The sequence below is a fragment of the Saccostrea cucullata genome, unplaced genomic scaffold (genome assembly GCF_032062105.1).
Source record: "Saccostrea cucullata isolate Sc308-1 unplaced genomic scaffold, CSIRO_AGI_Scuc_v1 ctg1760, whole genome shotgun sequence".
Taxonomy (NCBI): Eukaryota; Metazoa; Mollusca; class Bivalvia; order Ostreida; family Ostreidae; genus Saccostrea; species Saccostrea cuccullata.
In genome coordinates, this window is record NW_026920138.1 from 6,746 (window position 1) to 150,924 (window position 144,179).

Below are 144,179 nucleotides of genomic sequence, written 5' to 3' on the forward strand. Positions count from 1 at the left end.
CATTTAAAGGTCATTCATAAAAGCTGTAAGTAATAAGCTCATTGTAATTATTTTATGATTGGAGAAATGCTGGGGGAGGGGGATTTGAATACTTGTTGTGCCAGAGTTCATGTGTTTCAAAGATAATAAATGTTAAAAACTTGTATGGAGATATAAATATGTCATTGTCCTTGTATTAATTTTATCCCTACTTCTTGTATCATAAAACACATTCCCATGTCTCCTTCATTGTTCATGATTTTATCATTTTCAGATGGCATTATCTAAAATGGATGTTCCCATCAATGCCCAGCACTTTTTAGAATGCGGCATTAAAGAATGTAAAAGAAACTGTGAGCTCTACTGCAACCCTTGTCATCAAAGACTTTGCAAACAATGCAGCGAGGAACATCTGAAAAGTCCAGAAAACAAGAACCATGAGGTGGTACTTTACCAGCAACGCAAACGACAACTTCCTGTGGAGAAATGCAAGAACCATCCCACTAAAGATGTGGACATGCTCTGTAGAGAATGCCAAGTTTCAGTATGTTCCAAATGTGCCACACAGCAAAAACACTGGGGGCATATATTCACTGATCTAGAGACAATTTATTCCGAAAAATATGCAGACTTTCAAGAGGAAATCTTCAAAATCCAAGAGTATTTTCTCCCCACATCACAAGATTTACAGAGAGAAATTAAAAAAGATTCCTCAGAAATCAAAAATATCATAGACATCATTAGAACATCCATGAAGTCTGAAGGTGAATCCCTAAAAAGTCTGGTGGACACAGTCATATCTGAGAACGTGAAGCAGTTAGACCAGATAGAGCATTCACTGTTAGAAGATCTAAACACCCAAGACAAGACCATGGATGATTACATCACTTATCTTAATAACCTTGTCAAAGAGCTACACAGATGCCTATCCTCTACAGAAACCCAGAAATTAATGTCCGAGAAGAAACCAAAGATCCGATCCATACCAGAGACAACAAAACCAGTCACACCAGAATTTACTGCTGGTCAATACAACAAAAGTGATGTCACCAAATTACTTGGTAAAATACATACCCCAAACACTAAAGCTGAGAAGAAAGAAATTAGGCCCATTGAAAGTGTCTACAATACAGCAATGAAACCTACACATAAACAGATGAAAGAAGACAGAGAGAAATCTGACAAGAAACATACACTGTCTCTATCTGCCTCTGTCACCAAGGTCAGGGAGTTCAATGTACCAGGTGTTGATAATGTATACCATGTATCACAAGATCAATCAGACAGACTCTGGATCAGTGACAGTAATGGTAATCTTGTCCAAACAGATCTACAGGGGAATGTGATACAGAAGATAAAGACCACTGGTACAGATCAAGGTTACCACACAGTCACACAGGACAGAGATCTGATCTTTACAGACCAAAACAAGAAAGTCATAAATAGGATAACACAGGATAATAATATCACTGAATTCATTAAAACTGGAGACTGGTCACCACTCAGCATACACTCCTCCCACATCAATGGGGACTTACTGGTGGGGATGTGGAAGGGTGAAGGTAAAGTCACCAGGTACAACAAGATGGGCAAAGAACTACAGAACATTCAGAAGGATAACAAAGGACAGGGACTGTATAATAGGCCACACTACATTACAGAAAACATCAATGGAGATATCTGTACATCAGACTTTTATAAAGGAGTAGTGGTGGTGAATAAATCAGGACAACACAGGTTCTCCTACAAAGGTCAGAAGTCATTGTTCGGTCCCTATGGAATCTGTACTGATGTCCTCGGTCACATCCTGGTGTGTGTTGTTGACAGTCACACTGTTTACCTCCTTGATCAGGACGGTCAGTTCTTGTCTCTATTACTCACACCACAACAAGGGGTAATCCTTCCCCGTAGTTTGTGTGTGGATGATGAGAACAATCTCTGTGTGGGACTAGGTCACACCAACACACTGACAGTGTACAAGTATCTACAGTGATTATTATTCTGGCATTAACAAAAGATTTATGGTGTATAAATGTATGAAAATATCCACCATAATTTTTGTTACTTTCTATAAAAGTCATGACTACATTTTGTAATTGTTTCATAAAATCAACTGTCTAGAATCACCATTGTTAATACTTATAACAAAAAAAATTACACTATGATATTTTACTTAGTATGTATATTTGAAGAGTTTTACCATAATGTGTTATGTTGAATTTTACAAATAGTTATCAGCTACGATCATATATATTTAACAAGAGGCCCAAGGGCCTTGAATCGCTCTTCTGATAAATTGTACAACCTATCACTTGTATTTGAAGCCTCTAACCCTAAGTATCCTAAGACCAAAGTTGCATCACCTGACAAAGTTTGATGATTCTTGCCAATTAGGACTACTTCTTGGTCTACATTCTTGGAAAACCCAAAATACATCAACTGACACAGTTTGATTATTCTAAGCCAATAAATACCTACGATACTTAAATATAGCCATAAAATGAAGAAAGTAGGTCACCGTGACCTAATTTTTGGTTGGCATTCTCTAAAAACCCAAGATGCATCAACAGACAAAGTTTGATGATTCTAAGCCAGTAAGTACCAGAGATACTTAAATATAGTCAAAAAATGTCGAAAGTACCGTATATACTCGCCTATAAGTCGGTCCGCCTATAAGTCGGTGTGTTTAATAAGCCTATATTTCAGAGGAACTAACCTCATATAATACCATTCATTTTATAGCTCGCCTATAAGTCGGACATAGAGTTTTGAACAAGATATTAACTCTCAAAAATCCGACTTATAGGCGAGTATATACGGTAGGTCACCATGACCTACATTTTAGTGGACATTTTTCAGAGTCCAAAGATGCATCTGCTGACTAAGTTTGATGATTCTAAGCCAATAAATACCTGAGATATTCAAAAGTAGGTCATCTTGACCTACTTTTTCAAATTCCAAAGTGAAAACCCAAGATGCATCAACTGACAAAATTTTATGAAAACCAAGTCAGTACCGGATTTTACTTAAATATAGCCATAAAATGTCGAAAGTAGGTCACTGTGACCTAATTTTTGGTCGACATTCTGTGAAAACCCAAGATGCATCAACTCACAAAGTTTGATGATTCTAAGCCAATAAGTACCAGAGATACTTAAATATAGCCATAAAATGCCGAAAGTAGGTCACCGTGACCTAATTTTTGGTCCTCACTCTTTGAAAACCCAAGATGCATCAACTCACAAAGTTTGATGATTCTTAGCCAATAAGTACCGGAGATACTTAAATATAGCCATAAAATGTCGAAAGTAGGTCACCGTGACCTAATTTTTGGTCGTCACTCTCCGTAAACCCAAGATGCATCAATTCATAAAGTTTGATGATTCTAAGCCAATAAATACCTAAGATACTTAAATAAAGCCATAAAATGCCGAAAGTAGGTCACCGTGACCTACATTTTGGTCGACATTTTTTAGAGTCCCAAGATGCATCTCCTGACCAAGTTTGATGATTTTAGGTCTGAATGGAATCAAAATATGCCTTTTACACAATTTGAAAACATATGCCAGCAAAATTCTAAAAGTAGGTCACAGTGACCTACTTTTTCTTAAATATGTTTTAAGGTCCCAAGATGCAGCAACTTACAAGATTTGATGATTCTAATCCTTTCAGTGCCTGAAAGAATGGGATTAAATGTTTTAAAAAGGTAAAGTCATAAAGTTCAAAAAGTAGGTCACAGTGACCTACTTTTAAGTTGACATTGTTTAAGGACCCAAAATGCATCAACTGACTAAGTTTCATGATCATAGACCTTAAAGTGTCCAAAATATGCCTTCAAATCAATTTGAAAATAAATGCCGGCAAAATTTAAAAAGTAGGTCACCGTGACCTAAAGTTACAAATTTAGTTGAGGCATTATAACTATACACTAAGTTAGTTTATTTGATACCCAACAGCAGAGAAGAAGATTTTCAAACATTTTATGCATTTTCATTATATAATCAATAGAGCCCCGCCCTAACAGCAGAACCCCTGACCCTGGGGCCATAAAATTCAAAATTTTGGAATAGGTACTCTTGCTCATCATTACTATGTGTTTAGTTAGTTTATTTAATACCCAGGAGCAGAGAAGAAGATTTTCAAACATTTAATGCATTTTCACTAATATAATTATAATAGAGCCCCACCCAACACCAGAACCCCTGACCCTGGGGCCATGAATTTCAAAATTTTAGTAGAGGACGCAATGCTTATTACATTCATATCAACAGTTTGACTGCTTGATGTCCTGAAGTAAAGAAGAAGATTTTTAAAGATTTCATTCATTTAAGTGGTTTTGGCCCCACCCTGCAGGCCCCAGGGGGGTGAGGACTAAAAAATTCAAAATGGTTAAATTGGTTCAGTGGTTTCAGAGAAGAAGCTGAACATGTTCAAATGTTAGTATTTACATTTGCATTATTCTGTCTTAGATGAATCTATTAAAGAGAAACTATGTTCAATTCTGTGTGAACTTTATTTGGGAGTCAGAAGTCATAGCGCAACCGAATCGCTCGGCGATATCTTGTCTACATATATTTCTGTCTGTTTTCGGAACTACCAAGTTTAAAACGATGAAAAAGATAAAATAACTGACACATATAGATATTTTCATTCAACAGATGTTCAAAAGATCTTCTTTTGATGTGAAGAATTTTTTAAATACTATAATTACAGCCTAAAATCGGACTTACCTTTTTAACCCGGAATTCCTTTGAAGTTACGGTATGTTAGCTAAAACAGGGGATATCACCACTTTTGATTTCAAATATATATTAAAACATAGGTAATCAGAGACTACAGAGCTCACCTCAACGTGTGTTGTCTTTAAGTAAGGCAAATTAAGTCACACAATTAACCAACAAAAAGTGTACATCCAAAAATGCAAAATTTATGCAATTTTGATACTTTGGAATAGACCTATATAAAAACTTAAAACTAGTTTTTCATCATGAAAATGTAATTAAAATCCAGCATCTGAAGCAAGATTGAGAGTTTTCATCCCTTGATGCATCATTTGTGCAACTGGTTTATATAAGCCTTATAGTTTCTTGGTGATAGACTTGCACCCATAACTTTTATGAGGTCTATTATCTGGAAAATGTATGTCGAATTCAGCATCTGAAGCAAGTCCATTAGTGTGCATCCTAAGATGTATCATCCATGCAAGTTTGGTCAACATAGGGCTTAAAGTTACTTGCAAATGAAACCTGTATAATAAAATTAACCTTTCCACTAATCTAGAAAATGTTGGTCAGATTCAGCATCCAAAGCCAGCCTAGTAAAATGCACCCTTAGATGTACCATCCATGCAAGTTTGGTCATTATAGGACTCAAAGTTACTTGGAAATGAATCCTGCACCATAAACTTTAACATGTTTACTCGTCAGCCAGCCTAGTAAAATGCACCCTTAGATGTACCATCCATGCAAGTTTGGTCATTATAGGGCTCAAAGTTACTTGGAAATGAATCCTGCACCATAAACTTTAAAATGTTTACTCGTCAAGAAAATGTAGGTCAGATTCAGCATCCGAAGCAAGTCTAGTAGAATACATCCTAAGATGTACCATCCATGCAAGTTTGGTCATTATAGGGCTCAAAGTATCTTCGATATGAAACCTTCACCAAAAACTTTAACCTGTTCACTCGACCGGAAAATGTAGGTCAGATTCAGCATCTGAAGCAAGGCTGGTAGTATGCATCCTAAGACGTATCATCCATGTAAGTTTGGTCAACATAGGGCTTGTAGTTACTCGGAAATGAGACCTACACCAAAAACTGCACCAAAAATGTTAACCTGGACCAAAAACATTAACCCGGTCATTCCTTTGATGAAATTGCAGCATCTGAAACTTTGACTGGTACAATGAAACACACTAGCAACATCTTCCATGCATGTCTAATCAATATAGGACATAGAAGTACTTAAAAAGAAAACTGCTCCAAAAAACTTAACCTTAACCCGGGACGCCGACGCCGACACCGACACCGAGGGTATCACATAAGCTCCCCCCAACTTTGTTGAGGTGAGCTAAAAATACTAAGATTATTCTCAGTGGGTATCATTGTTCTTACATTATAAACACAGAATTCTTGAACTGGACTGCTGAACACCATTGTATAAAATATTCAAATGTTGAAGCAAAATGAACTTTCTAACCAAACAACTTCTAATGCATTGCGCGTCACAACATAGCAATACGGTGGCCCGTTCGTGTAATATATGCAGTTTTATTCAGAGTTCGTCTCAAAAGTAAATATAAGTAATAAACAAGAATGTTAAAAAATTCACTGGGAAATGAACTTTTAGTTAGTACATGATCAAATCAACTGAGAAGCCCTTCTGGGTTCACAGGATTTGATCATGTGACCAACTAAAAAGTTCATATCCCAGAGAACTTTTTTAACATTCTTGTTTATTTCTTAAAAACAAGACGCATGATGGATGAAAACAGATATCAATAGGTCACCTGAGTGACTCAGGTGACTTAAAAAGGTCTATAACTTGGATTTTTTTTTTATAAAATTAGTTATGAATTTGAAAATTGAATTTGTTTTAGTCTTCTGGTGTCTATATTAATGTCATTTTGTGATTATTTAATGACCTGATGGGTTTTATCTTTCATTTTTATACTTCTGATTTGTTATTCATGTCATTCAACACACCGCTTTTTTAGAAATTCATCCACAACACTATTACGTTTTTCTCATGTGAAAATCAACAATCTGTGGTTTGCACCAGAATTAATTGTAGATATAATTGATGCAATTTTATTCTGAAGTTATTATTCATTGTGAGCATTTTCTGGGATATTGATGTATTGCTACTGCTATTTTCTTTTGTGGATTCATCTACTGACACATTCGGATGCTTAAAATTCTGAGACTGGATGCCAGTTAGATGACAATTGAGCTCTGCTTGACATCATAGAAAGTAATGCATTCATTTTAGAGCAGTACATTTTTACCCTTTTCTTGCATTCTCTCCTTGTGTGTTTGAAACCATGATCTTTTTTGATCGTCTATTCCGTTTTTCTTTTCCAGCAGGTTCTTGGCTTTATTCATCTGATTTTCTGTTGCCCTCATGAATGACTCCTCTTTCTCCAGCTGCTCAATTTCTATGATGTCTTTTTCCAACTTTTTGATCTTGTCTCTGTACTTTGATATCACCTCTGAAATGGATTGATGTTCTATGTATTAAATATGTATGATTTTTCTTTTTAGAACTTTCCTACTTTTTTTAGCATTTCACATTCTTAAAAGAATTTAACTTTATAGAAATGAACTACAATATACAAATTTCAAGAATTATTCACAAAAACTTTTTGTCCCAGTTTGAAATCCAAGTAATTTTTTTGGCTGATGTACAAAAATTCTAAATATAAATGTAAATACACCAATTTTTATGTGCTTTATGACAAGAGATACAGTATTGGGAGTAAATAAAGACACAAAAAATAAGAATATTTCTCATAAACAAATGCTTCAATGTTACAATACTTGATTTCTAAATATCCTGCATACTGGATAGTGTGAGCATACCTTGAGGTACGATCCTCGTCTTGAGTGGAGTTCTGGCTTTTTTGACAACCTCTTTTAGCAGTTTTCTCTCTTGCTCTCCGACCAATGTTACTGATCTAGAGTAAAAATAAAATAAAATACACTAAAAATAAAATGAAATACATTAAAAAATCATTGCTGATGTAGTTTCCTTTTCCAAAACAAAAAATTACCACTACAATTTTTGTAAGTATGCTATCAATCTGTGACAAATGAATTACTTACCTCCCCTTGCGGCCTGCTCTAGCTGTTCTTCCCACTCTGTGGACGTAATGTTTTATGGTGTTGGGCATGGTAAAGTTTATCACCTGACAAGGAAAACATCTCTTTAGATCAGATATACAATGTATGTAACATTATAAATCAACATCCACCACTCTATTTGACAAGATCATGATATTGTTCTTAAAGCAAGAAAATGACTTACAGTTTTGACACCTTCAATATCCAGTCCTCTTGCTGCCAGGTCTGTGGCTAATAATACATCTACATCTGATTCCTTAAACCTTTTTAATGTCTCCAACCTCTGAAATAGCAATGAAAATCTCTAGTTTTCTATACTGTACTGTTATCAGCTAGGGTAAATTGGTAAAGACTTTGTTTTTAGATTTAATTATTAATGTGAAAGAAAAGAGTCGTTTCTCAACACAAAACTTAGCAGAGAATATGATTTAAATTTATGTGTAGTTCTGATAAAAGTAAACTAATCTTTTCCAAAAAGTCAGCTAAATTTTAAAAGAATTCTTACCTGGGCTTGAGACAGGTTGCCATGAAGTTCGCCCACATTGACGCCCAGTAAGCCGAGAACAATGTGCATTCTGTGGGCCTGTTTCTTTGTCTGTATGAACACAATACAGTGGTCTCTGAAGGTACGACTGACTAATGCTGTAAAACAATTTTATGTATTTTTAAATATACAGATGAAAACACTGTGCTGACTAAAATATTAGTTACTAACTACTTTGTTTTACAAAGATTCAATGCTGTATTCACGGTCAAATGCAAAATTCTTGTTAAAATAAAAATTGTGTGAATTTCACACTTGTCCTTTAAAATTCATAAAATTCATGCAAAATTTTATAATACAGATGACTCTTTTCTCATAATATTCATATGAAATTCCCTTGAGACACATTTGGCTGTGTACACATTAATCAATTTAAACAATATTTTATTCATTGTACACATAAAGGTGCCCTACATGCTATGATGGCCTCTCTGTCCCCCTCCCTGTTGGGTCGTATCCTGATAAACTCCTGTCTGAGCCCCAGGGCCACGTCTGTGTTCTGGTTGACGAAGATTTTGACTGGTTGCTTCAGGGAGACGGAGGCCAGATCCTGCACGGCTTCTGTCATGGTGGCCGAGAATAACATGGTCTGTCTGGATCTGGCACACTGACGGATAATCTCATTCATCTGCTCCGCAAAGTGCTCATCCAGCATTCTGAGGAGGAAAGAGAGACATTTATATCTGGATCTTTGATGAACAAAACAGTACATGTATCTAGTCTTATACAGAATACTTCATATTTCATTGAAAAGCCTTCTATCAATGTCTAAATATAAGCAATAAATGTCAGTGGTTACTCAGTCTCAAAAAAATAACATTCAGTAAATATTTAAAAAGCATTTATCAGTCATTGAAATCTGAATTCCATCCTATTTCTTACATTATATGAAGTGAAGTAAAACAATCTTATAGGGAACACACATATACAAGGCAAGCATGAATGGGTGTAAATTACTTTCCTGTGCAAATCCTACCTGTCAGCTTCATCTAATACTAGAATTTCTATGTTCCTCAGTGAGAAGTTGGGAGAGTTGTGTAAGTGGTCTATCAGTCTACCAGGGGTGGCAATAACAACATCTGGATTCATGCGTAGAGCTGCCTCCTGTGCTTTAATGTCTAAACCACCTGCAAATCACAATTCTGAGCAATTAGTCCACAGAAAAATGAATCACATTACTACATAAGTCTACAGAAAAATAATATACCGGTAATCAAATAAATCTATCTGAAATGAAGTAAAATGTAAGTGCTGGGGGAAAGCCTCCGAAATTTTCTTAGAATAAATGGAGAAAAGGGTACGCTTAAAAGGAGAGTGTGTTTATTACCAGCTGATAGCACTGTTTCTATGTTGGTGAACTGAGCTAACTGCCTGGCCACTGTGTGAACCTGAACCGCTAACTCTCGGGTCGGCACCAGAACCAGGACTCGGGTGGCAGCCTCCTGCTGTGTCCGGTACAGCAACCGTTCCAGAATAGGAAGCATAAAGGCCACTGTTTTACCTGGAGAGATAAAAAAATGCAATAAGTTATCACTTAATTTAAACTTAAAACTACTGATTTAAAGAAAACAAACTTCTAAAAGACTGTATTATAATGCAACAAATGCCACTGATAAGTCATGAATATATTTTTTTTAATCCTTTTTCATAAGAGTTCAAATGCAACACACATGTATGTCACTGATATTGTTTGAATGTGTCTGATACAATATATTCTCAATTCTAATTTTTTAAAGCATCTTTACCTGATCCAGTGACAGCACAGGCACAGACATCTCTACCCAGGAGTGCAATTGGAATGGTGGCAGCCTGGATTGGAGTGGGCTTAGAAAAATTCATCTGACCCAGACCCTAGCAAAATAATAGTAGAACAAATACATTCACTGTATTTTAAGGTGCAAACTAAATTTTAAAAACAGCACCATAATTTCTCTCCATATGTAAAAAAAAAATTTCCCAATGTCAAATTAAAGTATATTCAAACCTTCATTAATGGCCGCGAGATATTCATGTCTTGAAATGTCAATTTCTCATCATAAGAATCCACAGTTTCTGAGAACTCCACTTTTTCCTTTTCCTTAAAATATACATAAAAATAATTCCAACTTCCCAAAAATCATGATTTCATCATTATTTCAGAATTCAAATTTTAATTGATTTCAACACTCAACTTCATTCTTCATGAATACATATGCAAAATCTAATGGTTTTGCGAGAAATACAGGAGCATTTAATAGCAAGACATTAGATGATTTTTAATTCATTTTATAACTTGCACTGAAAAAATAAATTAAGCCAGGAATTCTTTTAGAAAACAATATTTACTTCTTCACTGTCTGAGCCAGGTCTTTTCTTTTTTCCTTTTTTCTTTTTCTTTTCCTTTGTTTTGATTGTGTCTGAAAAAATATATTTTTAAGAAGTTACCCAATATCTTTACAAGAAAAAAGATTGAGGAAGAAATACATGTACTTGTATATTTATCTTATCACTTTATAGTCAAGTATGGACTGTTTAGAAAGGAGACATCACAAATTATCAGTTTGAGTGTGTCTAAGGGTGACAACTCTACTCAATTCTGATAAATATGTGATGTCTTTCTTCTATACTGCCTGTTAATATAGTTTTATGATCCTATAAAAATCTTAATGTAGTAAAATAGAGAAGAAGATATGAATCAAACCTTGTTTTGTTCTCTTATCCCTTTATTACTCTGATTCTATACTGTAAACCAACAATTATTCGCGACAACTTTATTTCACGATTTACCAGAGATAAATTGGTTCGCGATTAATTTTCGCAATCATGCCTTTTCCAGATTTGTTTTAATAGACACATACTCTTAAATGACCGGTTTGTGGCGAGAAATATTCGCGACGACGAGGCTCTCGTGAACTTCACGAAAATTCTCACATGCAAATAAAAGTTGGTTTACAGTATTTTCAAAAATTATATGTCAGCAGAAAACTTAACATTATTGTCTGAATACATTGTTCACATATCCTAGTGGGATGATCCCACTAATATCAATTATATATATGAGTTGTCTCTTTTACTACATTTTCTTTTCATCAAAAGAGAAGAACACAGTTGTCAACCTGCATGCTCCCTTATGCTAATTTACTGTCATCTAAAGGGAGGAAAAATATTTGTATCTCTCAGTCTGCACACTAATTTGTGCAATTTCATGTCATCTAAAGGTAGACGACACAATTGTCACCCTTCACACAAGGAATATATCACAAATTGTCTGCCTGTATGTGACATGCTCAAAACCAATGAAATAGACTGTACTTTTCTGATTAAAGATTCAAAGAAAAAAACAACACACCTGTCCTCATTTCTTCATCTGAAGATTCATCTTCTTCCTCTTCAATATCTTCTTCATCACTGTCCATAATTTCTTCCAGTTTCTCTCCCTTTAAGTAAAAATTGAAAACTAACATTACATTTCCTGTTGCAATAAGAATATCTCAATGAACTTAAAATAGTGGCTGTTAATGAACCATTAATTTATAGAATTAAAATTTCAATACAATAACATTTAAGAAATAATAAAATTTAAAACACCTTTTTCTGTTGTTTTCTTGCTTTGGCTATCTTTTCATCTAAAGTTGTTGCATGTTGTTTTCTTCTCGCATGTCGCAGGGCAAAATCAAAATCAAAATTGGCAGATGGGTCATACTATAAGATACAAATGCATATATTCAAGGAAATTCTGTAAAATACTTTTCTTTTGAGAACTTTAATTTTTGGTATATATATTTGATATGCAGTCTGCCACCCAAAGGTTCTCATCTGTATATATTTTTTTTTATTATTTTAGGTAATTTACAAGAATAAACAAAGTTGCTGATATTTTTTTTATTCCTGTTGATAAATAACAAATTGCATATCCATAACTTGAGTGAAAGTGAATTTTAAAATGCATTTTGTACCACGGTTAAAACTCAAGAACTTTAGATATCAAAATGAAACTTTCATTAGTCTTTGCTTTTTAAGTACTTTTCTGTTTCTTTGCTGTCTATAAGAATTATAAAGAAAACAAAAATAAAGCTAAGGTTACAAAATGCTTATACGAGGGGTAATCAAAAAGTTTGTGGACTGAGGCTATAAAATTGGAACTATGTAATCTGTGCCTTTAAATTTTATTTGGAAAATAAAACAACAATAAATAAAAAAATGTTGAAAAATTTAGCTTGATATGTTCATTATTTGCCAAATTATTATAAAATAAAAACGACATTATTATTGTCATTATATGATCATCAAGAGCTGTCGCCGTTTAGTTTCATGACGTCCGACTATATCATTGTTTTTCAATGTCTGCCTCTTCCACCTCATACTATTATTTTGATGAGATTCCCTGGAGCTGAGTAAGGACAAAAACTGGCCTTGCTTAAATGACTTTAAAATGTCATGAACAGCGGCTTTAAATGAATACAATATTCCAAATGAATATCTACATTGGAAGAGATCCTCGCTTGATTGTGCCAGCATTATGCTTTTGGGAGTTCAATATCAACAACACATGATCCAGATTTCAGGTACATGTAACTGTCATTATCAAGATACTATAGAGAGAAAAGTTAGATGCAGGCTGGCAAGATGCATGGTTCAGACATTCAACTCTTCTTTTTGCTGCAGAATTTTTTTCTATTATATATTTTGACATTAAATTAATTAAAATTTAAAATGGTATATGTTATCTTAATATAGAAAGAAGGAATGAGTAAACATACATTGAAAATTCATAAATGCATATATAAATTATAATCAAAAAACATATGGCTGAACGAGGAATCAAACCCGGGACTCCTGCATTACTAGTCAGGTGCTCTATAACCACTGAGCTATCCAGGCCGCTGTCCTCAGTCCAGCTAAAATTTCTACATAAGGAACACTACATTTTGGCATAATATTTTGAGATTGCAGTTTTAACATACAGAGAAACATTGAGAAAATTTTATATTAAAAAACAATGCACTCTTTGCATTACCAACTGAGCTATTCTGCCACTGGCGATCAAACCCAATGTCCTGAGCAAATAAATAAATAAATGTGTTAATAACGTAAAGCATAAAAGGCTTTCAGTTTGTAATATATCGGTATGGAAACAAAAAATAACTCTGCAATGTTTTTCGACCAAAATTGCTCTAGGTCTATAGTTTAAACCAGATGCCTTTAATTACTCCAACGAGCTCCGTGCGTAATGACATCACAACTGTGAGATGTCATGCGACTTTGTGTGAATAGCTGATCAATTTTTTACAGTGTTTTGAAAGTACAACTGCGCTCGCCCCAACGGTCACACCGTAAAACATATTATATATATGTATTGCTTAAGGTAATTAACACAAATAAACAAAGTTGCAGATATTTTTCATTCCTGCTTATAAATAATAAATTGCTTATCCATTACTTAAGTTAAAGTGAAAGTCAGAAATGCATAAGTACCTGGTCAGTAAAACTGAACTTTGTATTAAATTCACTGTCATTAGTCTTTGCTTTTTTCTTCTTTTTCTGTTTCTTTGCTGTCTATAAAAATCACAAAGAAAACAAAACATTAAAGATAAGCTTAAAAAATGTTCAGGTAGCTGTCAATATAAAGAGACTACAAAAAGAGAATTCTAATAAACCGGGACATCACACCAAAGCTTTATTTCCTGTAGAATTTTTTTCTATGTAGTTAAAGGACCGTGGCTATTATTTTAGCCGGATTTGTAGCCAGTGGTAAAACATAAAATGAAAATTGATAAATGCATATCTAATGACAAACATATGTTGAAATAAGACGTCAAAAACCTGCAAATATTACAATTACACACAACATATAGGCCCATGACACTAGACAGACAGTCCAGCTAAAATTTCTACATAAGTGTTGTATGGAAAGGAGGAATGAGTGAACATACGGGACACACACAGGAATTACAAACCACTGAACTAGTTATTGACTATAGAGTAGAGTACACATCTAACCAATTAAATTCCTACATTAGGAACACTCCATTAGTAATTAATATTTTGAGGTTGCAGTTTCTACATATGGAAATTAATAGAAAAAAAATGCACTTTTTGCATTTGTACCAACTGAGGTATCCGGCCACCAGGAATTGAACCCGACTGACTGCCACAAATACAACACTGTGTTCAATGGGTGGCACCTTTGTTCTATGACATATATGGCAATAAAAGTGGTACTTGGTTCAGTGCCAATTTCTTGCCATGTCTTCTGTCTGGTTGTCCATCCCATTTTTTTTTTTTTTTTAATAGCTACAGATCAGTAGATCCCCATTGCTTTACGTTTTTTCATTCAACTTCTCGAATTACATCATGGCGAAAATAATTAGATTAAACTGTATCAACCAAATATATAAGATTCCTCAGATGTAAACAAAAACACGTGGGTATGACCATATTCTTGCTGGGCTGTTCTCGTGCTAAAATACCGTGAGATTTTCAACATATATATTAATTCAGTAATATCGACTCAAGTCACCTGAATTTCATCGTTTTCACTCTCGGAACTTTCTGGTTCGACTGATATTTCTTCGTCATCTCCAATAGTCCCAATGAACCCGAGTTTCCTCAAATCCGCCATCTTTAAAATGTTATTTCTATAATCATTTTCGTAGTATTAACAATCAAAATTTTTAGGAAGTAAAATAAAGTATCTCTAAATACACAGGTTTAAAAAAGTGCTTGACATATTATGATATGTGAGAGATATTCGATAACTCGTTAAAATTGTAGATATATGAGAAAATAACTTCACCGCTAGCTTTACATGTGATAAAAATAATTTGGCGGGTAAACCGTGTGGTCAGCAGAAAAAAGTAAACAAATCGCTGCAAACATGGGAATTTTAGGTTTATCCAAATTACTTGGCGATTATGCCCCGTCTGCTATGAAAGAAAATGAATTCAAGAATTATTTTGGTAAAGTATAGTGGTATTTCCCGATAAAATGAGTTATTCAATCGGGTATTCATTCAATCAGCCATATTTTGAAAGTATTATGTTTCAAAGGTGCATTTTGTTGTACTTGAACACACTAAATTAAAATGTTCTTCAAGTAATTTTTAAACAAAGGTAGATCTAGTATATTTCTCAAGAGAATATAGATCTCAGATATCAAGCATTTACAAAATATGCAATGTTGTATTAAAAGGATGATTAAAACCAAATAACATGGAAAATTAGATGTTATTTCTTTCTTTGTCTGTGAAGTTAGATTAAGGTATATTGAAGGTGTTCTCTATATAAAAAAGGTTTGCGATTTCATATCTATTAAAACAGGAAAAAAAAAAATCTCTTTGGGGATCAAGCATATACTGCATTTTGTGAATACAAAAACTGAAAAAGTCATATACATTTTGTGAATACAAAAAGTCGCACAGTTCCTAAAAAGTGAAGATTAAATATGATCCCAATTTTTATCAGAGAGCTGTGTATTTGCAGCTTCTTTGGCTTTATATATGTTTAATTTATGTAACTTCTTACAGGCTCCTGGTCTGCAGCATAACACAGAGTAAATAAATGATTAAAGAGTATAAAAGTCTAAAATTGCGTGTGTTAAATTGATTGATTGCCTGCAAATGATTGAAGGAAAAAAAAAAAACAGATTGATTGTTGCTACAACTTACAGGAAAGAGAAAAAATATCTTTCAAAATAAAATGATGTAAACTTGAGAAATGTTACCATTTTTTGGTAAAAATTATGTATATAAATTAAAAATCATTGAATTTAATTTTTTTCCATTTAAATAATTATTTTATAATTTTCCTTCATATCAAATTATGCACCATTGTAAAGTGGAAATAATTATCCGAAATTGACATGTTCCGGTGCCAACACCTCTCCGAGAGACAGGTCACCGACAAAATGAAATTCGCCCATTACTGGCATTCACCGACATATATTTTGATAAAATTCATATAAAATAATTGTTAGATGTTGTGTTTTTTTTCAGATATAATAAACATTTAAATCAAACTGTATATAAAAATTGTGTGTTTTTTCTTTTTTTGTATATCCATCATAATGATTGTTGGTCTTACGCAAATGTATATATTGCTTCTTGTGAATCCAAGCAAGGTCAAAGGTCGGCAATATTGGGTGAGGTTTTTGATTTACCAGTGTAACATAAAAGATGTTGAAATGAATAAAAATTTTTAAATTCACATACATAAATTTCTCTAAATATTTTTTTTAATTTCCACATTTTATATTTTCTGTCAATGATGTACACACGTCTTTCGGTGACTTGTCTATTCAGTTTTATTGTTTTTAAAAAAATAAGCTAACATGCAACGTAATGTCACTTAGATGAGTTCATTTGCGGTCATGGGTTTCCACATGACACTAATACATTTTTTTATGTATAAATTGACAACCAGATGGAGTTAAAAACTCACCCCCAAATTAAATTTGAAAAAAAAATCGTTTGGAATAAAATATAAATTGAAAAGTATTTTTTTTTTTTCATGCGTTATACATTTATAAATTTACCTGCATTTACCAGTTTCTTATTGCTGTAAGACAAGATGGAAGTAACTTGATGAGTGAAGATGGAGAAACTACAAGGTGACTATAAGTAAAATTAATTGCTGAAACTTGATTTCTTTTTTTAATAAATAAAAACTAATAAATAAGAACTTTGAGATGCATTTTGTAAAAGTCATACCTGTCAACTCTCCCGAATTTATCGGGAGTCTACCGATTTTTAACCATCCCTACCGACTGTCTACCGAATTTTTTTTAAATGTCTTTTTTACCGATTTTAAAAAATTAGAATTTTTTACCTACTTTGGTTCGTAAAATACTTTGACTAGTCAACACAAAAATGGAGGTCATGCAGTGTTTTTTTTATTAATTTATTTTGTTAAATAAAAAATAATGAAAGAAAAAAATTAAAAGAAAAACTGTGCTAGCAGATGTAATTGCAGTTGTAATTGAAATAATTTTAAAAGTGTATATATCTGACATATATATCATATATGTGAAAATTTTTACACATACATATCGGTAAATAACAATATGGAAGTACTTGATACTTTGCTGCATATAAGTTTACAAGTGCCTAAGACAAAACTGTTTCTCCATAAACAATACAGTGATCAGGAAAGATGTAGCTACAGTACCCTATCATTAATTCAACAAGGAGAGGGGAACAATGGAAGCTAATATAAATGAAGAGTCTGAAGATTTCCCCACAGATTTTGAGATTCAATGTCTTAGTAAATTTGTAACACCGTGTGCCCCTGAAACTACAGAGCAACAAGACGGTGTCTTTAGAAGAGTTCTTTAAATTTAAAAAGCTAAACTGGGTAATACATTTCTAAATTAAAATTAGCACATTAGAACATTTCAAAATAAAGTATTATATTTAAAAATTCTGATATATGTTATGAGCTTAAAAGAAAAAATACAGGGTCCATGTATTTCATTCATACTAGATTACACATTATTTTAAGAATATAAGCATGAAGTTTTGACAATTATTTCAGATCTTTAAATTCAGGACACAACTCATGTTCCTTAGACCTAGTGAGAAAAATCCATTCATACATCTATTAAAAGCTTGAAAATCAGAAATCTGCAGAACCTTACTAATTTTTCTAATTGCCAAGTTAAACTACAACATTTGCCATGAATATTAAATAAATGATGCTCTTATGGACAGGCAGAATAGCTAGACAGTGAACATATTTTTTTTTATAATTTCAAAATTAAATTACATTGTACAAGTTTCTAAACAATGTATGAATAAACAGTAAATTTTATGAATTAATGATAATGTTTATATCATAATAAAGTCTTATCTTGTAAGTTGTTTATTTTTGTTCTGTAAAGCAGTGAAATGTGCGACTTTTGGTATTTGCAAAAGGTCTTTGCGTGTTTTCTCCCCCCAAAAAATTTGGCCATGTTGACAGGTATGAAAAGTAGTAGTGTAAGATACACAGCATCCTACTAGCTTGGGCTAGTGGGTTAACCCTTTTGCTCAATCTGTACAGCTCCTGACTGGCAAGCCAGAGGCCTCAGGTTCAATCCCCAGCAGAGGTAGATAAAATATCTCTTACATAATTCTGACTTCTCTCTTTCAGCCATTTGATGGGAATGTTCTACAGAACCATTCGTATGGTAGAGAATGGTATCAAACCAGTCTATGTATTTGATGGTAAACCACCAGAAATGAAATCAGGGGAGGTAAAAAAATATCAGAGTTGTATACTTGCAGGGACCAACCTAGACCCAAAATTTAGGGAGACTTCACTTCTCCCTCAGGGAAATTTAGGAAGAAGTTTTGAAATTTAGGGAGACTTCTTGGCACGCGTGACGCCCATTGATCATTATAAACTTTTTAAAAATGAAACTATTTCTTTGTTTATAACTTAAAATACATTTCAATATTTTTTTTGTATTGACATCCTAGTAAAAATAATTTAAAAAAAAGAAAATAATTGAGAATCTGAATTTTTGTTTCCAATTACAAGGTATATCTAGCAAAAAAAAAAAAAATCCAATGACAATGTAAATTAAGTTTTTTTTCCTTTTATTTCTTGCATTATATGCACAATTAACTTTTAAATTCTATCACATTTTAAATTTTCAACCTCAATGCATAGTCATAATTTTGTTATTTTCTCTTCAAAATTTGTTTTCAATATTTATTTTTTTTTTTCTGAAAAAAGTTATGATGTACTACATACGCATGCTGATTGAACTCTGTGTATCAGATGTGTAATTTCTTTAGACGGTCAATAACTCCACAATATAACAGTAAAAATATGTCTGTATTCACAGCATGAATTAATTATTTAACAATAAAAAGATCTAAAATCCTCTTCAACATCTTTGGCATGACATTGATAGTTGACCAGCTGTTTTGCATCTGGTTGTGCATAACTTGTAACTATGGACTTTTTCATACCTGGAAGGGTAAAATCTAGAGGAGTTCCGACAGAGTATTCGACGCATTGGTCATCGGTAGCGAAACAGGTGCAAGTGTCCTGCTGTTTCGTTTATTTCAGCAGTAATAAAACCAGATTTATACAATACTGACGATTCTACCATGTTTCTTAATAGATTTTTTATGATTTTCAATAAAGGGTTTGCAAATGTTAAGGCGACTTAAACTTCGCTTTCATGATAAATTACGGCGAAGTTTGGAGCCCAAAAGCGACTATTTCGCCTCAGTCGCCCCCTAGGTTGGTCCTTGTACTTGTATTTTCCTTTGTATTTTAACTTTATTTCATGTGTGTAATGAAATACTAGTATGTATTAAATAATTTCTAATAGGAAAAAATAAGTATATTCTTCATAGGTTTGTTATTTGATGGCCCAATAGTGGACATATATTAATGAGGTTAGGTATTAAAGCCCTTTGAGAGTTGTACTGTTATGTACAACACGAATGTCAAATGAAGTACAGAAATTCTGTTCACTCAAAATCCATATTTGATTCAGCTGTCAATATTGGATGTGAGTATTAGTTGTTTTAGAAAAAAATAAAAACTATTGTCTTTTTCTAATAGCTTGCAAAACGAAAGGAAAGGAGAGAAGAGGCACAGAAACAATTAGAAAAAGCAGAGGAAGCTGGTATGTGAAGCCACACATGAGTAAAACAGGATGATGTATTTCAGATACCAACATTATAACTTGTACAGGATTGACTTTGGACTTGACTTTTGATCTTTAAGTTGTTCAGAGAGGAATAATTTAATCTGCTCATAATGGTCAATTCTGATAATCTTCCCTCTTTGATCATTTAGAATGAGATAAATGTTTCACAAACATCTCTTGTTTTGAACAGGTGATGAAGAAAACATTGAAAAATTCAACAGAAGATTGGTAAAAGTTTCCAAACAGCATAATGAAGATTGCAAGGAACTGTTGAAATATATGGGAATTCCATATATTGATGTAAGTAAATACTGCTGTATATAATTACCTTTTACAGCATTGAGAACTTGATTGTACATGTAACAAATGGTATCATCATAGGTAATAGGATGTTCTTTTGAAGTTCTTCTTAGCTACTCAGTGATAATGAAGCAGTTTTGAGGTGTTGAAGAATTTTCTGTAATTGTCTATTTTGCTGACAGGCCCCGGGTGAGGCGGAGGCCCAGTGTGCTGCCTTAGTGAAGGCCGGTAAGATTTACGCCACAGGGACAGAAGATATGGATGCTCTCACATTTGGTACCACTGTTCTGTTAAGGAACCTGACTGTTGCTGAGGCCAGGTATGAATTGGTCTACTGTAGATTACTTAATTTTCGCGACACTTTATTTTCACGAGATAGTCATTGACTCTTTATTAGTGAGACAAAATCATCACGAATTGTCGTCAATGCTCTATATAACCTTAAGGAATTCTATTATATGTGAGAATGAAATTTTCGCAAGCATATCATCTTGCGTAATCAAGCGAAAATAAAGTTCTTGCAAATAAAACGTGATTTACAGTATGTTTTGATATTTCTTTTTTACTGCTAAACAGAATTTTTCCCTTCAGGACCAGATAGGACTTTATCATCATTGATCTCTTTGAAGTTTTGCATTATTATTTTTGAGTTGTGTTAAGGGAGTTTCATGTTCTTATTTCTTCATGCAAGTTTCTTTTTCTGATTTTCTTTTGTTATTATAATTGAGGTGTTGTATTTTTAAGCTTTCGTCTTATTTATTTTTAGAAAATTACCAATCAAAGAGTATCACTACAACAGAGTGCTTGAAGAATTAGGACTAAATAAAGACGAGGTGAATTATTTATATTAATTAAAAATAATATTCTGTGTACCAAAGCTTTAAAAAATTCTGACAGCAACGTAAAAACTAAGAAAGTTCAGTTTAAACATTTTAGTTATATGTTGAAAGAGTTATGAACATATGAATTGTACATATATGATTATTTTTTTTGTACAGTTCATTGATCTGTGTATTTTACTGGGCTGCGACTACTGTGATTCAATAAGAGGTATTGGCCCAAAGAGAGCTATAGATCTCATCAAACAGCACAAGTCTATAGATGAAATACTCAAACATTTAGACTCCAAGGTCAGTGTCACATAAAGTGTAAAACATAAACAAAACTCAAAATTTTAAACTTTAGAAGATTTGTAAACCTTGAAACAATGTATTACATATAAAGTACAATATAGAAAAACTAAAGGCTTCTTTTAAAAGATTCATTATTAAAAAAAACCTTTTTCTTGTACAGAAATACACAGTTCCTGAAGACTGGATGTACAAGGTAAGAGAAATCATTTTGGTTTCCATTTTAGCTCACCTCGACGAAGTCGAGATGAGCTTATGCTATACCCCCGGCGTTGGCATCGGCGTCGGTGTCCCAGGTTAAAGTTTTAGGAGCAAGTCCATTCCCAAGTAACTATAAACCCTACCTGAACCAAACTTGCATGGATTATGCATCTAGGGATGTACACTACCAGACTTGCTTTGGATGCTGGATCTGACCTACATTTTCTAGATGAGTGACCAGGTTAAAGTTTTTGGAGCAGGTTAAAGTTTTTGGAGCAGGTCCATTCCCAAGGAACTATAAGCCCTACCCAGACCAAATTTGCATTGATGATGCATCTAGGGATGGACACTAATAGACTTGCTTCAGATGCTGGGTCCGACCTACATTTTCTAGATGAGTGACCAGGTTAAAGTTTTTGAAGCAGGTTAAAGTTTTTGGAGCAGGTCCATTCCCAAGGAATTATAAGCCCTACCCAGACCAAACTTGCATGGATGATGCATCTAGGGATGTACACTACCAGACTTGCTTAGGATGCTGGATCTGACCTACATTTTCCAGATGAATGACCAGGTTAAAGTTTTTAGAGCAGGTATATTCCTAAGGAACTATAAGCCCTACCTGGACCAAACTTGCATGGATGATGCATCTAGAAAAGGACACTACCAGACTTGCTTCGGATGCTGGATCTGACCTTAATTTTCCAGATGAATGTCGAGGTTAAAGTTTTTGGAGCAGGTCCATTCAACAGGAACTATAAGCTCTATTTGGACCAAACTTGCATGGATGATGCATCTAGGGATGGACATATATGCTGGATCTGACCTACATTTTCATTCCCAAGTAACTGTAAGTCCTACCTGAACCAAACTTGCATGGATGATGCATCTAAGGATGGACACTATCAGACTTGTTTCGGATGCTAGATCTGATCTATATTTTCCATACAAGAGACCAGGTTAAAGTTTTGGGAACAGATCAATCCGAATGAACTTGGAAGTCCTTGATTACTGCAGTATTAACAAAGTTATGAATATTTATTTACACTACACGTTTTTCACGCAACACGTGTAGAAATGTGTGTATGCCATGTAAGGGGTTAAACACAACTTACAAGAATATTGTTGTTGGGATGAATACTAAATATTAAGAAAATATGATGTGAGATTTGCATTACTTAAACTGATAACATTCGTCGAGGTGAGCTTGGTAATCTTTGATTACCTATGTTTTTTCTTAGGAGAAATGGTTTGTAGTTCTTTACATGTAAAACCTGTCTCTTGGACTTGGAAAGAATTCTAAATGAAATCTTGTTTTAACAGGAGGCCAGGAAATTGTTTCAGGAACCAGAAGTGGCTGACCCTGAAGAACTAGATGTAAGAAAATTAAAGGAGGGGTCACTAGTTTAAATGTGTTCAACTTTATTTTTAAACGGGAGAAATTGAAAATATGATTTGGATCTTGTAAAGATATTGGACATTTTATTTTATAGGCACATAGTCTTATATAATGTGTATCTTGAATCTGAGAGTTGATCTGAAAGTATGAAGAATTTTACATTAGAAGAAAAAGTTCTTTGACTTTAAGTAATTATGTTGCATTACAATGTATTATCTGCATTAAAGGTGCATGGAAAGAAAAGATTTTTTTTTTTTTGGTTTCCCCTTAGTTTTAGGTTTTGCTTTGATTTTAGATTAAATGGTCAGAGCCGGACGAAGAAGGATTGATTGACTTCATGGTAAACAAGAAAAATTTCAGGTGAGATTTAATAGACATTTCACTTTTCTATTTCCTTAAGAGTTGTCTACCTTCAAACAGTACCTATTTATTGATTTGGATGTGAGTATATTTTAAATGACATTTTTTGACAGTGAGGACAGAATAAGAAATGGTATTAAGAAGTTACAGAAAGCCAAACAAGGAACAACACAGGGACGGCTCGATTCCTTTTTCAATGTTGTCTCAACATCAACAACAAAGAGAAAGGTGGGTATATTGAATGAACCAGATATAATCTGTAGTCTGGTCCCTAAGTTATAAGTATTTAACAAAGATGAATTTTGTTATCTTATTAATTTAATTAGAAAATGAAGCTTATTTCAACTTATATTATATGATATAACATAATTTGGGGCAGTTTATGCTATATAAACCACGAAGCAGTTTATAAAAAAGCGTAAACTGCCCCAAGTTTTGTTATATCGTATAATATAAGTTGAAATAAGCTTTATTACTTATAATTTAATTTCAGTGCAGACAATGAGACAATTTTCCCCCAGAATAAGACTTTACATTGATTAAATTTTTAAAGTAATGTCATGCGGATTAATATGTTTTTTGAACATAACTCATTGTGATGTAGGCAAGTTATGTTATACAAAGTGGATAAAATCTTTTATCCAATCAAATGACATGTTACAAGTAAAATTAACTTATTTGATGATGATGTGAATTTACACAATATTTTTTTATAAAGTCTGCATTCTCCACAATTACCAAGGAAGTTAGAATTTTTTTTTTTTTTTTTTGGAAATTTTATTAAATTTTGAGAGGTTTCAGTTGATGTACTTGTATTGGTTTACTTGGAGTGATTTCCTCATTTTCAGCAAGAAGATCAGAAAGGGTCTGCAAAAAAGAAAGCAAAAGGTGGATACAAACGACCCAAATAAGACAACTGTGTAGTGAGTTTGACTAAGGAATTTTAACTTGGATCATCTTTTGTCTGTAGGATTTATTTATTACAAATTTATCAAAATAGTGAAAGTGAATATTCTCACTCCATGGAATAACTTGCAGGAGCTACCACAAGGATGGTTCTATTGTGAATTCCATTTTGGTGGTGTTTGCCGACTTGGATAATCCTTCAGAAAAAAAATCATTGAAAAATGAAATGTTAATTGTTTAATGGTACATTACTTCTGATAAGAAATAATGTAGATAAAGGAAAAAAGGTTAAATGCTTCAATTTAAATCTACCTAGCCTATGTATGCTATGAACAATCGGTCGAAACGAAGTACATACAAACATTTTAATACAGATATGATTTATCTACTTTACTATGAATGATGATGCACTTATAGTAATGTTTGTACTAGAAATAGAAAAAAATAAAGCAAGCAAAAACTAACCAGCATTGTGAAGGAGATTTTTATGTTTTGATTGCCATTCAGAAATCCCCCCACTGTAGTTGGATGTTATCCATATTAACAAAATGGTGTATACCCATATGACAAGGGGTGACGGATGTTTTGTGTACTTTATACAAAGGTTAAGAATATCAGCCTGGGTGGTGCACTCCACTTGGGCCATGAATAGGCGGAATGGTTCTGGGGACTGGTAGATAAACTGTATTATGTTATTTTAAGAGTGCACCCCCATGTACCACTAGAAGCACACTAAGGGGTACTAGAGTTACCCAGGGTAGCCCTGACTGAATGAAATTGCTGAGCAATCGCTAATGGCTCTATATCATAAAGTATATAAAGTTGTATTAGTCATAGAGTAAACAGGCATCCTAATACTGGATACACGATGGTGCAGTGTTGATGGGGGTCTAGTGTTTTGTAATCGGGACAGTTTGCTCGATTCTTCCTGTTTAGCTGTAAGGCTTTTTGAAAAAAAGAGTAAATAAAGTTTGATATCAGGGTGTGTGGTAATTTCAATTTTACTGTATCAAGTTAGTGATCAAATAATAAAAACGGCCTTTTATCATCAGGTGTAAAACAGGACATGCTTTTGTGTGTTCACCCTAACATTACTGCTGCTGTGTCTTTATTTGTGTACCCTTATTTTTTTAAGTGAGATTACAAATTAGATTTAGGTGAAATCTAACAAATTCTTGGTCAATGTTTTCTTTTTACAGATAGGGGACACCTGTAAGATTGTATAAATCAATGAAGCCATTGTGTAAACAAACAAGCTTTTGACGATTTTTATTACTAAATCAGGTTGATATGGAACATGTAGTGCAAGACAAAACGACTGATAAAGAAACAAGTTTGTCATTGGCAAGTCGGCGCAGATAAGAAACGTGATCCAAACTTTCTCCTTTGGTACATGCGGCTTTGAATAGGATGACCTGCACGAAACTGACAAGAGACAAGATTTCCGACAAACAATGAGATCATGCTGACCTGTGAAAAATCCCTTTGCTTGATTAGTTTGAGGGATTTACACTGTTGAAGTAAATATTAATAAGTGTTATGGCCATGTTTAAATATTTGCAAGAAAACAAGAAACAAAACCATTAAGTCTTTATTTAGCGCACCTCTTTAAAGAGGCCTGCTGGGATTGAAGAAATCAAGTTGATTTATTAAACTTTTAAGTTTCTGATTTATATCATTATGAAAGGAACTCACTGTTTTTATGAAAGATAAATTGAGGGGTACTTGGTTCTGTTTTCTGTTTGGAAAGTCAAAACACCTGCAGTATTAAAAAATTAGAAAAAGTCATTTCAGCAAAGTAATCTTTTCAAGCTGTGCAAGATCCTGTTGAAAAGGAAACTTGAGGAATCTAAGAAAGTAAAATATTTTTTGGAGAAAAAGAGATATATAGTACCTATATACATTTATTTGATTTAAAAAAAAAAAAAACATTAAATTTTCATAAAACTTTGTAAATGATAGCCACACCATATTTGTGAAATTTTTTTTTAGTTTATACATGTAAGTGTAAATGATGAGTCCCAAGCAAAGATTTTTTTTAAAGCATTGGCTTATCAAAATTCATTTTTCAAGCACTGATTAAAAGCTTATTAATCAAGCTGATACCACCCTAAAGACATGCATGGATTTACTTTTTGCTAAGCCTAGACACCTGTATACCATGTGTTATAGTATCTTACAAATTTCTCAGCTCTCTGATAATATCCCAGTCCTTTTGAGCTTCTTTGGTGCCTTTGAACTGTGGACCATGGAAAGTTTCACTTTTCTGATGAATGTCATATTTTTTAGGGTGGGGAAGTTAAATTGCCTGACAGGTATAGCACATGTATCCCATATAACTGGGTGGTAACCCTAAATTGTGTATGAATCACAAGGAACATTGTATGGAGACTTGTCACCTACCATTTGTAGAGGTGTCATTTATCTGATATCAGTAGATATTTCTATGTTGATGTTTGCATGGAAAACAACAATAAAAAATAATAATGCATGGGTAAAGAATATGCATTATTTTGACAGATAATGCAGTTTGATTGCTGGTGTGGTACGGATTGGGACTGCTGTGAATTTAATGCTTACATATGCTTTTAATCTTGGTGTAAAAACATGTCATTCATTGTTGAAATGCTTATTTGTTTTCACTACACTGATCTAAAGTGTTTTATTTCAGAGATAACCTTTGACCTCATGATGATCAATTGTTGTTTGATTCAGGTTTTATGATGCCAATATATGTACATGTTGGGTAATCTGTGGGATTTTATTTTACCTAGTTCTTTATGTATTGTGCTCTTGACTTTTATTTTTTGCACTGACACAGAAAGTGGATATTGTGCAGGTTTCCACTTCACAAAGTTATTCATATCTCTATGCCATTGATAAAGAGGAGGGGGAATGAGTGAATTGGGGATAAGTAAAATGTATTACCCTTGTGTGTATCTGTCCTACATTGGTTTCTACTCCTTACAGCAATTGCTGAGATTAAGGGGGTCATTTTGCATAAAGGAAAACTGGGTCAAGGGCATTGCTTGATTCCCTATAGAAAACTAAAAAAAAAAGTAGTTTCACAAGTTAGCTCATTTTTAGGTCAAGAGTAGAAATAGCATATCTGAAAGTTAAAATTGACTCAAAATCTCAAAAATAGACAAGAAACTGCTCCATATCTCTTGTGTAATGACCTTGACCATTGGGAAGTGGCCTTTGGTTATGATTAAGGTATCATAATATATTAACCTTGGTATACTTAAACTGAAAGTCATAAGAATCAAAGGTCCAGAATTTTCCCAATTCTGTGGTGTACAAACAGACCAACATATATCCCAAAACTGAATACGGCTCCAGTGGTTTGGAGAAATGTAAGGGCATTGGTATTAAATAAAGTATTTTAGCTCTGACCTCTTAGTCATTTGCTGAACTGAAGTACACTGTCGTAACAGTTTCCATATGATACTTAAACTGTTTGGAATAGGGTAATATCTCAAAAGAAATTAATGTTGATTACAAAGTGACACTTACACTTATGATGAAATTAATAAAAATTCAACAATTAAGATAAAAGTATAAGAAGGAAAAAGTATTCTTTTTTATGGAATTCGCTCTTTTAGACCTCCAGATCAGACCTGAACAAACTGAAAGGGGTACATGTCTGTAGCAACTTATATGCAAAATCCTGCTTAGGCAAATTTTCTCATCCAAACCTAAGTTTATTCAGGTAAAGATTCTGGTGTCTCTAAGCAATTGTATATTAAAATATTATTTTCTTCTGAATTTTAAATGTGCATGAAATAATAACAAGAACTGTTACACATCTAGAGAAATTCAAACCTTGTTTAAGATGTATTATGTCACATTGAAAATGGAGCCTTTGAATAATATGTGATATGATAGTGAGACATAGAGCATGTTGATTAATTGTATAGGGTTGTGCGTTCACACTAAGTATTAAGAGTTTCAGGGTTACTTAATTCCACATGGAGACTACTTTCTTGTCTAGAATTGAAAAAAGGGGTATTTAGATTTGTACACAATACAAAAAAGCTTTTCAAAATGATTATTGCAAGGAGTAAGGTTTCTCAAGGATGTCTTTGTGAAATGAATTCTTGAACCTTGATTTATTTGATACTGAAAGTTTATATGTACGTGCTTGATAATTGAGAAAGACAGAGAGAGGAGATTTCATTGTGTCTGATTTGGGTATTGGAATATTTAGTCGGATTAGTGACAACTCCTGCATGGTGATCAGTTACCCTGTGTAAACTGTCAAGTCAAGGTCAAATATTGAAGGTCATTAGGAAACTTCTTACCTTCTCAGACAGGAGAGTTTTTGGGAGTATCATTTTAATCATGCACCAGACAAATGCACCTTTTATATGAGAATGTTTGTAAATGAATGTCTTGTACCTGAACATGTGTGATGTGTTTGATCAACTAATCATTTCAAATTATTTTTTTCAGGGCTCTTAACTTTGACCTCCCACCATGCTGTATTTAAACTGAAGTTTGGTTTTTAAAGTACAGTGTAAAGAAAAATGCTACAATTTAACTTTGTTATAAAGATATTTATTCAAGAGTTTTTTATATATTAGTTTGATGTTAATATTAATGTTTCATTTTGCTTGTAGTTGATGATAGCCATATATGGTTTGTATATTTGAATGTAATTTGCCTAACCACTGAACAGATCAAAGAAAAACCAGGAATATATTAAGTGTTTTTATAATTTATATCTTTACATGCAAGAATTTTAGTCAGATATGATGCATTAGTATGTAAACAAACATAATTAATTTATAGAAATAATATACTGCAGGGGCGGATCCAGCAATTTTTGAAAGGGGGGGTTCCAGGGTTGTGTCCTTCTAACCCTACCCCCCCCCCCCCCTCTTTACATACCCTCAAGCAAAGATTCACACATAGGTATGGACAGATCTAAGGTTGTGGTAAATAATATCTTTGTTTTCCGTCCCTTTTTTTAGCTCACCTGAGCCGAAGGCTCAAGTGAGCTTTTCTGATCACATTTTGTCCGTCGTCCGTCCGTCCGTCTGTCTGTAAACTTTTCACATTCTCGACTTCTTCTCCAGAACCACTGGGCCAATTTTGACCAAACTTGGTACAAAGCATCCTTGGGTAAAGGGAAATTTAAATTGTTAAAATGAAGGGACATATCCCCTCGCAAGGGGAGATAATCAAGAAAAGACAAAAATAGGGTGGGGTCATTAAAAAATCTTCTTCTCAAGAACCACTGGGCCAGTAAAGCTGAAACTTATGTGGAAGCATCCTGGTATAGTGTAGATTCTAAATTGTTCAAATCATGACCCCCGGGGGAAGTGCGGGGCCACAATGGGGAATCAAAGTTTTATATAGAAATATATAGGAAAAATCTTTGAAAATCTTCTTCTCAAGAACCACTGGGCCAGAAAAGCTGAAACTTATGTGGAAGCATCCTGGTATAGTGTAGATTCTAAATTGTTCAAATCATGACCCCCGGGGGAATGGCGGGGCCACAATGGGGAATCGAAGTTTTACATAGAAATATATAGGAAAAATCTTTGAAAATCTTCTTCTCAAGAACCACTGGGCCAGAAAAGCTGAAACTTATATGGAAGCATCCTGATATAATGTAGATTCTTAATTGTTCAAATAAAGACCCCCGGGGGAAGGGTGGGGCCACAATGGGGAATCAAAGTTTTACATAAAAATATATAGGAAAAATCTTTGAAAATCTTCTTCTCAAGAACCACTGGGCCAGAAAAGCTGAAACTTATGTGGAAGCATCCTGGTATAATGTAGATTCTAAATTGTTCAAATAATGACACCCGGGGGAAGGGCGGGGCCGCAATGGGGAATCAAAGTTTTATATAGAAATATATAGGAAAATTCTTTGAAAATTTTCTTCTCACGAACCACTGGGCCAGAAAAAGTGAAGCTTATGTGGAAGCATTCTGGGGTAGTGTAAATTCTAAATTGTAGGAATCATGACCCCCGGGGGAAGGGCGGGGCCATTATAGGGAATCAAAGTTTTACATAGAAATATATAGGAAAAATCTTTGAAAATCTTCTTCTCAGGAACCACTGGGCCAAAAAAGCTGAAACATGTGCCCATGGAAGGATCATGGGGTAGTGTAGATTTCAAAATGTCTAAATTATGATCAGTGGGGTAGGGTGGGGATGCATTATGTATAACAAGGGTGAAATCTGGTAAAGAACAGAATGGTCAAAGCTTCTCAGGTGAGCAATGTGGGCCATGGGCCTCTTGTCTTTGAAAGCAAACAAACACATTTCCAAAACTACTGAAGTCTTAAAATTTAATGGATTTGTAGCATTTATGAAGAGTACAAAGAATTTTCTTTTAGACTTTGAAAAAAAAACTTTTGGGGAGTGGGGTGCGGGTTTGGTTTAAGTTCCTTCAAAAGATATGATCAAGAACGGTATATATATACCCAACACAGCCAAAGATCACAGGAATCTAATATCAAATTAAACCTCGCATGATAAATATTATATATAAGATATATAAAAATAAGTAGAATATTTTCTACCATTATCTCATAAAAAAGGAATAGTGAAGGTGAATGGAACAAACTTACTAAATGTGTTAAACCTATCTAGTTAAATACTGTAATTGCATAGACGTATAAATATTTATTCTTTGAAAATGTTTCATTCGCCTCTCTCTCTCTCTCTCTCTCTCTCTCTCTCTCTCTCTCTCTTTCTCTACACTTGGCAAAAAATAAAGGGGGGGTTCCAACCCCCGGAACCCCCCCTCTGGATCTGCCAATGTACTGGTAAATAAAGATTATTTTCGTACATATATAACACAGCATTTCTTTTTGATACCTTATATTTTCTATTTATGCATATATGCATATTGGATCTAACTGAATACATGTACACTGTTTATGTAATTTCTCCTTATTTATTTATTTATTTATTTGTTTATTTAAAGGAGAACTTATGAAGATGATTTTCTGGGTACAAGTTGTACATCAAGCATGTATAGGTATGTAATGGATTAGAAATTAAAAATATGCAAATATGTCACTAGCTGTGGGGTACAGAATGATATAGTAATTCTTGAATCCTTAGAAAGTTAAAATAGTGAAAGCTTGGTTTACTGTTGCAGATGATTGTAATATTATTCTTATTAATGTTTTGTGAAATCATCGAGGTATTGGAAATATGTTCCTTTTGTTATGGGTAAAATTGCCAGGTGTTTAGCCTGTAGCAATAGTAGGAAATATTCATTTTTTTTTGCAGATATTGTATTTCCATAAATTAATGTGTAAAGTAATAAAATATTTACCTTTAAATATAAAAAGGAAAAGAAAAATATTGGTGCTTGTCTATTACAAACATAAATATTTAGCAGAAATATTTTACTTAGACTTTTTGCATGTATCCATTAAGTGAAGTTTAATAGAAGAAATTAATGCTTTATTCATGCATGTATTTTGCAAGGCAAATTCCTTTCTCCCAATTAACAGTTCCAGACAACAAGAATTTATACAGATTTGTGCAAATAACAGTTAAGATGTATTCGGGTTGACATTTTCTGTCGAGTATTAAATTTGAGCATGGTAGCAAACTTTGGGATTTATATCAAAGTGCACCTCCAATCTTCCTTTGATCAAATAGCAATTTGAAATCTCAAAATTTACCACTGTCTTGCAATAAAACATCACCAGCCCTTGTTTTCCTATACATCCTTGTATAAACATTTCGTGTCCGAATCGGATCTGGTTATAACAGCTGATTAAATATGTGATTTACATTCTTAAATTGCATAAAATAGCTTTAAATTAGATTAGATTTATATGTTATTTTTGTTCATTTGCCAACTATGCCTTTTTTTAGTCCAAATTTCTGTAGAAAGTCCCTAAACCTTCTAAAGTCTTCAAGATTTTTTTTCTCTCTAGACTACAATAAATTCTGCAGTATGGTTTGACCGATATATGCATGAACTTGATTGTAAAATATTTCGTCAAGTTGTGTGTAAATTGAAATAGAGCTTCATAAAAAAATACAAAGCAATAAATCAAATATAGAAAAGTGCATCAAGATGTAAATCCAAAAAAAAAGTCTTTGAAGTTTTATATTTTTAAATTGAAATATTTTATATTAAGGTTTATATTTTTAAATTTAGGTCTCCAGCAAAAAAACGGGGTTGATGTGGATTTCATTTTTGGCAGGATCTCGTCTGAAGATGACAGGATAATGCGCTGTTTACCATAAAAGGATATCCATATCTGGTCCCGAGTGACAGCTCCATTCATTTGTATGTATATTGTGTGGTTAATTTATTGATTTTTCTCAGATCAGTGCCCCCTACTATATAAAGAACAGGTCAGCACCTTTAAGCTAAAAATCTGTAATCGAGATCTAACGTAAATCTGACTTTTATATCGGGGTGAGGAGTGTGGGGGCCACGGCGCTTTTGTAACGGGGTGTTAAGGGAAGGGGGCCGAAGGTGTTCTATTTCTGTTCTGGCTAAATCGGAAACTTACTATTTTCTGATGAAAATTTTATGGGGAGAAATGAAAGAGAGAATAATTAGATTTTTGATAGCAATGGCAAGTAACTGACATTTTAAGTGGTAAGAATAGGCTACATTGACAGGGAACTGACCTTTGTCATTGTGAAGGAAACCTGCGAATGACGTGCTTAATTGGTATTTATCACTTTCTTGTAATATTATATATTTATAGAATACGATCAGGATCTTTTTTATGAATGAGATCATTTTACTATTTGACATAAAGTTTGCACTTGATGTAATATTATCTTAAAGGAAATAAAATAAGCTGAATGAAGATTAAGTACAAATTCTGCCTCTAGAACTTTTGATATGTTTTTGCAATCAATTGAAAAACAGAGAAGTATATTTGCTCAAAGAGCAAAGTTAAAAAAAGAAATGCAAATTACAAGAATATAGCATACATTATTGTTATTCTTAATGAAACACAAGCATATCAAAAATAAATGAAAAGCTTTTGGAAATTTGTTGCAGAAGATCGCAGGATAAGAGAAAATCATGTCCATCTGTCCTTGCAAACTTGTCCAGGCTTTAACTTTATATTTGTATTTAGTGAAAGTTTATATTGGTAAAAAAAATTGCTTATGATCCAAGGGCTTGTCCTGACCTTTTTCAAAGGTCATTGTGGCAAGTTCAAGGTCACTGGCAGAAAAAGTACAAAATTATTTTCAAGGTAATGAATTTGTAATAGAAAATCATTGGAAGCTCATACACTGTATTTGGTACAAAAAAATGTGTAGTCTAACCTTGACCCAAGTCATTGTGGAAGTTCAAAGTCATTGGTACAAAAAGTTTATGATATGAGTATAATTTTCTAATGCAGAAACATTTGATGTCCCTATATCACTGAAAGATACTTCGTCCTCCTCTTCCAGTTTTTAGTGTCCATTCTATTTTATTAAAATGTGGCCTTGAACTTGACACCAAAAAAATTAGTTAGAAAATGACAAGTTTTATTTTGTGAGCTCATTCATAGTACCTCTACAATCATCTTAATTTTGACTTTATCAGATAGTTTAAGATCCATGTATCATTTAAATTTTCTAAATTCTTGAATCATCCTATATGTTAAGTTTCTTTAATGTGGTTTGGTCATTTATTAAATACTGCAGGACTCATTGATATTTTCTTCAGAACTTGGAACCAAAGAAATAAAAGAAGAGTTTATTTATTGAGGATTGGCAATAGGTTCCCAGTTGGTTGGATGAATGAAAGTGCGTAAAAAAGGGAGTGTATGATTTGAATACACAAAATCTGAGGTAAACCACTTTTGAGAGCTAGCTATTGGCCTTGACTTCTGTAGAAAGTGGTCTTGATTTTGAAAAAATAAAACAAAATTCAATTTATAGTTGCTGCCACTTCCTCCATACAAATTTAGGGCATTGAAAGTACATATAAAAAATTTATAGTCAATCATTAATTTGTCACCAAGAGATCTATTTTTGGGAAGGGTCTTATATTTGCAGCTTTTTTTCAAGAAGTGTGGGAGAGAAACTGATTTGCATTGGTGAAAAAAAATTGAATTTATGATTGCTCTTCCAACTTCTGTGATTTGTCAATTTGTCATTGTGTTGAAAGTACAGATCGGAGAAGTGTTTGCTGGGGGGATTTTTTCGGTGATGACAGAAGATAAGAAATGTGATTTTAAATTTATTGAACAGAATAATTGTTCTAAAACTCTTGTGAACTTCAAATTGTAATCAGTGTATATAAGATTATAATAGTTATGAGTGATTTTATTATCACTGTATCGAGATTGCCGAAATCTTTTGATTAAGGAAGTGTTACCCTCAACACGCGCTCATCCTTGAACGATCTTGAAAAAAAAAGTTTGAAGTATTGTGAGTCATACAGTGTTACCCCATTAATTTTTCTTGTCAACTGTAAATCCTGCCACACAGAAACTGAATTCATCTATTTACTTATTATTCCTTTTTTTTTCACCTGTTTGGACCGTGAATTTCACACACTTGTCAAATTGTAAGTAGAGCATCAAGTTTGATGGGAAAGAACCAAACTAGGAGTTTCCAATGTCTCCATCAAGATCAACATAGGTCTTTATTGGCTTAAGTCTAATTGGAGGGACTTAAGTCCTTTATCTGTCCTATTACTTTCCTTTTAATCATCCAAGAAAATTTGGGGCGAATGATCTGTAGAATTTTCTTTTCGTAAAAGGGAGGGACTGTCACTCGTTGTTTCGTATGTATGTATTGGGTAATTGGGATAAAAATCAAAAAAGGGGAGATCGAAATGCGCTCATTCAGCCTGCCCTCAATCTGTGATTTGCATGCAGTGGTAGAACATAAGGAGGTCACACAAGGTCAATGTAAGATAAGACTGCTCCCTCAGATCTTATGCTGGTTAGAGGCACCTTAACATAGGTAATCACACCTGTCTGTGACGGAAGGTCTACCAGACAGGCAGTATGGAAAACCCAGCTCAGACTTATTGTTATGCTTGGTAGGGGGTCTTTGAAGAAGAGGTTTGCTATAGAGAGTGCTAAAGGGTTATCTGATACTGTAAACGTACTTTTTTCCACGGGTTCATAATTCCGCGGAATCTCAATTTCTGTTTAATCTGCGGGTAGAAAATTAAGCGGATTTTCTGGATTGTCACTATATGCCTTACATTTATATTAAGTACACTTGGACAAATTTCCGCGGAAAATTTGTGACCGCGTACATATCGTAAATTAATAACTTGCGGAAAAAAGTACTTCTACAGTACTTTGGTTTGAATTGGGGTCTAATGAATCAAGTCTTTTTTTCATTCAAAATTAGTTGGAGGATTGGCACAATTAAAAATATGATTGATTTAAAAAAAAATATATGTCTAATTTTGTTTGTTTGTTTAACATTCCTTTCAAGAATTTTCCATAAATGTTGAGGATCCACCATTTGCTGGTGGGAGGCAGGAAATTTTAGACCTTATACTTGTCACTCAGGGCCACTCAGCAGTGATGGATCTTTTTTTGTGCCAGATCCTTCTGTGAAACAGGAATACAATTTATATGGTCCTATCCAAAGTGCTTGTCTCCATATCCCACATTTGGATTTCAACCCACAACCTTGGATCCACTTCTTGCTCCACAAATCTAGAGCAAATGTTCTCACCTTTGCACCACTTGGGCAGCTTGACATTTTTGTAATCATTCGTACAAAAAAAATTTCACTCACATATTTTTTAATTGAACATCCAAGCACATACAAGAATGTACATCAATAGGACATTTGAAACTGTCAACAACTTTTTAAGAAAGAGTAGATGATTTTTTGTGTAAAAGATTCTTTAAACTTGTTTTTTGGAGTGCATACTTATCTAGATCTTAGACAATGCCATAGTATACACACATATATATAAATACAATCTCCCTTCTAAAATTGACACCAATAAAAGTGTAGGTAGATTGCGAGGATCTTCTGCTTCATAAACACCAATTCTGTAATCCACGAGCCCTCACCATTCAGCAATAACTATTTATTGTTAATGTTAGTCAAGCAAAACACTTGTTAGAAAACACGGTAGGGACACAGGCTGTCTTGTTTGTATGGAGTTCCAACCACGAGTAGTTTTTGTCAATGAAGACGATTTAAGCACCTCGTTACCTCCAGGCAGGGCTATAGTAAACTGCAGACGGTCAATTATTCTGAAAGTGGACAGACTTTGATTTGAATTTTAGTTTTATTTTTGGAGATTTAAAGTTTTTTGAAAAAAAAATCATTTTTGAAAAAAAATATTTTTTATTTTTATATATATGTGAAAAAAATGAAGAAACTTCTGCAGGAATTATGATGTGAGTGATATGTACTTTTAAATTAAAACTTTTATACGCAGATATATTTTTGACCATGGTGAACTTTGTGAGAAGTTTTGTGCATTTCCATCCAATATGTGATATATTTAAAGTGATTGTATAATTAATTTATTGCTGTGAAATAACTGGAGGTGGACTTTTAAAATGTGGCAGTATGTGAAGATAAAGCCAACTCAACTTTTCCCACATGGACTTATCAAATCCAAACTCTTGCCAATGGTAATGTATTTTGAAGTTTATTAATAATATTCTACATATTTCAGTTGCGGTTATTATTTTGTAAGGGTCGGAGGGAAATTTGTTTTCATAATAGGTTTATTATGTTTGATTCTGTAATTCTGGCTTTTTATTACCTGTTTTATGGGCATAATTTTCCATAAAAAACAAAAACTGTCACTAATTTATTTGCATGTCAGGTTACTTTTTGTGTTTTCAGCAAACAAACCTTAGTTTCTGCATACCGTTAGAGTTAAGAAAGGAGAAATTCATCAATAGATAAATTTTCATTGAAAGCGGTACTGAGAAACTTTGCAGCTCACCCTTATTAAGCTGCGTCTAATGTGTCTTAACAGTTGACAGGGCTTATGTTAGCCGGGGTGTTAAAGTACTCACATTTACTTTCTTCAGTATTATGTAAGGATGAAATAGCAACACAGCTAAAAAATTTGATCAAGCATCTAGATATTTTTTGAAAAGGTATTCTTCTGTGAAGATATGATTTTATACACTTGATTTCACTAGTACGGTGTATATTTTATCCGTTTAAACTTTCAAAAAAGGAAACTAAGACTCTGTTTAAAGTATGATCAGGAATCGGAAAAATAAAGAAATATGGGCCAAAATTTATGTGAGTGTAAGGGTGTAGGGACTTACTATATGCCTAGAAATGTATAGAGCTATATTTTTTTTTTTAAAGAAATTTATCGGATGCCAAAAAAAAAAGTTTATAATGCCGACATTTTTTCATAAAATTAACATTAGCTCTCACTTGGCTGGTCCTTTATAAAAGCCTGGGTCTTGGGTGCTGTTCATTTGCCTGGGAATAGGTTAGAGAACTTGGGTACAACTGGTGACATTTCTCTTATTCAGCTCCCCAGTTTGGAGTCCAGGTGGTCACTAACGAGATCACGTTTATTTTTCTGACTCCGGCAGAGGGACACGTTTCTGATGGGGAGGTTGGGGCCTGGTACCAGCTTCTTGTATAGGAGCAGGACCCAGTTTTCCGAAGAAAACAATCTCATTATCTGATGACAGATGCTATTGGAGATTGGGAGTTTTCCATTATTATTACCTACTGAAGAATTACAATGTTAATGATTTTTAATTTCAGATAAGTTAGAATTGTGATGTCAGGGTGTTTTAGCCTTGGGTCATTTTTGATGATTGGAAAGTGTACTGGAACACTTTTTTAAAAGAAAAAAGTATTCAAAAATTGCAATTATTTTGAATGCACTGTTCAACAGGTGCCAATTAGATTAATGCAGTGTAAAATATACAGTGAAAGCATGGCCAAGTATGGATGAAAAAATTTTAAAGGATCTTTGACCAAAAATTAAGTCATGCAATTTGATTGCATTAATTATGAATCTTTAACCTAGTGTGCTGTACCAAATGACTCAAGATATTCCTACAAGGGGTTTTTGAAAATTAATTAACCGTAAATGAAGTAGTGAGTGAGGGTTGAAAGTGCCGCAGTTGTAACATTAGCTTAATCCCTCTATCTTTGTGATAAAAACTCAGAGTTTTGACGTTTTCTTTTTTAAATGGAGAAGGGTCTTAAAACGATGAATATGTCTGCAACTTGTTTGTAATGATAGCTATTTCATGATTAAAACCATTACAAGAGTCCGAGCATTGAATTTCTTCGTTATTCATGATCTACATTTTTTGATGACTTTTTTTTGTTGGAAAAAACGAAGCAGGATTATATGTACTAAAAAGTTTCTGGGGGTAGGAGACATCAATTAAAGTGTTTGACACCAATGGGGTGAAAATTTAGAATTTGGAATTGTTTGTTGGTGATTGATTTTTTGACAATGAATGTCACATCAAAGAAAATGATAAGATTTAACACTGACACTTGTATTTGATTTTGTACGGCAAGGTTATGCTGTGACAGGGTGATAGTATACACTGGTAGAAAACTACTAATTATGTGCCTGACGGAAACTCGCAAATCGTTAACATTTCTGACCTTTTTTTTATTTTAATTATTTCGTACAAGACATTTTTCTTTATATTTGAGAAATATATGACCTGAGTTAACTTCTGACTAGGAGTCAAGTCCAGGGGATAAAATTGCAAATGAAACATTCTTTTTTACCCCCTCCATGTACTTTATAACCCCTGTTCCGAGTATCATATATAACTGATCACAATCAAAATCCTATCAAAATGAAGTGTCATTTCGGGCACACAATAAATTTATAAAATTCCATGTATTATTTGCTGTGTATAATCGTCAAGATTACATAATGAAGAATTTTGATGCCGTCAAGTTGAAAAGAAATGTGCACGACTTGGATTCATTTTACATCATTTAGGGCATACTTATGGTTTTGACTTTTTTCAAAACAAACTGCATAATTTTCAATATTTGTATTGTAAATAGAAACCCTAGTGATATTAATCATTGCAGTGTTAATAGGAAAAAACTTAAATAATTCTATATTTATGTAAATAATGATGAATTAGGATATCCTTTGAGGCACCTATGCGAACCAATGTCACTAAATCACTTTCATTGACATATAGAAATTTCTTTCTATAACTGTCCATAGTGAATACAACTGTACTTAAATATAACACCTTGATCTGTAAGAATCAAAGTTATTGGGTCACATTGGGTTCATTTGAGTCCAATATTTTGTGTGATAAAGGGGGGTAAATCTTGAATACTGCCGCATTATTTATTGTTAAGACTTAAAAGAGGCTAAGGACTTCATAACACCTAAAGTGTTGCTTTATAACCCCCCCTAATAAATTATCCTTTATATTTTGAAACCAATTTTGGCATGAAATTATGTTGATTTTTTTTCCAAGTAAAGGAAGCTATCAGTTTTGAATTTTAAGGATTTTTTTTTTAAAAAGAAATAAAAAAATTACGAAGATGTTCGAAGAAAAAATAACAGTAACAAGAAATACACACCTATTAAAGGTTTTTGAAATTTAATGGAGTATATGATATCTAGTATATAGTTTACTTTTCTTCGTAATGCATTAAACTTGATATAAGTAGGAAGAGATAAGGATTTTATGGGATATCGCTTACATACAAACATCCTGTATACATAAAATGTATATATAAAAATCATTATGTAAATTTGAGGTAAACTTCTTGATGCGAAAAAAAAATCTTGTGAATGAAAACTCTTTTTTCAGTTGTAAAAGGTGTTTGAGGGAATAAGAGATGGGGCTTTGATTCATGATATCACCTAAAGTAAAGATTTAATATATCAATTACATACAATGTCATACATCATTTATTATAAAATGTATATAAAATCATTTGTGGTAATTTTTTTTGGGGGGTGCAAAAAAAAATTTGTGAATGAATACTTATTTGGGGACAGAAATTGGTGTGTGAGGGATTAAAAGATAGGACAGTGATTCCTGATGGATTAGCTTATTTAGCTAGGGATGAATTATTTGTATTTTATGGAGCAGTGCATTCTAAAACCTTGAAGGATTATGTTTTGAAAATTTTTTGTGGGGTGGGAGGAAGAAAGCAATGAAAACGTCAGGAAATAAAACTGTGTGTAAGATGGATAGGGACTTAATGATTGAGAGTCAAATAAATAATTGTTTGAGAGATAGGGAATAGAAAATTAAGTAAAATCCCACTGATTTGAAATTATTTAAATATTCATTTAAAAAAATGATCATTAATTTTTGTATGAATTGTGATATCATAGCATATTTGGGGGAAATTAAGCAGATTTTACCAGAATCAAACTTTAGTTCCAATGATTGTTTAAAATTAAATCCACTTCATAAATGTTCAAATTAAAGCAACTTAAAAATTATGCTTTCACTTACATCTGATTTTATTTAAGGTATTTATTTTATTAAAAGAAATAATTAAACTTTGTATATTCATCATTAAATCTTCTTTACCATACATTTTCATAATAACAAATAGAAAGTAGTTCTCAAGTACTCTTAAATTTTAACCCAGTTCCATTTTCAATGTATTCAACAGAATTTCAATGAAGTAACAATGCGATAAGGACAAATCAACTTGTCCGTCTTTTTTATTAAATTTTATCTGCTGGAACAAAGTCGTTTACGATAATTATGTACGGTTTGCGTATAATGATATGAAATACGTAAAACTGCCAGTGTCTGTAATATCAGACGTAAGATGAGGCTCTTTGATAGGCGAGTGATGTATGTTTGCGGGTTTTCGGTGTTGCATATTGTTACTTGGTTTCTTCAATAAGAAGGCAGGCTTCGTGGTTGGAAGATCAAAACGAAGATTTGTAAAAGAGGACCCTATGTGTTGGCAAACAAATCATTTTCAATCAACTTTGTCAATTTTATTATGCAAAGAAACCCTGGAATACTGATGCATTATACATTAGACTTTGCCTGTTTTGATGACTAACAATATGTTAGCTGTTGATGAATTGAAAAGAGTCTTCTTTACGATGTTTGTGTATCGGAGGTTAGAATAAATTTCATTCATAAATCCTTTAAAAGTTATGAATCACTTACTGGGTTAGTTTTTATTGGTTAAGTCTATTAAATGTAGAGCAAATATACTCAGAGAATAAAGAAGATGATTGTAGTCTTTGATACATAAAGAACCCCAATTAAAGGTTTTTTTTCAAATGCGTGAAATTTGATCGAAGTATAATAAAAGGGGTTATGGTTATTCATACCCAATTTCTTATGATATCAATCTGTTAAAGACTTCATAAGACAGAATTAGCATAAATCTTCAACTGAAAGAAAATCGGTGCACATTAGCCTAGTTTTGTATGTGGGGTGTAAATTGCATAACGAGCCAAAGTTGATTTATTCAACAAGTGTATTTTATGAGAGAAGAATAGTCCTTGATAAGGACTAGGACTCCTCCATTCATTTACCTGGCTGTGTGAAATTGAGCAAATTGAATTTAAGGCTTTGAGAAATCTTCCATTTGAAGAACAGCCCGTTCACTGGTAATGTCTTCTCAAAGTGCACTTCATGTATCCTTGATATTGTAAGCTTCTGCCTGTAAATGTATATATCAAAGCAGGGACATATAAATAAATATAATGGATTTTAATGAATTTTGAGACATAAGTAGAAGAAAAATCAATTTGAATATCACAAAGATTGCAGTTGCACAAAAAAATATTACATGTATTGATTAGGGGTATGGCTGATATATAATAAAACAAATATATGGGCTAATTTCAACCAGCAAGCCCCATAAAGTACGAACAAGGTCAATTTTATCAAATAGGTGACCTTAATGCTGGGAAGGACAAAACTAGGTCAAAGTTCAACAAACGTATAATTGTCCTTGATCCTAGAAGATGTGGGACTCAAGGTCATAGTTCAGAACATCAAAGCAAATACATGACTGTATGACCTTGATCCTGGGAGGTGCAGAGGTCAGGGCCAAATTTTCAAATGTTCTTTATGCTTTTGATTTGTCAGCCATGCCAAGTATGAAGAGATGATTGCTCCTGAAATATAACATTATACAACAATCGGTATCCATTTTCAATTAACAAAAATGTGTATGAAAAAATTAAAAGAAGTTGGTGAGTTTGGGATTGAAAAAATTAAGATATAAATTTGAATTGAATAAATTATACCCTACTTACTGTTGCAGTGAATGAATGGAAAAAGATCATTAAATTGGCAAGGAACTTTGTGACATATATTAATGATATTATGACATCAATTGCAAATTACATTGCCTTGTATCGTATACTGACTACTTGGTAGATATGCATGTATTCTAATATTATTTTATACTGTGTATTCACATATTTGGTGATTGAAAATAATTTTTCTTAATTTTTTGCTCAAAAACAGAGAACCTTTATATGACTACCAGTAATTATAATTTAGCCATTTAGCATGCTTCAAAATTTAATTCATATTAACTTTGCTTAGCATTTACACACAGTTATTCGAGGGGCAGTAAATTAATTTAATTTGCTTTAAATTTTCCTTTTGAACACAGTTCAAATTAAATTTGCTGTATATGATTCATTCAAATTAAACTCTCCATGTGGATAGCAGGGGCATAAGAGTTAACAATTTTCTGTTAGAACTGTGATAATGTATTCTAGTCTTTGAATTGTATTTATTTTGATGTCTAAGAAAAAGAATAAAATTTAAATGAAAAGAATTTCAATAATGTGGAAGGCATTTGCTTTTAGTCATACATATTAATGTATATTTTTAGTATTGACATTTATCAAATATTCAAATGAATAAATTTACTTCAAAGATAATTCAATGCTTGGAAAAATATTTATCAAGTTAGTAATACCCAATTAATAATGCTAGGACATTTGTATGTTAATATGTAAATGATTTCCTTTTAATAATTAGGTAAGATATATATATTATTTTAAGTTAGAAAATTAACCTATATTTATAAATAGTTGATATTTTCCTTATAATCTATCAAGAGATTTTAAATTATTTCCCCCCATTTCTTGTAAGATATATTCGTTACACGCGGTGTCATTCATAAAACGTGTGAACAGAATGATCAAATGTCATATAGTAGACACACACACTTAGAAATTTAAGTGATCGAAGAAAGGCATGGGAAGGGTTTTGCATTTGGTTTTGGAATATATAGAGAAGGGTTTTGACATTAAATTCAATTGAAAGACCATTAACCTCTTTTTAAGTATTTGACTTCACTTTGCCTGGCTTAAAGATGGAGAAAAACAAATATTGACACAACAGGGTTTTAATGGGAAGGAATCTCATATTAAATTTGGTCTATTTGTTTTATTTATTAATTAAAAAGACTGGTTGGCACATAAACAAATCTCAATTGCTTGTTTACTATGGAAAGTTTGAAGGTCACGAGAATTTGACAGCCCAGGATGTTTTTACATACTCGGCTCCTTCATAAGCTAATAGTAAAAGAAATTGCACTTGGAGCACCAATTTTATTTCATTTTCCCATTTTCAGTTTGTGTTTGTCAAGTTTAACCATTTTGATTGATATAATGTCCAATTTCTGTCTTCTCCTTAGAACTGTCAATATTTGCTTTCTCTCTAAATGAAAATTCAGTTTTGCATAAAGTACATGTAGGTCACACACTATGACTCATAAAATATGAGTTTTGGAAATCTGCAGACCTGATATCAAGGACGGGTGATTGGCCTACTTTGTTGATACTGTGTGTGCATGTAGAAAAGCTTTACTTTTGTGAATGCAGACAGAGTAAATGGCTCGAACATTGAAGAAGAGACAAAAGTTCAAGATTTTGAGGATAGTTGCAGCCTTGACCTTTGGTCATGGGGTTATAGAAAGTAACTTTCTATAAATTTTGTATTTATAATAAACAGATATTTGCTTTATTCATGTTTGCTGTAAATCTATTTTACTGTAATTGATGGCCATATACTTGTGATCTGTACTTTTGTAAAAACACTTCTTGGACTTAAAAGTTTTGAAAGATGCTAGAGATGCTCAACAAAACAATACTAAGTCTTGTTTCTTGTCAAATTTGAAAATGCTTTGGAATGCGTATAGTAAAATAATTCAGTGATGCAAGTAATTCAGTTAAAACTGACTTTATAATTCTAAGGTCAACTGTTCAGAGGGACCTTGACCTAGTTTCTTGACCTCTCATTGGATGGCGTATTAAAGTCTTATGTCATGCTGTAATTGGAGCATAGCAGATAACTCTGCATGGGTAGAGATTGCTATTTCCTCTGTAAAACAATATTCCTTTCATATGCTCAGAAAAGAAGAGGTTAAAGGTAATTTAATTTAATTCCAGTTTAATTAACACTAATTATAAAAAACAAAAAGCTAGATGTATATGTCCCATATTTTAGTATTAGTATAGCCTGGATTACTGTTGATAAGGTCCATGCTAAATATCAAGTACTGTACATGACTCTTCATCTTTTAAGGAAAGGGACTACAGTATTATTTTTTTTATAGGCAGGGCTAACATTAATGTGACCTCACTGTCTGACTTATAAAAAGTTAATGTGCCAGTAACAGTTATTTACTGGGTGTTAGGAAATTTAAGGCAGACTTCCACTTTGTTTCTAAAGGTGTTCAGAGCTGGGGTATGACCCAGCATATAGACTGCTCATTTCTGGATCTGATTCAAAAACTATTAAAGAGAGCAGATATGTATTTTAGGGTGCACACCCAAAATATAATATCTCAAGGCTGACAGATGTAGATAATTACAGATATCATAACTGTAGATAATAATGGAAAATGATTGACTGTTATACTTTGACAGGTAACAAAAAGTGAAAGGCAATGCAGTATTTTTCTATGCTGTTAATTATTCCGGTATAAACTGACATTTCATATTCATTACCATCATAAATGCATCGGTACACCAGCTCATTGAACAGATTTCTCGACAATGAATAACTGCACATGATGCACTGAGAGAGGTACTTTATTTTTTTAATGAGATCATCGAGAAATGTGATTGTTGGGTGAGACAGAGGGGAGGAAAATTATCTAGCATGTCAATAAAGTTTTGAATTTCTTTACACTTCACACCCAGTTGAATAAAATGGCTAACAAATAACTAAAAGTATATCTTTTGGAAATCATGTAAATGAAGTTTTGTATTACTTTCTGAGTTGGATTTGAATAATTCGGGGTACCTCAGTATAATTTTAATCCCAAAGTCTCCGAAGTATTAAAACTCTTACAGAAACTTTGTTTAATCTTGAATATCTTTTTTTTTTTAAAAATTCTTTATAATTTTTCCTTCACATTTTTGACCTTAGAAAAAAAATACGAATGCATAAAAAAAGTCCCGAAAAAGGAGATGTAACAAGTTTGATAACATTGAAATGAGACATTACGATTCTGACTGTGACCTCTCTATGACTTTCCTTGGCTGTCGCTGTGGGTATACTATTAATGACAGAGTTTGTATGAGTCAAAGCTCCTTAGATTTCAGTCCCACTGGGCCCTTTTTATAAAAATTTATTATCCATAAGGAAAAGCTGGTCTTTTTCATCTTATATCCCACAATCATACAATTATATCCCCCTGCTGCGGAATTGTGATTGAATTGCACGCAACTGTGGCCCATTAGAGGATCTTTGAATTTTCAAGTGTGTTTGTCAGCTCTTGTAAGCTTTCATACTTTAAGCATCAGGTATTGTCATATTTAATATGTCTTTGAAGAGTCTTGGTCTTCATACACTTTGATATTTCAATCTTTTTATATATGTAATACTTATATGGCAGATATTTTCTTGTAATAATCAGGCTTCATGCAGTCGGCTGTCCAAAGAAAATGGGTCTAAAAAGGAACTTTACTGAATGGGCATAAAAATCCATTTTTTGGTGGGGTGAAGTTTAAAGTGGAAGACGCAAAAATTTTATCTAAATTACATATTTTAGGTATTAATTTTAAAATCCCTTTCATTACATCAAATGAACAATGCTGAATCATTTATAATATCTATATTTCTGGTCATAGGAAAGTGTACATGTACCAGTTATTAAATTATACACAGTAAAACATGGTTATAGCACACACACTTAAAAAATGAAGAAATGCTTACAGTGAAGATATTTTCATGGCATTCAGAATCATCACTATTCTAATTTCATTTTCAATAATAAAAAATTCTGCACTAACACTGTTTTAATATTAAAAATTTTTAGGAAAAAAATTCACGACCTACTAATCCATTTACCAGGAATTTTTTTCATCCTAAATTAGGAAAGCCTGAAAGAGAATTATTAATTTTTTTATGTGGCCTTTCTATGCTTAAAATCAAATTAACCAATTTTTCCGTGGATATATTTTGTATGTAAAGAAAGATCTTCTTTCTTTATTTTTTCACATCTTCATAAGATTAATCTGTTACGTATCCTCTTAGATGACACATCTCAAAGCCCAGGGTTTCATTCGGGTAATAACTTTTCAACATTAATCTTTGAATGGAATCTTTGTGTATGCAAGGGAGTTTTAACTCTTACCTAACCTCCTGTGTAAGTCGAATAAAGAATGGAGGACTTTGGTCGTAATAAATTTGGTTAATACCAAAGTTGCTTAGAATTTCTGAATGCTATAATGAAGTATTTTGAGCCATAGGATTATATGATGCTTTTTTGAAGGAGTGTTATCTGTTTTGCCTTGTTCAAAAAATTACGAAATAAAATCCGCCACTGGACAACCTCGTAGGGAATTTTCTAGGCTTAGAAATGGGTAAATAGGAAAAAATGATATCTTTTTCTCATTTTGATATAAAACCTTACTTTATCAATCCTTTCTTTTCACATGGGGTCTTTAGGAGATATTTTTAAGTAACAGATAAAGATATTGAGATATTTTTAAAAGTATACGCCTGTGTGTCACTTGGGATCAATTCCTATCTAAGGATATGTGGCCATAAACAGGGATTATCCTACAATTTTTCACAGTTGTATTTGTAGAAGTCATTGTATGCCTCATTAAAAGAATATTAAGTTTTCTGTCAAAAAATAAAGTGTTTATTTCATTTTTACGTTAGAAAATTGCAGATATCAAATGAAGGGATTAGAAAAGCAATCTGAGAAACTCTTCAACACAAAAGATGGATATACTTACGATGTGTATCTTAGAAAAGCAATTTAAATTGTAATAAAGTGTAAAAGTATACAGAAAAGACAATTTATTCATAATGGTCAAGCAATGTATTTTTTTCACAACTTAGAATGACAGAGGAACTTTGAAAAAGTATTTTATAATATGGAAATATTTTCTTGGTAGTCAGTGTACATGTGATTTTAAAAGTCTTATATTAAATCTGTGATGTTGAATTCAAATTAAAGATCATAATAGTTGCTTGAAGTGCAACTGAAGAGCACATATGCTTTTGTCGAGATTTTGCGGGTTTGTTTTTCATCGCGATTATGATCTTTAGAAACACATACCGCAAAACTTAAATTACAGAGCATAAATGTACAGTTAAATGCCAAAGTCGTGCATTATAGAAAATGTTGACATGCTTATTGCTAATAAGATCAAAAGAGTTGGTTTAATGTTAGAGTTGCATGATGGTACCTTGTCCTATCTTGATACAGTTGAAAGCTAATCTGGGTGTTTATCGGGGGCTGTTATCGGAGACCATTTCAAATGATTGGTCAAATACTGAGGAAATTCTGAATGAAATTCCTCTTGTAACAGAATTGATAGTGGGACTGTACCCTTAACAGATTTTGATTACAGAAATTTGTACTTTTAATGAGCTTATCTTTTTGAGTTATTGTAGGACAAAGTCTTATTTTGTCTGCATATACTTTGATATTATAGGAAGTTTTTATAGGCAAATGCAGAGGTGTTGATAATTTTTTAAAAGAGCATGTACTTGCTATATATGTAATGTTTTGAAATGAATTCCCATTAATACAATTTCAGCTTAAATTGACCAGAAGGGGTCTTTTGACTGCATACAATGATGACTATTAAAGGGGTCCTCAATGATCAGAACATGTATATAATTACATCATCATTTGGAGGTGTCGGGTAGAAGGTTTTGGTTACAGAAAATTGTCACCGGGCCAAGAACGTTTTTTAAAGTCCCCATCGTTAGAATTTCATTCATGAGGACCAGTGAGAAAAAAATAAAGGAATGGTCTAGTGTGTCGGGTAGATTTGTTTACGATGTGAGAGAGAAGAGAGATTTAGATGGGTATCTGGCCTGCGACGCCGATTCCGAATTCATGGCATCTGTTTCCTATTGAAAGATCCCGACTAGAAGAACCGAATCTTAGTTAATTTGACAAGTAATAAAAAGATCGTTTTAATATACTTTAGAGACATTGTCAAGGGGGATTGAACAAAACCCCCGATTATTTACGTTTACAGATTCATTGATTTATTATTAGCGGTAAATAAATCTTATCTGTGAATGACATAAATTAAGGAGACACAGGAATAATGAAATCTCGGTGATTGTATGGCGATATTTGTATTCAGTTCCGCAATTGTCTAGGACTGTTTATAGAATCAAAGGTTTACATAACATTAAAGTTAATGTCAACATTTTGTCAGCTTGTAATTAGGTATAACAATGGATTAATGTTTACATTTACTGTTGCTGATGAGTAAGATATAGGTATAAGATTTAGTCTTTATTGACGTCAGATTTTATTCATTATCTTAAAACTTAGATATATAAACTTTGAGTATATAACATTCAGTTCCAATATTTTATTAAATATGATATTAAACATTTGTCATTTACAGGTGCTGTTTTATTCCATTTTAGTGGCATCAGAAGAATTTCATAAGTCAGATACACAAGGTAAAATTTTGAACAATTTTTAGCTCACCTGAGCTTAAAGCTCAATTGAACTTTTCTGATCACCAACTGGTCTGGAACTGTTTGTCAATCTGTGTAAACTTTTCACATTTTCAACTTCTGAGAATTACCAAGCCAATTTTAATCAAAGTTGGCACAAAGCACCTGTGTTAATCCTAAAGGGGATTTAAATCTTAAATGAAGGACCAAGCCCCATCCAAAGGGGTGATAATCAAGAAAAGACAAAATTGGTTGTATAAAATTATTTTTCTGAAGAAATGGGCCAGAAAAGCAAATATGTTGAAGGTTCCTGAGACAGTAAAATTTTGAACAAATCTTGACCACCTCAAAACTACAGTAGGGAATCAAAATTTTACATTGAAATATTGTGGAAAAAATCTGTAAAATCTTTTCAAGAACCACTGGCCCCAAAAAGCTGAAACTTATGTAAAAGGTTTCCGAGGTTGGTGTAAATTCTAATTTGTTCAGAGCATGACCCCTGGGATAGGGTGGGACAAAATAGACAATTTAAGCTTTACATTGAAATATATGAAAAAATTCTTGAAAATCTTTTTTCTCTAGAACCTCTAGAACAAGAAAAGCTGAAACTTAGCCAAATGTTTACTGAGATATTTTAGTTACTAGTACTACAAATTGATCAGATCGATGGTCCGTGGGGTTAGGATGGGGCCACAATAGGAATAATTTTTAAAGAAAATCTATAAAACTCCTTTTAATAAGAACAACAAAGCCAAATTAAGTGACAAACTTATGTTGAGGTTCCTGAGGCAGGCAGGGTAGATTCTAAATTGAAAAGTTCAGCGAATCTAGTGTCCGACTCTGCCTCCCTTTACAACCCAGGATAGGGTGGGACTACAGACGCGAGAAATCAGTAAAATAATTAATTTTATCGCCATTCATTTGCCATATATAGGCTGTTTGGACAAAAAATCTTGAAAATCTTCGACTTCTTTGCGCATGACGTCACACACAAATACACAAACAAACTATCACGTGAAAATATCATGTGTGCTGTTTTTTAACTTCATCTTAGCATAGGAGTCGTTTTGACAGTTTTTTTTCTTTATCAATAAATAAATGAAACATTATTATGTTGTTTTGTATATTTTTCACGACACTTTCTTACTTTTCCGAAAGGTCCACACGTGTGTTGAGCACGTGTTACTTTCAAACAGATAGGAATTTTGTGTATTTGTGTTTTACATTGAAATATATCGAAAAAATCTTAAAAGTGATGCTTCATTTGTCGGTGATAGGGCCCCTGAACCAGAAAAGACAATTAACAAGTAGGAAAATAATTATTTTACTGGGGTTTGTAGTAACTATAGTACATGTACTAAATTGATCAGATCAAGGGTCTATGGGGTGAGGTAAAGAAAACCTTTAAAACTCCTCTTACTCTCCCCCGCACAAGTCACAATATAAAAGCGGGGGTTAGAGTCAGAGGAATCTCGGATTAAGGTGAGCATTGTGGCCCTTCAGCCTGTTGTTATGATATATCTTCTTTTTTTACATGTAAGATTTTATTCAATGTTGAACAAATGAATCAACTGTTATACTCTTAGTCATCAATGTCCTTTTTTAAAAAAATAAATTAAATAATCAGAGATAAACATAAATTTTAACTTTCTCAGAAAGTCAGTGATAAGTGTGACTCAATAAAGTATGTATCATCCTACTGCATAATTTATATACCAGTAATTAACAAATATTACTTTTGTGTTACCTATATTGTATTTGTAATAATGGGGTATATTTATATTCATGACATTTGTCAAGCTGTCTCCAATAGATTCATCATCTAGAAGATCAATAGAATGAATTTGTTGCAGCACTGTTTGATTGCATGACCACGAATTAGATAAGATGTTAGTAAATTTTGCAATCATATTAGGCATTTATTGTACATGTTCAAAATTGAACAAAGAGGCATGGACTAGGAACATTTGGCACATTCATGAAGAATCCTTATCATTACTTTACATGATATTTTTACACTGCAGGAGAATTTATATTTCACTACTTTTGTGTTTAATTTTTCATAAATACTGATGCTATTTAGGGCAGTATAGTATTTACAAAGCAACCTACACATAAAACTTGCAAAATACTTAGAAAATAAGAAGACTTGTAGAATAATTTCATGAAGTACCTGGTGAATTAATGGTCTCATTTGAAATTTAACAACTATTAATAGCTACTGTACTACAATAAATAAACCAGGTACAAAATTGGTTTGAAAAACTTTTCTTCTTTTTAATTTTATTATAATTTTTTTCAATATACTTCTGCTTTCTTGAAGATCATTTGAGGTAGGGCCGAAAATACCCTGCGGAAGTGGTTGATGCATCAATAAATCACCAGTTTTAAGTATGAGAACCAGTTTCTGAGCAACACGCTCTCTATCTAACACCCCCTCTCACTAAACTCTCAATGGAAAATTGTTCAGGTTCTCTACAGGACCCTAAGTACTAGTCAATAAAGCTTAGTTTTATGGATAGAAATTATGATTTTGTGATTTACTGGTTGCCAAATGAACTTTTGGTGACTGCCTTTTTACTGCTGCAATAATTCAAGTTTTTGTCAGGTTTTATACTTTAATCATCGCTAGAACACCTGTGCCATGGCAGTTTTAACTGAGTGAAACAAATAAAATGTAATGATTCAATTATTTGAATGACCTCGTAAGTGTCCATTTTTCACCTACATGTACACAAAATCTTTGTTCAGAGAACATTCGAAAAACATTTTAAAACTGTCAAATTTTGGTGTGATTAAAAGTTCTGCAGTAATATTGATAATTGTAGGCACCTGTCAATTTGTTACTTGTATGTACATGTATGTCAATATTACAACTATTATTGATAAAAAATGAACTTTAGTGACTGAAATTTTCAGGATCATAATTGATAATTCTAATTTATTTCTAATAAGCACACATTTTTGCTTTGATGCTCTTGGAGTTGTACAACTTGTTGAATCTGACACCATGCTACAGAAATTGGCCACGGATTAGACAACATTTTGGATTTAGAAAATATTTTAAACACTCAAAGTTAACATTGTTATTGACAAGATTTCAGAATAGGCAACATCTGAGTTAGGAAAGTTTTACTGTATTCTTTTGTCTTCAAATATAGTAAAATAAAGTTGACTGCATTTGGAGAAGTACTATACACCTTTTAAACAGCATCTAGTATTGCCACTGCAGGAATGTACCCTAAATTTTTAAGTTTTGCAAATCATATGAGAAATGGTAAATGAATTAATTATCCTGAATATATATCACTTAATTACTTGGGAAATGGGGGCTGAGTCAAAAAAAGAAGTATTTAGGATGTGCGTGTCTTTTTCTGTGCAAATTAATAGCTAGTAATTACCTTGATGTTGCATTGTCAAGAATAGATTGTATAAAACTCAAATTGTCAACCAAAGAGCCTCATTTTGTGGAATTTCTAAAACAATTTGCACAACAATGTAAGCAAGGATGAGCTGATCTGTTTAATTATTTGTAGTGACATTTTTATTTCATCCCATCTTCATTCATAAAAATTATATGTGGTGGTTAAGCAAGGCAAAACTAATGCATAAATCACAATAAAACTTGATGTAAAGATTTAGAGAGGTCATGAGAAATGGTCCAACCTCTGACTTTTGTGTGCAAATTAAAAAGGAATTAAAGGAGGCCCTTAACAAAAGACATTATTCAGAGTCTATAAGGTTCTCTGAATACCCAATGCAGTGTTTGCCTTTTTAATTTTTTTTCTTTAAGTCTATCTCAGCATGGGAGAAACTTGACTCGGACCTCGGTTATTGTGTTTCTTGACACCGACTGAGATTTTAGTGTTTGTTAATCCGGGGGGTGACAGCCTCTCCAATGATCCAGTGGTTCTTTTTGGGGGTGTTTGATTATTTGAGCAACCCTGTGAGAGAATCGATGTAGAGTAGCTGATCGTTTTGTACCTATTGAAGAAGGATTTTCTCTTGGAAAAAAAAGAGTTTACAAATAAGAGCAAAGCTTTCTTCCAAATATATTTTATATAAAGTTGCCATGTATAAATGAGGGTAAAAGTCTTCATATTCATCCATTCCCAGGTTGACTTTTCACATTTCTGATTGACCATGTTTTTCTTTTCTGTTTTTTTTCATCAATTTTTGATACCAACTCAGATTTCTGATAAAAAATTACAAATACTTACAAATTAGGCATAAATTTTTCTATATAAAAAAGTGTTACTCCAATTGACCTCAATCTTGATTTTGCTGATGTTGCAAAAGTCATGCAAAAAGGGAAATGTCTCCATATTTACCCACTGGTAACTTATCAGAGAAAATGATTTGTATATCTTCCTTTGTCCATTCTGAAGAAAAATCAATAGTTCTTCAGAAGGAAAGATGTATAAATTTATTAAATTGTAATACATATGTATTTTTATTACCCTTTTTTTGCAGACTATGAAATTGTTCATCCAATCATATCAGACCTCTCAGGAAATCCTGTCTCACATCATCATCTCCATGGCAACAGATTCAAAAGAGACTCTTCAAGGACAAACACATTATACCTCAATATCACAGGTCAAGGTCACACATTTGAAATGCAGCTGACTGAAAACCATAACCTCTTAGCTCCAGGATTTAAAGTTTATCACAGGAAAAAGAGCAAACATTCCAAAAATACCACGGAAACTGTAGAACCTCAAGACGACCATCTTCCTGCAGCAAACTGTCAATATTCAGGAAAAGTGCATTCTCATGGTGGAAGGGCTGCTCTGTCATTGTGTAATGGCTTGGTCAGTATATATAAAGAAAGTTATGCATCATGTTATATTTATGGGGTCCTTGCTATTAGGAAATGCTAAGGTCAGAAAAATAGATCCTTAAAGCCCAGGGACAGGGAAATTTTTTAGCATCTTTTATTTTTTCATCAACCTGAAAAGGTGTATTGTGACTTGAGGTTACCATACACAATCTGGGCATGTCATTTTAAGATTAATAATCAAAATAAATGGGGATAAATTGCAAAAGAAAAATTTTCATTACCCTGATGAAAGGTACAACACTTTGTACATGTGTTTGTGTATCAGCTCACTAAAGATCTTTATTTTTGAAAATCGTAAAGTATAGGAATTTTTCAAGTTCATTTTAATCAATTTTAAAAAACTGTTTTCTGAAAACTGCCAGTACTTATTTTTTTCTTCTCTCTAGAGAAAAGAAATTTTCTTAAATGTTTTAAGCATAAAAAAAGATGTTAAATTTACATTCTTTTTTTTATACCGTAACCAGAAATGATTTTTGGAGAACAGACTCAGAGAGTTTTGAATGTTCTGCATATTTAACATACATGTAAATGGAATCCATCAAATGAGGAATAACACTCTCTCTTTTTCAGAAACATTAATATTTTGAATCTAAATAGGGTCACTGCATACAAGTGCAAACCATGTTGCATTTAGATAATTGCATGACTGAAAGTGAATAACAAACTTTCAATGTTTCTTAAACATGGCATTTCTTTAACTGTGTAAAAGAATACACTCAGATTTAAGATAAAATCGTAGCTTTAAATGACAACTATCACCAATAAACATTCTAAGCAGGTTGAGATAATTATGGGTTATGGGAAGTGCAAATGGTAAGGGCTTAGTAGCCTCCAGTCAAGGTTATCTCCCTTTCACTGAGATAAATATGGGGTATTATATGAATGAGTGAAAATTGGGGGTTACAAGGAAAATGTGAATGAAATTGTCCTTTCTCTTTTATTTATGAAGCGTAAGTGAGAGATTGTAGGTGAAAGAGTCACCAGACGTATTCTGTGTATCGTTGTCAAAAAGTGTGAGCATTTATATTCATAATCCCAAAAAATCCTGCCCTACATACTCTTAATGAATGTATGTGTGAATGTCAGCATTAATTATTGTATTTTTATCGTAAGTGATTTAAGCTACAAAGGTGGAAATTCATTATTCATTGAGCTTGAGTCATATTTTCTTTTTTTCTCCTTCTTTTCCATTTTTTTTTAATTCAACAGATGCTCGGCCAGACAGATCAGAGGGTGTTTTTAGATAAAAATGTCATTTTAAAAGGACATTAATGTCTGTTAAGCCGGTGTCCTATCTTGTTAGAATATTATATCCCAGTGTTATATTCAATATGGGGACAGACAGGGGTTTCCTTTGACAGTGCGATATATCTTAGTCCCGTTTGAAATGGTCAGACTTTTATGGGTTAAAGTGTCACCTGTTGCGACTCATGAAAGGAGGCTTTAGACCAGACTTTATTTATGAGATACACTGTTGGTTATGACGGTTTATGGTAGAAAATTTATTAATTTATTAAATGCAACGGAAATAATTGTATAATTTCAATTTCGATGAACACATAGGGTTTATAACTACATGTAGTACATACATTTTTATTGGATAGTTGAAAGTTAGAAGGTGGCTTGTATTTTGGTTAATGCTCTGGATGGAATCTGTTCTTATAAAATGCTGATTGAAGATATGGCACAAAATATAAAGCCAATCAGATTCATGAACTTTTCTGCAATTGAAGCCTGTGTAATTTACTACCTGTGGTACCCGGTAATAGATAGTGAAGGTTTACCAAAGTACATACCAGTATTTTAATAAATTCAAATTTCAGTGTCCTTAAAATATATATGTTAAATAAAGTTTCAATATCTGTTTTGATTTATGTAGTCAAAAGTTTTTAAAAATCCAAATACATATACATGTAACTATTGTGGGCTATTCCACTTATACTAAATGATAAATGTAGAATGAAAACAATACAATACAATCATCATTTCAGAATGGAATCATAAGGATTGCAGAAGAGGACTACATCATAGAACCCTACAAACAGCACAAGGTCAGGCCCACATTTGATCCCCTCGCTGGGCCCCATAAACTGTACAGAAGGTCTACACTGGCAGTCAGACAGACACAGTACTGTGGGAAACCTCAAAGAGGTCTGTTATCATCGGCAGGCTCAGAAAGCCTGTGTCAACTCTTTGTTATGTTACTTGTCAGAATTCTTCATGAATTATGTAAGGGACCTTTTTATGCATAATTTCCTAAAGGTGCTTTTCTAAAGACACAAAAATGAAGAGAACTCTTCAGAATTATGAGAAGCATGTGAAGGATTTATGAAAATTATGTCTCAGAAATAAATGCAGTGCTTTTGATGCTAATTTACTGTACTGAGTTACTGAATGAAAAGTTCTGATATCAGTTTAAAATAATGTAATATAAGAAATGTCATACTCTCACACAGATCACATTATTTCTTTAAATCATTTTTTTTTCTCACTCACATAAACCTGTAAAATAAGATTTGTTGTCGTTCACTGATCAAATTCAAATGAACAAGAACAAAAATACACCGACCCGCTATACAAGATCTGTAAAAATTGTACTGTACCTTTAAAAGTGCAGTTACGGTAGTTTGATCAAACACAGGATCAAAGTGAATTTAAAAGAGATAGCGTATATTTGACTGTGAAATTAGAGAAAATAGAATTTTTAATTTTTTTTTTCAAATTTCAGATAAGAGGAGCACATCTGTAGCCAAAGGTGATGAGGACTTTAAGCTGTCGGGGGAGAATTTGACTGAGTCCGTAGAGGGGGCAGAGCCTCTGTGGAAGAAGTACCAGAGAGCCATCACGGAACATGAGGAGCGGATCGTGGAAACTTTGGTGGTGGTGGACAAGATTATGTACTACAAACATGGCAAAGACAACATCACAACTTTCACTCTTACTCTTTTCAATATGGTATGAATTAAATGATTCTTAAGCTAGTCAGACATTAGTTTTTTGAGAATTATTAAATGATTATTAAATACATTTTTAATCCTTAAGAAAAGTTGAATTATTCTAAATTATTTGTTTTAGGATTTGTTTTGTTTATACAGATAATGGTTTATTTGGTTGTAATTTACAATAGATTTTGGAGCGATTTGTTTTGTTTATACTGATAACCTGGTTTATATGATTGTAATTTACGATAGGTATCAGAGCGATTTGTTTTGTTTATATTGATAACCTGGTTATTTGATTGTAATTTACGACAGGTATCGGAGCTTTTCACTGATCCCAGCCTGGGAGATAACCTGAATATCGTTCTGGTGGGGCTGGTCGTGTTGGAGGGAGATGAGGTGGGTTTAACTTAGGATTTAAGGTTCATTGACCCTCTAGTAAGAGAGATAACTCTCAGTGAAATAATTGACTATAATTATTAGGGTTAAAGGTGCTTATTATCAGTTCTGCCCCCGGAAGGGTTGCTGAAATTGTGTGCATTTTAATGATACCTAATTGTATTTTTTTGGGAGAATCATTAGTGTTGATGCATTTTTAGAAAACTTGAAACAATAAGTTTAAAAATTCCTATTTGAATTTCAAAATCATTAAAAACAGTATGACTATAAAAATGTTTAAGAATATTATCTGTTGTATAAATTGATGAGAACTTATAATTTGAATATTGACACAAATAAAACTGTACATGCTACAGAATGACCCCTAACGTTTTGTTTTATTTTGCTAGCCTGGGTTATCTATAGGATACCATGCTGATACCACTCTGAACAGCTTCTGTTCCTGGCAGTCTGTTTTAGTGGGAGCCAGTGGTAGACAACATGATCATGCCATACTGTTAACTGGACTGGATCTCTGCTCCTATAAAAACGCCCCCTGTGACACACTAGGTAAAGGGAAATGGGGGGAAATTAACTTTTCAAACTTTTAAAAGTGTTTTTCCTATTATTTCAGGTTTTATATAAAAATTCCTCGAAAAACTATTTTTTTAGGCACTTTTTCTGTCTCTCTTTGAATGACTTTGCTGTTTCTTAGGTAATGTTTGGACTTACAGAGAAAAATATAATCAAAGAAATTTTTTGTTTGTAGGTTTTGCTCCTATAGAGGGTATGTGCAATAGAATTCGAAGCTGTACTATCAATGAGGACACAGGACTTTCAACAGCCTTCACCATTGCTCACGAAATGGGTCATAAGTAAGTAATTCACAAAAACTGCTTATTTAAATTTTTTTTCTTACTGGCGTTGGTTACTGTAAAATCACATATTTTCATGGGGTCAAATTTTCGTGGTTTGAGGAAAATCTCATACCTTGAAAACAACGAAAATTAAACCCCCACGAAAATTTGTGATTTTCACAGTACTTTTTTTTTTCTTTTAATCCCTTAAGAAATATATATTTACCACCCACAGACACAATAAATGGTAGTTTTACATACATATTACTTATTTCATTTTTAAAAGAAACAGCTTATGGAGGCCAAGGCTGCAGAACCCAAGAGTCCTTGTAAAATTGTAATTTTATGCCATGGTTATTGCAACAATTATGATAAAGAGACAAGTAATAAAACTTAGATATGGAACTGACATTTATGAGATGACTTGCCTTATTTTTCTGTAATTTGTTTTCTCTGTTTAATTTTTTTACTTGGTTTACATTTTTAAAATTGTCTGGTTTATATCAGTGAAAAACAAGACACAATATGCTCGCATTAGTATTTGAGATAGTGATATATTTTACATAAGTATGAAAAATGGATTCATATTATGTTTTACTATTTAACCTTGAAAGTGACATCAGGAAGTTTAATATACTTTGTTTACAATACCTGGAAAGTCTTGATAAAAATAACTATTTTGTGAAAATATTATGATGCCTTAGTTTTGAGTGTGTATATTGCAGTAGGCAACAAGGCTGTTTACATATAATTAAAACTAATAATAATGCAAGAATTTGATTTATACTGTATGTGTACAGGCACCTGACATTACTTATTTTTCTTTTAGTAAAAAAAAAAATATATACACATACCTATTTAGGTATGTGTATATTTTTTTATTAAAAGAAAAAAAAATAACTTCAAGTGCCTGTGTGTATGTGTACTTAAAAAAGTGGGCTTTCTATTTTAGCGGCTTTGGTACAAACAATGATGTGCTAATTCATGAATGATTTATGATATTATTTATAAATACAATACATGTACGAGGGCTGTTCGAAAATTATTGAGACAATTACATTTATTCCGTAACGGACGGAGATAATTTTATGATAATTCATCAGCATTTTATAAAGAGCGAATATAACACTTATTCAAAATTTCTAATTCCTATGATAATAAGTAAAGTTTCGGTGAAATGATAAACATACATATGTCTACCGACCCGGAGCAGCATCGCTACGTCATTTAACGTCACGTCAGCCGGAGATGGTTTTGCATGTAAAACGACCGGAAAGCGTTTAATACTTTTCCTTCTTTGTTATTACATATAACATTACAAAAATCAAAATCTCTTTTCTTTAAACTATTCTTTAAAAATGTATGCTGTCGCTACCCCAGTTTGAAATTTTCATTTGTGGGAAAGGATAACTTTTAATCATTCAGTGCCGATTTATGTTAAATAATACCGTAACGATATTAATACCGTACGTAATAACTGATAGTCATCCGGAGCTTTTGATTTTACTCTGGTTGAATTAATTGTAAAAAGAAAATTATACCAATGAAATAACAAACCCTAACACATTAGTTTTTCTCGTTGTTATTGTTTTAGCAGGTCGTTCAGTCTGGAAAGGAGTTCTACATTGCGCTACACAAAATTTTAGGTATGCTGGCTGCTCCGCCCTTGACACCAAAATCCAATTTTCCTGTTCTTAGCAGATTTCTGTACCGCGCTTTATTTTTTTATGATCTCCGTATTCCTGATCAAAATTCAAACAAAGTTGCACAACATGAATTTGAAATAAAGCTGAACAATTATACACATAAACTGAATTATTTTCGCTCTTATTATGGGTCCACGAAGAGTAGGAAGGTTGGTGATGCATATTTTCAATATCTGATTTGTGACTGCTCCGGATACCCTTACTATTGACACATTTATATACCACTGTACAGGAAATATTTAATATTTGTAAAAAATGTTTTGCTTTTATCGATTCTTAGTGTATGTCTAACGTAAATACAAATTTTCAACGAAAGACGTTCATTAGAAAGCAAAATTTAAACAGTGTCTCAATAATTTTCAAACAGCCCTCGTATTTGGCACAGACATGTGATGCGCTAATCCATAATTACGCTAACAACTGCATAACTACTGATTGCGCTGAACTTTGAATGTGCAAATTATGTAAATACAGTAATTGCCGAAAATTATCATTACTGTAGATCACTAAATTTTCGCGACACCTTATTTTCGCGAGATAGCCATTGACTTTTGATTAGCGAGACAAAATTTTCACGAATTGTTTTTATTGCTCTATGTAATCTAAAGGAATACTATTATACGCGAGAATTTAATTTTCGCGAGCACACTGTCTCGCGTAATTACGCGAAAATAAAGTTCTCGCGAATAAAAAGTGTTTTACAGTACTTAAACACCCAATTTTATGTTAACGCCCCCAAAATCTACCTGATTCAAGATCAATAATTTACCGCCTGTCAATTATTAAAAAACAATAGCTTCTGATTTGATTGACAGGCAAGCTGTCTGAACAACCTGATAATCTGAGTTCGCATGTTTTGAAGACGATCGCCTGATCACGCGTCGAACACTTTCATGTACCCGCCTTGTATATACACGCGGGTTAAAAAAAAAACAACCTACTAATATTGGTAATTAATTAATTTTAGGTAAAAAAAAAAACGAGAGCAGATAATTTAATTAAAGATTGACTTCATAAAATATTTGCTTTTAATCTTCACTTGTAAGCAAATGTCGTCCGAGAATCTATTTCAAACTTTACTTGCCGTAATTGGAAGTCCATGTACCGTTAAACATTGTTAAAATTATAATAAAAAAGTGGACATAATATTTAGGATATATTAAATGTTCAGCACTAGCAGCATGGTTTACAAACGATGTTTTATCTCTGTATAAGGGATACAAAGAAATGACGGAATATAATTGCTCGAATTTTGTCAGACATCTGTCTAAATTCGTAATGAAAAGGTGAAGCTAACGAACAGTGATCCAACTTAAAAGGAAATATTTTAAACAATAAAATTTTGTTAGCACACAATCACTGGGAAATAATGAATATCTTGGACAATATTGTGCCAGAAAAAAAATTATTCCGATCGCGGTAAATGTTCACACGACAGATAAGTGGATTTTCTTATTTTAAATATTCACACTTATTAAATCATGTTGATTTCTTTTACTGAAGAGTAAAAGATATAAAGATATGATTGCTTTTTAGATGTTAGTCGAGACCGTTTCTTTATTTTTACAAACAAAATTATAAACGATATATTTCTTTATATTTTTTTTCTTCCAAAGGTAACAGTGAATGCGTTTAGTTTAAATTATAAATAATTTTTTAATATTAAAATAATTAAATTAAATTAAGTTAGTTGTTTCACTCAAAATTAAACACGAAACACGTAATGTTGACCCTGATTACCAAACACAGACTTCCCGTGTACTGCTACGTGTACAGAGATTTTTGACATCTTGGGTATTGGGGGTCTCCAGGTTAATAACAACACTGGTACTTCGACCACTCCCCCTCCTCAGGTAACCGTACGATAAAAAAATTGGGTCTTTAATACTTTTTGCAAGGCCTTTAGACAGGTGCTTGAAGATTACTTTATGATGATGATGATGATGATTTTATGTTACAGTTTTGGAATGTTCCATGATGGGGAGGGTAACCACTGCACTAAGACCACAGGGACCCTGATGTCCCCTACACTGGTCAGTAAAGATGGACAGTTCCACTGGTCACTCTGCAGTAAAACCTACCTGATGAAATTCATGAAGTAAGTCACAATTTTGCTACCCAAATCTTCCCATTTTTAAAAAACTGTTTTGCATAAGGATGCAGATGCGCAAGCTTAGAATGTACATGTAATTAATCGCGCTCATGCTGTGGGATTTTTTTGTAGCACTCCACAAGCAGAGTGTCTGGCAGACAAACCTACAAAAGTCGCTGAGTTACAGTTCCCAGAGAAACTTCCCGGGGAACTGTATGATGCTGACGTTCAGTGTAAATGGCAGTTTGGGAGGAGGGCCCAGCTCTGTACATTAGACTTTGGTAAAGTGAGTCTTTTTTCACAATCACAAATCTACTGGAAACTAAAATTTTTGGTGAAGAAAATTGCATATATTTTCATTTCTGTTTTGGCAATGTTAAAGGTTTTACTCACTATGAATTGGGTTGTATTGTAGGATATCTGTAAATCTCTGTGGTGCTTTAGAGGTAGAAAGAGATGTGAGACAAAGTTCTTACCAGCAGCAGAGGGGACCTCGTGTGGTTATGGAAAGGTACCATAAGCTATTATTATCCATAGAAAACACTTTTCTATTTCTTAAGGGCAGGGGGTGTTAAAGCTTGGAATGTGAATTTATATTTGCCCAGTCCATTGTATTAGAAAGACTAAATTGTTTGTTGTAGTGGTGTAGAAGAGGAGAATGTGTGGAGTTTGGTCAGGACGGACCCTCCCCAATAGATGGTAGCTGGTCCCAGTGGACCCACTGGACAGACTGTAGCCGGACCTGTGGGGGAGGGGTTACCATGAGGGAGAGGCAATGTAATAAACCACTGTAAGTATCAGAAAAATATAGATCGTAACTGGAACAAAAGGAGAATCAAGAACATAGGGAAAAAATGCAGTAATTTATAAAATGTGGTCATGATGCAACTAGCTTGTTTATCATTTGAATTTTAAAAAAAAATTCAATACATTATTCCTTTCAGACCACAATATGGAGGGAAAAACTGTGATGGAGAAGCAAAGGTTCATAAATTGTGCAACTCTAAGGTATTGTAAACTATTTATTAAATGCTCAGTTAAGAATCTTGTAACTGCTAACCAATGAATATTCAGTTAACTGCTAACCAATGAATATTCAGTTAGAGTAGACCAAAATAAATGGAAATTTTTATTTGTAGCCTTGTCCAGAGGGTGATGCTGATTTTCACAACAAACAATGTCAGCTGTACAACGAGAAGCCATTCAGAGGCTGGCTGTTAGACTGGAGGCCGCATCCTAAGATGTATAATGGTAAGACAGAGATTGTTATTACTAGCTTCACTTCAAATTATTTCTCAATATAGATGATTGAAAAAAAAATTGGAGAAAACTAGTACACCTAGACATTATACGATGACATATTGCACTAAAATGCCCAACATTTGATCCAGGCACATAATTGGAGGAAGAAATTATAGCATACTGAAATCATCTGTTGTAATATTCACACTCATAGAAATTTTCATTAGGCCTATTTCTGTTTTGTTGCAGCACAGGAGCCTTGTGTCCTATATTGTTTAGCAGAGACCAGTAGTTATGTGTTCACAATAAAACACACAGCCACAGACGGAATGAAGTGTGCTGGAGACAAAGAAATCTGTGTGGAAGGGACTTGTCAGGTAAGTCATTAAAACACCCTGTATTGTTTTATACTGGCAGAATAATTTGCCATTTTGTTGAAAATTTGATTTTTTTTTCACCTACTGTAGATCACTATATTTTCGCGACACCTTATTTTCGCAACAAAGCTATTCGGTATTTATTAACGGAACAAAATTTTCGCGAGCTGTGGTTTCTGTTGTGTATAAACATTAATAATACAATTATATGCGAGAACAAAATTTTCGCGAGCAGACAGACACGCGTAATTACGTGAAAATAAAGTTCTCGCGAATAATAAGTGATTTACAGTATTAAAGGTTTAAATTTCAAATTAAACTGTGAACTTTCTGTTGTAGCCAGTAGGATGTGATATGCTTGTTGGCTCAACTGCAGAAAACGATATCTGTGGAGTGTGTAAGGGGGATAACTCTTCCTGTCGAATTATTCAGGGAGAATATTTGGAGCAGCCCAAACTTAACAGTAAGGAAAATACAATTACTCAACAAAAATAATTTTAATCAAAATTAATTCTAATGCAAGAATTCCATAGTAATTCTCTGAATTAATTTGCCTTCTTTCAAATAAATTATACTGCCAGAGCTAACGTTTTGGAAATGGTTAATAATAAGAATAACCACATGCCAAGAGAGATAATACATGTATTTAAAAAGGAAATTTTTTTTGCAATTTTGCAGCTTACTTCCCAGTGGCTATAATACCCAAGAGCCAGATCAATCAAAATCTCAGAGAAGAACCTGTCCTCTAACTACCTGGCGGTCAGGGACATTTTTGGTCAGTACTACCTGAACGGTCACCAGCGCGTGGCCTGGCCGGGGGAGTATGTACTGGGGGGAGCTAAGTTCATCTATAAAAGACCCTACAACGAGCCAGAGACCCTGGAGAGTATTGGGCCATTGAGAGAAGACCTGGTTCTGGAGGTAGGAGTTAATAATTTTAAATTGATTTGAATTTTTATGCCCCTGCTCTGAAGGAGAGGGGATATACTGTTTTTGAAGCTGCTATATATGCATTTTTGATATATAAAAAAAAGATCAGTTTTTAATAATTATTATTAAAAGAAGAAAAATGAACTTATTTCAGATACTTGTCCAGGATGAGAACCCCGGGGTCCAGTATAAGTATGCCATTCCTCGTCAGATCTCCCACCTGATCAGCCATGCCCCGGTAGATAACTACACCTGGAGTGTTTCAGCCTCGGCCTGCTCTGAACCCTGTGCTGGAGGTACTATTTTGTTATTTTTGAAAATCATACCAGAAAAGGGATTTTTTTTTTCAATTGGTCATCAAGTCATGACTATATATGTACTGACGAATTGAATTGCCCACATCAATTTTCAGTGGCAAAGTTACAATAATTTCCAATTTTCAAATTAACTCATTTGAAAGGCATTGAACATTTAATGGCTCTTTTTAGGTCACCTGAGTAAACTCAGGTGGCCTATTGCTATCCGTTTTCGTCCATCGTCGTCCGTCGTGTGTTAACATTTGAACATTTTCAGCTTGTTCTCTGCAACCACTCAACCAATTTCAACCAAATTTGGCACAAAGCATCTATGAGTGAAGGGGAACGAAAATTATGAATTTCATGGTCCCTGCCCCCCCCTGGGGCTTGAGGAGTGGTGCAAAAAACACTAAAACTAATGAAATCTTTAAAAATCTTTTTCTTTACTCCTGGGCATCAAGCAGTCAAATTGTTTGCATGATTGTAATCAGCATTGAGTCCTCTACCAAAATTGTGAAATTAATGGCCCCATGGTCAGGGGTTCTAGTGCTAGGGTAGGGCTTAAAAGAGTATATAGCGAAAATGCATTATTTCTTTGAAAATCTTCTTCTTGCTCCTGGGTCTTAAATAAACTAACTAAGTACATAGTTATGATGAGCAAGAGTGCCTCTACTGAAATTGTGAATTTTATGGCCCCAGGGTCAGGGGTTCTAATGTTAGGGCAGAGCTCTATTGATTATATAGTGAAAATACATGAATTCTTTGAAAATTTTCTTCTCTGCTCCCAGGTATTAAATAAATTAACTAAGTACATACTTCTGATGAGCAAGAGTGCCTCTATCAAAATTGTGAATTTCATGGCCCCAGGGTCAGGGGTTCTGGTGTTAGGGCCGGGCTCTATTGATTATATAGTGAAATAGTTTAATTCTTTAAAAATCTTCTTCTCTGCTCCTTGGTATGAAATAACCTAACTAAGTGCATAGATATGATGAGCAAGAGTGCCTCTACTGAAATTGTGAATTTCATAGCCCCAGGATCAGGGGTTCTGGTGTTAGGGCGGGGCCCTATTGATTATATAGTGAAAATACATTAAATCTTCGTTTTCTTATCTGCTCCTGGGTATTAAGCAGATAAACTACCTATATAGTTATGATGATCAAGGGCCCTAATATTCCAGAATTGTGAATTTCAAGGCCCCAGGGTCAGGGGTACCATAGACCGGGGGGGGGGGGGGGGGGGGGGGGGGGGGGTGGAGCTGTACTTATATATCAGAAATGAATAAATTTTTTGAAATCTTGGTATCCTTGGTATCAGTCAAATATTTTTGAAAAGCAATGGTGCCTTTTTAAAAATTGTGCAATGTGTGGACCTAGGCCTAAGGGTCAGGGGTTCATGTGTGGTAGGGACACTACTGATTATTGGTGAATATTACTGATTAGTTGAAATGCATTTTTGTTCCCCTACCCTGCCTATGGGTATTAAGTAACCAAACTGAGCAACTGCTAAGTGTATAAGTTGTGATGATCAATGGTGCCTCTTTCAAAATTGTGAATGCCATAGCATCTGGCTTAAAACATGAATCAAATTCAATTTCTGGAAAGTTGTTGCATGATGCTCAGGTGCCCTATAAGGCCCATGGGCCTTTTGTACTGCCTTAGAGATATATGGACATAAAATGCATGAATTTGGAGATAATTTATAAATTCAAATCCAGAGCTAATATATTGTTATTAATGTTCATAATGTGCACTATTTTAGAAATTATATATTTATTACAGGTAAAAAGAATGTCAGTGCCAAGTGTCTGAAAAATCATTTCAAAGAAGTGAATGAATCTCTGTGTGACCAAAGCAAAAAAACAGAAACTGGACTAGTGCCATGTAATGAGCAACCATGCCCTCCAAGGTAATACATGTAATTAAATTGTTATCAAATAGATTATTAATTTTTTTTTCAGTCCTTGTAATTTTATTATAAAGCAAATTTAATACATAAATAATTGTCATTTATCAAAACCTAAAACAAAATATTTGTAAGATTATGAAATTGTTAAAAAAAAAAAAAAAGAGTTATGTATGATTTCTTTTTTTTTTTTTTTTTTGTTATTCTTCATATCTGCTATACAATTTATTTTAAAATAAAATTTTAAAACAAAATTTTGGCTTTAAAAGCATGTGATTTTGTAAGCATGCATTTGTAATGAATGTGTTTAATAATGTTTGAAGTGATGGGAAAACAAATCATTTAACCTATAACATAATAATCACTGTATGTCTTAATTCATCAGATGGGTCCCAGAGGAATGGAATTCTTGCTCCAAATCTTGTGGGAAGGGAAAGCAGAGGAGGAAAATCTTTTGTCGGAAAAGAGTTTCAAAAAAGCGTGATAAAAGAGTCAAGAAATCCAACTGTAAAAGTTTGCCAAAACCTGTGAGGACTCGACGATGTAACTTACAGGAATGCCCACCAGTATGGAGAGTGGGCAAGTGGCACAAGGTGTGGGCAAAATTCTAATGTTCAAATCTTTTCTGATACATATTAATCTGATCTAAATTTTTCGGTATTTATATTTCTTCTCCATTGTGATTTGATGAAAAACTATTAAATATGTACAGTCTATATAAGAGGAATCCTATTTTTCTGTCTTGGTAAGCTACATGTATTATGTGCTATTGATTTATTTTTAACATTTTCTCTGTCTACTAGAAGAGATATTTTGTGTATACTAATATTTAATCCAGTTCTGTTTCACTGCAGTGTTCAGTCAGCTGTGGTACTGGTACACAGGCCAGGAAAGTGTTCTGTAAAAGTAAAGGCAAGAAGGCCAAGAGACAGCCCGACCACATGTGTAGTGGACACAAGCCTCCCAGCATCCGACCCTGTAAACGGTCACTCTGTCCGCAGGACACCATATTTGAATGGCACTTATCTCCATGGGGACCAGTAAGCATTCTTCTTTGATACATGGATAATTTTTTTTAGACATTTTGAGAATTATAAGATTAATATTAATTTTCTTTTTTTTAAGTGTTCCCAGACTTGTGGGCCAGGAGTCAGACAGAGGTACCTCGTGTGTAAGAGAGTGGATTACCGCGGAAACACCATTGCTACTAGAGATAAATACTGTAAGAAGTCCAGTCGTCCGAGAGTACCCACAGAGGATTCCTGTAAACTGATGGTCTGTCCTCACAAAGTCATCAATAGGCCCAAATGGAAGGTGTCCCCATGGTCACAGGTTTGTATGGAGTTGTTGCAAACGCAGAGATAAAATTATTGCTCTACACATAAATTTCTTTTGATTTAACAGGAACTTAAAAAGTCTGTTTTTGGCATTTATTCATAAATATAAAGAAATTGTACTTTAATACTACATGTATTTTATAAAAGGTTAGCTAGGTTCTATACTTCTGGAGCAGAGCAGCATGTGCTCCAGAAAGAATTGGAAGCTTCTAAATTATAATGTTTTATTAGATAAAGTAGAATTTTTAGCTCACCTGAGCCGAAGGCTCAAGTGAGCTTTTCTGATCAAAATTTGTCCGTTGTCTGTCGCTGTCGTCGTCGTTGTCGTAAACTTTTCACATTTTCATCTTCTTCTCAAGAACCACTGGGCCAATTTCAACCAAACTTGCTACAAAGTATCCTTGGGTAAAGGGGATTTAAGTTTGTTCAAATGAAGGGCCACGTCCTTTTCCAAGGGGAGATAATTATGAATTAGAGAAAAATTAATGGCATTTTAAAAAAATCTTCTTCTCAAGAACCACTGGGCCAGGAAAGATGAAACTCAGGTGGAACCATCTTCAGGTAGTGTAGATTCAAGTTTATTCAAATCATGACCCCCAGGGCTAGGGTGGGGCCAAAATGGCCGACCCAAGTTTTACATAGGGATACCTTTTAAAATCTTCTTTTTAAGTACTTCAAAGCCATGATAAGTAATATTTATATGGAATCATCCTCAGGTAGTGTAGATTCTAGTTTGTTCAAATCATGAACCCCTGGATTGGGTGGGGGTGGATGGGTGGGGGAGGGGGGTTAAAATTCAAGCCCCCCCCCCCCCCCACCTCAGTAAACTTTCAGTTCTGATCTGATATGTGCTTTTTCCTAGCCGACGTGCTCAGGTGAGCGCTGTGGCCCCTGGGCCTCTTGTTTGTTTAATCTATTGAATATAAAGTATGTTGACAATTTTACAACATGTTTTCTAGTGTTCGGCATCCTGTGGGGAGGGTCAGAAGAGTCGTGATATTAAGTGTGTGGATGACTCGGGACAACAGACGCTGGGGTGTGACCTTGACAACCGTCCAGCTACCTCACAACTCTGTAAAAATGGAGCCTGTCCAACCAATAGCACTGGTACAGTATTAATTATCTCACTTGTCATTTAAATGTCAGTTTTGTTTTTTGGAAGACTCAAGTGTAATACCAGCAATGAAAGAATATGTTGATAATCTTATTTTTTGTCTTAGTGAGAACTGTTGAAATGTTACTGTAAAATGACATATTCTTGAAGTCAAATTTTCATGGTTTGAGGTATATGTTTCTGTTAAATTAGACTGAAACATTTCATTGGGAACAGTAACAAATGGATTTCCCTATACCATGAAAACAACAAATATTAACCTCCCTTGAAAATTATTTAATTTGCAGTATTTAACGAGTCAAATTTTGTCTTGTAGACTATGCAGACTGCCTTGACAGATACACATGGTGTCACTTGGTGCCTGAACATAAAGTCTGTGATCATGAATTCTACGGCACACATTGCTGTCTATCATGTAAAACCCATCGGTGACACCTACTGCTGCAGTAAGCTGCATCCATTATCTCGCTGTGATAAACCCCTGCACATGCTATCCCTGTGGTAACTCAGAACCCAGTGTTTTCCAGTCAAAGCCAAAGTTCTTCCACACCCTACAATGTTAATTCCTATGCTTTTATTTGAACAAATTGCAGGGAAACTGTGAAACATGCAGAAATTTCAATCTATGGAACACTTGAGGAAAATGAAAGCTGATTTCTTTTCTGGAGACTCTTTTGTGCAGTTGTAATGTATTCGTTGACAAGAAAGACAACTCAGTCTAGGAGTGAAGAGTGTATAGGTGTAATATTCCTAGTGGCTAAAGACACTTTTGTGCTCTAGCAATTTTAGTACAGGACAGTTGAATGCATTTCAGAGACACATAAACATTCCACAATATCATCTAAATTTATCAGAGTTGTACACCTGTTATTGTGTTAACCATTCCTCTTTGTTTGCAATAAGTCCTCAGTAAGATATTGTAAAAGTCTATGTTTAATTTAATCAGTCACCTTTTTCAAAAGTATTAATCATTCCCCCTTTCATTCCAGTTTAGTACTTAATATACTTATTGTCATTCATCAATGATCATTCCATATTTTTGTTATTTATTAAATATAAAGGTTGGATTATTTGTTCACAAACAGAATTTTCATATACATATCAAAAATGTTTTTGTGAAGATCATTCACATGAAATTTATTCCATATTTTCAACCCTTGACGTTTGAATTTTTGATGTAAAAGAGATGCAATGTAGTCAGCATGTTATACATGTATACATTTTGGTATATATTTTTAATTTTGTAAGGTTTTGAAGCTGCTAAGATATTGATTAGTTATAATCACTCAGCATTATAAATGGCCATGTTTTTTAAGTTGTTATACATATACACAGATAATTTTTATTTACACGTTTTACAATACACAAATTGATCTACAGTATACGTACAACCTACACATGTACAATATTTTAAATTTTCATATCAAATACAAATGTACTTGCATTTTGAATTTAATTGTCTGTTTCATTCAAAAGTATTTTTTCCTCAAACTATTTTGGATTGATATGCATTTAATACAACCTATATCATTTAAAACTTAACATATCAAGAAAAAAAAACAAAGTCTTTAATATTTAACTCTGTAATCAGGAATTTTAAATTTAAATTTTCTTACCTGCAAACTTTTACAGTTGTCAGACAATATTGAAAATTAATTTGAAGGAAAAATTTATCTCTGTTCTAAAATAGTATGAATTGTATATATGTATTTACTTCTTATATAAATGACAATAATAATGAAAATGGTATGATTTCTGTTTTAAATTACAACAGTATTCTTCTTGCAGTTGCAATTATTGTCAAGATTACATCGTATTCCATCTTGACAATGAAGTTATCAATTTTGTATGAAAGCAGTTCTTGCATCAGAGATGCTTTTTTCCCGTTATTATGATTTATGAATGTATTATGATCTCACTTCGTATGTGTTTTTAAGATTTTAAAAACTTTAATAAACCAGCTTTATTGCTTTATTAAAAATTAACTGTGTTTTTATTTAATATTTAACATTAAGCACCAAGGGGTGGAGAAAATTGTGTCCAAACACCCTCTCCAAAACTGGATTTAAAGCCCCCATTTTAGCTGAATTTTTGCCCCCTCCCCCATTTCGAAAAAAATCATTAATAGACCATTGAAAAGTGCATTAAAATATTTGAGTACAACGTCAAAACATAGCGTCAAGAATTTCTTTTTAAAAAAAAAAAGCTATCCCTATGTCACACATCATAATCCAATTCCCACTCATAATAAATCTTTTATTCTAATACTTAACATTTATTTTTTTTTAAGAATTGCTCTTGTATAATTTCCTCTGTATTAAAGGTTTTAATTTCTTTTATTACTAAACTCTCTTTCAAAGGATAAGAAACTCTGAAGCGCCTATGTCTTTCCTTTATGTTCAAACTTTTAAAGTTTTGGTTCAGAATTTTGAAGTTAAACCATTTCTTCACAGATTGTCCTCAACCGATACAGAGTCTCTATCACTCAAATACTGCCTGTACTATTTGTACACACATGCACAACTTGCTTGTAACATTTTTTTTTTGCTTCCTCCAACATTTTAGAGTTTATTAAGAATTTTTTTCTGCGTAAAACAGAAATTTGAATCTGATGCTCCAAGACGTTCTAAAACGTCAGCGTATTTGTCGTTTTCACTGAGGACTACCTATCTTCTCAGGGTTGATGCCTTTTCAACAAAGCAAAATATTATGCCATAATTTGGAATATGAATCGATGTAACAATTCCTAATATGAATTTCTAGGTTGTTTTTCGTTTTTGCTTCATTTTACAGAGAATATGACTACAGACATCATTTAGTGTTTTGTTTGCTAACTTACTGAAATTTTGACCTGCTCCGCGATCCGATTTTTGCATTTTCAAAAATCTGTATAAGTTTTAAATAAATTGTAATATTTTTAGAAAAAATAATACAAATCATTTGGATTTATTGTTAAAATATTTCTACCAAATTTGGATAACATAATTATGACGTCAAATAAAAGTCCACGAACTTTTCGACGTAAGACTGGTCCAGAGCTCCCCAACCCCTCCCCATTTCGCCGAATCCGCTACTGTGTACATACAATTTGCCCCCTGTAAAATTTTCATAACATGTTTATGTCTCAGGTGTGTAGGACTATAAATCTAGACTTATATGTAAACCTTTTACATTGTAACCTAACTCTGTCGAGCGGATAATGTAAATATTGTTCACTGAAGGAGAAAAAAGGAATAGATACGTATAAAGATAAAAAAAAAAAAAGAAGATGTGATTGTAAGAAAATTCGACTTGGATTTCATTTAATTTTCAGCACTTATTATCATTGGGTATACTGGTAGCTTCCTTGTAAGTTGTGCTTTCTAGGAATATTCATTCAACCTTAAACAAAATACCCCTTCAACACCTAATACGATCCAAAGCCAGAATGTTGGTAAAAACGTCTGTGCAGTGTGTATAGTAAAAGTTAAAGCACGGAATCCTATAAGGTGAGTAAAGGTTACTTTTACTTTCTCAAATGATGGTAAATGTGAAAATTATCATCAAAACGTTTCTTGTTATGAAAATATGCATGTATTCAACAACAACAATAACATGGAAAAAACGAATCTTAATCAAGCTCAAAAGTTCATTGAAAAAATACAGATAGGGATCAAACTAGACCTCTTAAAACATCGACAAGGTTGGATCAGGTGCCACGGGGGAGGAAGAATCCCCTGTTGACCGGTCACACCCGCCATGTGCTCCTTGTCATGAAGGGAAAAACGGGGGGAAATTTGTAGAAAACAAAAATAAGTGCTTAAATAATGTCCGAACAATTAGTATATGAAAAATTTCAATCGGCATTCTACTGAATGATAAATTGTATTAAAATGACTAGGTCATACTCCTTTTTTATAAAACAACGTCGTGTGTTAACAAAAAAAATAAAGCAGAGAACATAATGTAAGAATTATTTATTTTTTGCGAACGAGTCTGTTTAGATTTACGTAGTTGGATAGAATAAATCCAAATTTTGTGTTTTGACATGCCCCCTTTTCAAATAAAGGCTACCTCCAATTTTCTTGTTTTTCATATATAGCTTGTAAATTTCTTTGTTTATTGAAGAGTTTTTATAGTATAAAAACACGAAAAAAATTGTTCAAAATACTAATTTTTTAAGCATAAAACCGTATATTTGCAAATAAAATTTTTTATATTACGTAAATTATATGAAAAATTTCTATCCTTGATGACCTGGCTGTTTATATTTCGTTTCATCAACTTGTTTTTCAATACTAACTAAACAGTGATTCCTTAAATATTATGTAAACTGAGGCTGGTCCATAGAGATAAAACTTTTCACAACCAATGAAATCATGTTGAATAGTTTCTACTTCTTTTTTACTAGAAGTTCAAATGTCTGAATTCTTAATGTTAATTTTCTTGAAAATAAGAGTTAAAGGGATATGGAAACAGCTTCAGCTAATAAATTTAGCTTATTTTTTTCATTTTTTTTTATGTTTACAGAATTTCTAAAGATAAAAAATTTTGACTTCCGTTGTCGAGATATAACTAGGCAGATTTTGAACTCTAAACCTTTGTTTTGTAAACAAGGCCCGTGCCGTGTTTTTGTTTACATAGGTTAAATATCTTTTAAAATAAATGTTCGTTTAAAGCATATTTTTTTTTTTCAATGAAGAAGTAAATTCTAAATACAATTAGACAGTTTCTAATGATTTGCTGAATCTCATTTTGTTATAAATACGATATTTTCTACATGTAAACAAAACAAGGCACTGTAGCCTTAATTTACATTATGAAGGATTTGAAGATCTATATATCCATTGTAAATAAACAAATGATCTTCAATTTTTTTGCTGATCGTTTGAATTGCCCTAATTAAAAATTATAAACATTGAAACTGGTTTTAAAAAATCAGTTGAAACTTTGTCCATGTGCCTTAACCAGGTAGAATCCAGTGTTAAATTCAAAATTGCATAATCATTGAATTGTTGAGTCCTTTGATGTTTTGAAATAGACTTTAAAAACATCTGTTACACAGATATCATTGATTCCATATGAAGATAATTTAAAGATACATTATAAAGTCTTTAAATATGTTTTCTTTAGTTTAAAATTAAGGTCCATACTTTTTTTTCTCTCACAGAAAAAAACAACAACAATCAATTGACATATTCTTGAAAATTCAGAAACACCACTCTTTTTTTTCTTTGTCGAAAAGGTTGAAGGAGACGGTTGGGTGTGACCGCACCTCTTGGTAAAAAAAAAAAATCATTATTTTTTTCTGTTGAAACTAACAATCTACATTTTGTATTTTTAAAAAGGCATTAAATATAATATTGAGTTGTCCTCGACCTGGTCACAGGAATCTGATGTAAGAGTTATACAACCATTTAAGGGCAATCACCCCCAGTTAATTTGTTCAGACTTGTGAATTCACCTGATGGTTTCGATACCCCAGCCCAAAGCAGGTCATTTAAATTTTACATTTTAGGTTATTGATCCCCCCGACGAATTCATTTTACAACTTTGAAGATAGGATGTATCCCATCTGATTTGGAGGTGGATTACGCTTTTTCACCGAAATATGAAACTAGAGGTAATATTGCTTTCTTTTATTTGATTATAAGATTGAAAAGTTCGGCTTGTTTTAAAAGTTATAATTTGTGTTTTCATGATTTTATAATGAATTAAGAATTATTTTTCTTGTTTGGTTTACGGTAAATTTTGATACATGACTTGTGCAACAGTAATCTGGTCTTGAAACCATAGCCGTCTTATCCATTTCATTTGTTTAATTGACAGAAAATTTATTTCCCTTTAAAGAAATGGGAGTAAAAAGTTTTACCCTCTTTATTCACCTGGCAAAAAAGTCCGCATATCCCAAGTGTTAGGGATGCAATTCTGCTTCGGTGCGGGTACAGTGTATTCAGTATTCTGATTTTTATACCCCCCCCCACTTGAAAAGTGGGAGGGTATACTGTAATGGGTATGTCTGTCTGTCTGTACGTCCGTCTGTCTGTTACGCTTTGGGGCACCCATCTCTTATCCGCAACTCTTATATATACCACTTAGTGAAATTTAATGAAACTTTCACAGAATCTTTATTACATATTGCCATTGTGCACCTCCTATTTTACTTTTTGATCTGACATATATTTTAAAGAATATGTAATCAAAATCCCATAATTCATGAGCTATTGAAACTCATATGACGATACCCCCCTAAATGGAAAACGAAAACTGTCATTATCTTCAATGTCTCACTAGCGCGTCTGTCACAGCTTTGATTCTCCTTTGCAAGATTTTTGTTTTTTCAGAATTCAGGGCATGGGTAATCACACTAAAAAATTATTCAAACGACGCGCGCATGCGCCAGTGAGTGGAACACAAAAGTAAGTTGACCGGCTCAAAAAAACAAACAAACAAACAAATTGCCAGGGCTACTGTTTTCTTTCAGTTTTCGGGTTAATGTAATGATTATGATAGTCTACTGTATTAAAAGAGGTTTATGTTGTTGTAAGGTGGCGATTAAACAGGTGGCAGGACAAATAACCCGATCGTAAAGAGACTGTTTTGCGTTAACTTAAACGTCATCGTCACCCCGTTGTTGTCTTTTTCCCTACTTAGGCAATTCGAAAACAGATCCCACTGAACTTCGGTAAACTGTACCAAGAATGCAAGAAATTCATATCATTTGTAAATACTGAAAAACAATGTGTATACCTCTGATGCATCAAATAATACAACAAGATTTGTTGACAAACTCATCGTCATCAATTTGCACGTGTTTTGGGCTTTTTGGCTTATTCCCTACGTGACGTCATACACTTTACGTTTGAGTAGTTCTGAACACTGGTTTTGGTGCATACTAACTTACATTCTCATCTGACCAATTTTCGAAATTTTCGATCACAGATCCAAAAAATATCGAATATTAAGCTACCCTGCGTTTCTTTTTCATTTCAGTATATATAGCAAAACATAGCATTATGGAAGGCGGGGGTTTCATATAGTGAGCTCATTGCTCACAGTACCTCTAGTTTTTTCGGGGGGGGGGGGGGTCACCCACCATAGTCTGAAAATAACCCAACCCTTCAAAATGTTTTCACCTCTTTCAAACGTGAAAAGTATTTGGGGATCCCTATTCTCTACTGAGAAGTCGGTGGCTCGTTTTTAATAGTGCTCCCTCAAGGGGGAGTAGTACTGTACTTCTCAATAGAGAATAGGGATTTCTTTTCCATTCCAATTTGGATCTTTTATACATGTACATGTATGTGGAACATACAATAATATAAAGGAGGAAAAATTCACTGAACACACCTTCTTTGTTGCATCTGAGGAGCCTACGTGCAAGGTGATCACATCGATCAAAGATTACACGCGAACACTCCCGGGGTGGTTTGTCGTTTGCCGTATTTAAACAGTTTGAACGTTTTGACTTTAGTTGTTATGCACTGATGATTTGTTTCCGGTTTGATTATTGGATTAAAAAAAACTTATGAAACGCGGTAACATGCGCTAAGACATGTGGAATCGGGATTAAAAAGGCTTTTAAATAATGGGATCTCGTAACAGAACTCATGAATACTACACTTGGGTGAGTGTTACCATTTTAACGTTACAAAAAATAGAGCTGTGTTGATGAAAAAGGTACACTAGCCAGCCGCAAACATGAGAGTTACAGAGCGCCAATCGATTAGTGCATTGCATCATAAGATGACCTTTGATCAGGAAAATGATGTATACATTGTAAGTAGTGTGTTTTATTCACATGGATAAGATTGAGGAATCAAAGGAATCACGTTCCCCTTTTCATGCGTTTCAATCTGTCAATGTGAGAAGGTGACCTGTCAAAAATATTCATATTTCAAGGTTATCAGTAGTGTTGGTTAATTATAATTGGTGTAACAATTTAACAATAATAATTGAGCATGTTGATTCGCTTCATTGTCTGTGATGTACATAATAAAATTATATTTAGATAATGGACTTTGTCCAAAGTGTAAAAAGGAATGTAATATGCAACTTCCTCTACATCAGGATGTTACAGTAATAACAGTTTACGTCATGATGAATCAGGATCACTCCACCAACTATCTCTCTTTCTTTTTTGTATACCCTTTAATAAATTAATTATAACATCTCAGGCAGGTCTTTGTGTTTGTGGGGGTGGGGGAGACCACCCGCCCCTTTTTTTAATTTTGCCAATGTACACAAATACCAAAGACAAAACATGTAATATACTGTTGGACCTTGGTCCTCAATATCATGATTACCCTTTATAATATTTTTGCTGTTGAATAAATTTTTGTTAAGATGCATGTGCTTTCCAGCCTGAACTTGCATAAAACATCATTCATGATCAGAATCTTGATTTGATATTTTCTTTTTCAGTCCGAAAGAAAATTTTCGGTGTAAGACAATTGTTCTTATTTGAACACTTGCAACTGATTAAATATGTTGTGAAAGTGGTGTACCACTCTCTGCATGGTTTGACAAATTTATTTGACAGCTAATTTTACAGGTTCCATAATATATATTTATTCTGACAGAAGTTTGAAATGTTTTGCTTTTATAACTAACCATCTGAAAATGCATATGGATAGTGCAGTCAATGCAGTTCATGATTTACCAGCTGTGTTTGATTTGTGTTTTTTAAATATTTCATAGAGGGTAATGTTGATCAATTTACTGTGTAAATCTGATATTATAATAGTCATCTGTTTGTTTATATACTATAATATTTTGATTATAGTTTAAATTTTTGCAAAAGAAACTAGTTTTCCTTTGAAAACTCATTCATAAATATTTCTTCTTTTCCAGACAAGTGTACCCCAGACAGAAGAATCGGAACCAGAATCAAGGATGTTCAAGTGTAAAAACATAGACATCATTGTGTATATAACAGTCATCATTTTTGGCATTGGATCATGGGTAGACATCAATGGATTATGGGTAGAACTTCCAGCAATGATTACAGAGGGTCTCCCTGAAGGGTGGAACCTGCCTTCTTATTTATCAGTCATAATCCAAATCGCCAACATAGGACCACTCATAGTTACTCTAGTTCATGTATGTGCCCCTGGAAAACTTAACAACATAGGTGTGGTTTATGTCATATTAGGAATAGGAAGTTTAGCTTGCCTGTTTTTGGCTTTTTACTGGAAAACCACAGCTTTTGTCGCTGGAGAAGAGAGAAGCATAGTGCTGCTCGTGTTACAGTTCTTCCTAGCTTTAGTGGACTGTACCACATCAGTTGTGTTTCTTCCCTTTATGGTGAAGTTTAAGTCGGAGTATTTGACGGCTTATTTTATCGGAGAGGGAATGAGTGGGATGGTGCCCAGTCTGGTAGCCTTGGGTCAAGGCAGCGGGTCAGTGTCCTGTGTGAATGTGTCCTCAACCAACGCCACCACCAACATAACAACGTACAGCGTATATCCGAAATCCAACCCTCCGAATTTCCCTGTGCGGGATTTTTTCTTGTTTCTATTTGCTATGGTGTTTTCCAGTGGCATAGCATTTACATTCCTGAACTATGTTCCGTATTATAAAAAAGAGTATGCTTCAGAGGATGAGGTATCAGAATCGTCAGATGATAGTAAATTTCAAAGCAGCTACGAACTAAGTAATGGTGAAACCAACGGAAGGTCAACTTTCTCAGACCCTGCAACAATTGGATCATCCACATCCAAACTTGTAAAGCAAGGGACTCATACCCAAAGTGTCGACAAATCAGGGATATTGAATGATGACGTTAAAATAACCAAAGTAGTTCAGCCTATATCCAAGTCCCTGTATATATACTTCATGATTCTGACAGCTTTTTTGAATTCCCTTACAAACAGTGTCTTTCCATCCATACAAACATTTTCATGCATGCCATATGGAATATCAGCATACCACCTAACAGCAGCACTGTACAATATTTCTAACCCCGTAGCTTGCTTTATTGCCATGTTCTATTCAGCGTCTTCCTCCACTGTTATTAGTTTCCTCTCCTTCCTGGGGTCTGTGGTGGCAGCCATTATTCTATATACTGCAGCAGCTAGTCCCACCCCATTTCTTGTTGGAACTCAGACTGGAGAAGCCCTCATTGTAAGTCACCAATTATAAAATCCAAATTATTAAAATTAAATTTTCACTTCATATTTGTTTGCATGTCTTTATTAGATTTAAATTATGTGTCTGGAATGCTTAGAAAATGCACTGTATATCATAATATATTGGGCTATTGTAAATTGGCCCAGTCACAGTTCTCATGTAAGAAATTATATGTTCTTTGAATTTGACCCATTTAAATTCATGCACCTACTTGTAAGTAGGACAAAAGAGGCAAAACTAAATGGTGCTAATGTTTCTAAGAATAAATGATACAATATATTAGACACAACACATTGGATTTAAATTAACATTAATCTATTTCAGGTCACAATATGGGTTGTTGGAGGACTACTTTTAACATATTCCAAAGTTGCCATAGCTACTGTGTTTAGGTCACAGGGTCAAAGGGCACTGATGTGGATTGGTGTGATGCAACAAGTGGGGTCATTTTTTGGGGCAGTGCTATTTTACCTTATCATAAACGTGTGGTCAATGTTCAAGAGTGCACCTTACTGTCCAAGTTGATTACAAACATAAATTTAGCCATAAAATTTAAAAACACTGCCTTTCAGAAGAGATGTTTATTCATATTTTTGTAAATGTTCTGTCAAATATTTACTGAATTACTGAATGGGCCAATTTTTAAAAACACTGCCTTTCAGAAGAGATATTAATCCATATTTTTGTAAATTTCCTGTCAAATATTTACTGAATTACTGAATGGGCCAATTTTTAAAAACACTGCCTTTCAGAAGAGATATTAATCCATATTTTTGTAAATTTTCTGCCCAATATTTACTGAGAGAATCCAGTGTTTTCTATGCTTCTATCTTAGGTTTTTACAAGTTTTTGGTTTTCATAATCTTTTAAATGTTAAGAAATTAAAATATCACTTTTGACTCCAAGGATTCTATCAATGTTGTCATGCCCTTTTTGTGGCTGTCTGAATTTAGAAAAGTTACTCCTGATGTTAATCAATTTACATTTGCAATTTACTTCCAGATTATGTTATGAATATTTTGTGAATGTAGCGAATTTGATGAGTGATGTGAACTGACAACTTGATTTTAGAGCAGTTAAGTAACAGCTTGCTTTTTTGTGCTGTAAAATGTTTGCTTATAATGTGATGTTATTATTTTGACTTAGATCTGAAAAAGTTATTTACAATGTATATACATATATTGCTTGATAAGTATTGTTTACACATGTATCATGTTTATTCTTTATACATGTATATTTTATTAATTATTTTTGTATGCCTGTTGTGTGAGTGGTTACAGATGTATGACGTAGAAGTGCTGTTTGTTTGTTTGTTTTTGTTTGAGTTCATGTTTATTCTTTATACATGTATATTTTATTAATTATTTTTGTATGCCTGTTGTGTGAGTGGTTACAGATGTATGACGTAGAAGTGCTGTTTGTTTGTTTGTTTTTGTTTTGAGTTTTTTTTTTAATCTTGCATTTTGTTTGTACCTTTGCCAACAATAAGAATTACTAGTAATTTGATATCAAAATCGTCCCTACTCGATAATTTTTTTCAGCACTTTGAAATTTTAATACTTTTTCTTTAGTTTCCATAGAAATTGTTTCATTTTAAAGCTAATTAAAAGGTATTTAAGTTTTTTGGGATGCTATTTTGATTGAAATATTTTTAGCAATACACCTGTATAGCTATCCAGTGTCTAATAAAAACATCAATTAATTTCAGAGTCTGGGATTTTTATGACATTTCAATTTCTTCATTACCGTAAACCAGAGAAAAAAAACAATTATACAAACTGTAACTACCTACCTACCCACCTTGAAAAATGTGGGCAGAGTACATCAAACAGAAATATTTTTAATGATTGCCTTGCTGTATATGTTAAACATTTGTGCAAGACATTTTACCTGTACATGCCATTGTACCATTCTCAGCTAAGAGGATTTGTCATCACTTATAATATTTTGTAATAAATGTTATAAAATTCAGTTTTATTAATCTTTTGATTGCAACTTTTAGAAGAACTTTTGTTTGTTTTGGTAGCTCATGTAGGACAATTTCCAGTTTACCTTGGACTTTCAGTAAGGCGTGGCATTCTCGACGTTACATAATTAGCTTCTGAAATTTACACAGCTTTCCTTCACTGTTGAAATATACATACATATAGGATAGAAATTCAGGCAAATGCCAATTAATGTATCAAATAACCAATAACACTGTCTCGTCCGGCAAAGAGGTGGAGCTAAAGTCTTCTCATTGTTGTCAACAACAATTTAAAGTTCCTGAAGTTATTAATTTCCTAACCAATGACAATCTATTCACTATTTGACAGGCGTTAATAACGTAGCGCCGAGAATGCCACACCTTACTGAAAGTGTAAACTTACCTGGAAATGGTTCTGTCAAGTTCACGACAAGGATTTGTTTATCAGAGTTCATTGTGAAAGTATGGAAATTGATTGAGCTGTATTTTATCTCATCTTTAGATAAGCATATTTGGCTGATCTGATCAGAGACTAGAAGAGATGTGGTAGTAAAGTGTCCAATTTCTGTCAATCTTGCTGTCCTCCTGTCCACTAGTAACTGTCTGAAAACAATTTTTTTAAAACACTGTTTCCAATAATTTTGGTCTGATTTGGTCCCATCCTAAATAATAAGTGACTTTTTAAACCAAAATTAAAAATGAAATAGATGGAGATAACCAGGGACGTAGCATCCGGGGGGGCCAGGGGGGCCTGGCCCCCCACTTTTTTCCCCAACATAACCTTTACTATAGTAAATGTTCATTGATAGGTTGGTTGGCCCCCCCCCCCCCACTTTATAACCATAGTATAAGGGAAAAATTGAAGTGATAGTAAGTTGGCTTTGAAAAAGTTGGCCACTACCCCCCCCCCCCCCCCCCCCCCACGAAATTAGGATTTTCGAGTTTGGGCAACTTTCGAACCTGGGAGAACTTGACAACCCAACACGAAAAAAACCTATTTTGTTGGGTTGTTGGGGTTGGTTAAGAATCAGTTAACCCTTCTTCGACTAAACTAACGTGTCTGTTGAAAGTGGGGGGAAGGGAGGGGCTAAACCTACGCCCCAAGGTTTGATACATAATTTTATGTTTTCTATCTTTGCAAAAAAAAAAGTGGGGAAGGGCTAAACCCCTCTCCCTTGCACCCCCAGTTCCGACACCTATGCATATAGCATGCTCTAGCGTTTCGAATCAATAAGGAGATATTATCCCCGTATGCAAGTGATTTTGCTCCATAAATATAAGGGAAGTTGACGATTGAAAAGATAAAGTCATCATTTTTACCATATAAAAGCATTGTTGTTAGAATACTATTAATATTCAACAAAATGCGTTAATATAAAAGTCTAAAGTCCGTGTTTTTTCCTGTTATGGAATGGGGGATTTCTGGTATATTTTTTCGATAAAAATGTACACGCAATTAATACTGATATTCACATCTACTTCAATCGGTACGTGGTTTCTTATGTACATAGAAGATTTCTAACAAATTAGTGCCCAAATTTGATATTTATTATATCTTTTAATAGGAACAGATATATCAATAATAACATTTGATTCCTGTTAAAATTAGAATAATTTTTCAACATTTTATTTTCTTTGCTTTAGCATGGGGAAAATTTGAGTACACACGGTTAGAAACCATAGAAGACAGCCAAGATGGATATATAAAATCTCCTGGATACCCGGCAAACCATCCAAACAATGCTAATTATACGTGGATAATTAAAACGGGATATTTAGCATACTTTTATTTCATCATTTTCTTCATGGATATCAAAATTTCGCAGACAAATCAATGTAACGACTATCTTCAGGTATTTTATATGGAACACTTAATTTTGAAAAAAAAAATCTTAGAGATAGTTTTAAATTTTACTGTTGAATTTATTCCAGATTACTGCTTCACGCCATTAAAGAGATGTGGTCAGTTTATACACCTATACTAATCAGGGGAAATAAAATCCGGGTGTATTTTGTTTCAGACAAACGGGAAACACGAGAAGGATTTTTACTGTTTTGGAATGGTTTGTTTCTATCAAAATACTGTAATATTTTTTTCCTGATATACGTATATTTTAAAAAATATTTTTTTTATAATTGTATACTTTTAAAACTTTAACAGCATCTTTCATATCATCAAGTTCACCTGTAACAACAACGAGCATAAAACAGATAAGTATGAATTTTTGTAGTTATGAAACTTTGGAGATGAATACAATACAATGTAATATACGAAGGTTGTCCCGTAAAATCGTGGACAAAGCGTTTTTCTCGAAAAGTAATGGGCGCACTAAGCTGAAAATTTCAGTAAATGTTTATTTATCAAATTTAAGTGCATGATAATTTTTTTGATAAAATATAGGCAAAAATAAAAATTTTATTATGCTTGAATATGCACGGGGTATTGTCCTACGGCGCACGGACAAAAAAACAAGCTTTTATTAAAGAATACACAAGTTTGAATTCAAAATAAAAGTTTTAAATACATAAGATATGGATTAAAATTATCCTAATTCAATTCCACAATCAATTTTGTAGTCTTTGTAAACATTTTAAGGCATTTGATTAATTTTTGGCAGTTTCTTGAGCATTCGAAATGGGAAAGTGGTAAACACAACACACGAAAAATGGCGACGTTTTATGACGTTACAGCGCACCGGAGAGCAGTTCCGTTTTAATTCGATGTTGTAATGACACCTTTAGAGACTTGAAATGACCATAGAAGAAAAAAGATTATAAAAATATCACCATATCTTAAGTATACAAATGAAATAGGAGTTTTCTAAGCGAAGTCGTTTTTGATCGAGTCCCTGGGGAGTACAAAAAATACGGACAAACTCCTAATGCAATAGCAATAGACGCTGTCATGCACAGTAGACCGCCGATATGATATTTTCTATTAGTTGAATGATGGTGAGAATATTGTCCGTAACTTACTGATAAATCTTCAGAAGATCGCATGAGGGTGCCAATTGGTTCTTCGACTGTTTATGGAGACTAAAGAATGTGTATCAATGAAATTCCTAAGTCGGACTCATCCAACTTCATTTTCAGCAAAGATAAAACGTGACGCTGTTTTAGACACTTTGACGTTATAATCCATGCGCCGTAAGGTGATACAATACATGGCATAAAATCACATAATTTGTTTATTTATGCATATATTTATCTGAAATTTGCTGTGTATATTACTAAAATATGTACTAAATAATAGTGAAAATTTCAGAACGCAGTGATGTCTATTTTTTACACTGGACAACTTGTCCACGATTTTACGGGACAAGTCTCGTACATGTATATTAAACAAACAAAACCCTTCTGGGAAATGTAAAAACAAATCTGGTAGACAGAATGATGTACGACTTGCGATTCCAACATTTCATCAATTCTGTGGACTGGTGGAGTCAATGCTGATTTGTTTTAACTTTTCTCAAAATCTGTTACTTATAAACAAGGTTTAAATAATTTTTCACAAATTCATGACTCGGATTACAAATAAACCTTTGAGTCGGAAGATCACACTTTTTCTTGAAAGAGAGATCACAGTATATCAGAAATGTAAGCAATATTCATTTTTTTTCCTTCTTCAAAGATGCACAGTCGAAAAGTAAATAACTTTACACCAAAGATTAAAAAAATAATAAAAATGGAAAAATTAAGATATTTCTATTTCTATGACAGATGAAAAATATATATATATAAGACTCAAAATCAGCCATTGTACATTGGAAGAAGTGATCTAAGTATTTGCATTGATGGATTCTTAACAAGTAGTTTTTTTAAAGAGGAGGGAGCCAAGGTAAGTCATCAGTGTAATTTCTTACTATTTCCATTCTTCATTTAAATATAAAATATAATATTTTTTCCCCAGAAGAAGGAGTGTATTTATACCGGGGTATTTCGACAATGTCAAGTTCTATTTTTAAACTTAAAAAAGAGGAAGACACATATACATGTATATGTATTTTGGCACGAAAAAAAAAACAAAACCAAGCTAAACGCAACAATACAAGAAACGTAACTTTAAAAAAAACACAAGAATAAAGAACCTTTACATTTAAGATTTAACTTTTTAACCTACTTTTTAAAAATATAACTTTGGTCCTGACTTTTGAACGGTTAGTGATATGGCTTTCACACACTCTTATCCTTGTAACAAGACCTTTATTTAGAAATCAACAACCTTGACCCTTTGACCTTGACCCTGGAGTTTGACTTACCTTTCAAAAACTTATCCTTGGTCATAACTTTTTAACAAGTGCTGCTATGGCTTTCATATTCCACAACTGTATTTCTTGTGAAAAGACCTTACTTCTGGTACCAGCGTTTTTCATTTGCATTTAAGAAAATTTCAATCTCCGCTTTGTTGCCATACTGGGGCATCAGTCTTTCACAAACACATCTTGTTCGAACTAGAAATGGCTTTTCGAACCCAAAATAAAATTTATTTCATTTCTACATTTGATTTTATTGTATTCAGCTACAAAGGATGTAACCTGTTTCCTCTTCCTGTTCTGCTTTGAGTACTTAGGAGACCAGCCTTGGCATGAATGATCTAGGAAACCAGGATACAGAATTAATCCTTGTGGAACTCCAACATCTACATTCTTTTCATTTGATCGCCTTGCGAATATAATAAAATTTCTCGTTATAACGCCAAACTATCGTGAGTAAACAAGGCTTTTTTTATTTTTAAATTCCAAAAGTTTCTTTATACTGTTTCGAATATAACTTTATACAATGCAACCAACATTGATATTATGCAGATATTCGGTGGATATTGACATTGTAATCTTACACATTTGAACAATAAAATTCGTGCTAAATAAAACAAAAACACAGTAATATTTATAGTACATGTCCATTTACAATACGTCATCAATTAAAGTAATATACGTCATAACGTGCGCCAGTTTAAAAAAAGGTTGGAAATTTATATGGGCAGCGGAAAGGGCAAAAATTACCTTTATGAGAAAACAAACAGTTATTTTAATTTCAATGACCATAAAACTTAACAAATGATATACAATGCATAATCAACAGACCTTTTCGCAGAACAAATATACATTAAAGCAAAACCAACGACCACATACGAAACAAACATATATAAATGCAAAACCAACGATCATCTTTGCAGTACAAACGTTGAAATTAAAATAATTGTTTGTTTTCTCATAAAGGTAATTTTTGCCCTTTCCGCTGCCCATAAATTTATATTTATATATTTTGTTTACCAATAAAAGTTACGAAAATACTGTAAATTACACCATATCCACCACGTGACGGGCGTCGCTACTTTAAAGCTGACATGAACTCTTAAAAAGGCATCATTTTTCATCTTTGTACGCCTTTGTCCGCCATATTTCTTCGATTCCGCCATATTTTTTTGAAAATTTTTGGTCACCTGTACCTGCTATATATAGCCTTGTACAATTGTTTCACTTGAGTGATTTTCTAGCCTGGCTGTCGACATGTACACACATCTCCGATAGCATAGTTTTTAGAAGTTCATAAACTGACCAAATACATGTTTGAAAAGTAAAAATTCAACAAAAACTAGAACTATACTGAGAATTAAAATATTTTTGAATGCATTTGCTGCAATATAAAAATACACTAACACGGAACACATTCATGTACAGCAAAATCCATGCAGGTCGAGAAAACGCGTCAAACGCATTGATAAAAACATTTTTCCTGAAAACTGCTATCGTTACAGGGATGTGCACATGTCGAAAGAATTATCCTATTTTACTTTTATTGAAAAATGCATCTCAGGTGTCATGTAATCCATTGCTAACTCAACAGTAAAAGATGCTTGGACACACGTGGCCCATGCCGATCATTTTTTTTGGTCAGGGAAAATATCAAAGGTTAATAGCTCAGTTTGGTTGATTGAAAAAAATGCAAATAATTTTTTCAAAAATAAACATTACTCTTGTCTGTAAATGTTGTAAATAAAATTTATGATTACATGGTTTAACTTCATCAAATTTATAATAAAGCATGTATTAATACGAATCATTCACCTTTTAAAGATATTTACCTGTGAAAGGAGGGAGGGGTGTAATAAAACATGCATAACACTCTTATAAAAATAATTTAGGAAAAAAATCTGTAACAGATCAGATTTCTTTATGATCAATTATTATTAAATAAATACTGTGTGTTTGCTTTATTAGACCTAATATAATTTGATTTAAAGTTATTTATAATTTTATGCACAATGAAAGAAAAAGTGAGCAAGTTCACACACCCAACGCTCCCCCAAAAGTCTAAGTTCTGAAATTCCCAGAAAAAAATAAAGGAATCGCAATTTCCTTGTAATATGCACATCTATACGCACTGTGTCCTAAATATCTAAAAAGTTTGACGAAATTGTGTGCAGCGGTTTATGAGAGGTTGCGCTGACAAACTGCTCATCTCTAGTATATTCAAGAAATGGCGAAAATCTAAATGTAAAAGTGAGGAAATTCTCGAAAAAAATATAGAATTCGGAATTTCCTGGTGATGTGCAAATCTACACATTATCTCCTATAAATATCTGCAAAGTTTGACAAAATTCTGTGCAGTGGTTTATGAGGAGTTGCGCACACACACACAAAAAAAAAACCAGGACTGACTGACTGATGGACGGGCCAAAAACATTATACCTCACGCAAATTGTTGCGAGGGTTACATATATAATAAACGAGTTTGATTCTGTGGTACAGTGATAATGAAAATAGAATTAAATGTGAATTAAATTTCTAGACATAAATAATTAATGATTATTAGCCAAAGGATATGTGTAACAGTAAGTGTATGTTTGTGTATGTGGGTATGCAACTATGTACATTCAGATTAGAATGTGAAATATGTGTGAGACTGACTGTACTGTGAATATGTAACAAATCCTATTTTTTCATGATGATACAACTTGTGGTATTGCACTTCTCCATGTCAAACCTAATACTAGTCATATTAACATTATACATCTGTAATATGCAATTGTAATCAGTGTAATCATATTGTAATAATTTGTTCATGCCCCCCTAAAGCCCTTGATTGATGAATAAACATATTCTATTCTGTAGGAAGAGAGAGCAAATTCCCCGTGAGAACTCAACATTCTACCTAAAATTAGCTTTTAAAAATTCTCTTGTCTGTTGTCCAGGTCCAGGTTCGACACGTTTGAGAAGGTATTTGAGAAAGTTCCCAATGTTCACATTCCTGTGATGTATATATTTTACGTTTATTATACCCCCCCCTCCCCCCGCTTGAAAAGCTAGAGGGTATATAGTAATCGTTATGTCCGTCCATCTGTACGTCTGTCCGTCCGTCTGTCTGTTACGCTTTGGGGGTACCCATTTCTTATCCGCAAATCCTCTTATACCACTGAGTGAAATTTAATGAAACTTTCACAGAATTTTAAGTTTATTACATATTACCATTGTTCATATTTTGGGTTTAGTGACAACCGCAAAATATGTACTTTGCCATTATAACCATATGGGAGGCGGGGGTATCATTTAGTGAGCTCATTGCTCACAATACCTCTAGTTTCTCTTTCAGTTTGGTCGTTTAGGTTACTTTCTTGTCCAAAGTAAAATTATTATTCAATTCATGATGTTTTGACATCCCGCCTGAAAAAAATCGATGAATGATGAATGATGAATTTTATACCCAATATTGCCCTAAAGGATGGTTAGAGAGAGAGAGTTCAATATACAAAAGAGTAAATAAAAACTACCCGTATTCAACCAGGTTTAAAGCATCCCTACCCTAGCTTTTAAAATTATCTCCCAAATACTCCTACAGAAATTATTTTTATATAAAAACATAGCTAGACTGTCAGGCAGGGATACTGAAATCTCGAAAGACTTCCTGTAATAACATAACTATAAAACAGTTACGTTCCTCAAAATGCACATAATTTGTGGTCGGAGTGACACATTTTAAAAAAATCTCAGAAGTGAATACGGCAGAAATGTCTGTCTTCCAAATAACGGTCATGTCAATTATTTTTGCAACCCCCCCCCCCCGCATAAAAGCATAAAAAAAAACTCAAATGCCTAAATATCAATCTGAACAGGGGATGGCCTTTCTCCGTGTGTGTGTTAAAGAACGTATAGATGTACACATAATTTGTATTCTGGTTAATTACTTTTAAGATTTGAAGTAAATAATTACCGTACATCAAATTAATTGGTTTAGATTTAAGATTAGTACTAAAATAATCAGTTATAATTGATAAATGAATTTTGCGACGCTGTAGATTATATACATAACTTTGTATAGAATGTATATTAGAACTACATGTAGATAGACAGTTTACAGTTAAACCTTATGAACAGCAGTTATAATAATTTACACCCCCCTTTTTCAGCCGCGCAAATACCAAATAACTTCTCTTTCCACTTGTGATATTTTCCCTGACCAAAATCTGATCAGCACGGACTAAGTGTATCGACGTGCTAGTCTGTACGAAGTAATGACAGTGTGTTTACTATTGAGCTTTTATGGAGTTTATTTCTTTTTTGTGATGCATATTTCAATAAATGGAATTCAGGGTATATATCACTTTATTTCCTATCTAGCTTGTAACACGAGCTTTGATTGGTTACAAACTCGGGTGTAAATATCCGTGCACCCGACTTGAGCCGGGTGTAAATAAAACGTGACGTCACAATGCATACATTCTCTATGATAAAAGCTAAAAATCATGTTTAAGGTAAGTCACTCGTCAGCTTTTTAGAAAAGTTCACGCAGAACCTCTTACTTAAAAAATATTTATTAAAATTCAATTTTTATAAAATATTTATATTCAACAATGTAAATTTTTTAACATTCATCGAAAAAACTGCTTAAAAATCTACAAAAAAGCAAGATTTATGAGGGACTATTTTTTGTGGTGGAAGGATATTCAGTAGAAATTTCTGCAAATCTGCACATTTATTGAATTTAATGTCTTGAAACTTTAGCCTCACATACTTTTACTCGGAGAATTTATTCCGTTACGATATTGCAGTAATATTTAATGTAGGTCTTAACTTTTATTTTTAGAACAAGTTTTACACCTTCCCTCAACAAACTTTGCCAAGAAATAAAGATATATTAAAGAAGTCAAGATAAAATTTACACCATTTTTTGCCTGAAAATCACATATTTTGACCAATATTTCAAAATTAACATCACTAACCCCTACTTTTTCTTTCATTATTTTAAACTACTCGATACTTGTGACTGATCAGCACTTAACTCCTAAAAAGCTTGATATAAGAAAATATTTTATTGCCTACTTAGTTTTTAATACCCCAAATATTTTATTTTTTAGTGCAAAAAGGTCACACAATAATAAACGCGCATTAATGTGCAAGATTTGTTCAATGATAAATATTATTCAAACTATTTTATGTAAAATAAGATTAAATTTATCAACGTAGTAGCATCTGATAAAATAAAATTAGAGATAAAGTAATAAATCAAAGAGTTAAAACGTAAGTGCGAAAAGGTCAACTTAATTGTACCATAGATCAGTAAGATGCACACTGACCCCCTATTTTCTCTGCGATTTTGAGTCATACTATATGAGTACTTATCCAAAATATACTTCCCAAAAAATCCTTGATATAACAAATTTGACGAGTGACTTACCTTAAAAAGCATTTTTATGGGTACAAAGGAAATAAATTCGTTATCCAGGTCCAATCAAGGGTGTACGGTTATTTACCCCGGGTTGTATTCCATACACCCTTCGGCCTTCGGCCTCAGGGTGTATGGAATACAACCCGGGGTAAATCCCCGTACACCCTTGATTGAACCTGGATAACTAATATGACTCGTGCACATCTTCGAACCGATGCAGTAACCTTATTACCAGGTATGGGTACGTTTACAGCGTTCGAGGCGTTTTCTTGATATGCATCAATTGCATATAGGACCTGCAAATCAAAGACGTTGGTTGTTTTGTTCCATTCAAATGATAATTTCAAAATGTGTTTGCGGATTTTACTGCTTTTTATTTCAATTTTATTCTGCATAAATTAGCGAACTGTAAAAATATGTACTCATGCATCTAAATTTCTCTTCCAAATTTTTTACTTTTGATTCAAATCAATAATCATTCAGAAATATGATTATTATGTTGTTTATTGTGGTTTTGAAATGTCTTGAACACCTCATGTGTTCTCATACGCTTTACCATCGGAGATGTGCACAAGTCGATATCCAAGTCAAAAAATCATTCAAGTGTAACGAGCGCATTGGGGTATATATCGATACAATGAGACAAGGTATCTGAAAGAAATATGGCGGTATACGGCTATAGTTGGTATGAAACAAGTCGTACATATATAGATGAAAATGTTGCGTTTTTAAGAATTGATGTCAGCTTTAATCTAGATTGATAAACAAACATGGCGTCAAAAAAACGAGGTAAGCCGTTTGAGATACAACTCACTTTTGACATGGATGGCGTCTTACTCTTAATATTACTTATTTTTTAATGTAATCAGTATCAACCATCTGTTCTGTTATGACGCATATTAACCTTTTATTAAAATAATCGTTGTCAAAATGCAACATGCCTCGTTGTCTATAGTTTCCCATGGATATGCGTGTCTATATTTAGGCCTACTGTTTACGCACTTCCTTCATCAATATTCATGAAAAGACTGAATTCGTGATTGATTTTGCTTTAATGCTCTGTTATTACAACGAGTTTTATAGTTAAATTTTGTGAAAATATTATTTTTTTATTACACTTCATATGTTTCAAATCATTTAATCATTTTGTTTCACACAAAAATCGGCATTCATATGGCGTATATTACTTTAAATGCTTTTTAACATTATAGGCCAAGTGAAAACTTCCCTTTCTCTTCATGTTAGCTATATCTCGTACACATTGAAAGAATAAAGTTCACAATCTTTCTGTTTTAGGATTTGCTGGATTTTTGGCGTATTGTTTCGTCAAAAATGAATGCAAATTCATTTCTGACATTCACGACATTTACGTGTATTTCAGCCGGTAAGCGATTTATTTTTTAATTATATACATTTATATATATAGAATTAAATATGTCCTCACATATCATTTTTTTTCATCGGTGAAGAAAAATGTGATTTTTGATGCTTTAAAATAAAATAACATACATAGATTAATTTTTCATAATCATGTTTCAAGACCTTGTCTTCTTGGCTTTAGCTTTGGGAAAATTTGAATACACATTGTTAGAAACCATTGAAGACAACCAGGACAGAAATCTAACATCTCCTGGATACCCGGCAAACTATCCAAACAATGTTATTTATACATGTACCTGGATAATTAAAACAGGATACTCAGCATACGTTTATTTCGTCATTTTCTTCATGGATATCAAACGTTCGCAGACAAACCAATGTAACGACTATCTGGAGGTATCTTATATCGAACACTTATTTTTTTAAAAGAAAAAAATTGCCTGAGAGATATTTTTTAAAATTTCTTGTTGAATTTATTTCAGATAACACAGATTGATCCTTGCTGCCACACGCCACTAAAGAGATGTGGCCAATTTACGAACATACCTATATTGACAAAGGGGAATAAAATTAGGGTGTCTTTTGTATCAGACAGGAGTGAAACAGGAAAAGGATTTTTACTGTTTTGGAATGGTTTGCTTCTATCAAAATACTGTAATATTTTTTTCTGATTTATATGCATTACATGTAAAACAAATTAATTTATAATTGTAAACTTTTATTTCTTTAACAGTATCGTTCATACCATCAAGTTCACCTGTAACAACAACGAACATAAAACAGATAAGTATGAAATTTTTGTAGTTATGAAACTTTGGCGATGAATACAATACATTGTAATATACATTGAACAAACACAACTCTTCTGTGAAATGTAAAAAGAAACTTTCTGGTAGACAGGATGACTTGCAATTCCAGTAGTGTCAGTCTAGAACGCAAAAAAGCCAGGAAACTAGTAGTTCTGTGGTGGAGTCAATGCTGATTTGTTTTAATCCTTTGCCTACCTGTCGATTAGAATGCTTCATTCTTTTTTCTGGTTAAGTGCTGGTATTGGCATTGGTATCTTTTCCCCGATAATGCCTCTGTTATTTTAAAACTTGATCAATGAAAGTAATGCTACCAGAAGTGATAAAATGACAAGAACGTTGATTCTCAGCTTTACATGTACACTTTCAAGAATTCTTTTTATATGGTTCCGTGATGCTAGTTATTTTGCTAATACTAATGTATGTGTCAAAATCAATTCCCACATACCTTATCAAATATATTTCTTCATAAAAAATACACTTGTACTAAAATCTCAGATGAATCCATATACTAGTATATATGCTGCAATATCCGAAAACGCGAAAATCTTCTTTGATATATGATGTAAATACTTGCAGAGGATTCTTTCTTGTTGCCGATTTTTTATAATTATGAATTAGTTCAGGTACGTAGTGTCGTTTTCCAGGGAAGGGGGAAATAGTTGCCCCAAAAGATACTGAAACAGCTCCGCCCTCCCTTTACTCGCAGGAATTTACATATATTATGAACAAGACCCCGAATGTTAAAATAAACCTAAAAATTATTTTGCAACATCCTTTCGACAGAGGATTTTCTTGTGGAGAATGCATTAAATATGACACAAAGATGAGTTACCGCGTAAGTTCATTTCTCAAAATTCAAATTTTTACATTTACTTTTGAGTTATTTTTTTTTTTCAAATTGTTGTTTAATATTTTTGTAGCAACATTTCAGCAAGGCACTACAATAGATGCAGAAACAACTCCTATGACAACAACGTCAGTAACACTGGAGACAACAACATGGACAGTTTCAACAACATTTATACTCCCACTACCAACAGCATCAACAACTCAAACAGATAACAGAAATTTGCAAGGTATCTGAATACCCTTTTTTGCAGTGTACATTTGCGTTTTAATAATTCGGATTATTTTCTAATTTCAATCTAGAAAAATGATACAAGGATGTACTAATTTTGAAAAGTTGATTCCATTAGATTATATGAAAAAATGTTGACTCCAATCTCTGCATAAAAAACTTATTTCTTCGCATATTATTTTTTTTCTTGGGCACGTAGCATCGTTTTCCAGGGAAGGAGAGATAGCCCCCCCCCCCCCAATATTGAAACATACCCTTCCCTCTGATACTACGTATCTAGAATTGAGGACGCAGAAAAGTTCTGTCACTAAATCCTTATAGCAGAGTCAATTTTTTTAGAGAGTATATAATATTATAATCTAGAATATAGCAAGATAATGCAATTTTTTTTTGTCCTCGATCATTGCGATAAACGCTGGATTGAATGATCTGTTACTTATCAACAAGGTTTAAATAATTTTTCACAAATTCATGACTCGGATTACAAATAAACCTTGGAGCCGGAAGATCAGAAATGTTTGGGGATCCACTTTTTCTTGAAGGTGAGATCTCAGTGTACCAAAAACGTAAGCAATATTCATCCTTTTCCTTCTTCAAAGCTGCACAAAGTCGAACAGTAAGTAACATTACACTGAAGATTAAAAAAAATGGAAAAAATATTTTTATGACAGATGAGAGAGGTATATAAGCCTCAAATCAGCTATTGTGCACTGGGAGAAGTGATCTACGTATTTGCATTGCTTAATTCTTCACAAGTGTTTTTTTGTTTTGAATTTTTTGTTTTCTAAAAGGGGAGGGAGTCAAGGTAAGTCAAAAGTTCTTCTTTTCTTACTATTTCCATTCTTCATTTAAATGCAAAATATAATATTTTTAACAGAAGAAGCGTATTTATACCGGGGTATTTCGACAATGTCAAGTTCTACTTTTAAACTTAAAAAAGAGAAAGACGCATATATATGTATTTTGGCATGAAAAAACCAGACCAAGCTAAACGCAACAAAACAAGAAACGTAATTTTAAAAAAAATGAAACAAAATCCAAGAATAAAGATTGATTGTATATTTTAAAACGTCCCTCTCGAGAATTTTTCACTCATATGGAGACGTCAGCGTATGCAGGTGAAGGGCTTCAAATTTTGACCTTTACTCGGCACTCAGGGCCATTGAGCAGTGAGGGATCTTTATCGTGCCAACGCCTGCAGCTGACACGGTGCCTCGGTTTTTAAGGTCTCATCAGAAGAACCCGCAACTTTCATTTCAAAGTGCCGAGCGCATGGCGAAGGAACAGTTGATACCCATTTTTTAAATTAAATAATATAATACACTGCTACAAACATTAATATAATGCACAGATTCGGTGGATATTGACACCTGTAATCGTACAGATTAGAACAATAATTATATTCGTGCTAAATAAAACAAAAAACTTCGTAATATTTAAAATACACGTCTATTACAATACATAATCAATTAAATGCTTTTCAACATTATAGGCCAAGTGAAAACTTCCCTTTCCCTTAATAATAGCTTTATGTCGGTCACATTGAAAGCCTAAAGTTCTTCCTGTGTAGGATGCTGGATTTCTTGTGGAGTGTTTTGTCAAAAATGTACGCAAGTTCACTTTTGACTTTCACGACAATTACGTGTATTTCAACCGGTAGGTAATATATAGAATTAAACAAATATGTGCTAACATTTCATTTTTTTACACTGGTGAAGAAAAATTTGATTTCTTATGCTTTAAAATGAAATAATATATTAAATAGTTTTCCTCTTTCGAAATCATCTTTCAAGACGTTGTCTACTTGGCTTTAGCTTGGAGAAAATTTGAATACACATTGTTAGAAACCATTGAAGACAACCAGGACAGAAATCTAACATCTCCTGGATACCCGGCAAACTACCCAAACAATGCTAATTATACCTGGATAATTAAACCAGGATACTTAGCATACGTTTATTTCGTCATTTTCTTCGTGGATATCAAAAGTTCGCAGACAAATCAATGTAACGACTACCTGCAGGTATCTTATATCGAACACTTAATTTTGAAAAAAAATCTGTCTGAGATATTTTTTTTTAATTTTATTGTTAAATTTATTTCAGATTACAGAGATTGATCCTTGCTGCCACACGCCACTAAAGAGATGTGGTCAATTTAGTAACATATCTATATTAACCAAGGGAAATAAAATTAGGGTGTCTTTTGTATCAGACAGAAGTGAAACAGGGAAAGGATTTTTACTATTTTGGAATGGTTCGTTTCTATTAAAACAGTAAAAACAGCAATATTCCTGATAATTTAGTTTTATTCTTATAATAAATAAATGCACATTAATTGTTCACTTATATTTATCCAACAATTAATTAATGTATAATTGTATACTTTTATAACTTGAACAGTGTCTTTCATACCATCAAGTTCACCTTTAACAACAACGAGCAAAAAACAGATAAGTACGAAAAATTGAAGCATAGAACGTAAGCATATGACATACCAGTAATGTGTGATATACGGATGAATATACTTTTTTATGCGCCCGAATTTATTCGGGGCGTATATTGTTTTTGTCCTGTCTGTCTGTTTGTCTGTTTATCTGTTTGTCTGTCTGTTGTCAACTTTAACCTTCGCCATAACTTTTGAACCATGAGAGATAGAGACTTCATATCTGGTATGCATACTCCACTAATTAAGCACTTTCAACTGACACCAATGGCCTTGTGACCTTTACTGTGACCTATATGCTAAAAATAGCTTTTTCGAATTTTTGCCATAACTTTTGAACCATAGGAGATGTAGACTTTATATTTGGTATGCATACTCCACTAATTAAGTGCTTTCAAACGACACCAAGGACAATGATCATATGACCTTGACTGTGACATATTTACTAAGAATGGCTTTTTAGAACTTTGTTGCCGCCGGGCGCATAGTGTTTCACAAACACATCTTGTTTGATTAGCTTTTCTATTGTCGAGCTACATTTCAAAGTGCATGGAACTATAAATTCTGTCCTATCGATGTTGGAGTCTGAAGGTAAAGGTCATAAATTCAAACTACATTTTGTTTGTGAGAAAAAATTCATTTCAGCGCGATTTATCAAGATGCTTGGAGCTTTTTATATCACAACTCCCTATTTTCCCACCAACCCGCTTTAAAGTGACCTGTCCTTCCAACCCCATCCCCCTTTAGATCTGCTCTCAGATTCTTTGAATAATTTTTTTCCATTCTCCTTATTTTTTTCCCTTGATTTCAAAAAAAAAAAAATTTCTTCAAGTGACCTTAGATTGTATCATATTTACAAGTGAATTGTGAATTTCCGAGTTCTATTTGTTCTAGTTTTTTCCTCATAGTTTTATGGTACTTATGCTGGTATTAGTATATTTTACTGATTCAGGGAAACAGAATGATCTCTTCTATTTTTTCATAAATCAAATGGTTTTATTAAAATGGACATTTTAATGCTGCATGTCTGATTTCACAATCTTTGTAGAGGGCTCTGATATAACGATCAATCCGGCAGGGCAAATATGTGTGGGTCATTTTCTTCTATATTGATTGTAAAGGTAGTTTTTGGTACTAAGACAAATTTCAAAAACTCGAATTTGAAAAGAATGGCCTTTCTGTTTTATAATTTTAAATTCACATATTGTACGGTGTATAGCTGGTTACAGAAATGAAAATCTGCTTACATATATCATGTGAAATTATTTACATGTATATGTAGAAAAACATGAACAATGCCCTTGCACTATTGTCACAACTACATCCAGCCTAAAAATTCTATATTTTGCACCTAACATATTTCACACAGGTGGTACATGCAAAGTCTAAGTACTAATTACAGCTTAATCTATTCATGATGGGTATGTCCAGATTCAATCTGTGCGCGTTATTTTTGTTAAATTGTATATTAAAGCCATATATTTTAAGATCTCATTTTCAATTCACTTCCCTAAAGCTAAACATAATTTAGCTTTTATAAGGGCGCTTTGAAAAGCAGTACCAAAGTAAGTTGTAATGTTCAAGTAATGGTTGTAGCGACGTTACAACACGGCCCGTCAACTGATGTAGAAACTTTGAAGACAACAACGTCGACTGAATTGGAGACAACTCGGAAAGCATCAACAACGGTATTACTCACGCTGCAAACAACAACAGTTCGAAAAGATCACAGAAATTTTCTAGGTATTTAAAATTGCATGTGTCCGCTAAAAATGACTTTTACAAGAAAACTATTTAGTTTTTTTTTTCTTTCCTATAGTTTACATTTTCATGGCCAGTTGTGCAATAATGGTTGGACTGTTATTTGTCCTGGGATGTTTGTCAAAACAAGGATGCTGGTTAAGGTATTAAAACCATCGATACAATGATATGAAATGTAGATGTTCTACAAAGTTTCTAAAATTTTTATGAGAGAGTGAGATTAATATTATAGTATTCAGCACTTTCATGTTTTTGAAGGAGAGCTGCATCCAGTATGATAACTGAGGAAGACAGAATACCATCCAACGAGAATGACTTAAATCCAGTTCCTATTTACTCAAGCGCTCAAGAGGCTGAAACTGTTTTGTATGAAGACAGTCGGGATGGTCTTTATATGGAATACCCCGAGGGTGTGTACGACACCACATTTGTAAAGCGACCACATGCAAAACCGAGTAATCAAAACATTTACGCCATTTGTAAAGAGGAGATCCAATTGAAAGCAGAAGAAAGACCACCGGAAGAGATTTTGGAATTATGATTTAGTGTTTCAGTTGTTTTTATAACTTGATCAATGTGATTTTATTTTTTTTAAATATATTTATACATGTATATTTGTTCAAAGGATATTTGTTTTGCTTAAAGATAGTTTTTAGGGTATGAGCAATAAAAACTGAGTCAGCTTTTCTTTTCATTCAATTTGATCTTTCCTCTCTTTGGATTGATTATTGTTTTACTGCATGTCCCGTTGGAGAATTTTTCACTCAAACAGTAAAGTCACCATACCGGTGAAGAGCTTAAAATTTTGACTTTTTCTTGGTACTCAAAGCCATTGAGCAGTGAGGGTTCTTTATCTTGCCAACGCCTACCGTGATTTTTAAGGTCTCTTTCTTGTTGTAAATTTTGATTTTACCTGATGGCAGTAAATACAAAATTTACTGCCACCCGGTAAATTCAAAATTTACAACATGAAATCTCATCCAAAAGACCCGAAACTGTCCTCCTGATTAAGGAGCAAGCTCCAATGGAATGAAGAGATTTTAGAATTATAATTTTCAATTCTCATTTTTCATTAATTCATCAATATGCTCTATCTTTTTTGTAAATATATATTTATCGATTCATTTAGTGATTTTGTTTCACTTACCGATATTTATATTTGTGTATGAGGAATAAAACATCATAGATAGGCCTAGTGAATCGGCAATTATTTTCATTTGATCTTTAGTCTCTGTATATGATGGTTAGTATATGATTTAAATCTAGACTGTTATACATTGTTACTTGCAGTTTTGCATTATTAAAGATTCAAAAATTTGCTACTAGCATTAAAGTTTATGCCTTTTTCATGTAACGAAAACTGCCAGTGAAATATGGAAATATGCCAGCGCAGGACAGCTCTACAAAGAACCGCCAATTGTACTTACAACGAATACAAGTTTCATGACCTCTATCAAAAGATCCTAAGTCCTGGAATTTCATGGCATAATGTTTAGTGTCTGTTAGTAAATAGCAAGTGTGTGCTATAATGGGTCCTCATCTATTTTTGCTTGCTCTTAGATTCTATTCTCAAAAGTAAACCTAAATAGGTCCAATGGTGTAAGTAATACTGAAGTTGGTAATAAAAAAAAAAGCCAAGCAGAAGGGATTACACATGCATTCATTTCATAATACCCTGGGTAGTTCTACCTTGTAGCATTCCACTGCAGTTTAGGCAGTGGCGTTGTGATGACACACTACCCCATAAACAAACATACATACCAAAGTCTTATCTAAATAATTAACCAATTTCTGACAACACTTGTACAAGTTTAGACTAAATAATGTATTCGACGGCATATCCCTTCTTAATGCATAGATGGAATGAATCATAAATTGCTTCGATAAGGTATCTCACATTCAGAATTCACACCTATCATGGAAAAGAAGCGTTGTAAGTGGGTCCAGGTTCATCCGTTAGTGTGTCTGACAGTGGTGATTTTCGGTATTGGATCTTGGATCGACATAAATGGACTGTGGGCAGAGTCTCCATTACTTATCATACACGGACGTCTTCCCGAAGGATGGAGACTTGTCTCCTACATTTCTATCATAACTCAAATAGCAAACATCGGACCGCTGTTCGTTACGCTCATGCGTACTAAAGCTCCAGGGAAGCTGGATGATACAGTTGTTATCTATGTTATCCTGGGAATCGGTTGCATTGCTTGTTTACTTCTTGCGTTCTTTTGGGATTCGACAAGTCACGTTGCTGGTGTTGAGAGAAGTACATGGTTACTGACGCTGACGGGGTTTCTGGCTCTCGTTGATTGTACGACCTCGGTGGTTTTCTTACCGTTTATGGTCAAATTCAAAGAAATTTACCTAACGGTTTATTTCATTGGAGAAGGAATGAGCAGTCTTGTTCCAGGAATAGTTGGTTTAATTCAAGGAAGTGGGTCATTTTCTTGTCAAAACATCTCTTTCATTAACTCTACTACTAACGTATCTGACTACATTACCCAACCAGGGTTTCATGACCCTGTATTTCCTGTGCGGGATTTTTTCCTGTTCCTCTCTTGTATGGTCTTTGCAAGTGGAACTGCGTTTACTTTTTTGAATTACTCTGGATATTGCAGACGTGCCTATGCGATTTCTCACAAGAATAACCAAACATTGGAACTTGAAAGCCTTGAAATTTCAGACTACAAGAGCAAAAGCTCGAAAGACTTCATAGCAGCTGAAGAATATTCCCTGATGGAAAAGTCACACCCAGATGCTACCGAAACTTTTTCCAGTTCTTCACCAAAATATTATTATTATTTGATAATAACTGCTATCATAAATGGCGTTAAAAATACAGTGTTGCCATCAATAGCTACTTTCTCAAGTTTGCCGTATGGATTACGTATTTATCATTTGGCAGTCATTTTGTCTTTGATTGCAAACCCGCTGTCTTGTTTTGCAGCTATGTTTTTAACTGTTTCCTCGTGTTTCGTTATATCAACGTGTACATTGATTGGAATCCTTTCAGCCGTGTACATTATTTACACTGCATCAGCAAGTCCTACCCCGATGCTAGTTGGGACATTTGCAGGCGAATTTTTAGTCGTATGTACACACCTCTTCATATTTGAATAACGTTGAATTGTTTTTAATTATGAACTCCAGGAGGTGGTGGATTGTCCTCCTTTTTCTTAATATGAAAACTCTTTGGACATCCAAATCCACCCCCAACACACAATGACACATATTCAAATCAACCCATGGTAATGAATTCATAAAATTTGCTTTTAGATTGATTATATACATGTTTTTACGTTGCTTTCGTAAATTTTTCTCTCTGATGGAGACGCCACCCCTTGACGGTGGAGAGCTGCAAATTTTGTCTGTTTATCTGTCTGCCTGATGTCAACTTTAACCTTCGCCATAACTTTTGAACCATGAGAGATAGAGACTTCATATTTAATATGCATACTCCACTTATAAAGTACTTTCATATGACACCAAGGTCAGTGACCTTGGCTGTGATCTACATGCTAAAAAAGCTTTTTCGAACTTTTGCCATATAACTTTTGAACCATAGAAGATAGAGACTTCATATTTGTTATGCATACCTCATTAATCAAGCTCATACAAATGACACCAATGGCAATGACCTTGTGGCCTTGACTGTGACCTATATGCTAAAAATAGCTTTTTCGAACTTTCGCCATAACTTTTGAACCACAGGAGATACAGACTTCATTTTTAGTACGCATACTCCACTATTAAAGTTCTTTCAAATGACATGAAGATCAATGACCTTGTGACCTTGACTGTGACCTATATGCTAAAAATAGTTTTTAGAACTTTTAGAACATAGTGTTTCACAAACACATCTTGTTTTAATTGAAATGGCTCGTATCACATTGAAGATTAAGCTAAAAAAATTAATTCTAGTTTTGTATTTCACGTTTTGAAGACATTAATTTTTTTTTTAAAGAGAAAATCATACTTTTAGATGTGTAACTGTAAAAACCTTTGAATTTGATATTAAAGCGCAAACTCTTTTTTAATGAATCATTATTTTATAATTAAGGTTTTTGCTTTACAGATTTTGTCTTGGATACTCGCCAGTCTTTTCCTAACTTACTCCGGAGTTTCCATAGCTAACATCTTCCACAGGGGAGGACGGAGGACACTTCTCTGGATCGGTGTCATGCAGCAGCTTGGATCATTTCTTGGCGCCATTATCATATACTTCATAATCAATGTTTGGGAACTTTTGGAAAGTGCTCCGCTCTGTTAATGTTTAAAAAAATAAATGGCATTTGCGAGTTACAGTATACTTTCTAACTGGTTCTGTGCGTTTTTGTGCTGTCTTTACAATTGTTTTATGTATTCACTTTTTAATGTTACTCCGACTGCCGAATTTATAAATATTACACGTACTTGTATGTATTATTTCTTTCAATATTATGATAAGGAAACAAAGTATTTGATATGAGTTTAACATGCATATACAAAATCTTAGATTTTTTTTGCACTCCTGGATACATGTACATTTCTCACAGAGAAGGTAACCAAAATGCTGTCTGTCGATCTTGCGTCGTTGATCCTCAATCGACTGCCTAAAAATAATTAAATATGAACAACTACAAATTCAAAACGATGCAACAAACCTCAGAAATTCATGTAAAAATTCATCATTAAAAGAAAGATAGTGAAAAATAAGTAATCTGATTCGAATATGTGATTTTATCTTAAGTTGACGTTACCATTTCGAGTATGTGATTTCAATTTTTAACAAGCAGTTTCAAAGAATTGTGGTCCCCAGCTTGCGCTCCTTTGCTAGCCAAGGGTTTCTGATACGCTGCTCTCCTCACAAGTTTATGAAAAGAATAGCGTATCAGAAACCCTTGACTAGCGGTGTCGCTTTCGATGTCTTTGTGGGTGAGTAGCTGCAGATCCAGTAATGCAAAAAATGTGCAATTTTCGGCGCAAGATTTTTTACGCAATGTTGGGGAGAATTTCTCCACTTTCCAACATTAGTTAACCATCTTCCGTTCCCTCTATGATTCTAGACACATTTTCTAATAAATCGGTATATTTTATAGACCTCCTAGCCCTTTATAATTGTCTTTACAAGCGATTAACTCGCTTGAATTAGAATTTTCTGCAATCCTCTGACAATTCAAATCATGGCTATTTTTCGCCTGGAGAGGCGATATATAAATGGTTGAGAGGAAAATGAAATATACAAATTGGTTTAAGAATGTGTCTGGAATTAAGGGGTGTAAGGTAGATGATTTACTTAAGTTCAAAAGTGAGAAAATTCTCCCAAAAAGTGCCGTAAAATCTTGGGCCGTAAATTGCACGTTTCTTTGCATTACAGGATCTGTAGCGTCATGGTCAGAGACTAATATATAAAACCATAACGCTACAGATCTGCAGCTATGTGGCTGAGATGCTATTATTTATAGCCTATTGTATCAAATATGAATGCCCTATCTTATGTCATTCAAAAGAAATCACCAAAAATGTTTTTTTAATCACGTAAAACATAAGATTAAGGTCAATGTGTCAGAAATCATAGCATTTTCGGAAATATCTTGTCACAGGTAGTGAACATGTCAATATGAAATCTTGACCTCTTTTCAATCAGAAGTTGTAAAGAAAAACAACGTTTTTGAAAAAAGTCAAACGTCAAGGTTCAAGGGCATGGGGTCAAAAATTACTTAAAAAGGTCATGTCACAGGTTATATACATGTGAAATGTGAAAGTCCTATCTCTTAAATTCTCATTCAAAAGTTATGACCAAGGTTAAAGTTTTTGAAAAGTAGGTAAAACTTCAATGCCAAGATCACCAATCATAGTGTATTTAAAAAGGTATTGTCACGGGTGTTACACATGTTTCATACGAAAGCCCTCTATCTCCTCATTCAAAAGTTATGGCTAATTTAAAGTAATGTTTAAATTTTTAAATAAAAGTGGGTAAAACTTAAAGGTCAAGACCACGTGGTCAAAAATCATAGGTCTTAAAAAGCTTTTGTCACTGGTAATAAACACGGTTGAAGTTTTTGTGACGGACGGACAGACGAATGATATTTGATGTCCCCTCGCTTTCGCGAAAGCGGTTGACAAAAATACTTTTGTGTGTATTTCTACGGAGAAGTAAAAATTTCCGCGTGTTTCTTCCTCAGCTGATTTGTTGAAGCATAATGTGGAAAAATGTTCATCTGTTTATTGTTGCGATTATTTTCAATTTGATAGGTAAGAGCTTTACTTTTTTATAGAAAAAAATGAAATTAACTTTAAATTTTTACCACCTATTCCGCAGTCCTTTGACATTTGACTGAGGAATTCTTTTATATACTGGCAATAAAAATTAATTAATACAAAGTCATATATATTTATTAACTTGTGAGTTGCTAATTATAATGGAAATGTGGTGGAAAAAATTTCTGGATCCGCGCCTGCAAAAGTCATATGTATTTATTAACTTGTGAGTTGTTTATAATATGTGGTTTTCTTTACATTTTTTTTCTTTTAAGGAAATAATTTGCAAATATCTACAACCACGTATCTATACGACAGCAGTGGAACAATTACCTCCCCTGGGTACCCTGGAAACTATCCCAATAACGTAAACTACACTTGGGTCATTTCAACGGGATTCCAACAAGCCAAAATTTACTTTTCCATTCATGACTTCGACATCAGGAAACACAAATATTACCCATGTGATGACTATCTGGAGGTAATTTTAACAAAATATGCTTTTTTTCATAAAATAGACCTTTGATTTTTAATTTTGGGTACAAAAAAGGGGGGGGGGGCTCGTTGTGATTTATTTTGTTTTGCTCTCTTTCTCTCTCCTTTCAATTTTGTGAAGAAAAATGACCATAAGATTTGTATTTATTCTTAAACAGATTTTATGTGAATCATTGTTTTTGAGCACAAAAAAATTATTTCTATACTGTATAAAAACTTATAACTTCAAACAGTGTGCAGAAAATGTTTTTCCAGTATTTGTACATTGAAAATTATTTTGATTTTTAATGAATATATTTTTAGATTAAGGAAGTTGAACCTTGCTGTCATACTCTCCTGAATAGATGTGGCAAAGAGAGCAATATAAAAAGAACTGCAACGGGACGTTTGATACGGATTTCCTTTATATCCGATGACAAATTTACAGCGAAGGGATTTTTAATGTCTTGGAGTGGTATTATAATGGGTTGTTTTTAAGGTTAAAATTCAACTTGAAGCAAAAGTTAATAGAGATATATTAAAGGATACAATCACGCCATAAACTCCTATATACCCATACAAATGTCTTACAAATGTACGCAGCTAAAGTCATGAAATTGAGATATCATTTTATGCCCCCGTCATCGAAGATTGGGTTGTACATATATAGTTCTTTTATCCTGTACGTCCGTGTGTCTGTCTGTTTAGCTGTTTAACCGCAAAAACTTTAACCTTGCCCATAACTTTTGATTGGTTAAGGCTATGACTTTCATATTTCACATAGGTATTCTTTATGATAAGGCCTTTATTTGGTTATTGACATCTGATCTGTTAATCTTGGAGTTTGAACCACAGTTTAAAAAATTCACAAACTTTAACCTTAGCCATAATTGTTAGGGCTTAATACATATTTTATGTGTGTATAAAATGTGAAAAATTTTGAATTTTAGATATTGAACTTTGAGTTTAAATGAAGTTTTCTTTAAAAACTTGTCTTTTCAGTTTCCCTTCCACGTGTTACAGAACAAAATACGGTTAAATCAACGGTGACTGTAGAACAAATTTCGTGGACATTAAAAAGTATACCCGAAACTAGACTGACAACAAAACTAATGCCGATGTCAACAGCTCTAGTGACAAGACCCAGATCAACGGCGACAGTAGTACAAATGCCGTGGACATTAAATAGAATACCGGAAACTGGACTGACAACAAATCTTTTGCAGAGGATAACAGCTCTAGCGACAACATCAAAGTCAAAGGGGACCTTGACAACAAACAGAATACCAAGAACAACATTTACAACAAAGCTTACACAGAATACAACAACTGTAGCGACAACATCAAATTCAACGGCGACAGTGAAAGAACTGAGGACCTTGACAACAAAAAGAATTCCAAAAACAACATTTACAACAAAGCTAACACAGAATACAACAGCTCTAGTGACAACATCAAATTCAACGGCGACAGTGAAAGATAGGAGGACCTTGACAACAAAAAGAATTCCAAAAACAACATCAAAGCTTACGGCAAAAGTAACAAAAATGTCTTATGCAGTAAATAGAATACCAACAACTGTGAAAAAGAATACTGTAGCAGCAAAATTACCAGGAGTTGTAAAATTTGCAACAACTTTAGCCATCCTTGAAACAAAACTGATAACAGGTAATATGCCAAAGTAATGGTGTAGGGTTTAAACACAAAATCATCAAGGATATAATTTATCAGAAATATAGATGTGTAATAGTAGTAATTAACATTTGCTTTAATTTTCAGCATACACACTGTATTTCGTTAAAAATACTATGTCCACAATTTTACGGATCCAGGAAAGGGTGGGGGCTGTGAGTTGGAACCCCTTTTAATTTTTTTTTAACATGTGGAGAGTAAGGGGGAACCCCGTATTCTTGAAAACATGCATACATATTTACCTCTAGTACGATCTGAGTATAAGTAGAGTTCAAAATAGCTCGATCGGCTACAATCTCTGCTCATACATGTATTCCATCTGTTATATTATCGATCTATAGACAGAATCACACATATTCTACTTATTCAAAAAATATGCGAGGTTCAATTTAATATCAGATTTCGGCTACCATTTTCGAGCCACATTAAGGCCAAAATAAAATATTTCTAAGTTTTAAGTCCCCTACAGGGTGGTTTTCCAGGAAAATTCAATTAAAAAACAAAAACGTATTGTGTCCAATTCCCAACAATTTTATTTTGGAAATATTGCAAAAATATTTAATGTCAGGGGCGTAAAATAAATAAATTATTTACAAAGGCTTAAGATGATTATAATTTTGCTCTCTTCGTTATTGTTATTCTGTTTTTGAGTGAGGCTCGCTATCTCAGAACTCAAAAAATTGCTGGATCCGCCTCCTGAACATTCGTATATATTTAATAATATATGCATTCTTCTCTTTTAAAGATGGCATCAAAACTGAATCCGAGGCTTCAGGAAGCACAAGCGTAAATATTTGTGAGTTTTCTTTATTATTATATCTTAACATCGTCGCAAACCACAACTAAAATGTACGACCCCCCCCCCCTTTCCCGGGAAGATGGGTTTTTAAATCAGCGCGAACTCGGCCCGTTGTTTGACTTGTTTGAGTTGCTCATCTTATATAAATTCTAAATTCAGATCGTTTTAGTATCCCACTTATTTCATTTCTCTCTCCAATTTTTATAAGTAGTTCTGATGTAAAGAGATACTTATTATGAATATGAATAAAAAAAAAATGACTTGCTTTAAAAAAAAAAGAGGGGGGGCAAATTGAAAATTACTTTATCAAAGTAGATTTGCTAGTAATATGAGTTTTGTTTTGTGTTTCCCTGTAAGATGCTGTTTTCTTCGGGATTACATCAGCAACAACTTTACTACTTGTGGTCCTGATGTTATTCAAAAAGAAAAAGACCAGGTATAGAAATATAGTTTAAACAGAAATCTATTTTTCTTTTTTCTGAATTTATTTCAATGTGTTTTTGATTAGATTCAAATGGAGATAGATTTCATTCAAATGGATTGTTTATAGGTTTCCTCTAAATTGCCGTCGCTCAGTACACACCGCGTCTACATCTGAACACCATACAATGGGGGAGACATATGCCCCCTTACAGAAATCCAGGAAAACGTGTTCAGATACATATGGAGTGCATCGCCTGGATCCAGACAACACGTACTTAGATATCATGGATTCGGATGCCCTATTTTATAAAAGTACAGATGAACTACAGAATAACGATTATTTAGATGCACGTTTTAGTAAGAAGACGGAATCGAAAACATACATGGAAATAGCGGAGTGCTATGTCTAATACGTTAATATATAAACCCCAAAGCAGCAATTAAACGAGCAGAAAATGTTCAGCGCATTTAATTTAATTCTTCTCGTTTTAAAAATTGTCTAAGATAAATAGAGGGAATATTTTATATGCTACCGGTATAAAGTATGGGGTAATTTTGATTTGTTTTTTAAACAAGTGACAAGGAGCCACGTCGCTCAACTGAGGACTTCGGCAAGGAAAAAAGAAATCAGTCAAGTATCGGAAACTTTTCTTATATAAAATTAATGTGTTCCGGAAGGGGGGCATAATTTGAATGAGTAAACTTTAATCTACATTGCTTGATGATTTGTACATTTTTCTCAAGAATAGACGAGCCATTCCTGCACATTTGATTTTCTTTTGTAAATCTGAATCTGCACTTCCTGAGAATGTTCTGAATTGACATGGCCTGTCTGTTCTTGAGAAAAATTTAAAGTATTCTTTTGTAAAACTTTGATAAACACACTACCCCGGGGGTTATATTTTGAACAAACTTGATTATACACTAGCTACCTACATGTAAGGATGCTTCCATGTAAATGTGACCATTGACCAACCATGGTTTTGCTGGTTTGAGAACAATACATGTATTTTTAAATATTTCCGTGTATGCTTATGTAAAACTTTGATCTCAAATTGTGGCCCCACCCTAACCCTGGAGAGCACAGGTACATGTACTTGTGGACAGGACCCCCCCCCCCCCTCCTCCCCACGAATATACAACCCCAGTTCAATTTTTTTTTTTTTACATATACGAGGGTTATTCGAAAAGTTCGTTGACAACTGTCATATCTTTTTTATTTGACGTCATATGTTATCCAAATTTGGAAGAAATATTTCAACAATAAATCCAAATGATTTGTATTAATCTTTTTCAAAATATTACGATATATTCAAAACTTATCCAGATTTTAAAAATGCAAAAATCGGATCGCGGAGCAGGTCAAAAATTAGTAAGTTACAAACAATGCTCCATATAAAGTCTGTAGTCATATTAACTGTAAAATGGAGCAAAAACGAAAAACAACCTAGAAATTCAAATTCAAAATTGTTACCTCGATTCGTGTACCAAATTATGCTTTTATATTTTGCTTTGTTGAAAAGAAATCAACTTGAGAAAATAGGTAGTCCTTATTGAAAACGACAAAAACGATGACGATTTAGAACGTCACGGAGCAGCGGATAACGATACAATTTTGTGTTTTAGTTCTACATTTAGCGACTCAATTCTGCATCCCGTAGTGGTAGAAAATGTGCTTTGATACCTCAGTAGATGGTGTTTGTGTTTATTAAATGAAAAGGAGTGAATTAAACAGTATGGGATCATAAATGTAAGTAAAAAAATTGATGTTTTTATGATTGAAGTTAATGACAAAGTCTAGTTTGTTGATTTTTTTTGGTCAGTCTTCGAATCATATGTACCATGTGTACAGACTGTGACAATGACAGACTCAGTTTGTGATTATTTTGGCTGAACTTTTCATCGTATTTTGGAGAGAATCGCAGAGCTTTTAACTGAGTGCAAGATGTGTAAAAAAATTATATACAGTGAGATGCATCATTTAAATTCTATCAAATACTTTCATATTAAATATTTGTAAAAATTTAAAGGAACAGTAATGAGTAAGATTGATTTCTTCATAATTCAAGTACGTACCTAGTATAAATACCTAGTACATGTTTTTGGAAAGATAATACTAGTCTTTGCCATTTGAGCAGGGAGAAGCTTACAGAAGATAAGCCTTTCAAGTGAAGGAGAGTAAGGAAAGTGGTTGGGTATTTTAAGAAGTGAAGAACCATGTCCTGTGTGTGGAATTGAAGGTATTTAGAATAAACTACATGTAATACACTTTCAAATCTAAATTCTAATAGATCTAGTACTGTGAGAAAGAAATACAACATAATTCAATTTCAAGATATTTCAATATAAGAATGTATTAAATATTGTCATCATAATCTTTATTGTAGATATTGATCAACTATTCCCACAAGAAGAAGCATTTCCTTACAGGGTACCATGGATATGAGGCAATATAAATCCAAAGGACAAGCAACTTTCCTGCACATTCAGTCTACATTGTTTGCTCACAACAGGACTCAAACCAATTAATATTCTAAGGAAAAACTCTGCTAGGGAAATTAAACTTAGGTGTCACATCCAATACTCTTATTACTCAATTCTAGTTAATGTACTGAAATGGTTTATTTGAATAAATTCACAATTGTTTGAAATTTTTGTTTGTTTATTTTTTTCCTCCCTCCCTCGTAGGTTTTGAAATTTAGATGTGACGTTAAACGTAGAATTAACTTTGAACAGCCTTACTCAGGAAAAATCCTGAATAACCTCTAACAAGAGGCCCACAGGCCTTACAGGTCACCTGAATATCATGTAACAACTTTCCAGCGATTGTATTTGGTTCGTGTTTTAATCCAAAAGCCATGAAATTCACAAATTTTGAAGGAGGCAACATTGCTTATCAAAGGGCAGATTTCAAAGCATTAATTTATTTTATTTTATTAATTTATTTTTAGTCAAAGTACCCCCCTGGTACCCCTGACCCAGCGGCCCTCAAATTATCTATTTTGAAAGAGGCCCCTTTCTTCATTATAAGACCAGCATTTTTTTATGTTTAGGTTTAGTTATGAACATGAGAATAAAAAAGTCCCAAAGGAGAAGGAAATAAAAAAATTTTTTTTGATAAACCAATTATTAACATTTGTACATTCTTTTTTTTATGGTATTCTAATAGGCTCCTTACCACTGGACACATAATGCTTACAAATAGGAAAGTAGAACACTTAATTGCTTATTTCATCATCTGCCAGTTTGGGCCAGTTATATAAATTTTGTGCTGTTAGTCAAAATATATTTTTTAAAAAATCAATTCTTTAAAAGTCTTTCAATATATCTTCATTTTTTTTAATATGTGTTAGGTGAATGTGTAGACATTGTTCTAAAATTTACTTGATGCCTAAAATTATAATTCCTATCATAAAACAGACAGGGAGTATCGGTGAGTAGGGTGAACATTTTTTCAATTAAGTGTAAAATAATTTTTCTGGCTGATACAAATGATACTACATGCCTGTATATATTTGTATATTCTTGCCTTTTAATAGTTGAATTTTTTTTTATTTCTTCATGCAGGTTATTGTTTATTTCTTCCTCAAATGGACTTAACTTCTCCAATAGTTTTATTCATTACATCTGATGCATAATTAAGGGATCCTTTTCTGAAGAATGATGCTTAGACTGTAAGCTATAACAGAGACCTAAACAATGTCTCTGGCAAAATGCAATAGCTACCACGGGCAGTTTAAAACCTGGGGGAGGAAAATAATTTACAGACAGATACTTTTGAAACGAAACATAATTATCTCACCAGCATGTCATTGTGCAACAAAGTTGTCAGCATTTTATTTGTCCTTTGAAGGGGTGAAAGGTTTTGAATGGCACTCGTATCGATGAATTTTACACTAAACCAAGCTATCTTCTCAGATCTAGCTTTATTACTCGCCGTTTCATCTTAAAACCGGAAGTGCGAGTTCGTAAATTTGAAATCTCGATCCAGACTCAAATTTGACACCGGAAAGAAAAAAATTGTTTTATTTTTTCTGAAAATTCAAAACCTTGAGCGGAGGGTTTGTAAAACTGAAAATAAAATAAATCCTGGCCTTAAATATTTAATTAGATCATTAGTATATTAACCAGGAGCAAAGAATTCATGCATTTCAGTATATAATCATTAGAGCCCCACCCTAAAACAAGAAACCCTGACCCTGGGGCCATAAAATTCACAATTTTTGGTATAGGCACTTTTGCTCATCATAACTATGTACTTAGCTAGTTTATTTAATACCCAGGAGCAGAGAAGAAGATTTTCAAAGAATTCATGTATTTTCACTATATAATCAATAGAGCCCCGCCCTAACACCAGAACCCCAGACCCTGGGGCCATAAAATTCACAATTTTGGTAGAGGACTCATTGCTGATTACAATCATACAAACAGTTTGACTGCTTGATGTCCAGGAGTAAAGAAGAAGATTTTTAAAGATTGCATTAATTTTAGTGGTTTTGGCCCCACCCCTCAGGCCCCAGGGGGGCAGGGATCATGAAATTCACAATTTTTGTTCCCCTTCACCCATAGATGCTTTGTGCTAAATTTGGTTGAAATTGGTTCAGTGGTTGCAGAGAAGAAGCTGAAAATGTTCAAATGTTAACGCACGACGGACGACGCACGACGACGGACGAAAACAGATAGCAATAGGTCACCTGAGTTTACTCAAGTGACCTAAAAATGTTGGAGGAATCAAGAAAATATGACACAAGCAAGTTGTGCATGTGTGGACAAATAGTACAGGCAGTATTTAAGTGACAGAGACTTTGTATCGGATGAGGATAATCTGTAAAGAAACGGTTTAACTGTAACAAAAAAATCTGAAAACTTTCAAAAGTTGGAACGTCAAGGAAAGACATACCCGGTAGGCGCTTCAGAGTAGATTATACTGTGAAAGCAGAGTTAAGTTATAAAAGAAATTAAAACCTTAACAAAGGAAATTATACAACGAGAGCAATTCTTAAAAAATAATAATGTCAAGCATTAGAAAAAGAATTTATTGAATGGGCATTGTTACAACGCACTTTGAAAAATTACGCACTTTGAAAAAAATTTCAAAGTGCGTTACAATTTTGGACCAACCCAACGCACTTTGAAAAAAATAATTTTTTTTCAAAGTGCGTTAATATCGACCATATTAACGCACTTTGAAAAAAATGTAAAGATTGATCAATATTCCTTCGAATAATCGGTATGATAAATAACAGATCCTGGTTTGATAACTCTTTTTATGATAAAGTCACTGTAGGACCTGAGATATTGACGTTTTAAATATTTAAGGTTTTGATAAAATAAAAGGGAAAATTAAAGGGTCTTGAAAAAAAGAGTGAAGATTGTTTAAGTTCATTAATTCGTTTCTTCTTCTTTTTTAATTCTAGTCTTTGATAAGTAGATGTAAAGGTGTAAAGGTGGCACTAACAGTGGACAGCTTTAAGCAACTTAGCATTTATCATAATAAAAAGGGGCCAATTTGATTGTTCAAATCTATGAAAATTCTTTTTCTCTCATACGTTTTACTGTACTTAAAAATTTCTAGTTTTCATCTGTTTTAATTAACTCATTTATTATTGAAAGTTTTCAACGTCATACCAGTTAGGTAAATACATAATTATAGAATGCTTTGAGTATAGCATAGACATCGAGACTGGGCGAAGGGCCAGGGGAGGGGATGGGGGGCTAAGCCCCCCACTTATTTTGGAAAGATATATACATCGTATAAGCATTGAAAATGCAGCGTACCCTTTTTAGGTTTATTGCTCCCCTCCCGTTTTTTACCGACACGTATTGGAAAGATAAAGACCTGGACTGAGGGATCTTATACCCGTCTTCTCCTCTTTTCGACGGGAGTAAAATCAATTCATTTTTTAGGTTAGGGTTAGGCTTAGTTTTTTGAAAGATAAATAACAAATAAAATCTTTCCATGGCTGAAATATGATTTTTTTTTCAAAGTGCGTTAAGTGTCTCCATGGTAAAATAAATTGATGTAGACTCTTAACGCACTTTGAAATTTTTTTTCAAAGTGCGTTGAGTTGGTCCCAATTTTAACGCACTTTGAAAATTTTTTTTTTCAAAGTGCGTTGCCACAGGGCATTGTTTTATACTGCGTGAAATGTATAGGGATAGTATGTTTAAAAAATTATCGACGCTATGTTTTGAAGTTACATTGCCGTTATGTGTGCTCCGCGGGTATAAAACATGTTGATTTTAAAATGAAGTAAATAGATTTCTGCTAAATCAAATGGAATGAAACTTCACACACACATCAACAAAACAAATATTTTTACATATTATAATGTGATTATTTTAAATTTCTAGTGAGTAATATAAAGAGGATTGACATCGTCCACGAACTTTTCGAACAACCCTCGTATATCTAGTTATTCCTAATACAGTTTTACCTCGTGGGTATGATATTTAATAAAATGTTAATTCTACGTTATTTTTTGGATTTTTCATATGGAATACATTGTAAATGTGTATTAGAAGAAAAAAATATGTAAAAATATGAATAAAAGTATCTTAATATATCTTTAGACCTGGGGTGTATATTGGGGCGGGGGAGGGGTGCTGTCCACAAAACACGTGCTGGAGAGTTGCAATTTTACCAAATCTGATTCTACACTACTTGTCTGAAGATAGTTCTTCAACACAATTTTCATTTTTCTAGCTTATAAATGTCATTAATTTTTCACTTATTTACAATTATCTATATTTGAAAGAAGATATTGCCCATCGTTGAAAATAAACATAAATTTCCTTGACCTAAGAATACTTTGTGGCAAGTTTGGTTGAAATTGACTCAGTGTTTCTTGCGAAAAGTTTGAGAATATAAAAAGTTTACAGATATATTCTGAACAAAATGGGATCTAAAAAGCCTTCTTGAGCATTTGGCTCCATATTATTTATATATATTTACATACCTGGTATATATTTTACCTTTCATGGAGGACATGAATTTGTGGGTTTCTTCACACCACAAAAAAACACTAATATTAAACCCATGAAAATTATTTTCACAGTACATTGTAGTTGGTTTTATTAATATAAAAAAACACATCTTCCATGGCTAAAATCAGAAGTATTGTTTCCTTCACAATAGAGTTTTTTCTATATATTTAAAATCTCTGTACCCCCAGGGGTCATGATTTTTACATCTATCACCCACCCTAATAGATAGTTTTTTCCTATATATTTCTATGTAAAAGTAGACCCAAATTAACAAGAGTTATTTCCCGAATGGTTGAGAAGAAGATTTTTAAAGCTATGTAAAACGATTTCCATATTGGGGGTCAACATGCTCATATTCCTTCATTAATCAACCAACTTTAACTTTTTATACTGGTGATTGTGGGGTGGTAAGCAGTTTTTCTTAAAAATATATATTTTTTAGAGCCTCCTTTATTTTATAATTTTTATTCCATAAAGATTTCCCCCAAAATATTTCTGCTACATCCTCTTATATTTGGTAGGTAAGCATTGTTTTGAAAAATATATATAGAGCCATATAAGATTTTTATTCCATAAAGATTTCCCCCAAAAATTACCTTATAGATTGACCATCAAAATGGCGGCCAACGGGAAATAACTCTTGTTAATATGGGTCTACTGAAAACTATCTATATCCCAGCAGGGGCGAAGCAGACTGTTTCAGTTCCCAAAATAGCCCATCACAAAATTCTGCATGGACTGTCAATTCTTTTGAACTGTGGTAAGGGTAAAATGTATACAGACGGGATTCCCATGTTATATACAGTGTACAAACATACACAAAAAAAGGAAAGCTGATACAACTATGGCAGTCTTGTTTTATATTACAATTTCTTTGGAAAACACTAAAAATAGGGTTACAAAGCCTTGTAACTGCAATATATTTAAAATGATACTAAGATCAAAAAATTTTGATACACAATTAAGAAATTCCTAAAAACATGCATAAATACAAAAATGGTAACTCTAGTCACAGATTATTGGGTGTTATCCTAAATGGTCTAAAGTAACTAGGAGAACCAACTGATGATAAAATACTAATGTTTCCATATTAATTATTATTACTAAAATGTCTTGATCAGTCTTTATCCAAATCATCCCAAATACTCTGCAACTTTTGCTGAGCAATGTCATCAGACATTTTATTTTTTCTCAGTTTCCTCTGGTCCCATCCCCTTTTGACTGCTTTCTGCTGTCTTTTCTTTTGTTTAATAGGTGGTACATGATATAAACTTCCAAATTCAATCATCCGTTTCAACTTTCTAGCCTGCTTTGCAATGGTGGGGGATTCAGAAATGGTCTCTAAAGCTTTCACTGCAGGTGGTATATAGTTTTTGGAGGTGTAAATTTTCACAATGTCCTCCTCCGAGTCACACTTCTTTCTTTTCCTGGGAGCTTTTGTGGGAGCTGTTGTGCCATTTAAATCCTTCAGGACATTTCCAAAAACCTTGGTTTCTTCAGTGCTTGGTTCTTTCAGCTCAATCTCACTTGATTCTTCCTTGTACGCTTTGTAGATTTCAAAAGATCTTCTGCGTAACCTTCTCGACTTCCTTTCTGCAACCAGTAGCTCTTCTTGTTGATGAAACTCCACATCTCCATTTTCTTTCATTGAATCGTCTTCCAAGTCTCCTTTACATGGCTCTTCTGTAGAGTCTTTCAATGTTTCCAAAGATTTTTTGGGTTTCTTTTCTTTTCTCTTCAACCCCTCCTTTTGATGATTATTCTGGCACTCGATATTCCCTGTTTCTGTCTGTGAATCTTCTACGTCTGCTATACACGACTCTTCCACAGAATCTTTAAAATTTTCCAGAGCTTTTCTTTGTGACTCACTTTGCGTCTTTTCTTCTACTTTTGGCTCATGCTGTAATTGACGGTCACTGAAATCCCTGTCATTCTCTGCAACAGAATCTTCCCTCAGTTCTGTACTACATGGCATTTCCACAGAACCTTTGAATACGTTCAGAGATCTTCGTCGCATTTTTCTCAATTTCTTTTCTCTGGCTAACAGCTCCTCCTGTTCCTGATCACCTTCACATTTCTTTACATCGCATTCTCTATTATTTTCCGAATTTCCACCAATATCTTCTGACTTGCTGTCCAAGGATTTCTTTCTGGGACGTCCTCTGCTCCTTTTCAGTACTGTGGAAAATTTACCATACCTTAGCACTGCATCATCAGTTGTCATCTCAGATTCATTGCTTACTATTTTTTCTTTGTCTAGTTCATTACCTTGACTTTGATCCACAAAGTTATTACTCATATTTTCATTTTGCATTTCATTACATCCATGAACATTTTCCAAGTTCAACAAGTTCACAGCACTAGCTTCATTACTGTTTCCTTTCGTACTAGTCATGTTCACCAGATTATTAATTTTTTCCTCTGAAATTTCACAGACAACTTGTTTTAATCCACCAGAAGTAGGCAAGCCTGTTGATGATTTTCTTGGCCTTCCTCGTTTACGTGGCTGTGTCTTTTCCTGCATCTCTACATTTTCTGCTTTATTATGTGAAGTCTTTATTTTTTCTTCCATTTGACTGATCTGATCCTGACTGTGTTGAGGTGACGCTGAATATGCCTTAGGAAGACCGTGTAAATCTGGTGTTAGACATGGTTTCACATCCAAATTACTCATTTCTGCTGTTTGAATGTTTTTTTCATCACTTTTGTCACAGTTTTCTAATAAATGTTCCGATGGCTCTTCATTCTGTTCAGTCTGCAACTTAAGCTTGTCACATGACTGGCTCATTACACATGAATCCATGGTTTTCTGTGGAGATTCAGTGAATTTTAAATGTGTTTCAGTTATGTCAGGACTTGCAGAATTCTTAATTGATTGGTCAATCTTGCTGTTTTCTTCTTTTCTTTCAAATCCAACATCTTCCTCCACTATACCAGTCAAGCTCTGGGTTGTATTCTCCTCCGAAGAACTGGTCTTCTTTAGCATTAACAATTTTTCTCCAAGTGATTTACAGACATTAGCGAAATTTGCTGCAGAATCTCCTTGTCTATATTCATTCTTCTTTCCACTCATCTTTTCCACAGAGTATTCAGCAGCCAGTTGTTTGGGTCGAAACTTTGTTCCACTTGCCTTCCTTGACGATAAGTCAGTTTGGGATGGGTGAGACTTCATGTGAGACATGGGAGTGAAAAATTCCACATCAGAGGCTGGGGAACAAGGGCTTACAAGAGAACTGCTTCCAAGGGATTCAGAAATGTTTCCTAGTATGGGTTGAGAAGGGGAATATGGCAAGGAGTCTGATAAATGTGGAGGGGCTAGAGGGGTAGAAAAAACTTCTGGGTGAAGTTTTGGCAGAGGAGTTGAGGTGGAGCTACTCCTAGGTGTGTCATCAATGAAAGAAATCTTCTCTGTTGAGGGATTCAGCACGTCTTCTGTAATGTTGATGGGAGTGATCCCGGGATTGTCTTCATCACCAATGCTTTTGTCTGGGCATCTGGCTCTCTCTACCTCCGACAGCGGAGTTGTCTGGATATCCACATTAAGAAAGTCTAGATGTTCAACTTCAGCTCTGTATTGCGTTTCTGTGACTTTGAAGGGAAGCAACTCCTCAGCATTTAATATTTTGGATCTTCGTCTCTTTTCTTTCAAATCTGCCTGACGACAAGATTCAGGTGATGGTTCTTTCCACACACTTCCAAAAGTCTCTCCACATGTTTCCTGTAAAATATAACTTGCTTTAATAACCTCAATGATTATTACTTCTACAGACTTGTTTGTATTAGTTATAAAGATAATAAATTGATGATCTTTGTACAATGATTTCCAAGACTTCATTTCTGTTGCATGCAGGTCTGTTAAAGGGGGCTCTCTCCCAACTGAAAATCAATTTTATACCAGACCTTATACCAGAAAGACTGTATACCAGAAGGGGTCCATTTGTTTAATTGAACCTTTCATTAACAATAAACAGAATTTTTTTCCAAACTGTTTATTTAAAATACATGTTTAAAAGAATTTAATACAATGTAACTTTATCAAGATTATCTTTGTAAAGCCATACCAAATCCTGACTGATTCTTAGAGATCTTCTCCTCCTCTTCATGACAGCATCCTAAAACAAAGAATTAACATACTGTATACAAACATGTTTCTCAATTCAATCTGTACTTAGATACAATATGCAAATTAAAAAAAATTGTGGTACATGTACCTCCTTTCGATGTCTTAGTGGATGGGATGCCATAATTTATAGAATATTGTGTCAAACATGAATGCCTTATCTTATGCCATTTCAAAGTAATCATCAATGTTAATTTTTTTTTAAATTATGTCAAACAAAAAGGTTAAAAGGGTCAAAAAACAGTGTTTTCCCTAAGAACCGGCAACCGGACAAATTGACTGCTTCAATTGACAAAATTGACACTTTGAAATAAAAATTTGTTCTAAGGTCCACAGAGTTTTTGTTCATAATTCTCATGCCCTAGCCTGTTACATCTGATCTCCAACCCTTTACTTTGAAATAAAGGGAAAACACCAACAAAACCATTGCATGCTTGTTAATATCGTCACAGATAATGTATATGTCAAATATGGGAGCCCCCACCTCTTCTCAGTCAAAAGTTATAAGGAAAGATAACATTTTTAAAAAGTAGGTCAACTTTTTCCCAATACACAGCAATTGGAAAGAGTTTTGATTGAGGGGATGATAAACATGCTACTGTCTGCATAGTCAGTAATGAAGCATGTTATATTACAAAGTAGACTTTACATAAGATAATTATATAAAAACTCTTAGATGTAAACATGGTAAAGGGAGGAAAATCAAATGCTATTAGTTAATACTTTAGATCACTCAATTTTCGTGACAGCTTATTTTCATAAGATAGTCAATAGCTCTGTACTGTATATGCTGTATTAATTAGCCAAACAAAGTTTTCATGACTTGTTATTGTTCTAGACAATCTTTAGGAATACTAATTTACACAAGAATGAAATTTTTGTGAGCACATCGACTGGCGTAAGTAACCAAAATAAAGTTCTTGTGAATAGTGATTTACAGCAGTTTAACCACTATTATAGTGAAAACCATGGTACCTAACCCTTTCATGATAACTGAGACCCTTTTACGATAACTGAGGTACTTATCTTTTGCAGGGCAAAATGATATCTTCTGGTGAACTATGACATAAAAGTGAGTGCAGCGTGGCAGCACAAAGCACCGCTCACGTTGCAAGCTCAATAGACAAAAGTACGAACAGAGGAAATTTGTGTTGAAATCTGCACATTGTTCCATGAAATTTTTATGAGTCCATGTGAAAAAAATCCAAACTCCCAGTAATCCTCTGCTGTGCATAGCAACATGGTGGCCTATACATAGCAACAACTTACTAGAAAAAATCACAATGATTTAATGCAATCTCCATGCCACAAAACTGTGGTTCGCTTCCTCAGTTAATAGGACTTCTTGACATAATTCTTTCATCACTTAACGACGTTCGATCCTGATATTTAAAGTCTTAAACTTTTTTTGCCAAGTATATTTTTAGTTTCTTCATACATAGCTTAATTAAAATTCAAATCAAAAAATGGAGGTCAATACGCTTCTTTTGGCACTACAGTACATTTAATATGACCTTTTTGCACTGAAATTTGTGTCTTAATTAACCATTAAATTTTTGACGTTTTCCTTCCAATATTTTTTATCCAATTAAAGTATGAAACAAAATGAATTCTAAGTCTGTTTATAAAAAGACACTTAAAAATTGTGACTAAGAAAAAGTTTCAAATTGCTTCGCATAATCAATTATTTGACCTTTCTGCACTAATAAAAAGTGATTTTTCTGGCATTGAAAATTTAATAAACAAGAAATTTATTTTAAAGTCTTAAACTTTTTCTGATTTTAAGCAAATAGGTAAAATTTATCTTGAATATTTAGAAAAGAATATCAAAAGTTGGGGTATATGATGTAAATTTTCAGATATTACTAAAAAAGTGTCAATTTTACGTTAAAATTGGCTCAATTTTTTCCTGGATTTTCAGAAGATATTTACTATATTTGTCACACTTTGTTGATAGAATTCATAAGAAATAATTAAATAGATATTTCAGAACCAGCATAACACATTTCACTGGAAAAAACAGCTTTGTGTGCAACCAGGATGGAAAAATAGGAATCCAAAATTAACAGTATTGTTATAATTCAAAATGGAAAAACTGATCATTTTCGTCTAAAAAACCTTCCGCCACAAAATACAGTCCCTAGCTTAATTCTACTTGAACGGAATTTAATCGCGTCTTTTTTCATTGAATATAGTTAAATTTGCACTGTAGAATTCAAATTTAATGTTAGAACTTAAAAATGATGCAGAATTTTATAAATGAATGACCTGACCAAAATACGCTCAAAAATCTCAGGATCGAACGTCCTTAAACAGCTTGGGTATTTCCAATTTTGTCGGAAAATTCTGAGAAGTTCAGAATCTCATTCCCGATTTCTTGCATTTTTTTTTCTTTCAATTTTTTTTTATCGAACTGAAGATAGCCATGAGTGCAATATCGTAAGATGTGTAAAGGCTTTTGATATATAACTGTGGTTAAGTCACACCTTAAAACTTTAACATATGTATTACGGAGTGACTATTGGGGCGAGCGCAGTTATGTACTATCAAAAACCTATACACAATTAAACTTGTACTGCCTATCCTCGGTTCACTAAAAAAAAGAAAATTGAGAAGAAAAAAAGAAAAAGAAATTACTTCCCAGGCATCGGGATCAAGATTCCCAACTTCTCAGAAGTTTCCGACAAAATCAGAAATACTCGAGCCGTTTAAGTGATGGAAGTATGAAGTCAAATAAAAAGTCCTTATGACTTAGGACGCAAACAATAGTTTTTGTGGCATGAAAATTGCATTAAATCGTTGTTTGTAATTTTTTCAAGTAAGTTGTTGCTATGTTTAAACCACCATATTGCTATGCATAGCTAAGGATTATTGGGAGTTTGGAATTTTTTCACGTGGACTGATAAAAATTTCTTGGAACCATGTGCAGATTTCAACCCTAGTTTCCTGCATTCGTAAACGTTAGTCTATTGAGCTTGGTATGCGAGCGGTGATTTGCGTCGACTTGCTGCACTCAATATTAAAAGCAATAGTTTAAAAACCGTCATTAATTATCTGTCAACAAGAACTCCAACAAACGTTATTAATTTTCCTGCAGAAGAGTAGTATCTCATTACAGTCAAACGACCAATTTTACCATGGGCAAATCATGCTCATGATACCTACAACTTTCCATCTTATTCTTAACAGACCAAATGACAAATGCTGATCTTTTGCCAAAAAGCGATTGAGGCAAACACCACAAGCAACCAATCAATTAATCAAGCCTAAGAAGATTCCATGACGTACACAGCTGGTACGGTAACAGATAATAATATGTCAATATGACACCCAAGATTCATTCAACAGTTTTCAATGTTTTCTTCACCATATATAAATGAAAATGTTTCATTAATCAGCATTATTTTAAGTACGCCTTTAAACCCCAAAACACTACAAGACATATACCTATTATATACGTAGATATTGGTGTATATAGTTGAAAATCTTTTCTTTCTTTCAATATTTTTTTAACTTGAACCCAGCGCTTAATTTCTTGCGCATGCGCACTTTCATGGCTTCAATAAATGAATACCGACCCCGAACTTATAATACCAGAAGGATGCAAACAACAAGGCGCAAAGAAAGCCTAGTTATAGCATGAGATTTTTTTTTTTAAACGTATTCAATTTGTGATAAAGTATTCTAGGAATAGTTAGTTTTATTGAAATTTATGATAAAATGATAAACATATTTTTCAGAGAAAAAAAGATCTTGGGGAAAAAAGGAAGTTTTCTTAAAAAAAAATAATATATGGTATTCTTGGGGTTCGAACCCAAGCAATAAAAATCGGCAGCATCATATTGGCTTAAGACTAAAATGCTAACCACTATATATGCTACACAGCACTTGATGAATGCTGGCATTTATAAATATCATGTTTGTGATATGACTTAAATTGTTGACTTCAAGTATTTACAGGAAAGGTATGCGAAAGTTTCGCAATAAAAGTGTACTTTCAAGGATTAGCTGCTCTATGTTATTGAAACCAAAATATGTATATTTTTTAATTTTATGCAAACTTTTTGGATGAACTCAAATTTCAAATAATAGAGCCATTAATTAACCACTAATATCGAAAAACTTTGTGTATTAGAAAAAGATTCTTTTTGTTTTAAATTCTTAAGATTTTGCACGCTAATAAAAATTGGTACTGAAAGTTCGATCCTACCTAACCCCCTCCCCTTCCACATGAAATAGGATTTTCGTGTTCACCCCCCCCCCCTTTTTTTTTGCATGTCAAGTTATTTTTGTAGGTTTGAAATTTTTTGCTCTTTCACTTACCCCCCCTCCCCACTTTCAATTGCTTTCGACCTCAATGCTTTATGAGATTTTTGTACATTGTAGAGATTTTACATTTTAAGATAGAGATGAAACATCAAAGAAAATTTTGATAAATGTATAACTGAAATTTATTTGTTCACTTCATATTTGTCACACTACAAGTATAGGTATTTCGCCCTCCTTATTCACCCCATTTTCTTTATTGTATTACAGTAACTGTACAAATAAAGGAATAACGAATAAATAAATGGTAGACTATTCCTACTTTTTTTAAAATTGTAATTTCCCCTATTTCCATTGGTAAAAAATAAGAGATGTAGTTCATGATAAAATATAATTATCCTTACATATACCAGTATTTTTACCCATTGGGAAGCTTACTACAGACAGAAAGTACAGTAAAATCCAAAGGGATGTAATCTTTCATCATACTGTTTTATCTATGAAAACTACTTCAATGTGAATGGAATGGAATGCACTGGCGGATTAAAGGGAGGTCCCCTTTTGTGCCTAAAATATATACACGATTCAATAAATCAATGTTTAGAGGGTGGGGGTGGCTTTGTGCCTTTTCAAGATTCCTTCATTGGTCATTGGAATGTGGAAATGTAGACTTAAATGTTATTTATGTCTAACTGTTCGAAATAAAAATTTGTAAATGTTAGAATTATTTTTCATGCATATACAATAACATGTACACTTCTATACAATATGACAAGAAAAGACAATATAATCACTTTAAAAGTATTTATTTCCTTTAAATGTTTACCAAATATCACATTAAATTTTCTTCTTGAATTATTTTTCACAAAAAAATTGAAAGACATATAATAAATGAAAAAAATTTAAGTTTCATTCATCTGCAGAATTCTTGCTGATATATAATTGCTTCACATTAAGTTCAAACTGCTGAAAAAATCTTACCAATTGCTTTAAAATTGCATTTCTTATTTATCGTTAAAGACAAACAGATAAGAATACTGTTTTCCTATTTCATTAAGATACACTACTAACTAGAGTACACACAGATGTGATATGTGACAATATGGCACAGGAAACTACATCTACACACATATGCACATGGCAACATATACACATACCAGATGAGCAAGTGAAAGGAGAAAAAAAAGTGGTTTTAAACAGATCTAGAGTAAAATTAGTCTATTACGTGGATACAAATTTACATAAACAAGTCTTTTGGCAGTATAAATATTACAAAAAAGGAAAAGAAAAACCAATAGACACAAAATTCACCTTCAACAAAGGTTAATTTGATAAACTGAGACTCCATAAGTCAAAACAGTATGCTAAAATCATATTCTTAAATCAATGGTTTGTTCAAAGAACATGTTATACATGTCATTACATGTACTGTAAACCAACTTTTGTTTGTGACAAATTTATTCGCGATGATTAATTTTTGCGATTAAGCTTTTTTTAATCTGTTGTTCTTAAACACAGAGACTTTAAGGACTGGTTCGCACATGTAAATATTCGCGATTAATCGCGAACTTTGTAAATTCACACCCATGTAAAAGTTGGTTTACAGTATATGTATATTGATAATGTTTTCTATCAATAAATCAACATGTTACTTCATAAACATGATACATGTAAATTGTAACATTTAATGATACAGGTAAATTGTAGAATGCAGTGATACATGTAAATTGTAACATGTAACTTTTTACCCCAAGTGTTACATCACTAACAAATTTTATCACTCACAAATACATTCAATGGACAAAAGATTTTAAATTGAAAAGTAATTCATTATTTCATAAAATCATCAAATTCAAAACTAAAAGAAAAAAAAATCAGTGAATGTAACTGCACAGATTCTAAACCTCTTAGCAAGTCAAACAATAAACAACTTGGCAGTTTCGGTGCAGAAGTCTTGGAACAATTTGTATTTTGTGATATATAAAAGGGTATTAATTCCATCTTGATTAGGTACTTTAAATTAAAACGGTGAACAAAGATATGCAAAAAAAAAACTAAAAGCAATAATAATTTTAGTCAAAGAATAAAACTTATAATCTATGTTATACATATATGATAAAATAAAAAGCAAACAAAATGGCTACTTTGGTAAACTGTTACATATACAGCACTTTGTTTTTCATGGTTTAAGAAACTTATATTTAACAACTATTTAATAGTAACAACTGCAATAATTTGACAACTTATAACTGACTCATAATAAAATGGCCACGCTTAGACCAGACTACACTGTTTGTTTTCTGAGTTTTCAGTTTCAGTGTTCTGCACAGATTTTCTTTTATCAGAAGTCTTTTTACTTCGACTCCGCTTGGCTGAGCGAGATTTTTTCTTGCGCGGACAGATGAGCAGGCCATCCCCCGAGTGGCTGCTATGGCTGCTACTTTGGGAGGACGACTTATGAGAGACAGAGCTGTTGTTTCTCTTTACGGAAGCTGAATGCCAGGGACTATCACAGATTTCTGAACTATCATTGCATGTGGGAGCACTTGTGGAACAACCATTAGAGTCAGGGGCTGTAGGCCCAGGAGAGGTTTCAGAAATATTTCTATTTCTACTTTTTAGCTCATCAATAAAAGATAACTGTCTAGGAGGAGCAGAAGAGGATCTTCCGTTCCTGTTGTAATTTCCATTGCTTTGATCATTGTAATACTTGGACTGAGTTGACTGTCTTTTCTGTTTCTTTGACACTGTTTCTGTTCTTCTGCTGTCTTTGTTACTAGAATCAGTGGAAGAATTTAGTACGGAATTATTGTTTCTTTCAAAAGATGACACACTTTGTGGTGAAAATGAACGATTTGGTTGAGAAATTGGAGTGAACCTTGCGCTACTTTCACATGAACACCTTCCGTGATCACAGGGCATTATACCAGATGAACAATCACTTGAGCCACAATTATCAGAGATTCCACAACAAGATGGAGTGTCTGCATTGGTCAGTGTGGATGGCATTCTTCCAGAACATGGATACTGGACATCGTTACTGAGGGCACTCTCTTCCACAACAGACAGTTTCTTTTCACCGGTCTCCGAACAGACAGACAAACCAGAGTGGGTAGACTGCGATTTTTGAATATTTTGATAACTATTCAAGCATGAATGGCCACAAGCAGATTCAGAAGAATCTGAAGACTGCTGTAAAAGTTTAGACAACCTCAGAATTCTCAGATTTTGAGAGTCATGAATTTGTTCTAATTTCCTTCTATTGTCTTCTGCTTCCAGAACAGAATCATTTTCCAAGATGTTTGTAGCTCCAACACACTGTTCATTGCTGGCTTCGGCTGAATTATTATAAGAGGAATGGGAGACACCAACACTCCTTGTCTCACTCCCATGGAAGCTCACTTCATCAAAAGAAGAAGAAACATCCTGCCCTGCATTGCCCTCCCTCCGCAGAGGTGGATGAGGTCTGTTAGCATTGAAGGTGGAGACTGCTGGCAGACAACCGTAGCTGTGGCGGCTAGTTTGGACATACCGATCGGTTTGAGTACCACTCTCTGTTGACAGATCATCAGTGTCACTTAGTTCTGAGATATGACCATGTTGCACATATCTGCCACCAGTTGGCGGCAGTCTAGACCGGTCTTGAATCTCTGAAGTGGTGGTGGCGGTAGAAGTATCCTCCCACAGCTCTAACAAATCAGGAGAAAAGTTTACTTGATCAGTGTGCCTGTTGTATGTTGGCAGTGTCTGAGTACCCCTTTGTGTTTGTCTGGTTTGTCTAAGCCAAGGCAGAGAAAATCTAAAGTTCCCATGCCTGTCGCTTTGATTTTCACAACTCCTAGAATGGGAAGACTCTGGGTCGTGCTCTGAATACCCTGGTAGAGAATGATGTCTTTGAACAATTTGATTGCAAGAATGTGACAGAGTGGGTATATGTTCTGCTCCTCTGGTACTTGATGAAGTTTCAGTACCTTGCACTGTATGTGGTGAGGTTTGACACCCTATGTTGTTGTTGTTATTAGGGCATGGTGAAGATGCATTGTTATTATTGTTTGAACTTTCTACTGCTTCATACGGAGGAGGGGCTTCCCTTGGGAACTCTTGATCAGGGGGCTTTGGAGGGGTGTATGGAGGGGGTGGATCATCATAAGAGGGACATTCAAAACCAAAGAATTCTGGTGAAAAGCTGTCAATGTCTCCTTCATCAAGCCTTTCTCTTCGTCTACTGTCTCTGTATCCTGAAAAAGATATCAAAAGCATTAAACAATGATGTAACTTCAGCAAGCATTTTGTAAGTTATATATTTCAGACAGGTAGAGATTTCCTCTCCTCTCCATGATGGGCCATTAAAATTGAATTTGGAATGAGCATCTGAAAATCTTTGTTGCTCCAAGAACACAGAGCATTGAAAACCCAATACTTACTACGCATGGCCTGAAGAAGTCTTCGTTGTCTGAGGCGATGACCCATGAAGAGAAGAAGAGCGAGGACCAGAAACGAGGTGATGGTGCTAGCCACTAATCTAAGACCCAGGGTCGTCATGTTGTCACTATTCACTGTAATATTGAGTCACATGATGAGCACAGTTAAATGAAATGCAATAAAATTACTTAACTTTTTAACTTAATAGTTTTTTTTTTCCAATTAACAAGTTTGAAAATTCAACTTGCCCCATACATTCCATATATGTCATGCAGGTACTTTGACATTAAAGAGTAAGTTAATTAAACAAGAGGCCCACAGGCCTTATAGGTCACCTGAGTATCATGTAACAACTTTCAAACAATGGAATTTGGTTTGTGTTTTAAAACCAGAGGCCATGAAATTCACAATTTTGAAAGAGGCACCGTTGCTTATCATAATAATACACTTAGCATGCTTACTCTAGTTACTTTATACCCAGAGGTAGATCAGAGTAACAAAGAGAAAATGCATTTCCACTTTGTAACCAGTTGTGCACCCGACCCCACAGGAACCACATATTTCAAAATTTTTGGAAATTTTATCATAAATTTCATTTCATCATGAATGATTTATTAATACCAAAGAGCAGATTTCAAAGCATTAATTTATTTTCAGACTATGTAACCACCCACCCCTGACCCAGGGGGCATGAAATTAACCATTTTGCTAGATGCACCTTTCTTCATCAAAAAAATATATACTTAGATCATTGGCAAAATACCCAGGAGCAAAGAAAAATATTTTCAAAAAATTCATGCATTTTCACTATATAATCATTAGAGACATTTAGATCCCTGCCCTAACACCAGAACACCTGACCCAGGGGGCCATGAATTTGACAATTTTGGAAGAGGCATCCTTCCTAATCATAACTATGTTCATAGTTCCTTGGTTTAATACCCATAATACCCAGGAGTAATGAAGAAGATTTTCAAAGAATCAACGTATTTTCAATATATAATCAATAGAGGCCCCCCCCAACACCAGAAACCCCAACCCAGGGGCCATAAAATTCACAATTTTGGAAGAAACACTCTTGTTCATCATAGCTATATACTTAGTTAGTTTATTTAATACCCAAGAGCAAAGAAGAAGATTTTTAAAGAATTAATGTATTTTCACTATATAATCAACCCACTCACCCCTTTCAACAAAACCCCTGACCCAGGGGCTATCCAATTCATAAATATGGTTGAGGCACTCTTGTAAATAATAGCTACTTAGTAGATTAACTTATTTAATACCCAGCAGCAGAGGAGAATGATTTTTGAAGGAATTAATGCATTTTCACTATATGATCAAAAGAGCCCCGCCCTAACACCACAACCCCCAACCCAGGGGTAAAAAAAAATTCACAATTTTGGAAGAAGCACTCTTGCTCATCATAACTATATTCTAAGTTAGTTTGTTGAATACCCGGGAGTAAAGAAGATTTTTAAAGAATTAATGTATTTTCACTATATAATCAATAGAGCCCCGCCTTAACACCAGAAACCCTGACCCAGGGGCCATGAAATTCATAATTTTTGAAGAGGCACTCTTGCTCATCATAACTATGTACTTGGTTATTTTGTTTAATGCCCAGGAGCAGAGAAGATTTTCAAAGAATTTATGTATCTTTACTAGTATATAATCAATAGAGCCCCACCCTAACACTAGAACCCCTGACCCAGGGGCCATGAAATTCACAATTTTCGAAGAGGCACTCTTGGTCATCATAACTATGTACTTGGTTAGTTTGTTTAACACCCAGAAGCAGAGGAAAAGATTTTCAAAGAAATAATGCACTTTTACTATATGATCTATATAGCCCCAACCTAACACCAGAACCCCTGACCCAGGGGCCATGAATTTCACAATTTTGGTAGAGGACTTAATGCTGATTACAATCATGCCAACAGTTTGACTGCTTGATGTCCAGGAGTAAAGAAGAAGATTTTTAAAGATTTCACTAATTTTAGTGGTTTTGGCCCCACCCCAGGGGTTCAAAAATCCTCAAGCCCGACGTCCCGGACTAACAAATTCCGGATCCGGACTCGGCATTTAGAATTCGACAAAGTCCTGGGACTTGGCTATGTTTCTTGTTTATCTTTTTTTTATAAGTTAAAAAAATGATCGTAAAGCTAAAAATAAAGCAAATTCTCAAATGTATGAAGTAAAAATGTGGGTTTGTGGGCGTTAAAATACCCATAAAACATTACGAACGTTTCGAAAATACAATCCGTCTTTTTATTTTCCGTTGCGGTTAGACTCTTGCTTTTACGCAATTCCTCATGTTTCCTCCTATATGACAAACGGCAATGAGTTTGTTAAATTTCGGTTTTAGCTGTGACTTACAGCACATTCTAATTTCTGTTTATTGTAACAGGTGGTTTATTCAGTAGTGAGTATTTGTAAAAGTTATTGTAATGTACAAGTAATCTATCAGTCTGGTATTGTGTTGAAATACTCATGTATGACTATATGACAGTTTATCGAGGAAAAATAAAACATATATTAATACATATAGTCTTTATTCATTCAATGCAACAAATGAAAATAAATTATAAGTTACATAAATTCAATGATGTATAGGTAAATATGGACTCTGAAATTTCTTCCTCGGACTTCCCTAAAATTTACTCCTCAAGTCCTGGACTTGACCATGACAAAAAAAATTTTGAACCCCTGCACCCCTCAGGCCCCAGGGGGGCAGGGACCATGAAATTCACAATTTTTGTTCCCCTTCACCCATAGATGCTGTATACCAAATTTGGTTGAAATTGGCTCAGTGGTTCCAGAGAAGAATCTAAAATGTTCAAAAGTTTACGAACGATGTACGACACACGACGACGGACGAAAACAGATAGCAATGGGTCACCTGAGTTTACTCAGATGACCTAAAAACAAAATTCAAAAGATTTTTTTTCATGATTCAAGGGGGATGTAAAAACTAACCATTATCATTGTTTTTCCTGGTAGGGTCAGTGGAGTTGACAGTAGGGAAGTGACCATGTCCCCCACCGTTATCCTCATCACAACTGAATTTACAGCAGGTGCCCTCTATCATGACAGGGTTACGGCAGTCAGTGGGGGGAATGCAGGACACAGACTTGCACATGGTGGCAAACCCATTACTACATGTGCACTGGTAGCAGGGGTCACTTTTAGGTTGATAGACTTGACCATTAAGAATTTCTTTTCCAGCGTAGTCTGTGCATTTAAGTTCAGATATGGCTGAAAAACAAGTTAAATATAGTTAAATAAGAGCATCAATCAATTGTGACAGTGCACAGGGTATCTTATCCCAATATTCACCCAATTCCTATACAGAAAGATAAAGCAGTGCAGAGAAATTCTAAGCAATAGAGGACCAAAGGCCATGAGCCACAAAGCTTGCCCAATTAATTGTAGAAATGCTTTCTTTCTCAGATTTTCAATATGAGGCTTTTATATATCCCACAGAAATTCTGACTCCCTTTATGGTCCAAACCACACCGAAATCCACAAAAGGAATGCTTCAAATCAACATGACTAACACCACCCTTCAGTAATATGGAGAGAGAAAAATCTTTTTCCTATATATTTAGCCTGGGTCCATAGATGAAAAAAGAATTTAATCCATTCCATCAAACTTGGGAAAGTTTGTAAATGAATAAGGCTCTATTTTGGTTCTTGATTTTTTTTCTTTTTCATTTTCCTTTTCATATTTCCACCTTAACATTGTGCATTTTAATATAGACCTAACTAAATACACCATCTGTTTTTTGTATATACAACTGTACAATGTTTTCTATTATTTAACTCCCAAACATAAATAAAACCAATAATAATAAAAGTAGGCATAAAATAGATCTGTGAAATTTTGGCTAACAAATTTGTTAAATATTAAAGATTAAGTTGATAGGAAATAATCACTGACTACTAGCTGTCAAAATCCCTTAATTCATTTTCTTTCTTGTTTAATGATTAAACACTCTTTCTAAAACAACTATAACCTCCTAGCCTAGACCCAATCTATAAATAATTCATCAGGTATATGATGAATGTCCATTTCAGCAAGAGTTCAACTAACCTTACACTTTCAATTCTTCAAGTGCCATACGATCAACAAACTGAAATGACCTATTAAAACACTCTTTGTAAAATTATAAACTAAAACTTAATTGTGATGGCTCTTTTTATCATAACCTGTTCAATGACTGCTGTTAGAGGTTAATAAAAATATAGTCATAGTGGAATGACCTATACATCTACCGTTGACTCATTTTTATTACCATTTAACAAACTAAAGTTGTTTCCCAAAGTTTCCTTCATCAAAATTTCAAAAATCATAGAGTTGCCTCAACCCTGATCAGATATAAAATTCAGTACAAGTAATAACAAAAATTACAAAATTAATAAGTACAATTTAAAGTGATATTTTAATTAAACCTTACGACAGTGTACAAGTTTTACTTACGAATTAATGACATTTTCGTAAATTTCCGTCTACTAAACTATACAAACACTTTCTGCTGACAGAATTTTTTTCAATCAATCTTCTCAACAACTCCACCTAATCTTCCTTTTATGAAGAAGCAAACAGTTCCAGAGGCTAGTTCAAAAGTATTTCTAATTTAAATGTCTGTATCAACAATAGAGTCTCCTTCAAAGAACAACACAGATAAGATCAGACAGTCAGGGGATTACACAATGTGGCTCATCTCTTCCATCTCTTTACAGTACACCTCATTGTCTCTTTTCCCTAAAACACTTGCCTAATATGTCCATTCTATAACTTCATTTCTTAACCACTCTGTCTAGATCTTTTGTTCTCTTTTTCTTATTTTCACAAAAGAGATGTGTCCCTTTAATCTGCGACTGTAACTTAATTTTTCAAGCTAAAGATAAATAGACTTCATTATATTTGCTTCTTAATAAAAATATATTAAGTGGTCACAATTCCAATTTGTTATCCTGTGATAAAAATCTTGGATCAGTGAAAAGTTGGCCTAAAGTCTTTATCCCTCTCCGTTTGGGGGACTTAGTAGATCTGGGCTGGGCAATCTTGGACACAGTACACAGTTAATGGCCGAATTCCTGTAGATGGGTAACTGAGTCCTTTGTTTGGTATCTTTCTGGTCAAATAACTAAGATACAGAACCCAAGCTTGCTAAGACAGGAGTTAATTATCTCAAACATGTTACTCAACCATAATCTTATCAGGTCATCTCAAACTTTAAACCAATAATTGGCCTTCTATTAAAGGGAGAAAATTAACTTTTTAATGTAAAACTCGGCAGCAACTGTTACCCGTGAAATAATTTAATTTGTCAGCGTAAGAGAATAAAAGACCCATTGATTTGACATGAAATTAGAATTCTAAACTAATGATAAATATTTTACATGATAAAATTTCATTATGCAGTTTATCTTAAATATGAAACTGATGGGATTTAAGATTTGCATAATGACATTTCAAGCAATTTAGTTTACAAAGAGTTTGGTTAACATTTGTTACGGTACTAGAATGATTGATGGGCTATTTTTTCAATTAATGTAAATATTAACCTTTAAACACTCAATATACACATTTTCAAATCATATTTGTCTCGTATTATTTCTTCAAACATCAAATTAGTTTGAAATAAACAAGTTTTTATCTGTCCCGTAATACAAACTGCTACATCAAAAATTGCCCATAAAAGGCAAGAAATACAGAACATGTGCAGATTCCAGAGTTATGAATTTCATTTTGAATTTTCCAGTAACCTCTTGAAGTTCTATTACTTAACACATGCCTTTGTTTTAGTTATCTAAATATTTTTTTATCAGAAGCACTTGAACACTGGACTTCATATGCCAACATTGGACAAGGTTACATGAAGCACCAGTGTATTATGAGAAGGAATGTGGGACTTAGTGGTCTAGTGAGGTGATAAAAACGCCACAGGCCCTGGTTGTTGTCCTCTAGTTTGTGGGACTTGCTGATTGTTAATCCATGTATAATAAAGAACAAAGGGGAGTATAACAATACATCTACAACTTTAATATCATGATTTATTACACACTTAGTAATAAATACAGGTTTTTTGCATATGCGATATGGCTGACGTCACAATAGCCGTATCAACCCTGTAGGGCTGATATGGATTTGCGGGGCTGATATCCGTATCAGCCCTGCAAATCCATATCAGCCCTGCAGGGCTGATACGGCTATTGTGACGTCAATATCACACCCTTAGTAAATTAAACCACAATAACAGTAATTGTGATCATACACAATTTTTGGTGGGTTCATATTCTCTTAATTTTAACTTTTTGAAAATAAGGTTAATCTTAATTTACAAATACATGTAATACTATAGAATATTTTCAAATTACGGATCAAGTGCATAGAAATAGAAGTAGAGACAAACCCAAATCGTATGAGACATTAGACTATGTACATGTATGTAAGAAGTCCATGCATGATTATTTACTTATTTTCTTCTCAACTAAATGTGTTCTGTATTTTATTACTAAGTATGTAATAAATATAATAAAACATACCCTTTTCCACATCACATCCTGTATCAGCCCTCGACCAATATCAGCCCTCGGGCCTTCGGCCCTCTGGCTGATATTGGTGTCTCGGGCTGATACAGGATGTGATATGGAAAAGGGTATGTATTATTCTCTATATATATCATGAAACACTGCGACTGTATCATGATGTTCCATGATATTTTATCTTTCATATTATTTTTTAATCATCTCCACTGACCAAGGGTTTGCAGTACACTCCCCTCTCCATATAATGAGGAGCATAGTGGATCGAAATCCCTTGGGTAGCAAAGATGATTTTTTATATAATTTGAATGTTTCTTTTCTTAAATGAAGAGCTCACTGTTACATTAAGGAAGGATAAATAATTGTAGATAATTTCATCATGTTAATACATTAATAATATATATCATAAAATTATCAGAACACAATGAAACAGCTTTTTAAATATTATATATATTGTGAAGCAATGGCAAACAGTACAGATTTTGTTTAGTATTAGTGATGTGGTGTAATTTCTTTGAGTGTCCCTGACGGACTCACTGTATACATATGGGTATATTGATTAGCACAGCCCTAATAGCAATTGATATACATTAAAAACTCAAGTACAACAAATTACGTCAGGTGACCTGACCCAAATTCAAAATTACTAGACATCATTATTACAAATGCATCATAAATGATTGATATTCTATGGATTTACTAACTATAAAAAATAACCATTCTTATATCCTCAAATCTGAATTAACGCTGATGAGTATCTGATGGAAAATGTGAACTTCTGAAGCCAGTAAATTCAAATGCTGCATTCAAGAAACAAATTTCTCAAGTAAGAGCAAATAAATAATCATCTGTGTTCTGCTTTGATTAAGCATTGTTACCTGAACCATAAAACGTGCTTGCTTATAAACTTGAACTACATGTCCCTCTTTATCTGCGTGAACCTTCACTATCTGAGATTCTTCAAAATTAAAGACTTATTCCATTTTCAAATTTTGACAATATACTGAATAGTTCTTCACATTCCACATGCACAAAAAAAAAAAAAAAATCATGTTGCACCTTTTCATCACCAGAACAATCTACACAAATGTTTCTTAAAGCAAAGCTCTTCTCATTTGTAATGCACTGTATTGGAATGATGGTAACATTGCCCAACCTTCAACTCTAGTGTATTCTATTGCATTGAAGTCAGTCTGAATGTACTAGTCCTTCAGACATTAATCAATCAACTGAATGACCCAGAGATAGCAAGAACTTACTACTGAAATGGATCATAAGTGCTTTAGTATTTAGAGTCCATGCAATGAAAATTAAACCCCATTGCATGTCCTTTGCTGAGCTGTGACATCTCTCTCTTGACCTATCATATATCACAAGCAGTTTGCAGGAGTAAACTCAGAAGGGGTGCTCCCGGCAGGTGCCCCTCCCAAACCCCCTCTGAAACCCCAAAAATCATACACAGTTTTCATTGTCATACATTGATATAACAGTCATTTATGTGCTAAAATCAGGTCCACTAAATTACTGTTTCTTTCTCAGGAGCTTGATTAGTGGGCTTTATATACCCCCAAGTCCCCAAATGGACATTTTTGATTTGCTGTGGACTGGAACACAGCAGAAGCTGAGCTGAGGCAGTTTTGCCAAAAATATTGTGCCCGCTCTAACACAAAATTAATCCTGGATCCGCGTCTGGTTTGAAGAGATGGATCTAAGTTAAAATTGAATATGTAGGCTTTCCAATATTGAATACACAGCTGTGTTTGCCCCATCAATGATCAGGTGAACTGTCAATGTATCAGATCCCCTGTCATGTTGATACAAAATCTGAACCTTCTTAATAAATTGTGGTTGTTGTATAGGTTGTATAGGTCTTTGTTCAATGCATGAATTAATAAAATACAGCGTAAACTATTAAATATAGTTGGTTGAATAATTTTAGTGTATTTTGATGAATGGGTTGTCTTTTTTAATATGATTCATATCATGAAGACAATTTTTTTATTTACAAACAAGCCCACGTAAATAAAAGAAAACAGCGATTATTCTTAATATTTACAACAACATTTTCCCCAATATCAAACACAGAAAAAAGACAAATTTACACAGATTGATGAGTATCCTGGTATCTTGACATTGTGTTACTGTTAGTTACAATATGCTTTTCTGTGAACAGCTGAGAGTCTATACCAACCTGAACCTATCCCTGTTGTAAAGACGAGGATTATGATGGCAAACATGTCTGATTTCCCAGCGAAGACGAGCAAACATGGACAAAATACGTGATTTTCATCCTCGTCCAGAAGACAATTTTTATTGCAATGGCTGCCCAAATAAATTAATACGGAACATTCTTAGTTTTTCATTCATGAATCAATGATAATTCAAGAGGAATTCCGAACGAAGTAAATCGCGAGATTTTCCGAGATGTAACATGTCTGCGCCCATGAGAGGTCAGAAACGGGAATGAGCAAAAGGAGGATCTTTGATAACTCGAGTAATTTTTACACCGTATCAACCCTGTAGGGCTGATATGGATTTGCGGGGCTGATATCCGTATCAGCCCTGCAAATCCATATCAGCCCTGCAGGGCTGATACGGATATTGTGACGTCAATATCACACCCTTAGTAAATTAAACCACAATAACAGTAATTGTGATCATACACAATTTTTGGTGGGTTCATATTCTCTTAATTTTAACTTTTTGAAAATAAGGTTAATCTTACTTTACAAATACATGTAATACTATAGAATATTTTCAAATTACGGATCAAGTGCATAGAAATAGAAGTAGAGACAAACCCAAATCGTATGAGACATTAGACTATGTACATGTATGTAAGAAGTCCATGCATGATTATTTACTTATTTTCTTCTCAACTAAATGTGTTCTGTATTTTATTACTAAGTATGTAATAAATATAATAAAACATACCCTTTTCCACATCACATCCTGTATCAGCCCTCGACCAATATCAGCCCTCGGGCCTTCGGCCCTCTGGCTGATATTGGTGTCTCGGGCTGATACAGGATGTGATATGGAAAAGGGTATGTATTATTCTCTATATATATCATGAAACACTGCGACTGTATCATGATGTTCCATGATATTTTATCTTTCATATTATTTTTTAATCATCTCCACTGACCAAGGGTTTGCAGTACACTCCCCTCTCCATATAATGAGGAGCATAGTGGATCGAAATCCCTTGGGTAGCAAAGATGATTTTTTATATAATTTGAATGTTTCTTTTCTTAAATGAAGAGCTCACTGTTACATTAAGGAAGGATAAATAATTGTAGATAATTTCATCATGTTAATACATTAATAATATATATCATAAAATTATCAGAACACAATGAAACAGCTTTTTAAATATTATATATATTGTGAAGCAATGGCAAACAGTACAGATTTTGTTTAGTATTAGTGATGTGGTGTAATTTCTTTGAGTGTCCCTGACGGACTCACTGTATACATATGGGTATATTGATTAGCACAGCCCTAATAGCAATTGATATACATTAAAAACTCAAGTACAACAAATTACGTCAGGTGACCTGACCCAAATTCAAAATTACTAGACATCATTATTACAAATGCATCATAAATGATTGATATTCTATGGATTTACTAACTATAAAAAATAACCATTCTTATATCCTCAAATCTGAATTAACGCTGATGAGTATCTGATGGAAAATGTGAACTTCTGAAGCCAGTAAATTCAAATGCTGCATTCAAGAAACAAATTTCTCAAGTAAGAGCAAATAAATAATCATCTGTGTTCTGCTTTGATTAAGCATTGTTACCTGAACCATAAAACGTGCTTGCTTATAAACTTGAACTACATGTCCCTCTTTATCTGCGTGAACCTTCACTATCTGAGATTCTTCAAAATTAAAGACTTATTCCATTTTCAAATTTTGACAATATACTGAATAGTTCTTCACATTCCACATGCACAAAAAAAAATCATGTTGCACCTTTTCATCACCAGAACAATCTACACAAATGTCTCTTAAAGCAAAGCTTTTCTCATTTGTAATGCACTGTATTGGAATGATGGTAACATTGCCCAACCTTGAACTCTAGTGTATTCTATTGCATTGAAGTAAATCTGAATGTACTAGTCCTTCAGACATTAATCAATCAACTGAATGACCCAGAGATAGCAAGAACTTACTACTGAAATGGATCATAAGTGCTTTAGTATTTAGAGTCCATGCAATGAAAATTAAACCCCATTGCATGTCCTTTGCTGAGCTGTGACATCTCTCTCTTGACCTATCATATATCACAAGCAGTTTGCAGGAGTAAACTCAGAAGGGGTGCTCCCGGCAGGTGCCCCTCCCAAACCCCCTCTGAAACCCCAAAAATCATACACAGTTTTCATTGTCATACATTGATATAACAGTCATTTATGTGCTAAAATCAGGTCCACTAAATTACTGTTTCTTTCTCAGGAGCTTGATTAGTGGGCTTTATATACCCCCAAGTCCCCAAATGGACATTTTTGATTTGCTGTGGACTGGAACACAGCAGAAGCTGAGCTGAGGCAGTTTTGCCAAAAATATTGTGCCCGCTCTAACACAAAATTAATCCTGGATCCGCGTCTGGTTTGAAGAGATGGATCTAAGTTAAAATTGAATATGTAGGCTTTCCAATATTGAATACACAGCTGTGTTTGCCCCATCAATGATCAGGTGAACTGTCAATGTATCAGATCCCCTGTCATGTTGATACAAAATCTGAACCTTCTTAATAAATTGTGGTTGTTGTATAGGTTGTATAGGTCTTTGTTCAATGCATGAATTAATAAAATACAGCGTAAACTATTAAATATAGTTGGTTGAATAATTTTAGTGTATTTTGATGAATGGGTTGTCTTTTTTAATATGATTCATATCATGAAGACAATTTTTTTATTTACAAACAAGCCCACGTAAATAAAAGAAAACAGCGATTATTCTTAATATTTACAACAACATTTTCCCCAATATCAAACACAGAAAAAAGACAAATTTACACAGATTGATGAGTATCCTGGTATCTTGACATTGTGTTACTGTTAGCAGTCAGGGGTGGTACTGAAATCAGTCATTTTTGAAAATGATTGATAATGGTCATTTCTTCTAAGTATATAATGTACACAATTTTCTGATTTTTGTAAATATGACGTCTTTTCATCATATTTCCATTCTCAAGTCAATTTTCCCATCCCATTTACTACAGTAATTAGATATAGTACACTATCCTGCCATAGACCCTTGTGTAGAGAAACATCTTGACAAGTAATTGAAACCAAAATAATTTAGTGCGCCCTGTAAAACTAATGAGATAATTAAGTGCGCCCAGACCTAACAATTTGATAAAAAATGATGAAAAACAGTCATTCTTAATATCAGAGATAACTCTATTTCTAAAATAAATTTCAAAATAGAAATGACTGTTTTTCATCATTTTACTAAAAAAAGATGAATTTCCATCATTATTAAAAATCAATTTAATGACTGAAAATCATCATTTTCAAAAATGACTGATTTCAGTACCACCCCTGACTGGTTAGTTACAATATGCTTTTCTGTGAACAGCTGAGAGTCTATACCAACCTGAACCTATCCCTGTTGTAAAGACGAGGATTATGATGGCAAACATGTCTGATTTCCCAGCGAAGACGAGCAAACATGGACAAAATACGTGATTTTCATCCTCGTCCAGAAGACAGTTTTTATTGCAATGGCTGCCCAAATAAATTAATACGGAACATTCTTAGTTTTTCATTCATGAATCAATGATAATTCAAGAGGAATTCCGAACGAAGTAAATCGCGAGATTTTCCGAGATGTAACATGTCTGCGCCCATGAGAGGTCAGAAACGGGAATGAGCAAAAGGAGGATCTTTGATAACTCGAGTAATTTTTACACAGACATCGAAAGGAATTAAAATGAGCCTAAGTAAAGACAAAGGAGACCAGAATCCACTGGAGAAGGCGCTCGCTGCCTACCTCAAGGCTCTGCATACCAAACCATTGTTGACTAAAGCTGTAACAAGGTAAAAACTTATACTTTTACCAGCTGTGTACAACATCTCAACGTCTATTTTAAGTTTATTTTTCATATGGATAATCAAGGAACCTTACATCTAAGTTCAATATATTTCCATAAGGTTAAACTTTCTTTGAAAAATTAGTATTTACTAAGGTGTTTTAACCCTTAATCAATGTGCTGATGACTACTTTCACTTTCTTTGGAGTTTGGTGTAAGTTTTACAGATTGTAGACTTACTAATCCGAGATTCCTCCTACTCTAACCCCCGCTTTTATTTAGTAATATGATTTGTGCGAAAAGATTTCTCCGACTCTAACCTTCATTTTTATATTATACCGTCACATTCGTGTGCAGGAAGATTCCTCAGAATTCTTATAAGCCCCCGTTTTTAATAGGGCTGGGACGATACAACTTTTTCTACATCGATACGTATCACAATATTCAAGCCAAAATGATATGTTTAATTGGGTTATTAAATCTTTTTTGGCATTGAAATAAACAAAATATTTCTTTGCAAATAAGATTTAGAATAATTTATTCAAAATAGTTGTTTATATGTTATTGTAAAAAAAATGTACATTTTACTCAAGTGTTGTTAATTATTATTTAATATCTACATTTATATTTAGCTTAAATATTTATTTTGCATATTATTATAAAATCCCAAATATTAAATAAACAAAGAAAAGCAGACATCAGAATTTTTTTGTGATGATTATTTCTTTAAATGTATCAATATGTGTATCGTCCTCACACAGAATCAATATTATCGATATCTTTTGATATATCGTCACAGCCCTAGTTTTTATATTACGAGTTGACTTGTGCAGGAAGATTTCTCTGACTCTAACCCCATTTTTTATTTTTATATTTACAATATAAAAGTGGAAATTAGAGTCAGAAGAACCACGGATTATAGACTTACATAATTGGTTTCATATAATATGAAGTTGATGTTTAAAGTTAAACATGTACAAAATCCAATTTTAAATGTATTAAATTCAATTTAAGGTAAGTCACTCGTCAGCTTTTTAGAAAAGTTCACGCAGAAGCTTTTACTTCAAAACTACTTTTAAAAATTCAATTTTTATAACATATTTAAATTCAACAATGTAAATTTTTTAACATTCAATGAAAAAATTGCTCAAAAATCTACAAAGAAGCAAGATTTATGAGGGACTATTTCTTTTGGTGGAAGGATATTTAGCAGAAAATTCTGCAAATCTGCACATTTATAAAATTTAATGTAATGGAAATTTAACCTCACATAATTTTACTCGGAGAATATTTTCCGTTTTGATATTGCTAAAAATATTTAATATAGGTCTTAATTTATATTTTTAGACTTAGTTTTACACCTTCCCTCAACAAACTTTTCCAAAAAGTGAAAATATATTAAAGAAGTCAAGGTCAAATTTACACCATTTTTTGCCTGAAAATAACATATTTTGACAAATATTTCAAAATTAACATCACTGACCCCACCTTTTTCTTTCATTATTTTAAACTACTCGATACTTGTGACTGATCAGCACTCAAGTCGTAAAAAGTTTGATATAAGAAATTTTTTTATTGCCTATTAAGTTTTTTAATACCCCAAATATGTTATTTTTTTAGTGCAAAAAGGTCACACAATAATTTACGCGCATTAATTTGCAAGATTTGTTTAATAATATATATTAATCAAACTATTTTACGTAAAATTAGATTAAATTTATTGCCATGCTTACATCTAATCAAATATAATAAGGGTTAAAGTAATTAATCAAAGAGATGAAATTTAAGTGCAAAAAGGTCAACTTAAATGTACCGTAGATCAGTAGGATGCACACTGACCCCCTATTTTCTTTGCGATTTTGAGTTACACTTTATGAATACTAATCCAAAATATACTTCTCAAAAAATCCTTGATATAACAAATTTCAGGAGTGACTTACCTTAACTTAAATATTCATTGAAACTTCAGTGGCGTCATTGCATCAATTGGAAGTCTTGCATCACAGCTGATTGTTCCCAATCCTCAGAATGGAGGCAAAATTGTGTGGAGAAGTGTGGCAGCTTATGCAGCATTTGGGTAAGGCCATAATAAAAAAAATTCCTAGATTCTCATCCGGATTTTTTTAAAAATCGAGGCAGGCGGGCGGGTTTTATTTTCTATTTTTTATTTTTTCCATTTTGCAGATTTTTTATTATTCATTATTTTAGAATTACTATTTCCTTTTAATTAGCTGTAGATCTGTAGCTCTCTGGTTGAAAAAATTGGGATAGACAAACCAGAGATCCGAATTTTTTCAACCAGAGAGCTACAGATCTGCAGCTACCTTTTAATAAGATTTTTCATCACAGTCTGAGCATCATCTGATACAAAGTCAATACTACAGTACTCATAAACGAATCAAATTAACATGCCATTTATACACAAATACATGACTCTTAACATATTTCCATCTTTCCTCAGTATTTTCATTTTGTTGAAACATTTTCTGAGTACAACACATACAAGTAAATTAAAAAATTGTGGTACCCTGCTTTTGGTGTCTTGATTTATAGTGGATGGGATGCCATTATTTATGGCATATTGTATGTCATTCAAAAGTAATCACAAAAAACTAGCATTTTGGAAAATTAGGTTAAACATGAAGTCGTGCATGGTCAAGGCATAAAAAATCATAGCAAGCTCAGAAATATCTTGTCACAAGTAATGTACATGATGAATATGAAAGCACTATCTCTACTCAATCAAAAGTTATTAGGAAAGATAACAATTTTAAAAAGTAGGTAAAACTTCAAGGTCTAGATCATATGGGATCAAAAATTATAGTATATTAATTAGAAAGCTCCTGTCTTGGGTAATACACATGGGTAAAAAGTTTTTGGGATATTTCTTTGAATGGTTATAAGTAATATTACATATTAAAAATTATATAGCATGTTATTCACATTAAGCTGAAGAATTATATGTCAAAAATTGCTTATATTATACAAACTTTACAGATGCAGTATAATAGTATTACATGTACATCCCTAATAGGAGAAATGCTCAATAGACATGCTGCTCAAAAAACAAGAGACATATGGGCCTTAAAGGTCACTTGAGCTTCATGCAACAACTTTCCAAGGATTGAACTTGGTTCATGTTTTAAACTAGACACCATGACATTCACAATTTTGTAAGAGGCACCATAACTATATATTTAGCAAAAGCTTAGTTTGGTTACTTAATACCCATGGGCAGGGTAGGGGGAAAATGCATTTCAACAAATCAGTAATAATCAGTACTGCCCCTACCACACATGAATCCGTGACCCTAGGTCCACACATTTCTTAATTTTGGAATAGGCACTCTTCTTATCAGAAATGTACGAGGGCTGTTCGGAAATTATTGAGACATTGTGTATATTTTGCTTTCTAATTAACGTCTTTTGGTAAAAATTTGCATGTACTTTTGACACATACTAAGAATTAATACAAGCAAGAGATATTTTACAAATATTAAATATTTTCTTTACAATGGTATATAAATGCGTCAATAGTAGGAGTACCCAGAGCAGTCACGAAATCATCTATTGAAAATATGCATCACCAACGTTTTAACTCTTCGCGCACCCATAATAAAAGCGAAAATAATTCAGTTTATGTGTATAATTTTTAAGCTTTATTTCAAATTCATATTATGCAACTTTGTTAGAATTTTGATCAGAAATACGGAGATCATAAAAAAATTAATCTCTGTAGAGAAATCTGTAACTAACGACAAAATAGATTTTGACGTCAAGGACGGAGCAGCCAGCATACCTAAAATTTTGTGTAGCTCAATGTAGAA

At 33.4% G+C, this 144,179-nt stretch overlaps 12 protein-coding genes and 1 long non-coding RNA gene across 16 annotated transcripts in view; 10 read left to right on the forward strand and 3 right to left on the reverse strand.

The window, feature by feature from the left end:
- Positions 1 to 1,931, forward strand: part of LOC134243905 (uncharacterized) — a 5,997-nt gene extending 4,066 nt beyond the window's left edge. Inside the window, 2 exon segments of the mRNA XM_062726152.1 lie at positions 981 to 1,852; positions 1,854 to 1,931. Coding sequence (XP_062582136.1) covers positions 981 to 1,852; positions 1,854 to 1,931 — 950 coding nt within the window.
- A 5,018-nt stretch (positions 1,932 to 6,949) lies between these two features.
- On the reverse strand, positions 6,950 to 14,975 carry LOC134243915 (probable ATP-dependent RNA helicase DDX27). Its single transcript, XM_062726158.1, has 15 exons — positions 14,863 to 14,975; positions 13,818 to 13,898; positions 11,931 to 12,044; positions 11,692 to 11,779; positions 10,689 to 10,759; positions 10,348 to 10,440; positions 10,109 to 10,214; positions 9,691 to 9,864; positions 9,340 to 9,490; positions 8,778 to 9,019; positions 8,325 to 8,461; positions 8,004 to 8,102; positions 7,802 to 7,884; positions 7,559 to 7,653; positions 6,950 to 7,188 (listed from the first exon to the last, which is right to left on the reverse strand). Exons 1-15 carry the CDS (start codon positions 14,962 to 14,964, stop codon positions 6,965 to 6,967), a joined length of 1,860 nt encoding a protein of 619 aa, XP_062582142.1. The 5' UTR covers positions 14,965 to 14,975; the 3' UTR covers positions 6,950 to 6,964.
- Positions 14,976 to 15,160: 185 nt separating this feature from the next.
- LOC134244034 (flap endonuclease 1-like) lies at positions 15,161 to 24,745 on the forward strand. Its single transcript, XM_062726289.1, has 13 exons — positions 15,161 to 15,306; positions 16,852 to 16,949; positions 18,470 to 18,572; positions 19,901 to 19,964; positions 20,179 to 20,288; positions 20,471 to 20,607; positions 21,055 to 21,121; positions 21,287 to 21,418; positions 21,582 to 21,614; positions 22,940 to 22,993; positions 23,311 to 23,375; positions 23,489 to 23,603; positions 24,224 to 24,745. The coding sequence occupies exons 1-13, from the start codon at positions 15,220 to 15,222 to the stop codon at positions 24,284 to 24,286; spliced, it is 1,128 nt and encodes a 375-aa protein (XP_062582273.1). The 5' UTR covers positions 15,161 to 15,219; the 3' UTR covers positions 24,287 to 24,745.
- An 11,451-nt stretch (positions 24,746 to 36,196) lies between these two features.
- Positions 36,197 to 71,100, forward strand: LOC134243926 (A disintegrin and metalloproteinase with thrombospondin motifs 18-like). The gene is given in 25 exon segments (XM_062726166.1): positions 36,197 to 36,847; positions 49,048 to 49,105; positions 53,576 to 53,916; positions 55,937 to 56,096; positions 56,674 to 56,900; positions 57,200 to 57,283; positions 57,673 to 57,832; positions 58,032 to 58,137; positions 61,786 to 61,923; positions 62,050 to 62,203; positions 62,333 to 62,428; positions 62,559 to 62,707; positions 62,862 to 62,925; positions 63,057 to 63,168; positions 63,409 to 63,536; positions 63,876 to 63,999; positions 64,215 to 64,242; positions 64,244 to 64,457; positions 64,621 to 64,762; positions 66,541 to 66,667; positions 67,050 to 67,257; positions 67,519 to 67,704; positions 67,790 to 67,996; positions 68,961 to 69,108; positions 69,432 to 71,100. Coding segments are annotated over 25 exon segments (3,552 nt in total). The 5' UTR covers positions 36,197 to 36,772; the 3' UTR covers positions 69,548 to 71,100.
- Positions 71,101 to 72,350: 1,250 nt separating this feature from the next.
- LOC134243937 (solute carrier family 52, riboflavin transporter, member 3-A-like) lies at positions 72,351 to 81,193 on the forward strand. Of its 3 annotated transcripts, XM_062726191.1 has the most exons (4): positions 72,351 to 72,603; positions 74,613 to 74,717; positions 77,945 to 79,216; positions 79,547 to 81,193. In XM_062726191.1, exons 2-4 carry the CDS (start codon positions 74,706 to 74,708, stop codon positions 79,745 to 79,747), a joined length of 1,485 nt encoding a protein of 494 aa, XP_062582175.1. In that variant the 5' UTR covers positions 72,351 to 72,603; positions 74,613 to 74,705; the 3' UTR covers positions 79,748 to 81,193. The 3 variants fall into 3 exon arrangements, with proteins under 3 accessions (XP_062582175.1, XP_062582166.1, XP_062582159.1); XM_062726182.1 differs by lacking the exons at positions 72,351 to 72,603; positions 74,613 to 74,717 and adding an exon at positions 76,485 to 76,718; XM_062726175.1 differs by lacking the exons at positions 72,351 to 72,603; positions 74,613 to 74,717 and adding an exon at positions 76,726 to 76,870.
- Positions 81,194 to 92,186: 10,993 nt separating this feature from the next.
- On the forward strand, positions 92,187 to 96,656 carry LOC134243963 (CUB domain-containing protein 2-like). The gene is made up of 4 exons (XM_062726213.1): positions 92,187 to 92,238; positions 92,416 to 92,630; positions 92,717 to 92,867; positions 96,524 to 96,656. The coding sequence occupies exons 1-4, from the start codon at positions 92,187 to 92,189 to the stop codon at positions 96,589 to 96,591; spliced, it is 486 nt and encodes a 161-aa protein (XP_062582197.1). The 3' UTR covers positions 96,592 to 96,656.
- A 1,725-nt stretch (positions 96,657 to 98,381) lies between these two features.
- LOC134243976 (uncharacterized) lies at positions 98,382 to 98,909 on the forward strand. The gene is made up of 2 exons (XM_062726222.1): positions 98,382 to 98,470; positions 98,586 to 98,909. The coding sequence occupies exons 1-2, from the start codon at positions 98,397 to 98,399 to the stop codon at positions 98,866 to 98,868; spliced, it is 357 nt and encodes a 118-aa protein (XP_062582206.1). The 5' UTR covers positions 98,382 to 98,396; the 3' UTR covers positions 98,869 to 98,909.
- A 1,099-nt stretch (positions 98,910 to 100,008) lies between these two features.
- LOC134243956 (riboflavin transporter 2-like) lies at positions 100,009 to 102,737 on the forward strand. The gene is made up of 2 exons (XM_062726205.1): positions 100,009 to 101,417; positions 102,403 to 102,737. The coding sequence occupies exons 1-2, from the start codon at positions 100,245 to 100,247 to the stop codon at positions 102,595 to 102,597; spliced, it is 1,368 nt and encodes a 455-aa protein (XP_062582189.1). The 5' UTR covers positions 100,009 to 100,244; the 3' UTR covers positions 102,598 to 102,737.
- A 924-nt stretch (positions 102,738 to 103,661) lies between these two features.
- Positions 103,662 to 108,376, forward strand: LOC134243895 (uncharacterized). Its single transcript, XM_062726132.1, has 7 exons — positions 103,662 to 104,561; positions 104,843 to 105,048; positions 105,366 to 105,516; positions 106,044 to 106,709; positions 107,479 to 107,529; positions 107,890 to 107,968; positions 108,083 to 108,376. The coding sequence occupies exons 1-7, from the start codon at positions 104,510 to 104,512 to the stop codon at positions 108,363 to 108,365; spliced, it is 1,488 nt and encodes a 495-aa protein (XP_062582116.1). The 5' UTR covers positions 103,662 to 104,509; the 3' UTR covers positions 108,366 to 108,376.
- A 1,255-nt stretch (positions 108,377 to 109,631) lies between these two features.
- On the forward strand, positions 109,632 to 110,397 carry LOC134243899 (uncharacterized). Its single transcript, XR_009987132.1, has 3 exons — positions 109,632 to 109,705; positions 110,094 to 110,195; positions 110,343 to 110,397. It is a non-coding gene; the product is annotated as an uncharacterized LOC134243899 (long non-coding RNA).
- Positions 110,398 to 115,622: 5,225 nt separating this feature from the next.
- On the reverse strand, positions 115,623 to 122,612 carry LOC134243987 (axoneme-associated protein mst101(2)-like). Its single transcript, XM_062726232.1, has 3 exons — positions 122,510 to 122,612; positions 119,004 to 119,054; positions 115,623 to 118,660 (listed from the first exon to the last, which is right to left on the reverse strand). Exons 2-3 carry the CDS (start codon positions 119,043 to 119,045, stop codon positions 116,060 to 116,062), a joined length of 2,643 nt encoding a protein of 880 aa, XP_062582216.1. The 5' UTR covers positions 119,046 to 119,054; positions 122,510 to 122,612; the 3' UTR covers positions 115,623 to 116,059.
- Positions 122,613 to 125,076: 2,464 nt separating this feature from the next.
- On the reverse strand, positions 125,077 to 136,656 carry LOC134243997 (bromodomain-containing protein DDB_G0270170-like). 2 transcript variants are annotated; one of them, XM_062726242.1, is made up of 4 exons: positions 136,497 to 136,656; positions 130,730 to 131,008; positions 127,753 to 127,884; positions 125,077 to 127,566 (listed from the first exon to the last, which is right to left on the reverse strand). In XM_062726242.1, the coding sequence occupies exons 1-4, from the start codon at positions 136,540 to 136,542 to the stop codon at positions 125,603 to 125,605; spliced, it is 2,421 nt and encodes an 806-aa protein (XP_062582226.1). In that variant the 5' UTR covers positions 136,543 to 136,656; the 3' UTR covers positions 125,077 to 125,602. The 2 variants fall into 2 exon arrangements, with proteins under 2 accessions (XP_062582226.1, XP_062582234.1); XM_062726250.1 differs by lacking the exon at positions 136,497 to 136,656 and adding an exon at positions 132,234 to 132,702.
- A 3,472-nt stretch (positions 136,657 to 140,128) lies between these two features.
- LOC134244023 (peroxisomal membrane protein 2-like) overlaps positions 140,129 to 144,179 on the forward strand; it is a 16,511-nt gene continuing 12,460 nt past the window's right edge. Inside the window, exons 1-2 of the mRNA XM_062726279.1 lie at positions 140,129 to 140,360; positions 142,323 to 142,430. Of these exons, the coding sequence (XP_062582263.1) occupies positions 140,254 to 140,360; positions 142,323 to 142,430 (215 nt within the window). The 5' untranslated portion in view covers positions 140,129 to 140,253. The remainder of the gene's footprint in view (positions 140,361 to 142,322; positions 142,431 to 144,179) is intronic.

Excerpts from the sequence above, each read along its gene's own strand:
- LOC134243915 (XM_062726158.1), bottom strand. The coding sequence starts at position 14,964 with ATGGCGGATTTGAGGAAACTCGGGTTCATTGGGACTATTGGAGATGAC. Across the intron at positions 9,865-10,108 it reads CTGTGCTGTCACTGGATCAG|GTAAAACAGTGGCCTTTATG; the intron begins GTAAAGATGCTT and ends TTATCTCTCCAG. Across the intron at positions 9,491-9,690 it reads AGAAACAGTGCTATCAGCTG|GTGGTTTAGACATTAAAGCA; the intron begins GTAATAAACACA and ends TGTGATTTGCAG.
- LOC134244034 (XM_062726289.1), top strand. The coding sequence starts at position 15,220 with ATGGGAATTTTAGGTTTATCCAAATTACTTGGCGATTATGCCCCGTCT. Across the intron at positions 21,615-22,939 it reads CTGAAGACTGGATGTACAAG|GAGGCCAGGAAATTGTTTCA; the intron begins GTAAGAGAAATC and ends TTGTTTTAACAG. Across the intron at positions 22,994-23,310 it reads CTGACCCTGAAGAACTAGAT|ATTAAATGGTCAGAGCCGGA; the intron begins GTAAGAAAATTA and ends CTTTGATTTTAG.
- LOC134243937 (XM_062726175.1), top strand. The coding sequence starts at position 76,793 with ATGAGAGTTACAGAGCGCCAATCGATTAGTGCATTGCATCATAAGATG. Across the intron at positions 76,871-77,944 it reads AGGAAAATGATGTATACATT|ACAAGTGTACCCCAGACAGA; the intron begins GTAAGTAGTGTG and ends CTTCTTTTCCAG. Across the intron at positions 79,217-79,546 it reads AGACTGGAGAAGCCCTCATT|GTCACAATATGGGTTGTTGG; the intron begins GTAAGTCACCAA and ends AATCTATTTCAG.
- LOC134243963 (XM_062726213.1), top strand. The coding sequence starts at position 92,187 with ATGAATGCAAATTCATTTCTGACATTCACGACATTTACGTGTATTTCA. Across the intron at positions 92,631-92,716 it reads AATGTAACGACTATCTGGAG|ATAACACAGATTGATCCTTG; the intron begins GTATCTTATATC and ends AATTTATTTCAG. Across the intron at positions 92,868-96,523 it reads ATTTTTACTGTTTTGGAATG|TGTCTTTCATACCATCAAGT; the intron begins GTTTGCTTCTAT and ends TAACTTGAACAG.
- LOC134243976 (XM_062726222.1), top strand. The coding sequence starts at position 98,397 with ATGGCCAGTTGTGCAATAATGGTTGGACTGTTATTTGTCCTGGGATGT. Across the intron at positions 98,471-98,585 it reads AAACAAGGATGCTGGTTAAG|GAGAGCTGCATCCAGTATGA; the intron begins GTATTAAAACCA and ends ATGTTTTTGAAG.
- LOC134243956 (XM_062726205.1), top strand. The coding sequence starts at position 100,245 with ATGGAAAAGAAGCGTTGTAAGTGGGTCCAGGTTCATCCGTTAGTGTGT. Across the intron at positions 101,418-102,402 it reads TTGCAGGCGAATTTTTAGTC|ATTTTGTCTTGGATACTCGC; the intron begins GTATGTACACAC and ends TTTGCTTTACAG.
- LOC134243895 (XM_062726132.1), top strand. The coding sequence starts at position 104,510 with ATGTGGAAAAATGTTCATCTGTTTATTGTTGCGATTATTTTCAATTTG. Across the intron at positions 105,049-105,365 it reads CATGTGATGACTATCTGGAG|ATTAAGGAAGTTGAACCTTG; the intron begins GTAATTTTAACA and ends ATATATTTTTAG. Across the intron at positions 107,969-108,082 it reads TTCAAAAAGAAAAAGACCAG|GTTTCCTCTAAATTGCCGTC; the intron begins GTATAGAAATAT and ends GATTGTTTATAG.
- LOC134243987 (XM_062726232.1), bottom strand. The coding sequence starts at position 119,045 with ATGAAGAGGAGGAGAAGATCTCTAAGAATCAGTCAGGATTTG. Across the intron at positions 118,661-119,003 it reads TAAGAATCAGTCAGGATTTG|GAAACATGTGGAGAGACTTT; the intron begins GTATGGCTTTAC and ends TATATTTTACAG.
- LOC134243997 (XM_062726242.1), bottom strand. The coding sequence starts at position 136,542 with ATGTTTGCCATCATAATCCTCGTCTTTACAACAGGGATAGGTTCAG. Across the intron at positions 131,009-136,496 it reads TACAACAGGGATAGGTTCAG|CCATATCTGAACTTAAATGC; the intron begins GTTGGTATAGAC and ends CTTGTTTTTCAG. Across the intron at positions 127,885-130,729 it reads CAGGAAAAACAATGATAATG|TGAATAGTGACAACATGACG; the intron begins GTTAGTTTTTAC and ends TCAATATTACAG.